General features: G+C 42.4%; 6 protein-coding genes and 1 pseudogene across 9 annotated transcripts in view; 3 read left to right on the forward strand and 4 right to left on the reverse strand.

Annotated features, from left to right (window-relative positions):
- Window positions 1-35,881: 35,881 nt before the first annotated feature.
- Window positions 35,882-94,637, reverse strand: LOC306931377 (uncharacterized protein). The gene is made up of 10 exons (XM_079512755.1): window positions 94,527-94,637; window positions 81,112-81,223; window positions 70,414-70,543; window positions 59,415-60,193; window positions 51,848-52,009; window positions 45,668-45,830; window positions 43,935-44,068; window positions 42,870-42,991; window positions 40,544-40,648; window positions 35,882-38,554 (listed from the first exon to the last, which is right to left on the reverse strand). The coding sequence occupies exons 3-9, from the start codon at window positions 70,490-70,492 to the stop codon at window positions 40,552-40,554; spliced, it is 1,536 nt and encodes a 511-aa protein (XP_079368881.1). The 5' UTR covers window positions 70,493-70,543; window positions 81,112-81,223; window positions 94,527-94,637; the 3' UTR covers window positions 35,882-38,554; window positions 40,544-40,551.
- Window positions 91,081-91,761, reverse strand: LOC306931152 (uncharacterized protein; the record flags this gene model as incomplete). The annotated part of the gene is made up of 1 exon (XM_079512360.1): window positions 91,081-91,761. One exon carries the CDS (start codon window positions 91,759-91,761, stop codon window positions 91,081-91,083), a length of 681 nt encoding a protein of 226 aa, XP_079368486.1.
- LOC306930665 (NADH dehydrogenase [ubiquinone] 1 alpha subcomplex subunit 6-like) lies at window positions 92,149-92,539 on the forward strand (the record flags this gene model as incomplete). Its single annotated transcript, XM_079511747.1, has 1 exon — window positions 92,149-92,539. One exon carries the CDS (start codon window positions 92,149-92,151, stop codon window positions 92,533-92,535), a length of 387 nt encoding a protein of 128 aa, XP_079367873.1. The 3' UTR covers window positions 92,536-92,539.
- Window positions 94,638-99,835: 5,198 nt separating the features above from the next.
- fuom (fucose mutarotase) lies at window positions 99,836-105,497 on the forward strand. 2 transcript variants are annotated; one of them, XM_079511690.1, is made up of 6 exons: window positions 99,836-100,093; window positions 100,186-100,254; window positions 104,087-104,157; window positions 104,331-104,417; window positions 104,557-104,630; window positions 105,092-105,497. In XM_079511690.1, exons 1-6 carry the CDS (start codon window positions 100,012-100,014, stop codon window positions 105,156-105,158), a joined length of 450 nt encoding a protein of 149 aa, XP_079367816.1. In that variant the 5' UTR covers window positions 99,836-100,011; the 3' UTR covers window positions 105,159-105,497. The 2 variants fall into 2 exon arrangements, with proteins under 2 accessions (XP_079367816.1, XP_079367817.1); XM_079511691.1 differs by having other exon boundaries at window positions 99,836-100,088.
- Window positions 105,498-107,841: 2,344 nt separating this feature from the next.
- Window positions 107,842-109,022, reverse strand: LOC306931424 (CXADR-like membrane protein; annotated as a pseudogene). The gene has a single exon. The product of its transcript is annotated as a CXADR-like membrane protein (transcript).
- Window positions 109,023-137,331: 28,309 nt separating this feature from the next.
- On the forward strand, window positions 137,332-138,421 carry msx3 (muscle segment homeobox 3; the record flags this gene model as incomplete). Its single annotated transcript, XM_079512947.1, has 2 exons — window positions 137,332-137,707; window positions 138,018-138,421. The coding sequence occupies 2 exons, from the start codon at window positions 137,332-137,334 to the stop codon at window positions 138,419-138,421; spliced, it is 780 nt and encodes a 259-aa protein (XP_079369073.1).
- A 30-nt stretch (window positions 138,422-138,451) lies between these two features.
- Window positions 138,452-144,179, reverse strand: part of znf511 (zinc finger protein 511) — a 7,789-nt gene continuing 2,061 nt past the window's right edge. The window contains exons 3-6 of one of the 2 annotated variants that reach the window (XM_079511686.1): window positions 143,285-143,486; window positions 142,209-142,333; window positions 141,655-141,891; window positions 138,452-140,203 (exon numbers count right to left, since the gene is read on the reverse strand). In XM_079511686.1, coding sequence (XP_079367812.1) covers window positions 140,134-140,203; window positions 141,655-141,891; window positions 142,209-142,333; window positions 143,285-143,486 — 634 coding nt within the window. In that variant the 3' untranslated portion in view covers window positions 138,452-140,133. Of the gene's footprint in view, window positions 140,204-141,654; window positions 141,895-142,208; window positions 142,334-143,284; window positions 143,487-144,179 lie in introns of both variants that reach the window. The other variant, XM_079511685.1, reaches the window with a different exon arrangement.

Genomic DNA, 144,179 nt, shown 5'->3' on the forward strand with positions numbered 1-144,179 from the left:
TTTGAGGATTTGAAAAAAAGACAAAAATCACTCCGAGACCATGGGCTATAGCCCATCGTCTCGGGGTCATTTTCATCTTTTTTTCAAATCCTCAAAAATGATGCAAAACGGCATGCTATAGTATGCCGTTCGAGACCATGGGCTATAGCCCATCGTCTCGGAGTGATTTCCGTCTTTTTTTCAAATCCTCAAAAATGATGCAAAACGGCATGCTATAGTATGCCGTTCGAGACCATGGGCTATAGCCCATGGTCTCGGAGTGATTTTCGTCTTTTTTTCAAATCCTCAAAAATGATGGAAAACGGCATGCTATAGTATGCCGTCCGATATGGGCTATAGCCCATGGTCATAAATAATGAAAAACGAGGATTTGAAAAAAAGACGAAAATGACTCCGAGACGATGGGCTATAGCCCATGGTCTCGGAGTGATTTTCGTCTTTTTTTCAAATCCTCAAAAATGATGGAAACGGCATGCTATAGTATGCCGTCCGATATGGGCTATAGCCCATGGTCATAAATAATGAAAAACGAGGATTTGAAAAAAAGACGAAAATCACTCCGAGACCATGGGCTATAGCCCATCGTCTCGGGGTCATTTTCATCTTTTTTTCAAATCCTCAAAAATGATGGAAAACGGCATGCTATAGTATGCCGTTCGAGACCATGGGCTATAGCCCATGGTCTCGGAGTGATTATTATCACTATCAGATTATTATCTGATTAACATCCACGATAACACTTAAAAGCACTAAAGACACCTTTGATGCACAGCACCATTCATTCAAATCTGTACATGATCCCAAGGCCTCATTTGAAAAGTGACACCAATAAGAACAACTTACAACCTATATATCACTGAGAGCTCAGTGGCACCTTTGTTAAGATGACGTCGATGTGAGCCAGAGGTTGTGAGTTCAAATCCAGCTGAGTTCCTCCTACTTTCACTCTGCAGCATGTTTTGGAGAATAACATCCAGAAGAGAACTGGAAAGAGATGGAAAGCTGTGGAGATTCTCAGAGAGCATGGTGGCACTCTGTGATAAGCTGCTGTCTATGTGAGCCACAGGTTGTGGGTTCAAGTTCAGCCCATGGCCTCAGACGGCATACTATAGCATGCCATTTTTCATCATTTTTGAGGATTTGAAAAAAAGACAAAAATCACTCCGAGACCATTGGCTATAGCCCATCGTCTCGGGGTCATTTTCATCTTTTTTTCAAATCCTCAAAAATGATGCAAAACGGCATGCTATAGTATGCCGTTCGAGACCATGGGCTATAGCCCATGGTCTCGGAGTGATTTCCGTCTTTTTTTCAAATCCTCAAAAATGATGGAAAACGGCATGCTATATAGTATGCCGTTCGAGACCATGGGCTATAGCCCATCGTCTCGGAGTGATTATTATCACTATCAGATTATTATCTGATTAACATCCACGATAACACTTAAAAGCACTAAAGACACCTTTGATGCACAGCACCATTCATTCAAATGCTCTGTACATGATCCCAGGCCCCATTTGAAAAGTGACACCAAGAAGAACAACTTACAACCTATATATCACTGAGAGCTCAGTGGCACCCTTTTTAAGATGACGTCCATGTGAGCCAGAGGTTGTGAGTTCAAATCCAGCTGAGTTCCTCCTACTTTCACTCTGCAGCATGTTTTGGAGAATAACATCCAGAAGAGAACTGGAAAGAGATGGAAAGCTGTGGAGATTCTCAGAAAGCATGGTGGCACTCTGTGATAAGCTGCTGTCTATGTGAGCCACAGGTCGTGGGTTCAAGTTCAGCCCATGGCCTCAGACGGCATACTATAGCATGCCATTTTTCATCATTTTTGAGGATTTGAAAAAAAGACAAAAATCACTCCGAGACCATGGGCTATAGCCCATCGTCTCGAGGTCATTTTCATCTTTTTTTCAAATCCTCAAAAATGATGCAAAACGGCATGCTATAGTATGCCGTTCGAGACCATGGGCTATAGCCCATCGTCTCGGAGTGATTTCCGTCTTTTTTTCAAATCCTCAAAAATGATGCAAAACGGCATGCTATAGTATGCCGTTCGAGACCATGGGCTATAGCCCATCGTCTCGGAGTGATTTCCGTCTTTTTTTCAAATCCTCAAAAATGATGGAAAACGGCATGCTATAGTATTCCGTCCGATATGGGCTATAGCCCATGGTCATAAATAATGAAAAACGAGGATTTGAAAAAAAGACGAAAATGACTCCGAGACCATTGGCTATAGCCCATCGTCTCGGGGTCATTTTCATCTTTTTTTCAAATCCTCAAAAATGATGCAAAACGGCATGCTATAGTATGCCGTTCGAGACCATGGGCTATAGCCCATCGTCTCGGAGTGATTTCCGTCTTTTTTTCAAATCCTCAAAAATGATGAAAAACGGCATGCTATAGTATGCCGTCCGATATGGGCTATAGCCCATGGTCATAAATGATGAAAAACGAGGATTTGAAAAAAAGACGAAAATGACTCCGAGACGATGGGCTATAGCCCATGGTCTCGGAGTGATTTTCGTCTTTTTTTCAAATCCTCAAAAATGATGGAAAACGGCATGCTATAGTATGCCGTCCGATATGGGCTATAGCCCATGGTCATAAATAATGAAAAACGAGGATTTGAAAAAAAGACGAAAATGACTCCGAGACGATGGGCTATAGCCCATGGTCTCGGAGTGATTTTCGTCTTTTTTTCAAATCCTCAAAAATGATGGAAAACGGCATGCTATAGTATGCCGTCCGATATGGGCTATAGCCCATGGTCATAAATAATGAAAAACGAGGATTTGAAAAAAAGACGAAAATCACTCCGAGACCATGGGCTATAGCCCATCGTCTTGGGGTCATTTTCATCTTTTTTTCAAATCCTCAAAAATGATGGAAAACGGCATGCTATAGTATGCCGTTCGAGACCATGGGCTATAGCCCATGGTCTCGGAGTGATTATTATCACTATCAGCCCATTGTCTCGGAGTGATTTCCGTCTTTTTTTCAAATCCTCAAAAATGATGAAAAACGGCATGCTATAGTATGCCGTCTGATATGGGCTATAGCCCATGGTCATAAATGATGAAAAACGAGGATTTGAAAAAAAGACGAAAATGACTCCGAGACGATGGGCTATAGCCCATGGTCTCGGAGTGATTTTCGTCTTTTTTTCAAATCCTCAAAAATGATGGAAAACGGCATGCTATAGTATGCCGTTCGAGACCATGGGCTATAGCCCATCGTCTCGGAGTGATTTCCGTCTTTTTTTCAAATCCTCAAAAATGATGAAAAACGGCATGCTATAGTATGCCGTCCGATATGGGCTATAGCCCATGGTCATAAATGATGAAAAACGAGGATTTGAAAAAAAGACGAAAATGACTCCGAGACGATGGGCTATAGCCCATGGTCTCGGAGTGATTTTCGTCTTTTTTTCAAATCCTCAAAAATGATGGAAAACGGCATGCTATAGTATGCCGTTCGAGACCATGGGCTATAGCCCATCGTCTCGGAGTTATTTCCGTCTTTTTTTCAAATCCTGAAAAATGATGAAAAACGGCATGCTATAGTATGCCGTCCGATATGGACTATAGCCCATGGTCATAAATGATGAAAAACGAGGATTTGAAAAAAAGACGAAAATGACTCCGAGACGATGGGCTATAGCCCATGGTCTCGGAGTGATTTTCGTCTTTTTTTCAAATCCTCAAAAATGATGGAAAACGGCATGCTATAGTATGCAGTTCGAGACCATGGGCTATAGCCCATGGTCATAAATAATGAAAAACGAGGATTTGAAAAAAAGACGAAAATGACTCCGAGACGATGGGCTATAGCCCATGGTCTCGGAGTGATTTTCGTCTTTTTTTCAAATCCTCAAAAATGATGGAAAACGGCATGCTATAGTATGCCGTCCGATATGGGCTATAGCCCATGGTCATAAATAATGAAAAACGAGGATTTGAAAAAAAGACGAAAATCACTCCGAGACCATGGGCTATAGCCCATCGTCTTGGGGTCATTTTCATCTTTTTTTCAAATCCTCAAAAATGATGGAAAACGGCATGCTATAGTATGCCGTTCGAGACCATGGGCTATAGCCCATGGTCTCGGAGTGATTATTATCACTATCAGCCCATCGTCTCGGAGTGATTTCCGTCTTTTTTTCAAATCCTCAAAAATGATGAAAAACGGCATGCTATAGTATGCCGTCTGATATGGGCTATAGCCCATGGTCATAAATGATGAAAAACGAGGATTTGAAAAAAAGACGAAAATGACTCCGAGACGATGGGCTATAGCCCATGGTCTCGGAGTGATTTTCGTCTTTTTTTCAAATCCTCAAAAATGATGGAAAACGGCATGCTATAGTATGCCGTTCGAGACCATGGGCTATAGCCCATCGTCTCGGAGTGATTTACGTCTTTTTTTCAAATCCTCAAAAATGATGAAAAACGGCATGCTATAGTATGCCGTCCGATATGGGCTATAGCCCATGGTCATAAATGATGAAAAACGAGGATTTGAAAAAAAGACGAAAATGACTCCGAGACGATGGGCTATAGCCCATGGTCTCGGAGTGATTTTCGTCTTTTTTTCAAATCCTCAAAAATGATGGAAAACGGCATGCTATAGTATGCAGTTCGAGACCATGGGCTATAGCCCATCGTCTCGGAGTGATTTCCGTCTTTTTTTCAAATCCTGAAAAATGATGAAAAACGGCATGCTATAGTATGCCGTCCGATATGGACTATAGCCCATGGTCATAAATGATGAAAAACGAGGATTTGAAAAAAAGACGAAAATGACTCCGAGACGATGGGCTATAGCCCATGGTCTCGGAGTGATTTTCGTCTTTTTTTCAAATCCTCAAAAATGATGGAAAACGGCATGCTATAGTATGCAGTTCGAGACCATGGGCTATAGCCCATCGTCTCGGAGTGATTTCCGTCTTTTTTTCAAATCCTGAAAAATGATGAAAAACGGCATGCTATAGTATGCCGTCCGATATGGACTATAGCCCATGGTCATAAATGATGAAAAACGAGGATTTGAAAAAAAGACGAAAATGACTCCGAGACGATGGGCTATAGCCCATGGTCTCGGAGTGATTTTCGTCTTTTTTTCAAATCCTCAAAAATGATGCAAAACGGCATGCTATAGTATGCCGTTCGAGACCATGGGCTATAGCCCATGGTCTCGGAGTGATTTCCGTCTTTTTTTCAAATCCTCAAAAATGATGGAAAACGGCATGCTATATAGTATGCCGTTCGAGACCATGGGCTATAGCCCATCGTCTCGGAGTGATTATTATCACTATCAGATTATTATCTGATTAACATCCACGATAACACTTAAAAGCACTAAAGACACCTTTGATGCACAGCACCATTCATTCAAATGCTCTGTACATGATCCCAGGCCCCATTTGAAAAGTGACACCAAGAAGAACAACTTACAACCTATATATCACTGAGAGCTCAGTGGCACCCTTTTTAAGATGACGTCCATGTGAGCCAGAGGTTGTGAGTTCAAATCCAGCTGAGTTCCTCCTACTTTCACTCTGCAGCATGTTTTGGAGAATAACATCCAGAAGAGAACTGGAAAGAGATGGAAAGCTGTGGAGATTCTCAGAAAGCATGGTGGCACTCTGTGATAAGCTGCTGTCTATGTGAGCCACAGGTCGTGGGTTCAAGTTCAGCCCATGGCCTCAGACGGCATACTATAGCATGCCATTTTTCATCATTTTTGAGGATTTGAAAAAAAGACAAAAATCACTCCGAGACCATGGGCTATAGCCCATCGTCTCGGGGTCATTTTCATCTTTTTTTCAAATCCTCAAAAATGATGCAAAACGGCATGCTATAGTATGCCGTTCGAGACCATGGGCTATAGCCCATCGTCTCGGAGTGATTTCCGTCTTTTTTTCAAATCCTCAAAAATGATGCAAAACGGCATGCTATAGTATGCCGTTCGAGACCATGGGCTATAGCCCATCGTCTCGGAGTGATTTCCGTCTTTTTTTCAAATCCTCAAAAATGATGAAAAACGGCATGCTATAGTATGCCGTTCGAGACCATGGGCTATAGCCCATCGTCTCGGAGTGATTTCCGTCTTTTTTTCAAATCCTCAAAAATGATGAAAAACGGCATGCTATAGTATGCCGTCCGATATGGGCTATAGCCCATGGTCATAAATGATGAAAAACGAGGATTTGAAAAAAAGACGAAAATGACTCCGAGACGATGGGCTATAGCCCATGGTCTCGGAGTGATTTTCGTCTTTTTTTCAAATCCTCAAAAATGATGGAAAACGGCATGCTATAGTATGCCGTCCGATATGGGCTATAGCCCATGGTCATAAATAATGAAAAACGAGGATTTGAAAAAAAGACCAAAATGACTCCGAGACGATGGGCTATAGCCCATGGTCTCGGAGTGATTTCCGTCTTTTTTTCAAATCCTCAAAAATGATGAAAAACGGCATGCTATATATAGTATGCCGTCTGATATGGGCTATAGCCCATGGTCATAAATGATGAAAAACGAGGATTTGAAAAAAAGACGAAAATGACTCCGAGACGATGGGCTATAGCCCATGGTCTCGGAGTGATTTTCGTCTTTTTTTCAAATCCTCAAAAATGATGGAAAACGGCATGCTATAGTATGCCGTCCAATATGGGCTATAGCCCATGGTCATAAATAATGAAAAACGAGGATTTGAAAAAAAGACGAAAATCACTCCGAGACCATGGGCTATAGCCCATCGTCTTGGGGTCATTTTCATCTTTTTTTCAAATCCTCAAAAATGATGGAAAACGGCATGCTATAGTATGCCGTTCGAGACCATGGGCTATAGCCCATGGTCTCGGAGTGATTATTATCACTATCAGCCCATCGTCTCGGAGCGATTTCCGTCTTTTTTTCAAATCCTCAAAAATGATGAAAAACGGCATGCTATATATAGTATGCCGTCTGATATGGGCTATAGCCCATGGTCATAAATGATGAAAAACGAGGATTTGAAAAAAAGACGAAAATGACTCCGAGACGATGGGCTATAGCCCATGGTCTCGGAGTGATTTTCGTCTTTTTTTCAAATCCTCAAAAATGATGGAAAACGGCATGCTATAGTATGCCGTTCGAGACCATGGGCTATAGCCCATCGTCTCGGAGTGATTTCCGTCTTTTTTTCAAATCCTCAAAAATGATGAAAAACGGCATGCTATAGTATGCCGTCCGATATGGACTATAGCCCATGGTCATAAATGATGAAAAACGAGGATTTGAAAAAAAGACGAAAATGACTCCGAGACGATGGGCTATAGCCCATGGTCTCGGAGTGATTTTCGTCTTTTTTTCAAATCCTCAAAAATGATGGAAAACGGCATGCTATAGTATGCAGTTCGAGACCATGGGCTATAGCCCATCGTCTCGGAGTGATTATTATCACTATCAGATTATTATCTGATTAACATCCACGATAACACTTAAAAGCACTAAAGACACCTTTGATGCACAGCACCATTCATTCAAATGCTCTGTACATGATCCCAAGGCCTCATTTGAAAAGTGACACCAAGAAGAACAACTTACAACCTATATATCACTGAGAGCTCAGTGGCACCCTTGTTAAGATGACGTCGATGTGAGCCAGAGGTTGTGAGTTCAAATCCAGCTGAGTTCCTCCTACTTTCACTCTGCAGCATGTTTTGGAGAATAACATCCAGAAGAGAACTGGAAAGAGATGGAAAGCTGTGGAGATTCTCAGAGATCATGGTGGCACTCTGTGATAAGCTGCTGTCTATGTGAGCCACAGGTCGTGGGTTCAAGTTCAGCCCATGGCCTCAGACGGCATACTATAGCATGCCATTTTTCATCATTTTTGAGGATTTGAAAAAAAGACAAAAATCACTCCGAGACCATGGGCTATAGCCCATCGTCTCGGGGTCATTTTCGTATTTTTTTCAAATCCTCAAAAATGATGCAAAACGGCATGCTATAGTATGCCGTTCGAGACCATGGGCTATAGCCCATCGTCTCGGAGTGATTTCCGTCTTCTTTGCAAATCCTCAAAAATGATGAAAAACGGCATGCTATAGTATGCCGTCCGATATGGGCTATAGCCCATGGTCATAAATGATGAAAAACGAGGATTCGAAAAAAAGACGAAAATGACTCCGAGACGATGGGCTATAGCCCATGGTCTCGGAGTGATTTCCGTCTTTTTTTCAAATCCTCAAAAATGATGCAAAACGGCATGCTATAGTATGCCGTTCGAGACCATGGGCTATAGCCCATCGTCTCGGAGTGATTTCCGTCTTTTTTTCAAATCCTCAAAAATGATGCAAAACGGCATGCTATAGTATGCCGTTCGAGACCATGGGCTATAGCCCATCGTCTCGGAGTGATTTCCGTCTTTTTTTCAAATCCTCAAAAATGATGAAAAACAGCATGCTATAGTATGCCGTCCGATATGGGCTATAGCCCATGGTCATAAATGATGAAAAACGAGGATTTGAAAAAAAGACGAAAATGACTCCGAGACGATGGGCTAGTGATTTTCGTCTTTTTTTCAAATCCTCAAAAATGATGGAAAACGGCATGCTATAGTATGCCGTCCGATATGGGCTATAGCCCATGGTCATAAATAATGAAAAACGAGGATTTGAAAAAAAGACGAAAATGACTCCGAGACGATGGGCTATAGCCCATGGTCGTTTTTTTTTTCAGCCCATGGTCATAAATAATGAAAAACGAGGATTTGAAAAAAAGACGAAAATCACTCCGAGACCATGGGCTATAGCCCATCGTCTCGGGGTCATTTTCATATTTTTTTCAAATCCTCAAAAATGATGGAAAACGGCATGCTATAGTATGCCGTTCGAGACCATGGGCTATAGCCCATCGTCTCGGAGTGATTATTATCACTATCAGATTATTATCTGATTAACATCCACGATAACACTTAAAAGCACTAAAGACACCTTTGATGCACAGCACCATTCATTCAAATGCTCTGTACATGATCCCAGGCCCCATTTGAAAAGTGACACCAAGAAGAACAACTTACAACCTATATATCACTGAGAGCTCAGTGGCACCCTTTTTAAGATGACGTCCATGTGAGCCAGAGGTTGTGAGTTCAAATCCAGCTGAGTTCCTCCTACTTTCACTCTGCAGCATGTTTTGGAGAATAACATCCAGAAGAGAACTGGAAAGAGATGGAAAGCTGTGGAGATTCTCAGAAAGCATGGTGGCACTCTGTGATAAGCTGCTGTCTATGTGAGCCACAGGTCGTGGGTTCAAGTTCAGCCCATGGCCTCAGACGGCATACTATAGCATGCCATTTTTCATCATTTTTGAGGATTTGAAAAAAAGACAAAAATCACTCCGAGACCATGGGCTATATATAGCCCATCGTCTCGGGGTCATTTTCATCTTTTTTTCAAATCCTCAAAAATGATGCAAAACGGCATGCTATAGTATGCCGTTCGAGACCATGGGCTATAGCCCATCGTCTCGGAGTGATTTCCGTCTTTTTTTCAAATCCTCAAAAATGATGCAAAACGGCATGCTATAGTATGCCGTTCGAGACCATGGGCTATAGCCTCGAACGGCATACTATGTCTCGAACGGCATACTATAGCATGCCGTTTTGCATCATTTTTGAGGATTTGAAAAAAAGATGAAAATGACCCTGAGACGATGGGCTATATATAGCCCATGGTCTCGGAGCTATAGCCCATCGTCTCTGGGTCATTTTCGTATTTTTTCAAATCCTCAAAAATGATGGAAAACGGCGTGCTATAGTATGCCGTCCGATATGGGCTATAGCCCATGGTCATAAATGATGAAAAACGAGGATTTGAAAAAAAGACGAAAATGACTCCGAGACGATGGGCTATAGCCCATGGTCTCGGAGTGATTTTCGTCTTTTTTTCAAATCCTCAAAAATGATGGAAAACGGCATGCTATAGTATGCCGTCCGATATGGGCTATAGCCCATGGTCATAAATGATGAAAAACGAGGATTTGAAAAAAAGACGAAAATGACTCCGAGACGATGGGCTATAGCCCATGGTCTCGGAGTGATTTTCGTCTTTTTTTCAAATCCTCAAAAATGATGGAAAACGGCATGCTATAGTATGCCGTCCGATATGGGCTATAGCCCATGGTCATAAATAATGAAAAACGAGGATTTGAAAAAAAGACAAAAATCACTCCGAGACCATGGGCGATAGCCCATCGTCTCGGGGTCATTTTCATCTTTTTTTCAAATCCTCAAAAATGATGCAAAACGGCATGCTATAGTATGCCGTTCGAGACCATGGGCTATAGCCCATCGTCTCGGAGTGATTTCCGTCTTTTTTTCAAATCCTCAAAAATGATGCAAAACGGCATGCTATAGTATGCCGTTCGAGACCATGGGCTATAGCCCATCGTCTCGGAGTGATTTCCGTCTTTTTTTCAAATCCTCAAAAATGATGGAAAACGGCATGCTATAGTATGCCGTCCGATATGGGCTATAGCCCATGGTCATAAAAAATGAAAAACGAGGATTTGAAAAAAAGACGAAAATGACTCCGAGACGATGGGCTATAGCCCATGGTCTCGGAGTGATTTTCGTCTTTTTTTCAAATCCTCAAAAATGATGGAAAACGGCATGCTATAGTATGCCGTCCAATATGGGCTATAGCCCATGGTCATAAATAATGAAAAACGAGGATTTGAAAAAAAGACGAAAATCACTCCGAGACCATTGGCTATAGCCCATCGTCTCGGGGTCATTTTCATCTTTTTTTTCAAATCCTCAAAAATGATGCAAAACGGCATGCTATAGTATGCCGTTCGAGACCATGGGCTATAGCCCATCGTCTCGGAGTGATTTCCGTCTTTTTTTCAAATCCTCAAAAATGATGAAAAACGGCATGCTATAGTATGCCGTCCGATATGGGCTATAGCCCATGGTCATAAATGATGAAAAACGAGGATTTGAAAAAAAGACGAAAATGACTCCGAGACGATGGGCTATAGCCCATGGTCTCGGAGTGATTTTCGTCTTTTTTTCAAATCCTCAAAAATGATGGAAAACGGCATGCTATAGTATGCCGTCCGATATGGGCTATAGCCCATGGTCATAAATAATGAAAAACGAGGATTTGAAAAAAAGACCAAAATGACTCCGAGACGATGGGCTATAGCCCATGGTCTCGGAGTGATTTCCGTCTTTTTTTCAAATCCTCAAAAATGATGAAAAACGGCATGCTATATATAGTCTGCCGTCTGATATGGGCTATAGCCCATGGTCATAAATGATGAAAAACGAGGATTTGAAAAAAAGACGAAAATGACTCCGAGACGATGGGCTATAGCCCATGGTCTCGGAGTGATTTTCGTCTTTTTTTCAAATCCTCAAAAATGATGGAAAACGGCATGCTATAGTATGCCGTCCAATATGGGCTATAGCCCATGGTCATAAATAATGAAAAACGAGGATTTGAAAAAAAGACGAAAATCACTCCGAGACCATGGGCTATAGCCCATCGTCTTGGGGTCATTTTCATCTTTTTTTCAAATCCTCAAAAATGATGGAAAACGGCATGCTATAGTATGCCGTTCGAGACCATGGGCTATAGCCCATGGTCTCGGAGTGATTATTATCACTATCAGCCCATCGTCTCGGAGTGATTTCCGTCTTTTTTTCAAATCCTCAAAAATGATGAAAAACGGCATGCTATATATAGTATGCCGTCTGATATGGGCTATAGCCCATGGTCATAAATGATGAAAAACGAGGATTTGAAAAAAAGACGAAAATGACTCCGAGACGATGGGCTATAGCCCATGGTCTCGGAGTGATTTTCGTCTTTTTTTCAAATCCTCAAAAATGATGGAAAACGGCATGCTATAGTATGCCGTTCGAGACCATGGGCTATAGCCCATCGTCTCGGAGTGATTTCCGTCTTTTTTTCAAATCCTCAAAAATGATGAAAAACGGCATGCTATAGTATGCCGTCCGATATGGGCTATAGCCCATGGTCATAAATGATGAAAAACGAGGATTTGAAAAAAAGACGAAAATGACTCCGAGACGATGGGCTATAGCCCATGGTCTCGGAGTGATTTTCGTCTTTTTTTCAAATCCTCAAAAATGATGGAAAACGGCATGCTATAGTATGCCGTTCGAGACCATGGGCTATAGCCCATCGTCTCGGAGTGATTTCCGTCTTTTTTTCAAATCCTGAAAAATGATGAAAAACGGCATGCTATAGTATGCCGTCCGATATGGACTATAGCCCATGGTCATAAATGATGAAAAACGAGGATTTGAAAAAAAGACGAAAATGACTCCGAGACGATGGGCTATAGCCCATGGTCTCGGAGTGATTTTCGTCTTTTTTTCAAATCCTCAAAAATGATGGAAAACGGCATGCTATAGTATGCAGTTCGAGACCATGGGCTATAGCCCATCGTCTCGGAGTGATTATTATCACTATCAGATTATTATCTGATTAACATCCACGATAACACTTAAAAGCACTAAAGACACCTTTGATGCACAGCACCATTCATTCAAATGCTCTGTACATGATCCCAAGGCCTCATTTGAAAAGTGACACCAAGAAGAACAACTTACAACCTATATATCACTGAGAGCTCAGTGGCACCCTTGTTAAGATGACGTCGATGTGAGCCAGAGGTTGTGAGTTCAAATCCAGCTGAGTTCCTCCTACTTTCACTCTGCAGCATGTTTTGGAGAATAACATCCAGAAGAGAACTGGAAAGAGATGGAAAGCTGTGGAGATTCTCAGAGATCATGGTGGCACTCTGTGATAAGCTGCTGTCTATGTGAGCCACAGGTCGTGGGTTCAAGTTCAGCCCATGGCCTCAGACGGCATACTATAGCATGCCATTTTTCATCATTTTTGAGGATTTGAAAAAAAGACAAAAATCACTCCGAGACCATGGGCTATAGCCCATCGTCTCGGGGTCATTTTCGTATTTTTTTCAAATCCTCAAAAATGATGCAAAACGGCATGCTATAGTATGCCGTTCGAGACCATGGGCTATAGCCCATCGTCTCGGAGTGATTTCCGTCTTCTTTGCAAATCCTCAAAAATGATGAAAAACGGCATGCTATAGTATGCCGTCCGATATGGGCTATAGCCCATGGTCATAAATGATGAAAAACGAGGATTCGAAAAAAAGACGAAAATGACTCCGAGACGATGGGCTATAGCCCATGGTCTCGGAGTGATTTCCGTCTTTTTTTCAAATCCTCAAAAATGATGCAAAACGGCATGCTATAGTATGCCGTTCGAGACCATGGGCTATAGCCCATCGTCTCGGAGTGATTTCCGTCTTTTTTTCAAATCCTCAAAAATGATGCAAAACGGCATGCTATAGTATGCCGTTCGAGACCATGGGCTATAGCCCATCGTCTCGGAGTGATTTCCGTCTTTTTTTCAAATCCTCAAAAATGATGAAAAACAGCATGCTATAGTATGCCGTCCGATATGGGCTATAGCCCATGGTCATAAATGATGAAAAACGAGGATTTGAAAAAAAGACGAAAATGACTCCGAGACGATGGGCTATAGCCCATGGTCTCGGAGTGATTTTCGTCTTTTTTTCAAATCCTCAAAAATGATGGAAAACGGCATGCTATAGTATGCCGTCCGATATGGGCTATAGCCCATGGTCATAAATAATGAAAAACGAGGATTTGAAAAAAAGACGAAAATGACTCCGAGACGATGGGCTATAGCCCATGGTCGTTTTTTTTTTCAACCCATGGTCATAAATAATGAAAAACGAGGATTTGAGAAAAAGACGAAAATGACTCCGAGACGATGGGCTATAGCCCATGGTCTCGGAGTGATTTTCGTCTTTTTTTCAAATCCTCAAAAATGATGGAAAACGGCATGCTATAGTATGCAGTTCGAGACCATGGGCTATAGCCCATCGTCTCGGAGTGATTATTATCACTATCAGATTATTATCTGATTAACATCCACGATAACACTTAAAAGCACTAAAGACACCTTTGATGCACAGCACCATTCATTCAAATGCTCTGTACATGATCCCAAGGCCTCATTTGAAAAGTGACACCAAGAAGAACAACTTACAACCTATATATCACTGAGAGCTCAGTGGCACCCTTGTTAAGATGACGTCGATGTGAGCCAGAGGTTGTGAGTTCAAATCCAGCTGAGTTCCTCCTACTTTCACTCTGCAGCATGTTTTGGAGAATAACATCCAGAAGAGAACTGGAAAGAGATGGAAAGCTGTGGAGATTCTCAGAGATCATGGTGGCACTCTGTGATAAGCTGCTGTCTATGTGAGCCACAGGTCGTGGGTTCAAGTTCAGCCCATGGCCTCAGACGGCATACTATAGCATGCCATTTTTCATCATTTTTGAGGATTTGAAAAAAAGACAAAAATCACTCCGAGACCATGGGCTATAGCCCATCGTCTCGGGGTCATTTTCGTATTTTTTTCAAATCCTCAAAAATGATGCAAAACGGCATGCTATAGTATGCCGTTCGAGACCATGGGCTATAGCCCATCGTCTCGGAGTGATTTCCGTCTTCTTTGCAAATCCTCAAAAATGATGAAAAACGGCATGCTATAGTATGCCGTCCGATATGGGCTATAGCCCATGGTCATAAATGATGAAAAACGAGGATTCGAAAAAAAGACGAAAATGACTCCGAGACGATGGGCTATAGCCCATGGTCTCGGAGTGATTTCCGTCTTTTTTTCAAATCCTCAAAAATGATGCAAAACGGCATGCTATAGTATGCCGTTCGAGACCATGGGCTATAGCCCATCGTCTCGGAGTGATTTCCGTCTTTTTTTCAAATCCTCAAAAATGATGCAAAACGGCATGCTATAGTATGCCGTTCGAGACCATGGGCTATAGCCCATCGTCTCGGAGTGATTTCCGTCTTTTTTTCAAATCCTCAAAAATGATGAAAAACAGCATGCTATAGTATGCCGTCCGATATGGGCTATAGCCCATGGTCATAAATGATGAAAAACGAGGATTTGAAAAAAAGACGAAAATGACTCCGAGACGATGGGCTAGTGATTTTCGTCTTTTTTTCAAATCCTCAAAAATGATGGAAAACGGCATGCTATAGTATGCCGTCCGATATGGGCTATAGCCCATGGTCATAAATAATGAAAAACGAGGATTTGAAAAAAAGACGAAAATGACTCCGAGACGATGGGCTATAGCCCATGGTCGTTTTTTTTTTCAGCCCATGGTCATAAATAATGAAAAACGAGGATTTGAAAAAAAGACGAAAATCACTCCGAGACCATGGGCTATAGCCCATCGTCTCGGGGTCATTTTCATATTTTTTTCAAATCCTCAAAAATGATGGAAAACGGCATGCTATAGTATGCCGTTCGAGACCATGGGCTATAGCCCATCGTCTCGGAGTGATTATTATCACTATCAGATTATTATCTGATTAACATCCACGATAACACTTAAAAGCACTAAAGACACCTTTGATGCACAGCACCATTCATTCAAATGCTCTGTACATGATCCCAGGCCCCATTTGAAAAGTGACACCAAGAAGAACAACTTACAACCTATATATCACTGAGAGCTCAGTGGCACCCTTTTTAAGATGACGTCCATGTGAGCCAGAGGTTGTGAGTTCAAATCCAGCTGAGTTCCTCCTACTTTCACTCTGCAGCATGTTTTGGAGAATAACATCCAGAAGAGAACTGGAAAGAGATGGAAAGCTGTGGAGATTCTCAGAAAGCATGGTGGCACTCTGTGATAAGCTGCTGTCTATGTGAGCCACAGGTCGTGGGTTCAAGTTCAGCCCATGGCCTCAGACGGCATACTATAGCATGCCATTTTTCATCATTTTTGAGGATTTGAAAAAAAGACAAAAATCACTCCGAGACCATGGGCTAAAGCCCATCGTCTCGGGGTCATTTTCATCTTTTTTTCAAATCCTCAAAAATGATGCAAAACGGCATGCTATAGTATGCCGTTCGAGATCATGGGCTATAGCCCATCGTCTCGGAGTGATTTCCGTCTTTTTTTCAAATCCTCAAAAATGATGCAAAACGGCATGCTATAGTATGCCGTTCGAGACCATGGGCTATAGCCCATCGTCTCGGAGTGATTTCCGTCTTTTTTTCAAATCCTCAAAAATGATGCAAAACGGCATGCTATAGTATGCCGTTCGAGACCATGGGCTATAGCCTCGAACGGCATACTATGTCTCGAACGGCATACTATAGCATGCCGTTTTGCATCATTTTTGAGGATTTGAAAAAAAGATGAAAATGACCCTGAGACGATGGGCTATATATAGCCCATGGTCTCGGAGCTATAGCCCATCGTCTCTGGGTCATTTTCGTATTTTTTCAAATCCTCAAAAATGATGGAAAACGGCGTGCTATAGTATGCCGTCCGATATGGGCTATAGCCCATGGTCATAAATGATGAAAAACGAGGATTTGAAAAAAAGACGAAAATGACTCCGAGACGATGGGCTATAGCCCATGGTCTCGGAGTGATTTTCGTCTTTTTTTCAAATCCTCAAAAATGATGGAAAACGGCATGCTATAGTATGCCGTCCGATATGGGCTATAGCCCATGGTCATAAATGATGAAAAACGAGGATTTGAAAAAAAGACGAAAATGACTCCGAGACGATGGGCTATAGCCCATGGTCTCGGAGTGATTTTCGTCTTTTTTTCAAATCCTCAAAAATGATGGAAAACGGCATGCTATAGTATGCCGTCCGATATGGGCTATAGCCCATGGTCATAAATAATGAAAAACGAGGATTTGAAAAAAAGACGAAAATGACTCCGAGACGATGGGCTATAGCCCATGGTCTCGGAGTGATTTTCGTCTTTTTTTCAAATCCTCAAAAATGATGGAAAACGGCATGCTATAGTATGCCGTTCGAGACCATGGGCTATAGCCCATCGTCTCGGAGTGATTTCCGTCTTTTTTTCAAATCCTGAAAAATTATGAAAAACGGCATGCTATAGTATGCCGTCCGATATGGACTATAGCCCATGGTCATAAATGATGAAAAACGAGGATTTGAAAAAAAGACGAAAATGACTCCGAGACGATGGGCTATAGCCCATGGTCTCGGAGTGATTTTCGTCTTTTTTTCAAATCCTCAAAAATTATGGAAAACGGCATGCTATAGTATGCAGTTCGAGACCATGGGCTATAGCCCATCGTCTCGGAGTGATTATTATCACTATCAGATTATTATCTGATTAACATCCACGATAACACTTAAAAGCACTAAAGACACCTTTGATGCACAGCACCATTCATTCAAATGCTCTGTACATGATCCCAAGGCCTCATTTGAAAAGTGACACCAAGAAGAACAACTTACAACCTATATATCACTGAGAGCTCAGTGGCACCCTTGTTAAGATGACGTCGATGTGAGCCAGAGGTTGTGAGTTCAAATCCAGCTGAGTTCCTCCTACTTTCACTCTGCAGCATGTTTTGGAGAATAACATCCAGAAGAGAACTGGAAGAGATGGAAAGCTGTGGAGATTCTCAGAGAGCATGGTGGCACTCTGTGATAAGCTGCTGTCTATGTGAGCCACAGGTCGTGGGTTCAAGTTCAGCCCATGGCCTCAGACGGCATACTATAGCATGCCATTTTTCATCATTTTTGAGGATTTGAAAAAAAGACAAAAATCACTCCGAGACCATGGGCTATAGCCCATCGTCTCGGGGTCATTTTCGTATTTTTTTCAAATCCTCAAAAATGATGCAAAACGGCATGCTATAGTATGCCGTTCGAGACCATGGGCTATAGCCCATCGTCTCGGAGTGATTTCCGCCTTCTTTGCAAATCCTCAAAAATGATGAAAAACGGCATGCTATAGTATGCCGTCCGATATGGGCTATAGCCCATGGTCATAAATGATGAAAAACGAGGATTTGAAAAAAAGACGAAAATGACTCCGAGACGATGGGCTATATAGCCCATTGTCTCGGAGAGATTTTCGTCTTTTTTTCAAATCCTCAAAAATGATGGACAACGGCATGCTATATAGTATGCCGTTCGAGACCATGGGCTATAGCCCATCGTCTCGGAGTGATTTCCGTCTTTTTTTCAAATCCTCAAAAATGATGAAAAACGGCATGCTATAGTACGCCGTCCGATATGAGCTATAACCCATGGTCATGAATGATGAAAAACGAGGATTTGAAAAAATGACGAAAATGACTCCGAGACGATTGGCTATAGCCCATGGTCTCGGAGTGATTTCCGTCTTTTTTTCAAATCCTCAAAAATGATGAAAAACGGCATGCTATAGTATGCCGTCCGATATGGGCTATAGCCCATGGTCATAAATGATGAAAAACGAGGATTTGAAAAAAAGACGAAAATGACTCCGAGACGATGGGCTATAGCCCATGGTCTCGGAGTGATTTTCGTCTTTTTTTCAAATCCTCAAAAATGATGGAAAACGGCATGCTATAGTATGCCGTCCGATATGGGCTATAGCCCATGGTCATAAATAATGAAAAACGAGGATTTGAAAAAAAGACGAAAATGACTCCGAGACGATGGGCTATAGCCCATGGTCTCGGAGTGATTTTCGTCTTTTTTTCAAATCCTCAAAAATGATGGAAAACGGCATGCTATAGTATGACGTTCGAGACCATGGGCTATAGCCCATCGTCTCGGAGTGATTTCCGTCTTTTTTTCAAATCCTGAAAAATGATGAAAAACGGAATGCTATAGTACGCCGTCCGATATGGGCTATAGCCCATGGTCATAAATTATGAAAAACTAGGATTTGAAAAAAAGACGAAAATGACTCCGAGACGATGGGCTATAGCCCATGGTCTCGGAGTGATTTCTGTCTTTTTTGCAAATCCTCAAAAATGATGGAAAACGGCATGCTATAGTATGCCGTTCGAGACCATGGGCTATAGCCCATCGTCTCGGAGTGATTATTATCACTATCAGATTATTATCTGATTAACATCCACGATAACACTTAAAAGCACTAAAGACACATTTGATGCACAGCACCATTCATTCAAATCTGTACATGATCCCAAGGCCTCATTTGAAAAGTGACACCAAGAAGAACAACTTACAACCTATATATCACTGAGAGCTCAGTGGCACCCTTGTTAAGATGACGTCGATGTGAGCCAGAGGTTGTGAGTTCAAATCCAGCTGAGTTCCTCCTACATTCACTCTGCAGCATGTTTTGGAGAATAACATCCAGAAGAGAACTGGAAAGAGATGGAAAGCTGTGGAGATTCTCAGAGAGCATGGTGGTACTCTGTGATAAGCTGCTGTCTATGTGAGCCACAGGTCGTGGGTTCAAGTTCAGCCCATGGCCTCAGACGGCATACTATAGCATGCCATTTTTCATCATTTTTGAGGATTTGAAAAAAAAGACAAAAATCACTCCGAGACCATGGGCTATAGCCCATCGTCTCGGAGTGATTTCCGTCTTTTTTTCAAATACTGAAAAATGATGAAAAACGGAATGCTATAGTACGCCGTCCGATATGGGCTATAGCCCATGGTCATAAATGATGAAAAACGAGGATTTGAAAAAAAGACGAAAATGACTCCGAGACGATGGGCTATAGCCCATGGTCTCGGAGTGATTTCTGTCTTTTTTGCAAATCCTCAAAAATGATGAAAAACGGCATGCTATAGTATGCCGTCCGATATGGGCTATAGCCCATGGTCATAAATGATGAAAAACGAGGATTTGAAAAAAAGACGAAAATGACTCCGAGACGATGGGCTATAGCCCATGGTCTCGGAGTGATTTTCGTCTTTTTTTCAAATCCTCAAAAATGATGGAAAACGGCATGCTATAGTATGCCGTCCGATATGGGCTATAGCCCATGGTCATAAATAATGAAAAACGAGGATTTGAAAAAAAGACGAAAATGACTCCGAGACGATGGGCTATAGCCCATGGTCTCGGAGTGATTTTCGTCTTTTTTTCAAATCCTCAAAAATGATGGAAAACGGCATGCTATAGTATGACGTTCGAGACCATGGGCTATAGCCCATCGTCTCGGAGTGATTTCCGTCTTTTTTTCAAATCCTGAAAAATGATGAAAAACGGAATGCTATAGTACGCCGTCCGATATGGGCTATAGCCCATGGTCATAAATGATGAAAAACTAGGATTTGAAAAAAAGACGAAAATGACTCCGAGACGATGGGCTATAGCCCATGGTCTCGGAGTGATTTCTGTCTTTTTTGCAAATCCTCAAAAATGATGGAAAACGGCATGCTATAGTATGCCGTTCGAGACCATGGGCTATAGCCCATCGTCTCGGAGTGATTATTATCACTATCAGATTATTATCTGATTAACATCCACGATAACACTTAAAAGCACTAAAGACACATTTGATGCACAGCACCATTCATTCAAATCTGTACATGATCCCAAGGCCTCATTTGAAAAGTGACACCAAGAAGAACAACTTACAACCTATATATCACTGAGAGCTCAGTGGCACCCTTGTTAAGATGACGTCGATGTGAGCCAGAGGTTGTGAGTTCAAATCCAGCTGAGTTCCTCCTACATTCACTCTGCAGCATGTTTTGGAGAATAACATCCAGAAGAGAACTGGAAAGAGATGGAAAGCTGTGGAGATTCTCAGAGAGCATGGTGGTACTCTGTGATAAGCTGCTGTCTATGTGAGCCACAGGTCGTGGGTTCAAGTTCAGCCCATGGCCTCAGACGGCATACTATAGCATGCCATTTTTCATCATTTTTGAGGATTTGAAAAAAAAGACAAAAATCACTCCGAGACCATGGGCTATAGCCCATCGTCTCGGAGTGATTTTCGTCTTTTTTTCAAATCCTCAAAAATGATGGAAAACGGCATGCTATAGTATGCCGTTCGAGACCATGGGCTATAGCCCATCGTCTCGGAGTGATTTCCGTCTTTTTTTCAAATACTGAAAAATGATGAAAAACGGAATGCTATAGTACGCCGTCCGATATGGGCTATAGCCCATGGTCATAAATGATGAAAAACGAGGATTTGAAAAAAAGACGAAAATGACTCCGAGACGATGGGCTATAGCCCATGGTCTCGGAGTGATTTCTGTCTTTTTTGCAAATCCTCAAAAATGATGGAAAACGGCATGCTATAGTATGCCGTCCGATATGGGCTATAGCCCATGGTCATAAATGATGAAAAACGTGGATTTCATTATTTATGACCATGGGCTATAGCCCATATCGGACGGCATACTATAGCATGCCATTTTTCATCATTTTTGAGGATTTGAAAAAAAGACGAAAATCACTCCGAGACCATGGGCTATAGCCCATGGTCTCGGAGTCATTTTCGTCTTTTTTTCAAATCCTTGTTTTTCATCATTTATGACCATGGACAAAAATCACTCCGAGACCATGGGCTATAGCCCATCGTCTCGGGGTCATTTTCATCTTTTTTTCAAATCCTCAAAAATGATGCAAAACGGCATGCTATAGTATGCCGTTCGAGACCATGGGCTATAGCCCATCGTCTCGGAGTGATTTCCGTCTTTTTTTCAAATCCTCAAAAATGATGAAAAACGGCATGCTATAGTATGCCGTCCGATATGGGCTATAGCCCATGGTCATAAATGATGAAAAACGAGGATTTGAAAAAAAGACGAAAATGACTCCGAGACGATGGGCTATAGCCCATGGTCTCGGAGTGATTTTCGTCTTTTTTTCAAATCCTCAAAAATGATGGACAACGGCATGCTATATAGTATGCCGTTCGAGACCATGGGCTATAGCCCATCGTCTCGGAGTGATTTCAGTCTTTTTTTCAAATCCTCAAAAATGATGAAAAACGGCATGCTATAGTATGCCGTCTGATATGGGCTATAGCCCATGGTCATAAATGATGAAAAACGAGGATTTGAAAAAAAGACGAAAATCACTCCGAGACCATGGGCTATAGCCCATCGTCTCGGAGTGATCTCCGTCTTTTTTTCAAATCCTGAAAAATGATGAAAAACGGCATGCTATATAGTATGCCGTCCGATATGGGCTATAGCCCATGGTCATAAATAATGAAAAACGAGGATTTGAAAAAAAGACGAAAATCACTCCGAGACCATGGGCTGTAGCCCATCGTCTCGGGTCATTTTCGTCTTTTTTTCAAATCCTCAATAATGATGCAAAACGGCATGCTATAGTATGCCGTTCGAGACCATGGGCTATAGCCCATCGTCTCGGAGTGATTTCCGTCTTTTTTGCAAATCCTCAAAAATGATGAAAAACGGCATGCTATAGTATGCCGTCCGATATGGGCTATAGCCCATGGTCATAAATGATGAAAAACGAGGATTTGAAAAAAAGACGAAAATGACTCCGAGACGATGGGCTATAGCCCATGGTCTCGGAGTGATTTTCGTCTTTTTTTCAAATCCACAAAAATTATGGAAAACGGCATGCTATAGTATGCAGTTCGAGACCATGGGCTATAGCCCATGGTCTCGGAGTGATTTTCGTCTTTTTTTCAAATCCTCAAAAATGATGGAAAACGGCATGCTATAGTATGCAGTTCGAGACCATGGGCTATAGCCCATCGTCTCGGAGTGATTATTATCACTATCAGATTATTATCTGATTAACATCCACGATAACACTTAAAAGCACTAAAGACACCTTTGATGCACAGCACCATTCATTCAAATGCTCTGTACATGATCCCAAGGCCTCATTTGAAAAGTGACACCAAGAAGAACAACTTACAACCATCACTGAGAGCTCAGTGGCACCCTTGTTAAGATGACGTCGATGTGAGCCAGAGGTTGTGAGTTCAAATCCAGCTGAGTTCCTCCTACTTTCACTCTGCAGCATGTTTTGGAGAATAACATCCAGAAGAGAACTGGAAAGAGATGGAAAGCTGTGGAGATTCTCAGAGAGCATGGTGGCACTCTGTGATAAGCTGCTGTCTATGTGAGCCACAGGTCGTGGGTTCAAGTTCAGCCCATGGCCTCAGACGGCATACTATAGCATGCCATTTTTCATCATTTTTGAGGATTTGAAAAAAAGACAAAAATCACTCCGAGACCATGGGCTATATATAGCCCATCGTCTCGGGGTCATTTTCATCTTTTTTTCAAATCCGCACCCTTGTTAAGATGACGTCCATGTGAGCCAGAGTTTGTGAGTTAAATTCCAGCTGAGTTCCTCCTACTTTCACTCTGCAGCATGTTTTGGAGAATAACATCCAGAAGAGATCTGGAAAGAGATGGAAAGCTGAGGAGATTCTCAGAGAGCATGGTGGCACTCTATAGACGGCATACTATAGCATGCCATTTTTCATCATTTTTGAGGATTTGAAAAAAAGACAAAAATCACTCCGAGACCATGGGCTATATATAGCCCATCGTCTCGGGGTCATTTTCATCTTTTTTTCAAATCCGCACCCTTGTTAAGATGACGTCCATGTGAGCCAGAGTTTGTGAGTTAAATTCCAGCTGAGTTCCTCCTACTTTCACTCTGCAGCATGTTTTGGAGAATAACATCCAGAAGAGATCTGGAAAGAGATGGAAAGCTGAGGAGATTCTCAGAGAGCATGGTGGCACTCTGTGATAAGCTGCTATCTATGTGAGCCACAGGTCGTGGGTTCAAGTTCAGCCCATGGCCTCAGACGGCATACTATAGCATGCCATTTTTCATCATTTTTGAGGATTTGAAAAAAAGACGAAAATCGCTCCGAGACCATGGGCTATAGCCCATGGCCTCGGACGGCATACTATAGTATGCCGTTTTTCATCATTTTTGAGGATTTGAAAAAAAGACAAAAATCACTCGAGACAATGGACTATAGCCCATGATTTAGGAGTGATTTTCGTCTTTTTCCGCTTGACCTTAACCACTCCTCTCTCCTTATCAACCACTCCTCCCTCCTTATCAAACTCACCTGCCTTTCATTATCACCCGGCCAATCCCCGGTGCAATCACCACAGTATAAATACACCTGCGATCTCTCAACCAAGTTTTTTGGTCTACTCCACGATGGGTTGTGAGTACTGCACTTGTAGATCGGCTATTTTCACTATTCTTCAAATTCGCTCTTCCACCCCAACCTCCTCCTTCCGCCTCGATTCTCTAGGAATCCAGGGGGGGGCAGTGATGGAGCAGAGGCGACCAACCGCTCATTTCGAGTAGAGCAAAGATGACCGTCAGCTCCAGAGACTACGCCCCCACCCTGAGTCTCGCCCTACCTTGGGTTCCTCACTCCATTCTGCATTCATCTCATTCTGTTTCAATAAACTGTTAATCTTGAGCGAAGGTGTGGTCTCTTACTAGTGAATGAGGATTTGAAAAAAAGACGAAAATCACTCGAGACAATGGACTATAGCCCATGGTCTCGGATGAATTTTCGTCTTTTTTTCAAATCCTCGTTTTTCATCATTTTTGACCATGGGCTGTAGCCCATCTCAGACATCAAATCCTCCGAAATCGGGACCATGGACTATAGCCTTTCGCTTTTCGCCTTTTTTTTCCAAATCGGGACCATGGTGCTCAATGACCTTGAACAGTATAAATGACCTTGAGTATAGATGACCTTCATAAGACTATTAAATTACCTTCACCAGTATCAATGACCTTGACCAGTATAAATGACCGTTACCAGTAGACTATAGCATGCCCTCCGAGACCATGGACTATAGCCTTTCGCTTTTCCGTGTTTCGCCATTTCAATAAACATGCTATAGTATGCCCTCCGAGACCATGGACTAGCCTTCCGATTTTCCGTGATTTTCACCTTTTCAAATCCTCCGAAATCGTGAAAAAATGGCACACTATAGTATGCGGTCCAAGACCATGGACTATAGCTGTATTTGGGTAAAGTGATAATATAACACATTCAAGTATCTCACAATGTATAAAGTTCCCAAATAAACTTTGATGAGTCCAGTGTTGCTCTTAAAACATCACTAATTTTTGCAGAAGAAATATACGTGTGAGAACTTTTTCAAACAAAAAGACAGACGTTCTCATATTTGTTCTGGGTCTAGTGAACAGAAATCATATGTAACTAGAAAAAGTGCCCTTCCGGGCACAGGTCTCCACCAGGAGGATAGGAGTGTGTGTGATGTTTGGCAAAATTTTCTTCATTTTGTTGAGGAAATGCAGAGCCAGATCACTCATAGCATCTCTGAGGATAGAATTCTGGATGAGCAGGACATGTGCAGCATTTTGTACAAAACGGGCCACTCCTGAAAACTTTGGAAGGCAATCTTAGCCAATCAGTGTACAATCTGAGAAATCCAACAGACTCGTCTTGATCAAAAGACGAGTCTGATGCAAAAATCAACCTGTTGGTGGCGCTATAACAGGCCAATGTGAAAAGGGTGGGATATATTCCTCAGCCTAGTACGAAAATGTGTGAAAGATTGCACGTAAATTACATGCTGCGTTCATGATTTGAGGCTATTGTTCAAAACGGGGCAATCTTGCAAACTGTGAAAGCCAATTATAGGCAATTAGGATGGAATATGAAATATCAGACAGATCCGACTTGAGCACATGACCATAGAGATACTGTGTAACGATTTGTGAGATTTTTGGACAGAATCTGGAGGAGTAATATCAAAAAATGTGTTTTACAAAAGTCGGCCTCCTGGTGGCGCTATAAAAGGCAGATGCGGAAAATGCAGGTAAAAGGTTTGTCCTTGGCCTCTAGGGAGTGTGCATGCAACGTTTCACGCAGATCGGTGCAGTTTTAGGTAAAAAATGTTAAAAGCTGCCTCATGGTGGCGCTATAACAGGCCGTTCTGGAAAATGTGGGGCAGAGGTTCATCGTTGGCATCCAGGGAGTGTGTGTGCAAATTTTGGCATCGACCGGGTTAAAGGTGCCGGAGATTAGCTGTTCACAGACGGACGGAAGGACGGACACACACGGACGGAGTGCAAAACATACTCTCTCCCCATGCCTTCGGCCTGGTGGAGACAATAAATAGACTTAACCTAACTGTAGGGAGTACAAACACAGTAGAGAACCTGGGGGTTATCATCTATGAAAAGGCAACACAATGAGCAGAAAATTTAAATAAACGATGTAAATACAACAAATTGAGCAGAGCACTCCAGGGACTTGAACCCCGTTCTAGAAAAACAGAAGTACCACACCAGTGCCTTAGTTGGTTTTGTTGTAATTTACAGGTCCATTATTTTCATCTTTTTCTCAAATCCTGCAAAATCATGAAAAATGGCATGCGGTCCGAAACCATGGACTATAGAAGACTAGTTATTTTTTTTGTGATTTATTTTTTAAATCCTCCAAAATCATGAAAATCACACCCGTGTGATGCAAGTGGTGCAACTCCGTGTGGGGGTCCCCGGAACTTCCAGACCCACAGGAACGCCCCCAGGGTAGAGAAATGACAGTTACCGTGTGGGGGTCCCTCTACTGTACTGTCACACCTGAAATCATATATACAGTTAATATGCATGTGTGTTTGTGGGGGGCGACTGTGGCTCAGGTCGTCCAATGATCCATTGGTCGGCGGTTCGAATCCCGGCTCCTCCTGTCTACATGTCGAAGTGTCCTTGGGCAAGACACTGAACCCCAAATTGCTCCCGATGTGCTGGTTGGTACCTTGCATGGCTTCTGCCGCAATCGGTGTATGAATGTGTGTGTGAATGGGTGAATGTAATGCACAATCTATGTAAAGCGCCTTGGATAAAGGCGCTATATAAATGCACCATTAAATGCACCATTCCCATGCAAAGTCCCTTAAGTCCCTTTGGGGGAAAAGTCCCAAAAGTCCCTTTGAGGGAAAAGTCCCTTTGGGGAAAAGTCCCTTTGGGGGAAAAGTCCCAAAAGTCCCTTTGGGGGAAAAGTCCCTTTGGGGAAAAAGTCCCAAAAGTCCTGTTGGGGAAAAAGTCCCAAAAGTCCCATTGGGGGAAAAGTCCCAAAAGTCCCGTTGGGGAAAAAGTCCCAAAAGTCACTTTGGGGAAAAAGTCCCGTTGGGGAAAAAGTCCCTTTGGGGGAAAAGTCCCTTTGGGGGAAAAGTCCCAAAAGTCCCTTTGGGGGAAAAGTCCCAAAAGTCCCTTTGGGGGAAAAGTCCCAAAAGTCCCTTTGGGGAAAAAGTCCCTTTGGGGGAAAAGTCCCAAAAGTCCCTCTGGGGGAAAAGTCCCTTTGGGGAAAAAGTCCCAAAAGTCCCGTTGGGGAAAAAGTCCCAAAAGTCCCGTTGGGGAAAAAGTCCCAAAAGTCCCGTTGGGGAAAAAGTCCTGTTGGGGAAAAAGTCCCAAAAGTCCCGTTGGGGAAAAAGTGCCGTTGGGGAAAAAGTCCCTTTGGGGGAAAAGTCCCAAAAGTCCCGTTGGGGAAAAAGTCCCAAAAGTCCCATTGGGGAAAAGTCCCAAAAGTCCCGTTGGGGAAAAAGTCCCAAAAGTCCCGTTGGGGAAAAAGTCCCAAAAGTCCCATTGGGGGAAAAGTCCCGTTGGGGAAAAAGTCCCTTTGGGGGAAAAGTCCCTTTGGGGGAAAGTCCCAAAAGTCCCTTTGGGGAAAAAGTCCCTTTGGGAAAAAAGTCCCTTTGGGGGAAAAGTCCCAAAAGTCCCTTTGGGGGAAAAGTCCCTTTGGGGAAAAAGTCCCAAAAGTCCCGTTGGGGAAAAAGTCCCCAAAGTCCCGTTGGGGAAAAAGTCCCAAAAGTCCCGTTGGGGAAAAAGTCCCAAAAGTCCCGTTGGGGAAAAAGTCCTGTTGGGGAAAAAGTCCCAAAAGTCCCGTTGGGGAAAAAGTGCCGTTGGGGAAAAAGTCCCTTTGGGGAAAAAGTCCCAAAAGTCCCGTTGGGGAAAAAGTCCTGTTGGGGAAAAAGTCCCAAAAGTCTCGTTGGGGAAAAAGTGCCGTTGGGGAAAAAGTCCCTTTGGGGAAAAAGTCCCAAAAGTCCCGTTGGGGGAAAAGTCCCAAAAGTCCCGTTGGGGAAAAAGTCCCAAAAGTCCCGTTGGGGAAAAAGTCCCAAAAGTCCCGTTGGGGAAAAAGTCCCGTTGGGGAAAAAGTCCTGTTGGGGAAAAAGTCCCAAAAGTCCCGTTGGGGAAAAAGTCCCGTTGGGGAAAAAGTCCCTTTGGGGAAAAAGTCCCAAAAGTCCCGTTGGGGAAAAAGTGCCGTTGGGGAAAAAGTCCCTTTGGGGAAAAAGTCCCAAAAGTCCCGTTGGGGAAAAAGTCCCAAAAGTCCCGTTGGGGAAAAAGTCCTGTTGGGGAAAAAGTCCCAAAAGTCCCGTTGGGGAAAAAGTCCCGTTGGGGAAAAAGTCCCGTTGGGGAAAAAGTCCCTTTGGGGGAAAAGTCCCTTTGGGGGAAAAGTCCCAAAAGTCCCTTTGGGGGAAAAGTCCCAAAAGTCCCTTTGGGGGAAAAGTCCCAAAAGTCCCTTTGGGGAAAAAGTCCCTTTGGGGGAAAAGTCCCAAAAGTCCCTCTGGGGGAAAAGTCCCTTTGGGGAAAAAGTCCCAAAAGTCCCGTTGGGGAAAAAGTCCCAAAAGTCCCGTTGGGGAAAAAGTCCCAAAAGTCCCGTTGGGGAAAAAGTCCTGTTGGGGAAAAAGTCCCAAAAGTCCCGTTGGGGAAAAAGTGCCGTTGGGGAAAAAGTCCCTTTGGGGGAAAAGTCCCAAAAGTCCCGTTGGGGAAAAAGTCCCAAAAGTCCCATTGGGGAAAAGTCCCAAAAGTCCCGTTGGGGAAAAAGTCCCAAAAGTCCCGTTGGGGAAAAAGTCCCAAAAGTCCCATTGGGGGAAAAGTCCCGTTGGGGAAAAAGTCCCTTTGGGGGAAAAGTCCCTTTGGGGGAAAGTCCCAAAAGTCCCTTTGGGGAAAAAGTCCCTTTGGGAAAAAAGTCCCTTTGGGGGAAAAGTCCCAAAAGTCCCTTTGGGGGAAAAGTCCCTTTGGGGAAAAAGTCCCAAAAGTCCCGTTGGGGAAAAAGTCCCCAAAGTCCCGTTGGGGAAAAAGTCCCAAAAGTCCCGTTGGGGAAAAAGTCCCAAAAGTCCCGTTGGGGAAAAAGTCCTGTTGGGGAAAAAGTCCCAAAAGTCCCGTTGGGGAAAAAGTGCCGTTGGGGAAAAAGTCCCTTTGGGGAAAAAGTCCCAAAAGTCCCGTTGGGGAAAAAGTCCTGTTGGGGAAAAAGTCCCAAAAGTCTCGTTGGGGAAAAAGTGCCGTTGGGGAAAAAGTCCCTTTGGGGAAAAAGTCCCAAAAGTCCCGTTGGGGGAAAAGTCCCAAAAGTCCCGTTGGGGAAAAAGTCCCAAAAGTCCCGTTGGGGAAAAAGTCCCAAAAGTCCCGTTGGGGAAAAAGTCCCGTTGGGGAAAAAGTCCTGTTGGGGAAAAAGTCCCAAAAGTCCCGTTGGGGAAAAAGTCCCGTTGGGGAAAAAGTCCCTTTGGGGAAAAAGTCCCAAAAGTCCCGTTGGGGAAAAAGTGCCGTTGGGGAAAAAGTCCCTTTGGGGAAAAAGTCCCAAAAGTCCCGTTGGGGAAAAAGTCCCAAAAGTCCCGTTGGGGAAAAAGTCCTGTTGGGGAAAAAGTCCCAAAAGTCCCGTTGGGGAAAAAGTCCCGTTGGGGAAAAAGTCCCGTTGGGGAAAAAGTCCTGTTGGGGAAAAAGTCCCAAAAGTCCCGTTGGGGAAAAAGTCCAGTTGGGGAAAAAGTCCCAAAAGTCCCGTTGGGGAAAAAGTGCCGTTGGGGAAAAAGTCCCTTTGGGGGAAAAGTCCCAAAAGTCCCGTTGGGGAAAAAGTCCCAAAAGTCCCATTGGGGAAAAAGTCCCAAAAGTCCCATTGGGGAAAAAGTCCCGTTGGGGAAAAAGTCCCTTTGGGGGAAAAGTCCCTTTGGGGGAAAGTCCCAAAAGTCCCTTTGGGGAAAAAGTCCCTTTGGGGAAAAAGTCCCTTTGGGAAAAAAGTCCCAAAAGTCCCTTTGGGGGAAAAGTCCCTTTGGGGAAAAAGTCCCAAAAGTCCCGTTGGGGAAAAAGTCCCAAAAGTCCCGTTGGGGAAAAAGTCCCAAAAGTCCCGTTGGGGAAAAAGTCCCAAAAGTCCCGTTGGGGAAAAAGTCCCAAAAGTCCCGTTGGGGAAAAAGTCCCAAAAGTCCCGTTGGGGAAAAAGTCCTGTTGGGGAAAAAGTCCCAAAAGTCCCGTTGGGGAAAAAGTGCCGTTGGGGAAAAAGTCCCTTTGGGGAAAAAGTCCCAAAAGTCCCGTTGGGGAAAAAGTCCCAAAAGTCCCGTTGGGGAAAAAGTCCCAAAAGTCCCGTTGGGGAAAAAGTCCCAAAAGTCCCGTTGGGGAAAAAGTCCCGTTGGGGAAAAAGTCCTGTTGGGGAAAAAGTCCCGTTGGGGAAAAAGTCCCGTTGGGGAAAAAGTCCCGTTGGGGAAAAAGTCCCTTTGGGGAAAAAGTCCCAAAAGTCCCGTTGGGGAAAAAGTGCCGTTGGGGAAAAAGTCCCTTTGGGGAAAAAGTCCCTTTGGGGAAAAAGTCCCAAAAGTCCCGTTGGGGAAAAAGTCCCAAAAGTCCCGTTGGGGAAAAAGTCCCAAAAGTCCCGTTGGGGAAAAAGTCCTGTTGGGGAAAAAGTCCCAAAAGTCCCGTTGGGGAAAAAGTCCCGTTGGGGAAAAAGTCCTGTTGGGGAAAAAGTCCCAAAAGTCCCGTTGGGGAAAAAGTGCCGTTGGGGAAAAAGTCCAGTTGGGGAAAAAGTCCCAAAAGTCCCGTTGGGGAAAAAGTCCTGTTGGGGAAAAAGTCCCGTTGGGGAAAAAGTCCAGTTGGGGAAAAAGTCCCAAAAGTCCCGTTGGGGAAAAAGTCCTGTTGGGGAAAAAGTCCAGTTGGGGAAAAAGTCCCAAAAGTCCCGTTGGGGAAAAAGTCCTGTTGGGGAAAAAGTCCAGTTGGGGAAAAAGTCCCAAAAGTCCCGTTGGGGAAAAAGTTCCAAAAGTCCCGTTGGGGAAAAAGTCCTGTTGGGGAAAAAGTCCCAAAAGTCCCGTTGGGGAAAAAGTCCTGTTGGGGAAAAAGTCCCGTTGGGGAAAAAGTCCAGTTGGGGAAAAAGTCCCAAAAGTCCCGTTGGGGAAAAAGTCCTGTTGGGGAAAAAGTCCCGTTGGGGAAAAAGTCCAGTTGGGGAAAAAGTCCCAAAAGTCCCGTTGGGGAAAAGTCCCGTTGGGGAAAAAGTCCAGTTGGGGAAAAAGTCCCAAAAGTCCCGTTGGGGAAAAAGTCCCGTTGGGAAAAAAGTCCCAAAAGTCCCATTGGGGAAAAAGTCCCAAAAGTCCCGTTGGGGAAAAGTCCCGTTGGGGAAAAAGTCCCAAAAGTCCCGTTGGGGAAAAAGTCCCAAAAGTCCCGTTGGGGATAAAGTCCCAAAAGTCCCGTTGGGGAAAAAGTCCCAAAAGTCCCGTTGGGGATAAAGTCCCGTTGGGGAAAAAGTCCCAAAAGTCCCGTTGGGGAAAAAGTCCCAAAAGTCCCGTTGGGGAAAAAGTCCCATTGGGGAAAAGTCCCGTTGGGGAAAAAGTCCCAAAAGTCCCGTTGGGGAAAAAGTCCTGTTGGGGAAAAAGTCCCTTTGGGGAAAAAGTCCCGTTGGGGAAAAAGTCCCAAAAGTCCCGTTGGGGAAAAAGTCCCATTGGGGAAAAGTCCCGTTGGGGAAAAAGTCCCAAAAGTCCCGTTGGGGAAAAAGTCCTGTTGGGGAAAAAGTCCCTTTGGGGAAAAAGTCCTGTTGGGGAAAAAGTCAAAAAAATGTCAAAACATGTTTGGAAAAGTATGAATAATATGGAATTTCTTAAAAATAAATCTTCTCTTTTGGGGTCCCTGGTACAACATAATGTTCAGATGGGGTTCCCTGATACAACATAGTGTTCAGATGGGGGTCCCTGGTACAACATAGTGTTCAGATGGGGGTCCCTGGTACAACATAGTGTTCAGATGGGGGTCCCTGGTACAACATAATGTTCAGATGGGGGTCCCTGGTACAACATAGTGTTCAGATTGGGGTCCCTAGTACAACATATGTTCAGATGGGGGTCCCTGACATTAATTTGGGGGTCCTTGTCATGAAAAGGTTTGTCAAGCACTGCTGCACCAATAATAATCTTCAGACACATGCAGTGTCTGCTGGTGAACACTAGATGGCAGCAAAACGTCGGTTTTTCAGTCTTCTGTCCATGACACACGACTTTAAACAATGTGTAGTTTCACCTCTCTCTCTCTCTCTCTCTCTCTCTAATAAGTGGACAATATTACCAGAAACACATGAATAGTAGAACTTTTTTCCCCCTTCTTTTTCTTAGCCTTTTAAGCGCAAGGGGAAAGGATAGTTGGATCATGTAGGCGTATTAATCATTTTTAAAAAAAGACTAAATTAAATTGGTAGCCTATTTATATTTATATATCCCCCCCCCCCCACCCCCCCTTTATTTGTTGCTTTTTCTGTCTTATTACTGAATCGCTTGCTTGCTTGTATTGTTTGTTTCTTAGTTTTTTTTGTTTTTTTGTTATCATAAGGGGTAGCCTCCACAGCCTGGTTCAAATAGTGGTGTGCCACCTGATAATTTAAAGGGGAAGTTAACAAGGAGCCAAGTGGGGAAATAGATATGGGGCTAGTGAGTATGTTGTGGTTTACTTTCTGTTTGGGGAGGGTATGGGGGGATGAGAACTCAATGCATGTGATCTTATGAACTATGGCAGATTGTATGACACAACTGGAGTGACTAATTGTAGGCATATATACTGTAAACATGTGTGTGTGTGTGTGTGTGTGTGTGTGTGTGTGTGTGTGTGTGTGTGTGTGTGTGTGTGTGTGTGTGTGTGTGTGTGTGTGTGTGTGTGTGTGTGTGTGTGTGTGTGTGTGTGTAAAAACACACACACACTCATGTACAAATGGAATGCTGCAATCTCTATAACAAAACCATAATTAAACCACTATTAAAGTCAATATGTGTCAGCATGTGAAGTTGCAAAGAGATTGGGTTGGGTCAGTATTTTATTCCTCATTTAATTCCAGATCAAGAGGGGTGGCCATACTATGTCACAAACAGTTAAACTTAAAAATACGTACTCAAGAAAAAGATACCGCTGGTAGATGGATAATCCTCAAATGTGACATAAAACAAGAACCATTTACACGTATTAATCTATATGGCCCCAACAAAGATGATGCATCCTTTTTTAGGAATATTCTATTATCCTCCGCACAAAACTATGGCACATGTATCCTTGGAGGTGACTATAATTTGACACTGAGCTCTTCAGATAGATCTAACCCCCAGCCATTAAGTGCCGCAGCTAAAGTAGTAAGGGATGGTATGTCTGAAATGGGGTTGGTCGATGTTTGGAGAGTTCTTAACCCACTGGAGAGGGAATACTCATTTCATTCTGTGGTTCATGACACTTACTCCAGATTAGACTTGTTTTTAACAACTAAAACACTACTTCACAATGTAATAGAATGTAAATATCTAGCCTCTACAATATCGGATCACTGTCCATTGAAATTAAAGGTGAAACAATATTCTGATAAACCTAAAACTTAGCGTTGGAGATTCAAGCCATATCTCCTTAACGACCCTGATTTTGTTAACTTCTTAGAAAATCAAATCGATGACTTTTTAATAATTAATGCCAACTCCGCCTCCCCAAGCATAATTTGGGAGACACTGAAAGCTTTCCTAAGAGGTCAGATAACGTCTTTTGGAACTTCTAAACAAAGAAAAAGTAGACAGTATTTAAACACACTAGATAAAGAAATTCACAAACTAGAGAAAAAACATACAGAAACCAATAGAACTGAAACCCTTCACATACTAGTAAAAAAGCGGCTTGAATATAGCAACTTAACCACTAGCCAAGTAGAAGCAGATATGGCTAGAACTAAATACCACTACTATGAAAAGGGGGACAAAACCGGATAATTACTTAGCTGGCAAATAAGAAAAGAAGAAATGGCAAAAACAATAGACTCAATCAAATCTAAGGATGGTGACGTATTACATAAACCTGAAGAGATAAACCAGCGTTTTGAAATGTTTTACCATAATCTATATAAGTCTGAAAATCAAAACTCAACTGTTACAAAATGTGAGGACTTCTTGGGAAACTTACCGATTACTAAGCTTCCTGTAGAATTTTATAAACAGTTAATAAATAAATGAATCCGCCCTTATATGGACATGCTCAAAGACAGTCTCAATAATGGTAAATTACCACCAAGTCTAGAATTGGCAACAATCAATGTACTTCCTAAGCCCTCTAAGGATAAACAACTTTGTGACTCCTATAGGCCCCTGTCAATGCTAAATGTGGATTATAAAATATTTTCTAAAGTAGGCCTACTCGCACTAAGAATGGACCCTAGGCTGTGATGTCTCTTTTAATCCACGAGGATCAGACAGGTTTTATTCAGCAGCGACAGGGTTCAGATAATATCAGAAAACTTTTTCATATCATTGAGCTCTCTAAACAAACAGATGACTCAAGATTTGTAATCTCGATGGATGCTCGAAAAGCTTTTGTTACGATAGAATTTGAATATATTTTTTATACTCTGAAGCAGATGAATTTTGGTGATGTCTTCATTAATTATATTAAGATGCTTTATTGCTCTCCGAAGGCACAAGTGTTGACAAATGGTATACTTTCCAAACCTTTCCAATTGGGACGTGGAGTACGACAGGGCTGCCCACTTTCCGTATATCTGTTCGCCGCGGCCATTGAACCGTTGGCGGTGGCAATTCGGAACAACAGCAATGTATGTGGCATAAAGACTGGAACAAACGAATCCAAACTCTCACTATATTGTGATGATTTATTACCCACCCAGATAAATCCTTGCCGCAATTACTCAGCATATTAGAGGCATACAGTCAGTGCATACAGTCTGGTTACAAGATATATTATGACAAGAGTGAAATAATTCCACTAAATAGTGTTACTACCCACAATACCCACCCATTGGTTTCCCATTTCAAATGGGCACCAAAAAGCTTTAAATACCTGGGAATCCAAATATCTAATGACCTGAACCAAATATACCAAAATAACTATTTGCCTATTATGGAAAAATCAAAACCGACCTACCAATTTCCTTAATTGGATGTGTTAATGTGGTCAAGATGAATGTTCTGCCCAAACTAATTTATTTGTTCCAGTCAATCCCACTCAGCTGCCCACCAAGCCTGTTTACATCACTGAACAAAATCATCTCAATGTTTTTATGGTCCCAGAAACGGGCTAGGATCAGGTTAAAAGCACTACAGGCTCCCCTGAATAAAGGGGGCTTAAATCTCCCCAACTTCAGACTGTATTACCTAGCCTGTCAATCACGTGTTATTTGGTGTTGGCTCAACAGTGAGAGGCTGTCCACACCAGCATGGGTTAAACTGGAAGCAGTGGAAGGAAACATAATCCATCCCACTCCCCTACAGGTAATCCCTTATATAGACACGCAAAAAGCCCTAAATTCTATTACTAAAAAACAGATTATACATCATACTTTTGCATGTTGGAAAGAAACTATTAAACTAATGGGAAAACAAAATACCTTGTTAATGAGCATGCCTTTGTGGAACAACCCTAAAATTATTAGTGATGGGATATCTAAAAACTGGAGAACTAAGGGAATCAGTGAGATAAGAGACTTGTATAATCAAAGCATTTTTGCTGATTTGAATTCTCTGAGAGCGAAATATAACTTACCATCATCCAACTTTTTTAAATATTTACAGATACGGAATTGGGTAAAAAATAACAGTTATAGCTATCCCCATATGACTGAAACACCAATAGAGAAACTGTTTAATCACCGAAGGGCCTTGTATCTAAGATGGACACACTGATGAACAACGAGCAGAAAGATGATAAGATGCTACATCAAAAAAATAAATGGGAAAAAGACATTAAACTCTTGTCTCTTGTCATCTCATTTTGAATAAACTTTATTTGAAAAATAACTTTGAATATTAATGCAATATGCATACTGAAATATACAACCGATAACTATGTCTTAAGTCACATAGCAAACTCCCATCTTGAAAAGCAACTGTATCTTGCATACAAACAGTTCTTATTGCCTATACAAATAAAACATATATTCTTTCAACTTTTAATTGAATATTCAGAGGTAAAAAATTAAGTATATTACAATGAAAGAACATTGTTATTTATACTTTAGGGATACAATATAATAACATGCTATGAAATACCCCTTGGTATTGTACTGTATGTATACTTTTCATACTAACAATGCAATTTAGCTAAAGTATGACCAGTTCAAGCTGGTTTCAGTATTGCCAATAAAAATACATTTTTTTTACACTGGTTTGGAATTAGTGTCTTGTAAACAAAGAGCTTCTTGTCTTATAAATATACTGTAGCACAGCTGCTGTTCATATGTTGCCATAATATGTCTTGCACCTTCCTATCTCCACGATTGTTTGCCTAGATATGTCCCTAACCACCCCCTCAGGTCCTCCACTGCTGGTCTGCTCGAACTCCCTAAAAGGGTGGCTACAAAAGAATATGGCGAGGCAGCCTTCTGCTTTTATGGGCCAACGGCCTGGAATAAACTGCCACTACAGCTCAGACAGTCACCCTCTATAGACATTTTTAAGACACAGCTTAAAACTCATCTCTTCACTCTTGCTTTTAGTTGAGTTTTAAATCTCTGTTCTTATTTTTGTATGATCTGCCACTGTTTTATGCTCTTCGCTATTGTCCTATTGTTTTAACTGCCTGCCTGTTTTAATATTGTTCTTGTTTATGTTTTTATTATTTTTATTCTGCTCTTTAAAGCACTTTGGGCTGCATTTATGTATGAAAGGTGCTATATAAATAAAGTTTATTATAATGGTAGCTGTTACTGAAACCTTGTCTGCAAGGAACGATTCATCTTCTAATTAGAGGATCTCAGTGGAGAAAAGATCCTCTAATTTCAATGGAGTTCATCTTTTGCTATTCATTCCATCCTCATCTCTCTTAGACACTGTAACTCATTCTGCATCTCGTCAGCAATCCGATAAGGGAATCTCAATGACGTAACATTGGCGTACAAAATGCTAAATCACAGTACTTAAGGTGTCACTGAAAAAGTCGGTCATGACATATACCTTGTATCATGGGGTCAGTGTTTCTGAGCAGCCACTTATCATCAGCGTTTATGGGGAGACAATTATTTGACAGCGGAGGCTACGGCAGCCGACTGATCAATGGAAGATTATTCTTCATCTGGAAAACCAAAACCAAAAGTATCTTATGTTATGTAAGATTAGATTTTAGCCATCAAAGAGCAGTGGTGATTTCTCTCACAGTATATGGTCTTTAACTTATATAGTTGCTGTCAGGCAGATAACCTTGTATGTCCAAAACTGTTACTTTTCAGGAAATGGGGAAAAAAGAGCCTGTGTTCCATTAGATCCAATGTAGATATTATTTAGTCACAAGCTCTTGATAATACTTTTTAGGTTAAATATAAACCCCGACAGACTTAACCGTTTTCAACCTGAGCTCCCCTATTTGGTCATGTCATAAGTCATGTCATATACCACGTTGATCTTGTTACGTAAGATCAGATGCTATCCATCAAAGAGAAGTGTTTTTTTTTAATTATCTTACATGATCTTTAACACATAATATGCTTTCTTTATAGACATAGGAATGTACATAGCACATAACCCACACAGAGCACTGGTTCTCAACGTGGAGTCCGGGGACCTCCATGAGTCCTTAAACGGGGTTTGATGGGGGCCTCCAGTTAAATGGTTTATAGTTAGGAACCAAATGGACAGTTATGGTTCTGTAACTTGAGGTAAGGTGTATTCACACCTAAAGATATTTGACTTTGCTCGAACAAAATAAATATCTCTAGGTCTCGAAACTTTCATTCCCTTTCCTTGCTCTTAAGCTATTACTGTACAAGGCTACACACTAAGACACACCGCCGTCTATCATTTGTGTATTATACAGTATATATACACACATGATACTGTATGACCACGTACGGTGAGACAAAATGAATATATGACATGTATTGTGTTTCACATTACATTTTTGTCTACACTTGCAGCATTCTTATTGTATTGTAGTGTATGCGCATGTGCTAAGTAAAGTGACAATGAATTGCCTTGTTCTGAATTTGAAACAGAATTCTTACAAGGCCTGATTACTTTTTACAGGTGAATGAATGTTAACACAGCTTACTAGAGTTGCCAATAACTATTTCACAATGACTGAGATGTTTGTACTATACCACCCAGTAGCAAACAGCTGTTTGTTACTCTTTTGACAAGGAATGGATAAAGAAAATGCATCACTTCCAAAAGTTGATTATGAACATCACTGAAAAAAACGGTATGAACTTGTATGAACACAGCAATATACCCTTACATGCAAGACCATCAATCCCTTATTCTAGAACCTTAACATTAACCCTTATCTTGTCTTTTCTTGGTGCTCTCCTTTTCTCGTCTATGATCCATCATAGTTCATCCTTTCAGCCCTCCCTCCATTCCTCCCTTTCTTTTCCAATCTTGAATCTCTGTGCAACATCGAGTCCTTCTGCTCTTCAGGGCAGCCTCTTCTTTCCCAGCCCCATCTGGATCGTATATCTGTGTAGAAGACAGAGGTGCTCATTGTGGACAGTGTGTAGAAAAGAGCTCATCTGTTCACCTTTTTGAATAAATCCAGCAGATACAGTATATGTGGACACTGAATCTTGTTGTTTCAGTGAGGCGCTCCCCAGTCCCCACCATAGGAGGATATGCCCATAGAAAGAAGCAGAACATAAATAAATACATCTATAAAGATTTGTATATGCGCACGCACGCACGCACGCACGCACGCACGCACGCACGCACGCACGCACGCACGCACGCACAATAACAAAAATAGACTATCTACAAATTCGATATATACCTACAATGATTTGTTTTGATTTTGTAGATCAGCCATTTTTTCTATTCAATATACAAAAAACAAAATATATAAGGGTTTAAGTGGTTAAACCTTGCACGTGTGAATAGACGCCTTAACACAATCGGTGCCGGGATTTCTTCCAAAATAACAGCTCGGGGGCCGCACAGATAAGGCCGCTTTTACTCTGTAAAAGCGGCCGCCCCCCCCCCCCCCCCCTTCCAGTCCGGGAAAAAAAAAATCGGTGGAATATTTTTTGCTCGCTTACCTCTAATATTACATTGCTGATGATCGCTCGCGTTCATATTTGGAACGAGAGGCATGTTGAAGTCAGAAATGAAGAGCTTAGTATATCCATCTGATCAAAACCACGGAGGGCGCCCTAGATTAGGAGACACGAGGCATTCTTTATGCAGCGGTAACAGGGAAGTGAACGGCAGCGCGGATGAACGAAGAGCGAAGAGTATGGTGGCCTTGGAGTCCAACTCAAAAAAAAAAAAGAAAAAAATTCAGAATATTCTTCTCTCATCTGATATCAATGCGAATGCGCTAGGACGTGTACATTTTTAACTATTTAATAGCCATTTGTACATACATTCTTGTTATTGTTTTGTGGCATTTTATTTTTGTTATTGTGTGTTTCTTGCTGTTTTTAATCTTGCTCTGTGCAGCACTTTGGAACTATGTTTTGAAAAGCGCTATACAAATAAAGTTCATATCATAACAGACGACGTCACACTGATAAGCAACAGCATGCGCGGATTGCGCGCGCATACCGGCAGCACAAGAACCCTGCCTCTCATAAGATGCAATGGAAAAGTTCTGCACGCACGCACGCACGCACATGTAAAAAAATGCACCATCAAATTTTCAGATGCTGTTTTTCTCCCAGTGTGGAGGAAGAATGATTAGGATTTTGATTGTGATCTCTCGCCCTTGAAATATATAATCCTTGGTTTCTGTTTCTGTGTTTGAACAATAATATCAATTCAAATCAGTTGTCCTCAAAACCATACCTCCAGTCGCTGTCATAAGAACGGGAGGTGTGCTCATGAAGAGCCTGTTTGTCCATGGCTGCACGCGCACCTGCAACCCATCAAGTATAATTTATGCTTCGTCCCGCGATGGTGTCACGCACGCAGACCTCTACGCTCACAACAGTCGCATCCGCGATGCGATGTGCGCTTGTATATCAGTTGTTCTCTGTGCGCAATACTGTTGCGCTTTGAAGTATGAATGTCTCCTAGGGTGCATCTCTCACTAGCCAACACACAAGGAGGTTGAATTAACTTAAACCAGTGCTCCCCAAAACAACAGGTTTGGAGATCTGTTGGGAATTGATTACATGAAACAGTCACCCGTGCGCCCAGTCCCAATGTTGGTAAATAAATAATTGGTCTAATCACTATTGTGATTAGAATCAAAATGATTTTGATTAACTTTTGGACAGTTTTGGTCCATGTCAGCTTAATATTCACTTTGACGTAGTCCTATCCCCACCTTCAATCTAAATTGAAAGTAACATTTCACATCTCCTTTGAGTATTTTTTTAAAATTATTATAATATTTAAAGGAAACTATACTGAAGTATGTTGACGTGTGCCTCAGTTTTGTATGCCGTCCAACAGTATATGATACAAGGTCAGCACCATAGTGTGAAAAGAGCACTTGTGCACTAGCTGTACCTGCATGGTTACTGGAGCCAGGGGAAATCGAGTTTGTGCTGATGGCCCAAGGCAATCATGGAGTTCCTGTTTCTTCCAGGGAGCTCGACTGTTCCCAAATCAGGTCTGTGGGGGAAAAGACACAGGCTTTGATTACTGAGAGACATTGGCATTCTACAGTGTCTCTGATACACATTTGGGCCACTTCAGTGCACAATGAAGCAGCACAACCTTTAGAGAAGACAATTTGAGAGAAATTTGTTGCCATTTTCCGCTCAACCTGACATACGGTATATACAGCAACAATGGTGTCGTTCTCAATTCACTGCTATTAGATGACACTAAACAAAGAGAGCTCTGGGAATATTGAAGTATTCATTCATTGACATAAGGACTATAAAATAAGCCGTGATTTGGAGACAGTCCCAGGTGCAGTTCTGTCTTGGAGAGTGGCGTCTTTTAATGAATGCTGGATGAGAGCCATATCTCACCAGACCACTGTTAAAATCCATGGGGGAATTCTCCTACTCTTCCAGGCATACCTCACGGCTGACACTCCAACCCCCAGCTCTATTAGTCTGGGTCACGGCCAAGCTCTTGGAGACAAGTGCCCTGCTCAGGCTCGGGGAATAGGTTGAAAGGCCAGAGAAAGAACTGTTCTTTCCTGCAGCCCTCCGACTCCCACCAGATTCCAATGTTCTAGAACAACTCAAACAAAGGAATACCACACAACCCCTCTACTGACGACGCACCCATCTTACAGATGAAAATGTCCCAAGAACAATGCAGTTAACATTTTATGCCTCAAATAACCCATTAGTAATTTTTCTCCCTTTTTGCTTTGATTTCTCTGGTTGGGTTTTTGAGAGTCAATCTGTTAAAACAAGTGAGGGAGGTGAGTAGAGTGGTTCAGTGGTTTTGGGCTGTTATCATTTCAGAACCAAAAAAGCAATTAAGAAGTCCGTCCTTCTGATAGTTGAAAAAGATAATGGCATGTATTGTTGAGATGTGAGAGAATTTTTAAATTAGTGTTCATATGTCGGCTACTGTATATAGATGTATTATTCCCTCATAATTTATGTTCACAGTGTAACTAAGTTAGTGTCTACTTGTTTTTCTTCACAATGGCCTATTTATATTCTGCATGATGACAACCTGTAATGTCATTTAATAATAATAATAATAATAATAATACATTTGTATATACCTTTCATAAAGTTACAAAGTATTTGTACTGTACAGTACAATACATAAAAAGCATTTAAGTATACGATATATAATATCATATACGATACCAAAAGTAAGAAACATTTGCCTTCCCAGTTCCCACTATCTCCAGAGAATGCTAATACTTAAATATAAGCAATTTGATACAGATATACAGTGCCACACACACACACACACACACACACACACACACACACACACACACACACACACACACACACACACACACACACACACACACACACACACACACACACACACACACACACACACACACACACACACACACACACACACACACACACACACACACACACACACACACACACACACACACACACACAATCTGTGAGGAATCTCTTTTACATAATGAAGAAATTGGATATTTGGAAACAAAACATGGAAACTTGGCAAACTGCCACAGGCATCACACTAATCTTTCTGTGAAAAGCCACTGTGGTTCTCTGGCAGGGTTTCACAATGTGAAATGTGGGGTAAAGATGTATGCTGCAAAATATGTTAATTTAAGTATTTATTTAGTATAAGTATTTATTTAACTTAAATTAAAGGGGGTCCCCAGATAAAGGATTTACAGTTAAGAAGCAAATGGACCCTTATGTGCCTGTAACATTGAACGTGTACAAGTTGGTTCCATTTGTACACTCTAAGAGTTAAATAAACACTCAGGATCTTACAGTTCAGTAAAAGCCAGGCATGCCAAAGGTGATGAAAGAAGAGATAGTTCTGTGGTTGTGCAGTGGATCTGTGAAATACCCTTTGAAAGCCCAAACATTGAAACTATTGATATTGTAAATTACTACCAAAACCAGAACAACGTACAGAGAAGTGACAAAAGGAAAATGCTGAAAGCATGTCAGATTGGAAACTACAGATTCACAATACATGAGCTCTCTCTTAGTCAAAGAGAGAGCCTGTGTCGTGTACTGTACTTTCACACTTGTATTGTACATCTTTTTTGTATAAAATGACGTCACAGACATTCCGTGCTCAAACGGACAGACAGAGAGACATACACACAAAGCTGTGCATTGGAGCAGCTGCACTGCTCAAAAAAAGAGAAACAAACAGAATAGATATACACAGGGCGATGTATCCTCACCTGTAAAGCTGTGGACAGGACATCTTCAGAGATGGTGAAGTAAGTCCTAGCCTGCTTTGGTTCCTCAGCTTTGTCCTCTTCACCAGGTCTTTAACTCTGCCCCATGTGTGGTTCTCACTCAGCTGCGCACAAAGATGGGGTCGCCAAAATCAGTAAGGTTCATCCTCCAGGGAGCATGAATGCACTCAAGATATCTCCAAATATAATTGCCTAGGAATTTGTTGAGTGCAATTATACATTTTGAATTAATGATGGAGCTAGAGGGAAATGGCCATGGGGTCACCAAAACCGCTATTGGCCATCCTACTGTATGCGGAGCGTGAAGGTGCAAATCAGATCGGCAATCTAGCCTGTAGCTTTTTAGATATCTTGTCTGGGAGAAACAGACTGACACAGTGACATAGTCATAGAGCCCTGCCGCTAGTGGGGCTAAAAATATCTAATAGCACTTGCTACAATCATACCATCTCACCAAAGTAGACAAACCCTGACCTCCAAGTGACACACAAATGAGAAACAGGGAAAACAAACAACCTCTATATCTGATAGTAACTGTGTAAAGCTGCTGAAAATGTTCTTATTCTGCTGAAAACTGTTCTTGTAAATTGAAAGGCGTTTGTAAAGCTTGCAATTTTCTTCTTGTAGACAAGCGACATCGTTGTTCTACAGAATAGGATTTATTCAGAGGAATGTCAGATACATGAAGGAACATCCCACGACTAAACGCAGCAATGCTACCAGCGATACGCACATTCCTTTATAGATGTAATGTACAGCTTTTATCATCCAACAACCTAAATATTTAATTACAGTACATCAGCTATCACTTCCTGCCATTCCCAGAGGTTGAGACTCTCACCGAGGGAGGCTCTCTGGAGTTAAGAAAGGTTTAGGAAAGAAAGTTTATCTATGAAAGTTTATCATTCCACGTGTCAACACTCTGGGCACGCTCTGCTGAGAATAGCAGATCTACAAGCTCACACCGCGTCGTACCATCTGATATTTTTGCCTTTTGACACAGTCATGCGGTGTGAGTCAGATGGGTGGGTGTTCAGTGTGACTCACCCTTCGGTGGGGGATGGAGAGACCCTCGGTGCTGTCAGAGAGGAAGTGTGTCTCTCCCTCCGTGTAGCTCCTTCGGTTCTGACCCCTCCTCCACAGCGGCGCAGCTCCCAAAAGCTGGCATGAACTGGCCAGGTCTGCACCAACGACATGGGGATGTTTATTTTACATTCTCAGGGAAGGTGAAAGCTCTTTTTTATTCTTTTGAACAGGACACTGACCCGAGTTGAGCTGCTGATAAAGTGAGAGGGTCTGTGTGTGTGTGTGTGTGTGTGTGTGTGTGTGTGTGTGTGTGTGTGTGTGTGTGTGTGTACAGTTTTCATGCACATAAAGAAGGGAGTGAGGTCTATTATGACAAATGGTGATGGGAATCAGAGGTCCCAGAGGAGTTCTGCCTGTTTCCCCCTCCCACACACACACACACACGCACGCACGCACGTACGCACGCACACACACACACAGGATTTGACTGTGTATGGAAAGTCAATCCACTCCCCCTGGCTGCCTCTCAACCGGAGGGCCCCCATCAGCTGGGCCCCCCCCCCCCCCCCCATCACCCGTTGCACCCATCAGCCGGGGCCCCCACATCTCTCCTGACTCTTCAACCTCTTCTCCAGATCCAATTTCCCACCCATCAGAGGAAGGAGCACAGAATTCCTGAGTCCACGGGATATTATATGTTCCGTTCGTAAGCAGAATGCCTGGAATTCTGCCTGTGTTCCATACAAGTCATAATTTCACCTTTCTCGTGGGACCACCAAACTGTCAGCCACCACCACCTCCTCAGGCAAAGTGGACCGCTCCAAAAAAACACAACAGTAATAACATTTCAGGGGGCCAACCCTGCCGATCAAATGACCTCCATTGGCTAGAATGGTGTAGCGATGATGACGTGGTAAAGGTCATCACTGAAAAACACAACTGGGGTCGCTTTACGGTCGAGTTGTGAAATGTAAGGCCCTGCAAAAGCTGTTTTAATAAACAAACCCACCCAGATTCATTTCAGTTTAACGCTGGGCAAACACTGTCCCTAAAACGTTAGTGGTTGTGTGTGTGTGTGGGGTGTGGTGGTGGTGGGGGGGGGGGGGGGTGCATGCGTGTGCCACTGGAGCAGGTTATGAGGTGCTAATGAAATTGTAATGTTGTAATGGGATCGACCTTGGGTGGCATGATGTCATAGTGGTTCTCATACCATACTTCAAGCGCTCGCAGGACAATTCCTTCTGATACAGTAGATACAATAGAGGCCACAGGATTTACATTATATTATATAATAATAATGTCTGCCGCCAGACAATGAGTATAATGTACTATCCATTGTGCTACAATGACACATGGGGTTTAATGAGGAAGAGAGACTGCCTGGTAAACCCGGAAGAGAAAGATTATATTTTAAATTATAAACCAGGATTCAACCTACCGAACCTTGCTGGCAACAATGTGGAATATGAGAGCACACTTATGCAACTCTAAATCAGCCAAAATTGCTTGCTGGCGGAAATTATGACTGAATAAGTAGACTTCACGGAACACTTTTGAAACTTTACACTGTTATTATGAACACCTTTCTTCTACCACACCCATCACCTCAAAAATGGAAAGCAGACACTGTGCATATTTAACTGTATAGAGATATATGCTTGATGCAATGGCATCAGCGGCTTACACTACTAACTAACTATTAAGTGGTACTAACACTGCTGCAGATATAATGTCCCACCAGTTACAACACACACCTCTTGTCCTTGACATAAGTGGATGTCGTGTGACCTCAGGAATGGTGGACAGGTCAGAGAGGGTACCGCTGGGTGAGAGACATTCACTCCTGGATTGTCTTTTGTGAACGTCCTGGAAGGCCAGGCAGGCTGCGCCACAGCTACAGTGCTGCTGGAAGAAGTCCTGTACAGAATGACAAAGCAAACAGATCAGTACTGTGGGAAAGGCATTCTGGGACTGCATGAGAGGCTCACCTCGGTTGACCGTGCAGTCTTCTTTTGGGACACAGGTCTGTTGATATAAATTCTTAAGGCCACTAAAAGAGATCTGCATGAGAAACAGATGTTGAACTCGGTCAAGATACAGCTATTCACAAAAATCGGCAGTTGGTGAGTTGAATATTGGCTGAAGCACCGTCTCACTCTGGGTGTTTTCACACTGTCGAAATTTAAATTCTGTCCAAGTTAGCAATTCATTGCCCTTACAGGTCAATTTTTACACTCTCAACTTAAAACCGTATGGCTGCAGCTCAACCTTGTTAAATGAAAATGCCCTGCAGTAAGTTTTAACTTTGTTTTGTTTCTTGCTCACGGGTCAAAAAGAATCCTCCGATGTTACATACTTGGCCGAGGAAGCAAGCATCTGGTAAAAATTCAGAAGCAATGTAGTATGGGCCGCCATGCACTTGCATTTCTTGGCAGTATAAGAGCGCCGGTTTAGTTTTTTAAAGGCCCTGTGATATTTGAGCTTTGCTTTACTGTTTTAAACTTAATTTTGTATATTATTTTCTTACATGTTTTGTTATTGCAAGTGCTGGGCTTGTGTTGTGTTGTAACATACTGTATTGTAATTATAAACTAGTATAAAATACAGTAATTGTGAGTTTATCTCTGTGTGTGTGTGTGTGTGTGTGTGTGTGTGTGTGTGTGTGTGTGTGTGTGTGTGTGTGTGTGTGTGTGTGTGTGTGTGTGTGTGCGCGTGCGTGCGTGCGTGCGTGCGTGCGTGGTCTGACTATTTTCTTAGTACTCTTAGAATACTATTTAAAGTAAAAAACAAAACAACAATAGGATTAACTGAGTCACTTTAGTGCAAAGATGGGTGTGATTAAAGTTCACATCTGTGAATTCTGACTCAAAGGGAACTAAGCATGTCATTTCCACGTAGAACCCCAGAATAGTTCAAACCACACAAGCGGCAATGCTTGATGAGATAAAAGACAGCGAGCAAGATGTTTTTTCCTACTCCATTGTGCAGAATCAGATTTACAATGTCACCCAGGGGGATTATTGGCCGTCTCTACTTGGACCTGCGCGGACACACACGTGACCAACATCTCCAGTACAGTACAGTACAGTACAGTACTACATGCACTGCACGTACAGTACACAAACCACCTGCACAGCTTCTGATTAGGTGAAGTCATTTCCTAACCTTTGCTAAAAGTAACCTCTCTGTACCAGAATTACCTTTCACCTACATAGACACAAGGTCAAAACTAGATTCCAAAACAATGCATCATTTGGTCATCAGCCCACACACACACACACACACACACACACACACACACACACACACACACACACACACACACACACACACACACACACACACACACACACACACACACACACACACACACACACACACACACACACACACACACACACACACACACACACACACACACACACACACACACACACACAGAGAGAGCGATTAGACCGGTCAAGGACCCCCAAATCCTTTGGCTGTGGCGGGCTGCTATTTGAAAAGTTTACGTGCCAGGAACACCCGAGCCCCATACAAGATTTGTGTTGTTAAAATGTTTAAAAAATATTCGAAAGTAGCAGCCACGAGCTTGTAGATCGACTTTTGTCAAAAAGTACAGCATATACAGTAGGGTTAAAGTGGTTAAACTGATTTTAACTTATTATGCTGGAGACCACTCGAGGACCCCTGGGGGTCCCCGGACCCCACTTCGAGAACCACTCCTTTAGACATGCCTGTGCCTGTAAGGCAAGCCCAGGCACTGCCAGGAACCCTGGTCCAGTCCCTGAGCAGGTTGCATAGTGATCAACAAGACTCCCTCTATGGATTGGATGGACCACCCCATCGGTGTGCTTATCCCCTCAGAAGAAAGCCCCGGACAACCTTTTGGGGCTCAGAGGGGGCACCCACACTAGGCCAATGACCCCTGACCTCCCTGCGGAGGATTATGCTGTTAGAAGTATTATCTGTATAGTCAAGGGGCAACAAACATTCTGGGATTCTGGAATGTTCCACCACATACTTCCTGTCCCTCAATGACTGAAGAGACCGCTTTATGAAGCACATAGAAGATCCATGAGTGCAGTGGGGTGCAAGAATTTTCTAAGGATTTGTTATTTTGGGCGTTATGTGATAGCAAAAGAGACAGGAAACTGAGGGAAGAGGGAGAGAAGGAGAAGGAGAGAACTGCTACACAGTTCGCCAGAATCAATCCGGGGATGTTGCAATAATGTAAATGGTAAATGGTGCATTTATATAGCGCCTTTATCCAAGGCGCTTTAAAGAGATTGTGCCACCCATTCACATACACATTCATACACCGATGGCGGCAGAAACCATGCAAGGCACCAACCAGCACATCAGGAGCAATTAGGGGTTCAGTGTCTTGCTCAAGGACACTTCGAAACGAACTCTGGGGGAGCCCGGGTTCGCTGTGACCAGACGAACACCAGCACACAACCAGATATTTATTACTGACTTTGTAAACTTGTATCTGTATCAATGTCATCGTTACAATGTACAGTATTTACTTCATTTTGAACATTGGGCTTCAATGTCTATTATTATGCTGACCTCGTAAGTGTACTCAAAATCGACGAGGATATGTTATCTATGCATGATATTGTGTGTCAGTTTATACAGTTCACCGCCATGTGAAGCATCAACTTCAGTCCTGGTGGTCTACCAGTTTAGAGGTCAGCAAGGTTGTTTAGTCTGAAGGTGGTAAACTGCCTATTGTCTGTCCTCTCTGCCTGGTGAGTATGTGTCCAACTGTGCTTCTGGGGCCGGTGTGAAAGGTGGATGAAGTTTGGCGGACACACATAGGGGAGCTCTGGCTGTCACTATGGCCTATTCACAGACCTTTAGACACGTCCAAGCTGAGCCGCTGTCCCCCTTTTGATGTGCCATGAACGTGTCTCGGCTCGTGGCTTTGCCATTGAGAATGTCACAGCGGGAGAAAGGGGAGAAGCAGCCGGTGTGGTCTGGTGGAAGAGCAGCTAGCGCGCGCGCGCACACACACATGCACACGCACACACACACACACCTCACATTCCTTAGATCTTATCCTATATTATGACTGCAAAAACATCAATGAAAATGGACATTTTATGAATCAAATAAAGGTTTGTCCAATCGATATGGTAGAAATATGTTAATACATAAATACAGTGTAACTGTGGTAGGATTTTGTCTCCCTGCTCTTCTATTGAGACATTTAGATTGTGTCAAAGGTCATGTCTCACCTAGACACAGGATCTGACACGAATTTTGACCTGATGGTCAAGATTCAATTTATCCCCCGAGCAAGCAGGCCGACTATTAGCCCAATGGCATAAAAATGTATCAGCACTTAAACCAGGTTCAAATCTGGGGTAGAAGATAAAAGTTACATAATGCTGCTTTAAAAATGTAAGCCTTATTCTCAAAATGTGTTGCATGTGGAAATATAGCCAATCTACAAGCTCACCAGTCACCATGCTTCGTAATACGACATGTTGTGAGCTTGTAAATAGATTAGCAATTTTCGGGGGAAAAAAACTGTTAATGCCTATAATTACATAGGGATGCCATGTTGAAACTTAGTTGAAAGCGGTTAAAAGCAGTTGTAGAAATAAAATGAAACTGAGCCTTCTTTTCCTCTCTCTCTCCTTCTCTGTCTCTTGCTCTCCGCCTGTCTTTGAATGCTTTGAAGTCGGGAGCTCATGCTGGGTTCACCCACTGCTCCACTGGAAAGCTTTTCCGGCCTCCGGGCCCAAACTGACAAGGCTAGTTTCAGAGCAGGCTATGTGAAACCCCCTGAATGGAGCCGCTCCTGTATTGTGCCAAGACCTTAAAGGAGCAAACAACATGCCTTCTTTACAGGTCCCTGTGTCCAATGTCAATGTCAGTGACAGATGACGAGAACACAATGCAGAGAAAGGCAGAGTCCAAGATGATGGTATCAGATTAAAACGCGACTACACTTATAACATTATTATATAACAATTTGCACAAAGAAAGATTCAACATTATCTTTTAATAGTATGGGAACAATGGATTCAACAAACACTATCTTCAATAGCCACATAGTCGAATGCTTCCCATGAGCTTGTATTAACACTACTCTGACATAGATGACGATTCCAGCAATACATTGTCAAACAACACAAATTAGTAGCGCTTTTATTTGCAGCATGAAGCTAGCAACCTGAGCAAAGCTATATACTATGTTTGAGAACATAAAGTGAGAGGTACACTGGTGGACTATACATACAATGAATAGAATTGTATACAGTAGGTTACTCAGTGTTAACTGTGCAGAATTTGAAATATTTTAATTACACTACTACTGGAATTCTACTAATTTCCTAGAAAGATTTATTTTTATTGGCCATTGTAAATCATCGTTTGACAGGGTCTGTACTTTCCTCCAAGTTCAACTAACATTTCAGTTGTGGAAAATTATGTTCTGATTGCAGTCTAAGAATCATAGGCATACATTTTAAAATATATATATATATAAACATTCCTGCACTCCCTCATTTGCAGAGAGCATTCAATGAACTTGAAAATATTTTTCGTTCTCATATAGGATTTTAGAGATACATGACCTTCTGAGTGAACGATTGATAAAATATATACTCGCGCGCGCGCGCACACACACACACACACACACACACACAAGCGCGCGCGCACGCACGCACGCACACGCACACACACACACACACACACACGGTAATAGTTTATTAACTTAGTGTAGATATGCATCTCTATGTTTGATACCAAATGTGTGGCCCATATGTGCCACCATTCCTCTAGTGGGCTGACACAGCTGTTGTATTAATCAAATACACTTTTAATCCTGTATGACTAACAACCCTTACTACTGATTTTGATTGGCGGGAGGATGGCTGAGTAATGTAATGGTTAGCCATACATAGCTGATGCTGAATAACCTGCATGACAGCTGGTAACAAATCCAAGATCAAAAGCTTCATTCTACCCTACGGCTTTGCACATTTTACATTATTATTTAATTAACATTTCAACCCAGTGCTTTGTTGTGGTCCTTGCTACTGCCTGGGAGAGTGTAGACTACCATGTGCTGTCTCTGATATACATGGAGTCATCAGCCACTTCATCATGGCACCTATACACTAACAGGGTTCTCTAGTGCACTAGCCTCAGGGACCGCATGCGTTTTGTTTTCAAAAGAAAAACAAAACATAGGTTGGTGAACCAAGTAACAGGCAGCCGGCGTCCATTTCCAGAGCTAGTTTGATTTGCCCCTCTATGCCAAGAAAAGCTCAGATACTTTCAGGCTACTATGAAATGAAATGAAATGAAATGATTACTATATTTACCCAGGGTATCTGGGCTAAGCTCAAGAACTTGTTTCCAGCCAGGCCCTGCTCATAGAACATTTCATCGTAGTGGTTCAATGCCTTGTTCAAGGGCACTTCAGCGGTGGTAATTTTAACGTGTCGGACCGCTGATTCGAACTGGCGACCTTCCGGTATCAAGACCGCTCCGCAATCCGTTCGGCCACCGCTGCCTAGTGCAGTGACAAGTACATTCACTAGCGTCCCTCCCACAAACAAAGCCAATTATGTTTATCAGAGCACCTGGAGGACCACTGTGTGGTGGGTGAGTGTTTTAATTACCTCTATAGAGGGTATGCGCATGCATAAAGTGAATGGCAGATCGAGTGGCAAATCGAGTGGCAAAGTGAGTGACAAAGTGAATTTTATGTTGTTTAAAGACATTTAATGCAATCAAGCAATGCAATTCTGTTTGGATATATGGGTTGTCAAGGCCAGAAAATAGTTTTTTGCCACTCAGTAGGCGCATAACTTCCGGGTATGATGATGATGTCACACGCATACCCTCTATACCCCAGTCATCACATCCCCAGTTTGATGTTCATTTTAAAATATGGCGCACACACACACCTCTTTGGTCTTGGTCATCCTGCCATCCTTCTCCTGGCCACAGATCTGTCTCTGCAGTCGTAGGTTGGTCTCCTGGAGTTGACCAATCTTCTCAATGAGTTGGCAGATGTGCTCCAGGTAGCCCAGACCTGAGCCCAGAGGGTTGGAGCCAGCCTGATGTACCTGGAGGATCAACAGAAATAGTATTCATCAAAAACAGCAGAAGTCTATACAGGCCATGACCCCCAGGCCCCCAAAAAAATGTAATTGGGGAAGATTTAGTTTGACTCGTTTCCACACATAAATATAATGGCTGATTCATTTTTGCTTTTCATAATTGTTTGCCTCTTTCTAAAGTCATATTTATTTGGTTAATGTTTGACAAGTTTTGTACTTTGAATGCAGTAATGGTCTTTTTTCATTTATTTATTTTTTATATTAAAAAGGTCTTAAAAGCCCTTAAATTGTCACTTCATTGTTAGCCTCTGGGACCGCAGTCCACAAGCCGGAAAAGTGGCATAGGAGTGGGAGCGAACCTTCTATTTTGCTAACAGCTAACCCATAACAGTGCAGATTTGGTGACGTCAGTGTTCTCCAGGAGAGGAGGGGGTGGTGCACAGATCTGACAGATTTATCACCAAAGACATTTGATATTTTCACAAAAGAAATTAGATTGAAAGATCACATTGATTGTCCTTGGTAGAAGTCGTAAAGTTCAATAATGTAGTATTTGTAAAATAGTGTGGCTTTAAATAAATGATCTGATTATCATAATGTTGACTGGTTCTAATGCTCTTGAATACCGTATTCATTGGATTGCCTGTCAGCAAAGAGGTCACTGGTGGGTAATGTAATCCTTTTTACAAGGAAACAGGTAGCTTGAGTAAGACTGGTGACAGGTTAATGGTACTGTAAATCCACTATGATGGGGGTATTATAGCAATGTCTCTCCCATAATCCCTAATCCTCAAACTGTCCCCACCTCAAAAGGTTGAGAACCCCTGATTTACACGAATGATACAGACCTGTAAGGGTCCATTTGGTCCTAAATATCGACCCTTTAGCTGGGGAAACCCCTCCCTGGGGATCTGTACAATGGACTACAAATCTAAAAGCATGAGCTTTCAAATTTGTTTCCATACTTTTTTTCTATACTTAGTAAAACGGATCTGAGTTGGCACTGTACTAGGTGTGCTCTTTTTTCCCTCTACACCAAATCTCTTCAGCGAAAATAGATGAACTTCAAGCTCACATCGTGAGCAACGTTACATCAAGCATTCATTTGTGAGCTTGTTCCCAGGGACGCTAGGGCTCAAGTGGTTAAAGTGCTTGAAGAAATTTCACCTACTTGGGATGGTATAGGATGAAAGTAGTTGTACTCTGCCATACGACAAAGTATAAATCAGGCTTTAGTCTGTTCTTACTGGGATGATGTATGGCTTTTAAAAACAGTTAAGGTGGTTGCACACTGGACGCGTTTTTCGGAAAACCAATGGAGAAGCGCAGCTAAAAATCCGAAGGCTAAGGCTAAATCTCTTATCTGTCTCTCTTCATGCTAACATTGACCAGAGGGTTGAAGAATGAAAGCAATTAACCTCATCCTGACTTCATTACATAATCGTGACATGTCAGCATCAATTATGTACAGTTTCACTTGTGGTCTTTCTGATTAATTGTCGGGGAGTATGTTCTCCACGTTCCCATGGTAGAAATTGAGATATTTTACACAAACAAATGTCATAGGATCTATGGGTAGCTTCACTTACAGGATAACATATGATATGTTGCCATTGAGAGGAATGTTATTGCAGTCAGGTTAGATTTAGAAAAGATAGTCTGCAATATCTTCTTGGAAAGACTTGGTTACGACGTCCATGATAAATCATAACAAGGTAAAGGAAAAGTTTAAAGTGTCTTTAGGGGTGGGCAGGCAGTGAAAGTCACTTTCTGTTTAACGTCAAATGTGTTGCTGAGAATTAATTTAAGGTTTTTCTTCATTAATGTATTTGCTCTGGGGTGTAGTGGCGTGCCATGGCTTGCCCGGAAGGTGCAGATGTTCATCTTTTTCAGAAATACAAAAAAGGAAATTTTGAGCAAATATTTACACAATCATCAACATTCCAAAAAGTGTCCCAACAAAAGCAGGATGTGAGCTCAAGTCGGGGTCTCGCACCCTCCTTCCCCCCTTCCAGCAGCCCTTTCCCGTGCCACTGGCTGTGAAACTCCAGTGAGGGAGCTGGCACTCTGGTGGACAGGCTGGACAAACAATAGGACAGCAGCCACAACAGCATGGCGGTCTGACATCACTCATTTCCTCTGACGGAGAAAGAAGATACCACATCACACGCTTGACCGGGATCCATTTCCCACCTTGACATTTTTATCGCCTCTTATCTTTCTTTCACGCAGCAGTTTCTGTATTTGATATTACCTGTAATAACCTGTAGCCTGAGAGTACTAATTTAACTCAGACGGTACAAATGTTACATTTAAATTTAAATTAATGGATAAATGAACACTGAGGTGTTTATTGTGTATTTTTTCAGTTTCATTGGAGCTTGAGACAAATGTTGCTCACAGTAAATATAATCACTTAAAGCCTCTATACTATAAAATTGACCCGTTTTGCAACTGTACATGATACGCTCTCTTTTTTCCACTCTAAGGCTAAAAAGAAATGGGCATTTATGGCCTGGAAAAATGATGTTAAAATTCGTAATTTAGGAATAAAAGAGTGCTCCTCAATTGACCATCTCCAAGTTGGATTTGGTAACTGATCAAACAGGTGGACAGTACAGACACTGTACAGACACAGAACAGACACTGTAAACAGTAGGCTAATGTAGTTTATGGGCAGCATAATTGAGATAAACGGGTATTCCTCCTTCCAGGAGATGACAGATGTTCTTCGGGGTAGTTAGTCACGAGAGGCCACTGGCCGTTAGTTATTAGTGGCCTTCCTGGCAGAGATGGTGATGGTGATTGGGTGGGGTGGGCCGATCTTATCAGTTCACCCAAGGCCCCTTAGAGACCCCTGTGGGCACGACGACAGGGCCAGATCGTGGAAGAGAGTCTTGGGGGTCCGGGAATGCCCCCTTTTCGCGTGCAAAAACCCATTTTGAATGATGCACACGCCAAAAAAAACACTAACATCCACACGCCCCGTTTCCCTTCCTCTGAATTTCCGCTGTCACTGTGAGTGAAAGGACAACAATGTGTTAAACGTGGGAATGACCTGGGTGACGAGGAAGTGGGTGCCTCTGAGTCCCACTTAGTACTTACACAGTCTTCAAGCATTCTTCTTTGTCGCTGTTAAATTTATAACCACTTGGAATGCGATATTGTAAAAGAAAGATGTTTTTCAATGAGCAAGCTATAAAGATTTATTTTGTGAGAATGCTTTTTCTTTCTTCTTCCAGCAACTGGGGATAAATCAAAAACAGTTGCGAATTCCTTCGCTGTGTCGCCATGGTTTTCTCTTTTAATTTATTCTCCATCATATCAAATAAATATAAGAATGATAAGGCAAATGATAGCCAAAATCACTATGGAAAACTACGGCCTCCTTTGGCCATTGCTTCTAGATGTTTCCAGCACCTTCTGCATCCAAAATACTTTCCTAAACATGACAGTGTTGGAAAGGAATGAAGCACCAGATGTGGGGTGCGCACATAGATAGAGAGAAAGGTACGTGCAGTACTCGTACACACGTTCTCCTAGCCAGGCTCTGTTTTTATTTATTTTCTCTATATACAATCTGGCGAGTGAAGATAGTGCGCTTGCACTCGCTTTCTCTACAGTCGATCTTTGAAAGCAACCAATGGGGAGCACACTACATGCACGGGTGTGCTTTTTTGTGATGATTTGTTTTCTTTCTGATTTGACGGAAAGAGACTTATCTACTGATTTATTTGAGGGAAGCGTGAAACAACGTAGAAGCACATTCAGTTACCCATTTCAGTTGCTCACATCTGACACCTCGCGTGATATCTGCTCATAACGTGCAGTGTAATAATAGTATTTGAATATTAGACCACATGGATGCCTACTATGAAGGTCAAATTACGCACCTATAACAGTTGCACCACTACGAGTGTAAGGAGTGAACCCCATCATGAGGCTCGCACACCAGCGCTGTGCATGTTCATACGTTACTGCTGAGGAATTCAAAACAAGTCACAATCACAATTTCAAAAGAATATCCAGGCTTTGTTTTTTAATTGGACCATATTTCACACTGCACTGATGAGGGAAGTATGCTTTGAATACCCAGTGGTTTCCCAAATGCGGATACAGACGCTGCAGATCACATGGAGGGCTAAACAAGTCCATATGATCCGCGCTATTTTCCTGACGTTAGAAATACATCTGCTATGTGCCGTACAGCTCCATCTCTGAGCCATCATCATATTTTATGCGGCCAGGCTGTGTTTTGTTGTTAAGGCAACATATTTTGTTTGACAGGCAACTAAGTAACTGCCAAAGCAAGGTCACTACTGTGTGTTCATCTTGCTCATAAAAACTGCAGAGAAATATGGAAAGAAAAAAATAGATGGAATGAAGTGAAGGGGAAAAGCCCTTGATGTTCGCTTAAAAAAGGTTCCTTCTTCCTTGGACCACTGAGATTCATTTTAGCAGGCAAAGGAATTACATTATTAGCTGTGGTGACAAGTGACTATAACGGACGGCTACCTGCCTGTCAGCAATGTACCCCTAAAGAAGGCTGAGGTGGGCCCCCTAAAAAACGCCACTGCTCGCAGTTCCCTCACAGAGGCCCCAGACATCTATAAAAGGGCCTTTATCTGGGTAAATATGCGAGTAATTTGAGCTATTTGACACCTGTTTGATGCGTCTAGGTAGGCCGCCAAGATTTGGGCTTGGAGAGCAGGCAGGGCGCAGATGAGAGAGGGGCCGCTGGTCGGCGACAATATCGCCACAGCAATCTTCACAGTCACTCAGCACAGATGAACAGGTGCTGCATGACATGCGGGTGCAGGGGAAAGCGACCTCGCACTGTAACGCATGCCCTCTCCACCTTTCCTCCTCTGCCCACATGTAGCAGATTCTCGTGTTTTGGTTCACCCGATCCGTCGGCAAGGATGAAAGCTATGTCTTCGGTGGGGTCTCTTTGAACGCAACGTTGTTGTGAAAGGTCTTCAAGGGGAGAGATGGAGAGGATGTGTTGAGATATCTAGATATCTGCTTTGAAGTACAGTAGGGCTAGGTTAGGGAATTTAACCCCCTTCTTATTCAATGGCATGGTACTGAAGGGAAGTGTACGTTATGCTAGAACTATCAAGCTCTCTCTTTGTCAAACATTTTTTATTTTTTTCATTGTTTAGGATATGATCATGTAATTTCATTATCGGTGCTCTGAGAAATCGCTGAAAGGTCATCAAGGTCATCACAAGAAGAACACCACTTTCTACTCAACAATGAAAAGGTTCATTTTTGGTTAAAAGGAAATTAATCATCGACAATCTGGGGGTGTGGAGGCGCAGCCAGTTAGTGCGCCACCAATCATGTGCTTCTTGTGTGTCCTGACGACCCAAGCAAGATTGTAATATATCACACCCACTCCCTTTGCCCTTGTTTTTTAGTCTCTCTACACTCTCCTATCTTAAATACTATAAAGCATACAACATTATGCCAAAATAAATTCTACTTTGTTCCAGTTCCAAATAATGTAGTTATATTTTTATATGCATTAAAGGAGGACAAGCCTTTTGTTAGCATGATTTCCATCATAAAAAGCTGATAAATCCCACCACAGTCTAAAACAACAGCAGGTATTCATATGGTGAAAAACAAAAAAAGTCTGTATCAAATTCATATGCTAACAGTTCTCTGTAACGAAAGACTTAACTGAGGCGTGAGGGTGATGCTTTCAGGACATCAAACAGGTGATTATGACAACCCGTACAGCTGTCAGGTGCACTTCTCTTAGAACCCACTGTTTCTTTTTCCAGTTCAGACATGAAGAAGCCAGATGTCTATATTTTCACCCCATGAGATGAATGAAAATCACGGGTCTTTTACTATCAAGCTTTGATTAGGGAACATGCTGCTACTGCCGGCATGAATGAGTACAGTCGCTTTATTGTCATGCCCTCTGGGAACAAGCAGCAGGTCTGAGACTGATAATATAACTCGTCTCAAATTAAGCCACATTTTATACAATTTTATATTATACATCGTTCGACAGTGTCCCGCAAAAGTAACGAGAAATTTGGAAAAATAAATTACAAGTCCAAAATAGGGACGCCTGGTTTGGTTTAAAGCATTTTGTTCTGAGGTGGCAATACTGAAGAAAATATCCAATTATTTCAGGCTCTTTGCTTGTAATCATACCCTGAAATAAACTGCGGGGAATACATCGACTCCCATAATCTTATTTTGCTAGCAATGAGATAATTAGCTGGTGACATAAGCTGGGAAGAGTTGGTAATTATAGATAATGACAGAGGTCCTAAAATATCTTTGCTGTTCACCCAAAAGGGCTTTCCTCAAGTCAAGTCCCTGCCACTTTGTAGGAAATCCGAATAGCCCTATCCAATTGCCCTTGGGCAACAACATTGTAACTAAGCACTGTGATACAATAACACTGTGACGTCCTGTGTGACGACGTGGAGCAATTAGCAATAGTTTATAAGCGGTTTAAATGTCTTTGTATCCATTTGAAGATCTGCATCATGATCTGGGCGAATCGCATTTTTTTAATTATCACTTTGAAGTATCTGATTTATCTTACCATTTATGGTAAGTGAGATCAAATAAAATAAATAAATAAAAAACAATTCACAGTACAAAAGAACCACATCAGTGATTTAAGCAGACTGAAAGTTTTAGAAGTCCCTCCAAACAGGCCCTAATTTTTTTATGGGCTGTTACATAAGTGTGTAAATAAGACATGGGAAGCATCTGCATATTTGCAAGCTAGCTCTGGTCCATAGCCTTCTACTGCTTCTACGATTCTGCCCTGCAGTATAAGGCTATGGGACTTTCGGTTTTAAATCTCAAATCGAAATCAGACCAGCCTCTCCTCTTTAGTGGAAATCTCACGAACGTTTGACCTACTCACCAATACAAAGACGGGTTGTGTCAATAGAAAGCCTACTTTCCTTAGTGGACGCACTCTGAGCCCCCCACCACACATATAAACGGTACCTTTTGGCCAAAAAGTGATTTTGTTTCCACCGGGAAAAAAATACTTTTAGTTACTCCAATGCGCCCTCTACCGATATTGCCCAGAGAACTGCCTCATAGAGAATATTTTTCCTCCGGTGAAAAAAAATCCCTTTCTGGCCAAAAAGTACCGTTTATACGTGTGGTGGGGGGCTCAGAGTGCGTCCACTAAGGAAAGTAGGCTTTCTAATGACACAACCCTTTGTTTTGGTGAGTAGCAAAAACGTTCTTTTAAAATACGCTAAAGAGGAGAGGCTGGTCTGATTTCGATTTGAGATTTAAAACTGAAAGTCCCATAGCCTTATACTGCAGGGCAGAATGGTAGAAGCAGTAGAAGGCTATGGACCAGAGCTATTTGCAAGCAAGCATTTTGAGTAAACATGTTAAGACAAACAGTTCTCACCTCACTGATTCTGCAGCATTCCTCCATGTATTCCTCCAGGCTGTCACTGGTGGTGCTTTTTCTCAGGGGCTGCTCCTCAAACCCAGCTCCCGTCGAGTCATCAGAGGCCCCCACTGAGCATCGGCTGCTAGGCCTGCTGTGCTCCGAGCAAGCCCGTTCAGTCAAATTATTATTTTCCTCAACCTGTTCCGAGTTCTCTATATTTGTTTCAGTGGTGTCTCCCAAAGCTCTGTACTGGGCCTCACCCTCGGCTATGTGCAGTTCTACCCTCTCAGGGGAGCAGGGTTCCACTGACTTGACAAGCGCACCGTCCTGAGCGTCAGACGTCGTACATGGAGGATTATCATTCGAGTTCCCCGTCTCTGCAGTGTCAGAGTCCTGTTGGTGTGTGTGTAGTGTGTCGGGTATCATGTCACCATTGTTCAAGTGGCAGGAGTCGCAGGAGGACTCTCGACTGTGAACCACGAAACTCTGCTCAGAGCCTGTTGGCGTTGAGGGAGAGTTAGCTCCACTGGGAAGTTCCACCCCAGAGTCCTCCGACTCAAACTTGTACAGCCGAGGCAGCTGGGAGTCCGAGAACATGGCTGCCAGGTAGTCCCTGCTGGTTTCCATCAAAGGCTCGGAGGCTTTGGTGGGTTCTGAGATGTCCTGCTCACAGGCCGACACGGTGGAGATCGTAGACACAGAGTCATCCAACATCAGGAGCTTCTCATGAACGTTGTTGAAGAGTTTCATTTTGGTAAGCACGACCTCACTGTCCAGCACCATGTCCCCTTTCCCTGTGAAGAGCAGAGAGAGAAAACAGAAATGTACTTACATGTACACCCTATTGCATACATTACATGGGTTGTCAGTTTGCACAGTTTCGACTCAAGTATCTCAAGTTTCCTTGAATTATCCACAATGAAATGAAAGACCTCGAAATACCTGTGTTTGAGCCAAAATTAATTTTGCCATGTCACAGAATCTTCCCATGGCATTCAGTATCATCATCACTGTCATTATAAGCATGTTAGCCCGTAAAAGATATGTTGAGAACAAAACAATGAACTGTAACAGTTCAGGGACATTAAACATGCCCTAGCCTGTTTTATGAGGGGGCTGATCGTGTGCCTCTTCCAACGGATTCACGGTTGCATGTTTGTCCAATTCTTTTGACCATAAGTGACACTGGTGTACTAGAAAAATATACATCTACAGTTGGAGGCCATCGATATTGTCCTTTTCTTTTTGCTGAGGTTTGCGTGATCTGCGCAAAAGGACAGTTAACCCATTTTGGGCGGGAACCCCTTTTGGTGTTTTAAACATTGTTATAATTTAGCTATTGAAAAATAGCAGATCTACAAGCTCATAGCGCGCCACCGAGTGGCGCGCTACGAGCTTGTAGGTCTGCTATTTTTGAAAAATCGTGAAAATATTTATTTCAGAAAACTGGAGGATTTAGAAGGAATTTTTATAAATTTTGAGGTCAGGCCTAAATGGGTCAAATGATAAGGGACAATATCGGTGGCACCCAACTGTACATCTAGAGTCCAGAGTCAGCCAAGTATCCACTGCTGAAACCTGAGGATTTACACTTAAGGCTATAACAATCCTGCATTCTTTGCCTCGGGGGCACAAATATACGGCAGGACACACACTAACTGTCAGTGTCCCCAATAATACCTGACTGTCCTTTGATCTAGAGCTCCAGTTAATACCATTAGAGGGAGCAGTCATATGTGTCCTCTCCTCTTACTCGCTGCAGGCAATCTGATAGGCTCCCTGTCAATCAAATATTCATTCTTTCCTTTTCCAAACTTTTCGAAGTTCAAGAAAAGAAAATTTTCCCTGGGAAAAATCCTGGGGTTCTGATTAAACAACGACGTATTATTTATTTAAGTCTAATGGGGCATACTAATAAACATAGCTCTTCTGGAATAAGGTAACCCCAGTCCGTTTGATCACACCTCAACAATAGAGGAGGTTTGGCGACTTCCTGCTGGTTGAATCGGAGATCGCGCCAAGCCAAATTTGAGATTAAAAAAAATGTCTTTGAAGTTATAAGTCCTGCACTTTCATCCTCTGTTGAGGGGAACTTTAGAAAGGAGAGTTCTTTTTGCAGGGAATGTTCTGGAAATCATGTTGTGGGAATTTGAATGGGATGAGAGAGTATTTGGATTATTGCTAGTTGGGCCCTGGAAAGCAACAGCAGGAGAAGGAGTTGTGGTTGGGGGATTTGTGTATGTGTAAACACTCTGGGTAGAATATATTCCTTGTAGTTTAAATGAGGCACTGAGGCAGGCGGATGTTGTGATTATGAGGGGAGTTGGCACACAGTAAATGATGAATGATTTGTTGGAGAAGTTAATTAACAGAAACTCTCAGGATAGCCCCACTGTCCTCTGATTGGCAGGAAATGACCTCACCGGGTTCAATAAACTACACAGCTTTGAATGGATGGGCGGTTTTGATTCAGTAATAATATCCTGTGGCGAAATACCTGAAGCAAATAATATTACATTACATTTCAAAGCAGCAAACTGTAGCGACGGACATCTTTAGGATATAGGATTACATACTGTTTTAGTTCTCATCAATCAGAATCTCTTGATTTGATTTCAAAGTCAATAACAAAACAGAGGTGCGGCCATGTTTTCCCACTGGGTCGGACACAAAAACAATCCCTGCTGTGATAACAGTGTTGTTGGATAGGCCTTAACACCTCTGCCAAAATAATGATAGGACTGTGGGGTCTGGTTGGGAAATAACGGGTTGGGGTCTGGATCGAGTCTTATCCCATTCCAAGCACGGACAGTGTTTTCCCAGAGTGGTTCAAGGTAGCACTGTGGCCACAACACACTTCAAAGGAGTTTCGACACAAACTGCACTTTTCCAACTATGCTAGGAAAAGATTAAATTGCATACTGGTGTAGAACTCATGTCGCAGGATAATCTACAAATACATCCGTTTAACACTTTTAGACCACAACAGACTTTTTGGAGACAATTTACTGTAACAGGTGTGTTTATTTGTTATATGGTTGTACTTTGAGTTACATCCCTGTTGCTTTATTTCCATATGGAGACGATGCTGCGCACATATTTATTTTCAAATGAAGTCTGGCCACTGTGAGGTGCCACTGTAAATATGCATCTCTGTGTTGATTTTATTAGACAACACCACTAATTGGTTTTCATTTAAACTAATTGCATGTGGTGAGGTACCACACACTGTGTGAGTACAGTGTGACTCACTGTATTGCTGTGTGACATACATTTGTCTCATCATCATCATCAGTCCTATGCGTCTGATGCTGCAGTACTGTACATGTGGAATACATCACAACGGATTAACTCGATTTAATGCTTCTCACAGCTAAAATATTTTTCAGCAGAGGCTAGAGAACCCATTTCCTGTTTGCACTGAATGCAGAAATCTGTTGCTTTCAGCTATGTATGCTTTAGTTTATGGTGAGCATTGGGGTAGACAAAAAAACACAACCACCGCCAAATCAACCATTGTTTACAGCGATTACCTCACAGCAGGCAGTGAATGAGCAAGCTCATTGTGTGTTTATTCTTGAGGTAACCCAAGTCATTCTTCACTGCCTCTTGAGAAATACCTCTTAACAGCACTAAAAGCCAAAGAATGATGTAACTAACTTCTCTGAATAGAGCCTGCCCACATCCAAACAATAGTAGTGAAATGCAAAATACAAATAGGTCTAGCTATATATCCCAAGTTATATAAGTATACACTGTCCATTGCCATTTGCCACTCTTCATTATTCCACTCTCAAAACATGAACAACTTCAGAAAGTACTTTCCAACGATGAGGTACAAAGCGATAGAGCACGTAGAACAAAATGCCAAGCATAAGCCAGGCTACAAGGATACTGTGCTGTGAATGTGAAGAACTAATTTAAACACATTTGTAACAGAAAGGCACCCTGATAAGACTGTAAGCCCAAAGGAGAGGTGTGAAGCCTTAAAGCCCATGTCCACCCTCTTCAACTGTATGGCACACATAATTGTCTGCATCAAGTCCGTCTGCGGTTAGTCATGTGTTATCAGTGCTGGGCTAATGAGAAGTGTTGTGTATCACCCAGTGACTGGTGATAAAATAAGGAGGGTTCAAGAGCAGGACTGATAGCCCACTGTACAATGTCTGCCACATATATACAGTAGTTAGCGGTGGAATTTAAACATAATGCTATACAAATACATGCTGTCAAGGATGGCAGTATTATAGTAGACAAATACAATATACAATGTGTTCCTTTGAACGGTTCAAATTGAACCTAAATTAAATTGTCAATTTAAAGTTTGAAGACACCTGCAGGTATTCAGTCTATAAACATAGGTCATTTTAACATTGTGGTGAATGACGTTAGTATGCATTATCAGATTTGATTACACGGCTTGGTTGAATGCTTGATTCTGATTGGTCAATCGCTGAATTCAGTGGTAAGCAAAGCAAAGTTCTTTGTTTACCCAGGGTGAATGGACTAAGCTCGACGAACTTGTTTACAGCTAGACCCTGCTCATAGAACATTTCATGGTAGGGGTTCAATGCCTTGCTCAAGGGCACTTCAGCGGTGGTAATTTTAACGTGCCGGTCTGGGGATACGAACTGGCGACCTTCCGATAACAAGACCGCTCCGCAAACCGTTCGGCCACCGCTGCCCCGCTGTGTTATTTCTGGATAACACACCGCTCTGCTCTATAACAGACCGCTGTCTAATCAAAGCCTTAGAGCACCTGATGCGCCCGCTTGATTTACTGCTGCATCCAACATGACAGCCATGTAAACACACACACAGTCATTTACAGCTAAATATTGCTCTCAAAAATGTTTTTGAAAACATTTGAAGCGAGAAATAGACGATGTAGTACCCAAAAATGTATTCTATTTGATCAACTGCACTTCCTTGTTTTCCGGCTGTGCTGTAGCTGGGCAGACAGCCAGCGCGACACTGGAATACTTTAATTACCGTAAGCAAGGAAATACCTTGTTGTCTCCACCAGGCCGAATGCATGGGGAGAGCACTTTATTCATTTATTAATCAATGTATTAATGTATGTATTAAGTAGCCGTGTAATAAGCGGGATAATGCATGGCTAGCCATGCATTATATGTCCCTTATATGTTTGCCAATTTGCAGTGAACGCATAGTTGTTTCTCCACAATACCAGTAATTGAGAACGCTGTCGGCCAGTGTGCTTGAAGGTAGTGGTGAAAAGTAACTCAAGTACTGAACTTTTACTTTACATGAGCATTTTGAACGTAGGCCTTACTTGTAACAGAGTATTTCTACATTGTGGTATTGCTACTTCTACTTAAGTACTTCTTCCATCGATGCTTGTAGGTCAGTCAATTAAAGTCAGCAAGCATACTTTTGCAGAAAAGTGAGACGCATCGTCAAAGTGCCAAGGCCCCAAACACTAGGACAAAGAGTACGTTTGATGGTTGTTGGTGGCATGCTTTCATCAGGTCATTGTTCACGAACAAAAGTCAATCTGCATTCTAAATCCCCATGGATTTTTCATTTAACAACCTGTAGACCTGGCTGCCCTCACGGGAGAGATCAAACAGGACCTCGCCAAGCACCACGCAGCCTGGAATCTCAATAATGTAATATATTGTAAAGTACCTTGCCAGGACTATGATGGGACATACAAACAACAGAATGTAGGTCACTCACGGCTATCTTAAACGGATATGAAATGGATGGGGAGTTTGTTTGTTTATTTCTTTCTTTCTTTCTCTATAAATCATAAATCATTTCTTACCACACTCTAAACTAAATTATTTGTCACCCAGCAGTTACAGTGATGTACAGTACTGTAGGTGTATTCTGTTTCATTTAGTTTGCCTCATTCCGGACAGTACACATATTCCATTCCATAGTTCTATTATTCATAATGAATCAATCATATGGTGGTTGGGAAAATCTTCCATCATTGGATTGATTAGTCTTCTTCTCCTGATTAAGATTATCATTATTGTTAACCCATTATAGGCGGGAACCCCTTTTTGTAACCCTACCCTTCTGGACGGGAACCCCTTTTGGGGTTCTGAATCTGTACAGTATTCACAATTTAGTTTGGGTTTTGAGTTTTTCAGAAACCTTAGGTCAGGATTTAGAGGGCGTTTTTAGAATCAGCCTCAGTCCAAAATGGGTTTTAAAAGCAAACTGATCTGATTTTCAGTGACAACACACCCCAAGAATTTCTGTTCAACACCAAGAATGTGTGGAAGAGGGGAAAAAAAGATAGAATAGAATCTGAACACCCTGTAATTAATTAAGGGCAAAATGACAGCAGAATGTTCCTTGGAGGAATAAACTCAAGTTGATCTCTTCATTCCATTGCTACCTCCTCAATTCTTCCACACACTGCAGGAAGACGTAGGCTACGCAGTGTCTTTTACTTACAGTTAGATATGTCCCGATACTGTATCGGTATCGGGAAAAGTATCGGATCGGCCCTTTTTTGTCATATCGGGGTCATATCGGTATCGGCGAATATGCCAGTCTACCCACCGTTCCGACACAGGGATAAGGGGTTGACACTATGGCAGGTAAATGAAATGTTGGGACATTGCCCAAACTGCAAGTGCACATATGAGTGAGGAGTCACAACACAACACGAGATATATAGCTAGATAGCTATAAACATGAGATCAAAACACTGGTATCGGTATTCGGTATCGGCTAACACAGAAATTGAGGTATCAGGATCGGATCGGATCGGAAGCGAAAAAAGTGTAAGTAAGTGGTTAATGTATGGTTTGTTTTAATAATGTAAGCAACTTGTAACTAAAGCTGTCAAATAATTGTAAAAAGTACAATATATGCCTCTTATGTACCTGTACACAAGATGGAACAATAAAGTACAACATTGAACCTTGAACCTCTGAGATGTAGTGGAGTAGTTCAAGTATGAAAAAACTTGAGTACAGAACTTGAGTACTTTCCAAAACTGTTTCCACAAACGTATTCTGTGACAGTCTTTTCCTGTGCATCACAGGTAGACAATAAGGAGACGGGGTTGACTTTAATTACACACTGCAATCACCTTGTCAACCCAGCTGTGTAATCTGACATTCTGCCATTGTGATACAATCCCTTAATTCCCCGCAGTCACTTCCACGCCATCGGCAACAACTGCACAGGTGTCGTCAGACTCGTCACTGTCATCATCCGCACCAAACAACACAAACAGATATCCTGTCCTGTGTAATTGTCTGCGCTGGCTGAGTCAGCCTATTTCCAGTCTCTGTCTGACTAAAACCCACAACATATAATTACCAATGGTCCACCCCCAACCCACCCAACCCCCCGCCACCCCCCAACGACTCATCCTAAGCTTCAGGTCTGTCTGTAAAAAAAAAAAAACGCTCAGCCATTTCCCATAATATTAATTTCACATTCCAGACACTGCTAATGTCACCATTCAAGTGAGCCAAATACTTTTCCCCCTGGAAAGCGGGCAGCTCAGTGATTTCAAGAATGGGGAGTTTTAGTAAAGTCGGTGGATTGCCCTGTTGCCCTCCCAGATGCTTTGAGCCCTGGTCCACTGAAAGAACAAAGGCCTAAGCTGCCTGGAAGGCTGTCACTCCCTCACAGAGGGAAAACAGCACCTGTGCCAGGGGACTGCCAGAGGCTAACGGGTAGGGTATGCATATCCCCTCCTCTCGTGTGCGCACATGCGTGCGTGTGTGCATGCAGGTGCATGTGTGTGTGTGTGTGTGCACACTGAACAGCATCTAAATCATTCTCCTGAACAGGCCAAGGTGTTGTACGTGACAATAAGTAGGTGGTACTGTACTCCTGGATGTCTTCATAGAGTTTATGAATATAGGTTTTAACTCCTGCAGCAGGTGTGTACTGCTGCCTAATACCCATCTCTAAAGCAAAAGGCAGGTTTAGGGACGTCCGCGAGTCCTGGAGCCAAGGCAAGCATAAGCCCTGGGGCTAAACTGTTAGCTTAGTTGGCCCCTCGGTTCCTGAGTGGAAAGGTCAAAAACAGGCCACAACATGTTGGCTATTTTTACGGCCAAAGGGGATTATTGGTATGTCAGCTCCCTGTTAGAAGTTTGGGGTTTTCGCTGGTGAAGACTACTGGCCACTAGTCCTACTGTACTGTACTATGGTATGCTAGCTAGTGCAAGGCTGCAAGCTGGCCACCAGAACAAGTGGAACTCGTGTGGTGGTGGAAATACTAAGGGATTAACCACCATTTGTCTGGTAACGATTTAAAACCCTTCGATTAGTTTGCCTGAGTACCCCAGGTTGAAACCTTCTTATTTCAACACCAAATCTCTCCACCCCAAAATAGGGATGCTAGAGTTCATGTGGTTAACTTTAACTTCTATGATAAAATAAGAAGCAATTTTATGACAAGCTTCACAAGTGATATAATACAATAATAACCCCCAAACTGAGATTGTAGATGTAGACCATTCATACACATTGAGTCTTAGAACCAGCAATCAACAGGGCTTCCAAAACAAAGTAGCATCATTTGCTTGTGCCCCAAGGTGCCAGAGCATCTCAGGTGACACAGACCAGATGTCCTGTCTGATGAGGTGTAACATACCACCATACACCTTCTCCCTGTCCCCCTGTCCTCCATCTCTCACTCATCCCTGAAAACGCCTGGAGAAGCAGCATACCTCGCAAGTCCCATACATTGCTCAGCTGAGATTGTCTGTTTCCATCTCTTCCCTGACCATGGCGTTGTCAGACCCATGGACGCTTCCCAGACTCCCCGTCTATCAATGCAAGCTAACGGGGCCTGCGACCCCGGCCTCTCCTATCAGACAACATTGCGATAAGGCAAGAATGTGCAGGAGCGCTGTAACTCAAGTCAAGAAGGCTCCTTCGGGCTAATTTCCCCCGACAGCTTGTAGTTTACTCTACTCCAAAATATATTAAAAACAGACTTTTTCCTAGAACTGTTTTCAACTTGACACTGTGCAAGCCCTGAAGCTAATATTTGCCTCTAGACTGGTAGCATTACAAGCTTCATTAAATTAAAACCCTTGGCCATTAATATAACCAACAACTTCATTAGATAAAGGGGCCCTGTGGTCTGTCTGGTCAGGTCAGATGACCAGGGAGAAGATAATGTGCCCCCTGACATATGTTACTACTTTCTTTACTTCAATATCAAAATGCCTGAGTTCTGATTCACTTCTCCACAAGGTGAGTCTGTATATCACAAAATTCCAGCATATCCATGTCAGTTTTGACATATTTCAGGGTATTAGTCAGTCAGTCACACAGTGATGATTTAGGAATGTAAAAAAAGGGCGTCATCCGGAATGGTCCAATGGTGCAGAGTAATTTCCTCCTTCCAGGAAATTATGAATATCAAATTAACACTTTTTCTGTTTTTCATTGTTCGTCTCTCTCTCACCAGGAGAGCATTATGCGGTGTGATTTCAGCCAAGCTCAGTTCCTTAAGACGACTCCCCCACCCTGAAACCTAAACAGTGATCGAGTGACAACAGTGATTCGCAAGAATATGCAAATAAAAAATTGTGCCTTGATGTACTGTACACAATGTAAGTGTTGTCTTAACAATGGCCCTTTTCTTCCTCCTCCAAGTACCATGGCACACAACGCCATGACTGTCAGGGAGGGCTGGGAGTCACTTTAACAACGGCAACAATGAGTAGAACTCTCCGTTTTTCTCTCTCTCTCTCTCTCTCCCTCTCCCTCCCATAACAATACAGCCGGAGGAGCTGAGGCAACAACGCTGCAGCTCAGCAGGTGTCGAGGCCGCACTGTACATATAATAAACTGAGATTGTGATCTGATCAATGTTCAATGGAATGCAGAGGAACCTGAAGGCAGCTAGTGTCCCGTTATATAAAGGGATGATAATGAGAACTCCTGGTGGATCACAGATATTTCCTTGACTTTGTCTAAGAGCATCACTCATACAATTAATTTAAGTGTACTTAAAAGCATACTTCTGCTTGCTACATTAGCTATTCAAGGCTTAACCTATATGCCCACTATTGATCTGAACATCTTTTTCATCAAGAAACACAAAGTGTAGCATTATATAAATCATTGTGTGCTCATGTTGCAGTAGGCATGCAAAGCAGGGAGTGCACCAATTATATTCCACCTCTGCTCAGAATGAACCACCACACATAAAGACACTTCATATGACTTACTTTTTAACAACTCTCCAGAAAGGGACTTTTACAACTCATTAAATTCATTAAACAATTAAGCCTTCTTTATGCCATTTGTACCAGACCAGACAATCCCTTTAAAAACATTGTAATGAACAATCAGGGGCAGATGTAGAATGGGAATGTGTCGTAAAAGCTCTTCCAAATGTTAAAGCAATTGGCTTTACCACTCTTTAGAAACAAAAGCAATTCTGTAGTCTACAGAAGTAATTACAGCCTTATGTGAAGAGCTGACTATATGGGCCACAATGTGATGAAATTGGTGCCACTACAAGAAAAGCAGTCTATAGTACATTTGATTCATATTAAACACACCTGTTGACTGAGTCACAACAAAATAACTCCCCATCCCGTCCCACACAGAATCTTTACTCAATCTATCCAATGGATAGTATCCATCAAAGCTATGCATCTCCCAGTATCCCCCAGTAGCTGGCACCCAGCATCACCAGTAAATCAGCCCTCTGTTTGCTGAGACAAATGCCCTGCACATGCCAGGCAAAACAAATGGCTGTTTGTAGACGGGGGAGCCAGTCGTCTATGTGATGAGGGGATATGAGGGGATTTGTCTGAGGATGAAAGGCTGGCACTTAAAGCAGCAACGCTTGTGTTTAAAAGAAAAAGAAAAGAAAAAACACCTTGAGGCTGAAATTATAGCTTTATAGCTCCTTCCCGACCACAGCTACTCATCCTGCAGACGCTCAAATTACAATCTGTGATGGGAAACCCCGGGTGGCACAGATAAGACTGGCAAGACAGCAAACACAAACAGGTTGATCTGGAATGGGACAGTACTGTACCTTTCCTCCAAGGAGACAGGATGGAGAAAGACTTCTGCCAGCTGAACACTAGACCAGCCTTTTTCTTCTTCACGCTCATGGTGTATAAAAAAAATAATCCCACTTCTTCAAAGACTTAAATCGGTCCCTTCTGTGAAAATTAAAAACAAAACAAGCAAAAGAAAAATAAAGCACTTCCTCAAAGCATCCACATGATCTCTTGGTTGTTGTGAATCATTTCACTGGTAGAGGAACAACTCAAAAGCTTCACTTGTGGTGGACGCATCTGTTGTCAGAGGTTACAGCTAGGATGGTGTCCCTAAATAGGGTCATAGTGCCAGCTTGTTTCCTTGCTTGCCTGCCTGCTGGTCTCTCTAGGAAGGCTTATTTCTCCCTACATCTAGAGTGTGTGCGTGCATGTGTGTGGGACAGAGTGTGTGTGAGATTCCTCCAGCTGAGGAGAGTAAAAGGGGGCCGGGCTCCACTGGCAACACTCACATCGTCACAGGGCTGCTAGAGAGGTGTGGCACCCAGCCAGAGAGAAGGGCGGGAGACAGAGGGACAGAGGGAGTAAAGGGAGAGTCTTGGAAAGGAGGCGAGCTAGCTGAGATTTAAAATCAACCAGTGGGCGAACATGAGAATAACAGGGAGGGACACAAGAGCTGCAGAGGGCTAGAAAGGGAGGATATAGAGAGAGCAATAGAGAAACAAGGATGTGTTTATGTACAAAAATGGTGAAAGTGGAGGAGGATAGGGTTGATGGTGAGATAAAGCAGATATTATCACTTTTTTTGTGCCCGCCTTCCAGCACTATAGAATGTGAGAGTATGAAAAGAAACCTCCACTTTGGGAGGCTATTATACTGCACTACCGTAGAACATTAATGAACAAGGAAGTGGGAAAAATACCACCAGGAAACACATCCATGGGAAAGAAGCATAGGTCAGATCATCAGGCCTGCCTGATAAAAGATTTATATCAGTACGGTACTTTTTCATTGCTGTGACTAATGTGGCCATTTTGCACAGATACACACATCCAGACAGTCAATATAGTCATTGGTAATATTATACTATAGGCTATTGTGTGTGTGTGTTATAATTTAGCCCAAATGTACGTATGGCTGTACCCATGCTATACAGTGCTATTTGTATGACTCAATGTTTATTCCTTTTTTCAAGTTGTACACAGAAAAATAGGATGCATGAACATTTTAAATTGGATTTCTGTCTAATAAAGTAATCAATCAATCAATACTGGAATTTGGAAAATAGAATAAAATGCAATAGTTATGAATGATGGTTTCAGTTTTGCAGAATAAAAACATATACAAACACCCTGAGACAAAATAGCATTACAGCATCCACAGCAGATACTGTATACTTGTTCATTTGTTGACGTTTGCTTTAGTTAATAATAATTAGTTCCATATCATTAACAGTGATCACGTGATACAAAAACATTAAAAGCATTCCAGGGAATAGCAGACACCAATTTCTTTCTGTTGTTGATGTTATTTAATGATCATATTAATTCAAAATATTGACTCATGACTGGATATCATCCAGTCCGTCTTCCCCTCCTTCTTTTAAACAAGTCTTGCCTCTGTTTTTCCTTCACGGACTAGAAAAACAAAGCAAGGTAATGGAATCCATACACACCCACATACATATAGTGCAGCTGTATTACAATGGATGCACATCTTAACTCTCTTGGTCTGCCTTCTCTCTCTCTCTCTCTCTCTCTCTCTCTCTCTCTCTCTCTCTCTCTCTCTCTCTCTCTCTCTCTCTCTCTCTCTCTCTCTCTCTCTCTCTCTCTCTCTCTCTCTCTCTCTCTCTCTCTCTCTCTCTCTCTCTCTCTCTCTCTCTCTCTCTCTCTCTCTCTCTCTCTCTCTCTCTCTCTCTCTCTCTCTCTCTCTCTCTCTCTCTCTCTCTCTCTCTCTCTCTCTCTCTCTCTCTCTCTCTCTCGACCCCAATAACTCTGAGAGTGAACGAATGGAACCAAATGGCCCCGTAAAAGTGTACACTCATTCTCAGGAGTTACAGACCTAGTGTAATGGTCAATTTCAACCCGAGGGTCCATGGACCCCACTTTGGGCATCACTGCTAGAGCTACAGTAACGCTCTCTTACAGTAAAGTTGAGTAACTCTGAGACTGTACTGAGTATAAGCTGAGGATGTTTACGGTATAGCATGTGTGTCTGTTGAGAAAACAACAATGCTGCATTCTATGAAGCTAGACATTGTTCAAATAAGTTACATTTCTTCAGGGATAGTGGAGCTCATCAAGCATGTATTTGACAGCGGCCGCCAGGTCTATGAACGTTTTACTATGATGTAGTGAGTGCCCCCCATTATGTCATGTTGCAGCCAAGTCTATGGACGTTTTCGTAGTGAGTGCCCCCCCGTGATGTCATGTGGCATCCAAGTCTATATGGACTTTTTAGTATGTCGTAGTGGGTGCCTCCCAAAGTGTGAATTTTCAGGGGCAGATAGCCGCTCCAACGTCTGGCTTTCTGAAAAGATATCATGTTGCAGCCAAGTCTATGGACATTTAGTTTTAATGTTTGCTTTAAGCAGTGACATCATGCAACAGCCTCACTTCACACAAGTGTGATTGTTTATTTCTACTCTTTTTTGAGGGGCGCATGCCCTAACCTGACTCCGCCAGATGGGGCAGCAGAGAGTACACTGGGTTCCCCCCTCCTGCTCCCATCTGGGAACTCTCAGGCAGACTTGATGCTCCGGCCACAAAACGGCCTGGCCAATCAGCGGCAGCTAGAGGCGGGATCAAGGCAGCACTGTGTAGGCCTTGTGCGTCTGTGTGTACCCCATAGCGATGATTTGATTGGCAGAGAGCTTACAAAGTGAAGATAAAAAGCCCCTCTAGACCAGAAAGCACGCTGAGTGGGAGGCTACACCATTGCTAAACACGGGTATATTTTACCCAATGTAAAATATTCCATAAAAAATACTTCTCATCAAAATGCTGAATATTTCAGTATAGCATTGAGGTACTCTTCTTTAATATTTAAAAAAATATATCACGGGGGGCCCTAACATAGGAAAAACATGGGAATTATTTTAAAAATCACAGCAATGACCTTTTCTGATCATGCAAGAAAAAAAGGCTTGATCCAGTTGGAGATTACAAAGCAAATCAGTCTTATTTTAAGGAATAAAACATTCTAACCAATCTGTAAAGTATGTGAATACAATATAACTGTCTAGCACATGTGCAGTGGTTGGAGCTGGTCTCCATACTAAAAAAATCACACCCGTGTGAACTGAGTGGTGCAACTCCCCCCCCCTCTCTCTCTCTCGCTCTCATTAGCAGGCAACAGTGGAGCACTATTTCTCTCTCTCTGTTTCTGGCACGACAGCGCCCCTACTGGTACTCATGAGTCACACATGAGTCACACACAAACATAGGTTAACACGAGTCACATAGGTGTCACACGGACACGGACATTGCTGTTCCTTGGAGTGGTTGCACCACTCAAAAATATAGAGCCTGGTGTCGGGAAGAACACCTACTGGATTACAAATAACCCTGCCTGAAGTTTATCATGCCAATTTCTCCTTTGGTCAATGTAGGATTATCTCTTGATGTTTGATTTCCCATGTGGGAGACAAGGTTCGAATCTCGGATGTTAGGACACCGGGAGAGGACATAAAGCGTAACTTTATCGAATTTGGCAATGTGTATCATACACATGTACAGAAATACATTATCCCAGCTTGCTCAAGAATACAGTTTCTCAACGTACAATAAGCCTGTTGTTTTACCTTTTTGAAGTTACTTCATAAAATAACCTTAGGAGCAAGCGCCCCGATGAGAAACCCATCTTTCCCATGTCCCTGACATCTATTGTGTGTGATATTCCAAACACGTGGAAAAACAAGAAACTCTCTGGTCACGGCTGGGGATATTGTCACAGGTCAGATCATAGGATGTGTGAAGCATTGTTGGTGCCAACGCAAACAGGATTGTATTCATGGCAACCGCATGAGAATGTTATTTGTGAATGCTGATGGGGGGGGGGGGGGGGGGGGGAGAGTAATCTTTGGTTTTTCAACCGAATATTTGCAAACAGTTCTGTTGCCTTTGGATGTGAATGAGAACAGTCTCCACAGGTATCAATACTTTATGTGTAACCTAATGCCTGATTTATATTTGATTGTGCACCGTGCAGTGCACTGAAAATAGCAAGTATAAATCAAGAGTGTTATATAATATTGACAATTTGCCCAGACTCAACTCATGTTGTTCTTTATCGTTTTTCATTTTTATTCCACAATTTTGTAACCCATTTTTCACCCAGTGCCATTTGCCTAAGCTGTAATCCTGGACGCTACTCTCCCTCTGCCAACCTGAGGAGACCCCCGAACTGACCTCATGCTTACTTCAATGCATGAGGAGTGAGCAAGCCGATTCTTATCACCTGACAGGGGGGGAGTTTCCCCTGTAGGACATAGTGTGTGGAAGGAACACGGTATTCCAACCAGCTCCTTTCCCCTCCATCAGGCACCCCAGCTGACCAGGGGGAGGCAGTATAGAGACCAGGATTACTGCATGGTTTTTGTGAGGGTACCTATCCTAGGGGACACGGGGTGAACATGCAAACTCCACACAGAAAGGCCCTTTCACCGACCCCACCTAAGGTATGGGCTCTGATGACGCGGAGATGAGAACACACCCCCAGCGGGAATCGAACCCGGGACCTTCTAGCTGTGAGCGCTACCAAGAATTATTCTATATTCTTGGTTTGCTTTTCACAAGGAGCAGGGTGGGGCTAAAGCACTAATCTTTAGAGCAAAAACCAAAAAGATCTTATTGATTCGTTTCCAGGATAAGGGAACATTTCTGACCTGAGATATGTTGACCTACTGTAGCTATGAGTACAGAACTTTGTGGCAGGTATCGATTGATTTTACAGTCAAGTCAGAAGCTTTGTGACAAATTTCGAACCGTATCCAGGTATGTTTACATATAGATGGGTGACAGTAGCTTTGGTTATGCTGCTGTAACATTCCATTGAAAGCTTCACATTAGGAATCTTAGGAATGCCAATAGTACCTAGAAGAAGCAAAATGAAGAATAATTCCCAGTAAAAAAAAACAAGAAGAATTATTTGTTCAAAGAATTTCCGTTTTTATATCAGAAAGCATGTGTACAGTATGTAATACTTGTTTTTGGTTAATAATGGAAAATACAATATTACTGAATAATATTATTATTATATTTTTTTCTTTTTTTAACAGGACAGGAACATACTGACGGTACTGAATCAATGCAGTGACGTTTTGTGTTATTGTGTTTGGAGTCATTGAGTGTTCACTCTATGGACATGCCTTATCTGAGCGGCTTGTCAGAGCTACAATGTGAGCCACTGATAAACTAAACTGGACAGTGAGCAGGGGCTGGGGTAAGTGAGGGTATAAGGAGAGGTTTATCACAGAGGAAGTCCTCTTGTTTTTAAGAGTTAGGAACATGCTCTGCTGCAGTATTTACTGTTTCTTAAATCTGCAATACACAACTTGGTTTTAGTGAATACAATGTAATTTTAACCAATCTGTATGGTAGAGTATGTTAATACTATAACTAACACAACTGCAGTGGTTGGAGGAGGTCTCCCTGATCTTCTATTGAGACATTTAGTTTAAGTATCTCTGGGTCTTGTTCACGAGTGAGGGGAGGACGGAGACGCTGTACCACACTGTTGTGACGAAAATAGTTGAGCCAGAAGGCAAAGCTCTCTGTCTACTGAGCAATCAAGCTATGGTCATGAAGTGTGGGTCATGACCGAAAGAAGCCAGCTTAGGTGGTTCGGGCATCTGGTTAGGATGCCTCTCGGGTGTCTCCCTAGGGAGGTCCTCGATGCACGTCCCACTGGGAGGAGACCCCGGGGCAGACCAAGGCGCAGATGGAGGGATTACATCAACTCACTGACCTTGGAACGTCTCGAGATCCCCCAGGAGGAAGTCACTAATGTTGCTCTGGAGTAGCCTGGCTAATAAGCCAGACCGAATCAGCCGTTGGCAAAAATAAATTTGCCTGCCGGCGGATTACGGTCTGGAGAGGCTCAATTGTACGCCCATTTCCTACACCAGAGAACTGGTGTGGCCAATCGGGACACGGTATGCAATATGGGCGGGATTTGGTACAGTGACGTTCAATGCTTGAGACCTTTGACTGACAGTAGCTCTGACCAATTGCGTCAAAGAGAAAATGTTTGAACAAGATCCATACACAGCATCTCCAGACTCAAATACCACACGACAGTGTGATTTGAGTCTGGCTTATTAGCCAGGCTAGCTCTGGAGAGGGAAGTCTGGAGCTCTCTGGTGGAGCTGTTACAATTTACAATTTAGGCATTTAGCAGACGCTCTTAATCGAGAGCGATTTACATTAAGCAAGAACAAAAAAGCATGGGAATACATCACATAAAAAAGCATTTATCATGAAACATGCAACAGTGGAATATCTATATAATGAAACTATACATATATATATAAATACTATACTATGCTATACAATATGTACTATGATGTGCTATGACTACATACAATGCAATTATAGTGCTGTCTACATAACATGCTATAAGTCTGTATCAAATGATATCTAAGTCTACAGAAATGCCATCTAAGGGGGTAGGGTAAGTGCTATGGGCCATGATGGATTCTGAAAAGGTGGGTTTTCAGACTACGGCGGAAGATTGGGAGTGATGCTGCAGTTCTGACTGCAACGGGAAGTGCATTCCACAGTTTTGGAGCCAGAAGGGAGAAGAGTTTGGGACGTGTGGAGCGTTGTCCCGGCGCTTTTAGTGAGGGTACTTCCAGCTTCCCTGCGTTGGCTGATCTGAGTGTGCGGGAGGGTTTGTAGGGTTCAATCATACTTGCAAGATATGGGGGAGCCATACCTTTGGTTGCTTTGAATGCCAGCATCAGAGTTTTGTATTCTGTGCGGGCAGCAACCGGGAGCCAGTGGAGGGAGCGGAGCAGGGGGGAAACATGTGAGAATTTTGGCTGGTTGAAGACCAAGCGAGCTGCAGCATTTTGGATCAGTTGGAGAGGCTTAAGTGCACATGCCGGTAGGCCAGTAAGGAGGGAGTTACAATAGTCGAGTTTTGACAAGACTGTTGTCTGGATTAGGAGCTTAGGGCTGTTGCCCCCGCGACCCGACTACGGATAAGCGGTTGAAGATGGATGGATGGATGAAGATTTTTTTTACAAATATGTTGAGATTTGTATCATCGTGAGAACGATGCCTTCCATTTTCGCATTGCAACTTTTCAGGACTAGAAAGCCTGCAGTTTCTATTAGCTTGGATTCCCCATCGATGTCACTGGTGGACGGGTTTCTGAACTGCCCACAGCCCTCCTATGAAACACAGACTGAGTAGAAAATTGTGCCATTTTATCATGATTATTAGTGAGGACCTATTATATGAAGATAGGTTGAAAAGTGGTGAAGTGGTCCTTTAAGTATATCACAAACAGCCACAATACGACGTGTTGTTGTGAGCTTGTACACCGGCTGATTTGTTATATTTACATTTCTTGAAAATGTTAAAATGTTTTGACACTGTTTACTATACCTACTACAGTGACATGCCCAAAATATGGACGCCAGGTTGAAAGTGGTTAAGACTGCTGTCCTACGTGCGCTCAGATTGCAAAGTACATTCAGCAGAAATAAATTAATTATGTAACATAATTTATGTTCTCCTCAGTGTGCGTAAGAGAATCCATATTCCACGTAATCTACAAGCTGTAGAGCCAGAAAAAGAAAACAATATTTGTACAGGCCTGACATTCTCATGTCTGTCTTAATGTTATGTATAGACAAAGATAAACCAAATCATGTGGATTTTTCTGCCATTCCAGTCAGCCATGTGAAGACTGGATCAGTCATAATCACTGGCTCCGAGGAAAAACAAAGCATCACACACACACACACACACACACACACACACACACACACACACACACACACACACACACACACACACACACACACACACACACACACACACACACACACACACACACACACACACACACACACACACACACACACACACACACACACACACACACACACACACACACACACACACACCTCAGAGTACTGAGCTAATAGGGTATAAATATGGCCTAGAATATACATAGGATAAATAAAAATTACTATGTCACTGCACGGAAGCCATGTCCTGCTTTTAACAGGTGTGAGCTTGTTTGGTCTGCCTGCTGGTACCCTGTCATTAGCCTAAATGGTGAATAGCAGGAGGTGTCTGAGGTAGCTTGTTTTTCCAGCAGTGAGAGCTCTGGCAGAACCATGGATTCCAGGAAGATGAACACAAATGAAAGACAAGCAAGCTAGGATAGCCTCATTGTCCTTTTTTATAAATCCTTTAAGCCTCTTTATTTATGCTAGCCATTCATCCCAGTACAGTCAATAGCAGTAGAAGTAAGCAAACGTAAATATTTGTTTTATTGGCCTTTTGTTTTATTTTTATTTATTTATTTCTTTCTTTCTTTCTTTCTTTTTAAATAAAGCTTTTAAGTCTCTTTATTTATGGAAGACATTTATCCAGTACAGTCAATAGCGTCAGATGTAAGTAACTAAGGCAACATTCATATTTGTTTTATTGTTTGTTTTGTGTTTATTAAAAAAATCACACCCGTGTGAACTGAGTGGTGTAAGGTCTTATATAGCCTGATCAGCTGTGGTCTGACGTAATGTCTGACGTAATGAAATCACACCCGGGTGAACTGGGTGACCGTAGCAACCATGCTCATTTTTTGAGCACAGACAGACAGACTAACAAAGCCAGTCGTAGGAGTGGTTTACACCACTCAAAAAAGGGGTGGGGGTTTGAATGATGTGTGACCTTGTTTTGACATTAACTGTAAAATATCCTAAACTATCTACTTTCTCTACCAACCCCTCTGCTTGTATCCTTGTCCTGGGGTAAAACAGGGGTGCAGAAAATGTTTTGCGTGAGAGACCCAGAAGGGCATAGATTCCACAGCAATCAGAGTTCATCATGTTCATGTGAAAGTTGACTTCAGACATCTTAACCCATCTTGTTTGGAAACGACTTTGAGCTGTATGTCTTGGCCCATCAGTGAAATTATTACAGTCGGAGAGAGAATTTGGGCATAAGGAAAACCATGTGTCTCTCCAAATGGGCTCTGCTCTCTTGAATTAATACCTCTGGAGCTGATATGATAATAAAAGCACATCTGTGTTGGATTGGGAAGTGATTTACTCCATTGGACTTGTCTCCACCTTTTCCACCGCAAGAGAAAGCCTTATATCCCTGAGTCAGATTTTTAGGGCCTGTGTCTGCCTGTGATGCATCAAGAATCAGACAGTAACTGTAGAGGATCAAACCTGTTCACAGATTAGGTCACATTAACCCCACATAATCATGAGTTAAAGGGGTATTTCAAATGAAAACACTTCTGGGATAATTTTAACGTGTACTCAGGCTTCTGCATGCACCACAGACAATATGTAAGTTGCTTGATTCAATTCTTTTGAAAATGAAAAATCACACCCGTGTGAAGTGAGGGGCGCTCTTATCATCGTACATCATAATGCATCATCTCATTTCTGGCCAATCAGAATGCCTGTTGTCTGTGATTTGCTCGTCTACATATGACCTTCCTTCATTATCAATGGCGTTTAATGTTTTGATGTTTAATTTACATCATATTTAGCGGACATTTGACCTGAATTCCCCTTTCATTGTCAATGGAAAATCTTGAGACGTGTGAGGACAAAAGCTGTATACAGGAGGGGCTCCTCAAAAATAAAATAAAAAATAATTTAAATAAATATAAGTAACCAGAACTGAGAAGCAGGGATGTGTTTTCTCAAAGAGTCTAACATTGTTTAAATGAAGTTCAATAAACGTATAGGAGGGGGGGGGGGTGTCTGATCTAATGAATATCAAATATCTACATATGGAATCAAGCCACTAACAATTTACAAACTCTCTGGGGTGCACACAAAAGCAAGCCTGAGTAGACGTGAAAATGATCCCCCTTGAAGAGTTAAGTTTAATAAGACAACTTAGACAAGGGATCTAAAAGCCATGACCCTACAGTGCAAATCCTTAAACGAAACCAAACCAAAGTTTGTGCTTTGTGTTTGTATGAAGTGCAACAATCTTGAATCTTGTTTTCCTTATTTTGCTTTCGCTTTCCTTTTTCTGTAACAATTCCGTTAATTGTCAATAAGGTGGGCATAATAAGCTTCTGCTTCAGCCCTTTTCTTTTCGGTCAATTGTAAAACATAAACCTTTGTATATTGTACCGGTATGTACAACTGATGTGATAAATGACAGAGACAAATAAACTAACTAACTAACTAACAAAAATGATGCAAATCAACCAACATTGTAATTAATATTTTGCCCTAAGGCTGTGTTAGACTCCATTGTCTTCCCTCTAACCATGGGAGACCATGGGTTCACCATAAGCACACTGCTTCATCCTCCACGGAGTGTGACCTCCCATGGAAACACAGCCCGTAGTTTTCAAGACATCTTGTTTGGGACCAAAGTGTTAGAAGGATGGAGGAAGGAACAGACAAACAAACCGACATCCTCTTTTTCTTTTCCCATATAATATAATTGCATTGCTCCATGGTGAGGTCATGGGCCTCAGGAGTAACGAACGAGAAATGTATGGCAAATGGCACTTACTGTATGCTACTCCAGCTCCCCGCCCCCTCCATGCTGCTCTAGAGATTGCTCTTTCTGTCAAAAAGACAGAGGTGGCCTGGCCTCCCACTCTCCACTATTGTGTCTGGATTTCCTTGAATTGAGAAGAGCAGAACAAAGAACAATGACATCATTGATAGAGCAGTTATAACACAAAGGGCTAAACACATACATCTTACAGTAAGCCAATGGACTCAGCACGGTGTTCGCTCATATGAACACAGATAGGTATACTGTATGTACATACATACATACATACATACATACATACATACATACATACATACATACCGTACATACATACACATGCACATGCATGACGTTTCTACAACACTACCACACACAAACTCAAAGAATCCAGTATCCAAAACATCCACTCTACTCTCTCTCACTCTCACACTCCCACAAAATACTCTCTCTAATGCGTAAAAATCCATGCAGACATATGCGGGCTTCACTGTGGCTAACATGTTGTTTTGTTAGTGCTTTTCCTATTCATGCTTGGAGGGCAAAGGGAGAAAAGCAACATCCCTGATCCTATCAGCCAACTAGAGTTGAAGTGATTTCCTTGGAAGTGCTCTCGGACAATTACTGGATGAACATAAAAGGACTCCAGCGCTGACTACTCTAAGAATACACCGATTTACGGTAATTTACTACTGGAAGGAGGAGGATCAGACACAAAGGTTGTTCAAATGTTTTGATTTGCTCTCATGAACTCCCTGGTCGTGAACAGTCATCATTCTCACTTCGACGCTTATTTGTATTTATCTTCCGACTTCCAACCCCAGTTATGACTTCTTTTGGGAACAGTTTCTGGGGTGTTGACGTGATTGTGGCTTGCTTGCACAGAACCTATTGTCATATCACCATGCTTGCTCTTTGCACTATATTTTAAAGGCGTTGGCGTGACTTCACCCTGTTCGCATGGAACTCACAGGAAGTAAGTCACAGAGGGGGTTCGGAGGGGAGGTGCCTATATTTCCAATCGTGCTCCCCCATGGAGGGCAGCGACCTCAGTAACTTGATTACTGTCTGTGTTATCATAAGGCATTCCGGCTGCTTTTAATAAACTAAGCTTTGCAGCACCTTTCACAATGAGGTCGGGGCTCAGCAAACATACAGTATCAGGTGTGCCTGAACTCTTGCTCGATGTGATGACTAAAGCCCTCTGTTATTTCATTGTTTTCTCCTGATATATTCTATTCTAATCCAGTGCTGGATGAAGAGCTTACTCTTAAGCACTGTTTGTCAACCTCCCCTCACCTCACCATTGTTTACCCTTGTACTTTAGAAGACTTTGTGATTATGAGACCTATAAACCCTAACCATTTTTTTAAATGTTTTTTTTTGTGGCTTTCGCCTTTATTTTAGACAGAAACAGAACGGACAGAAAGTAGGCTGACAGGAAATTGGGAGAGAGATGGGGGGAAGACATGCAGTAAAGGCCGTCGGGATCCGAACCCGCGGCACACTGCCAGACTGGATTACCAGCCAAGGTGCCTGGACCACTGAGCCATTGCCCAGGCACCCTAACCATTTTTAAACATACAAATAAATGACCGGGGTGTGTCTCTCTCTCTCTCTCTCTCTCTCTCTCTCTCAATCCCAATGCATTTTTCCCATAGACATTTCAAAACGTATTTATTTAAAGACCTTTTAAGCGTCGTACGAAGCACACAATATTTTGGACCAAACAAATAATTACAAAGAAGAAAAATAACAAAGAAAGTGTTGTAACCTGCCGTTTTTTTCTACTTTCTAATTCTTTGTTTGGCCCGAATAATTGTGTTTGTTGTCATGATTTGTCACGACAAGAGTTGGCTTTGTCCGCGGCGTAAACGTCTTTAAATAAATACTTTCTGAAAAGTCTATGAGGAAAATGAACAGGGATTTATTTTCCGGGTCTCTTGAGGGGGCGGGACTGCGACTCTCTATACCTCTAGACTAAGGGTCGTAACAGCCTAATTTACATATTGGAGTATAACTAAGCTATTGTTACCATTATAAAGGCTGATGATATTCATGAACAGTAAAGACTTCAAGATCATATTCTAAGGATCACCCAGCCCAGGCTGGTGTAATTTTGTGAAATGTTTTACTATAACTCCCGGCTTCTTAAGCTCTAAGATATGTGTTGATTTGGGATTCTGTATGGAAACTATTCTTGAAACAGGTTCAAGTTTTGATGCAGGCCTGCTCCCTCCATGAACTCCCTGGGCCTGATGATTTCCACGTTTGAAAATTAGTTTGACTGCACAGCCAGGATACAACGATAAGAATTCATTTATGGTCTGCGAAATAATTTGCTCTGGAAAATTCCCCACATACTCAAAATTAATTTTGTCCGATGATCCCATTTACAATAACGTCAGTTAGGATTTGTAAGAATGTAACATTGATAAGCATGTTCCTTGCCAGCCAAAACATTTTATCCTGATTCACGTCCAGTCCACTGTAGATGGTGGTTCTCAAAGTGGGGTCCTTTGGGGGTTACCCAGGGGGTTACCCAGCAAAACGTGTTAATACATTTTAAACCCTTTATCGATATTCTATACGTTGGCTATTAAAAAATATCAGATATACAAGCTCACATCGCATTACCTCATGTCACACTGCATGCTTGTACATCTATTATTTATGAGCATTTTTGAAAAATCTTAGATCTTTTGGCACAACACACTTTCAGATGGGGGTCCGTGGCCAAATACATATCAATGTGGGGGTCCTTGACATGAAAAAGGTTTGAGAACTACTGACAGAGTACTGTCCACGATGCACATGGGTTTAGTGGCAGCACAGAACTGGAGTTGGCGGTGGAGAAAGATTAAGTGCTTTGCTCAAGGGCACAAAAGGGAAAGTGTGGCATCTTGATGAGATGACATGTACTTTATTATCCCCGCAGGGAAATTGATAAGCATGTTCCTTCAGAGATCTTCCTGATCTCTGAAGTCAGTTAAGTGACTATCACATTCAGTAACACCTGTTAACACTTGCTGGAAACACCTGAGGAATTACGTAAATTATTCCTGGAAAACATCACAATCCATTGTATCCTGCGAATGAGTTCATCGCCAAAACACAACTTTCTGAGACATTTTAACCACATTAACCCCAGCGTCACCCATTTTCAAAAGAATGTGAATTATTTTTCCAATTTCTACAACATATTTTCAAAACTGCCAGATCTATAAGCTCACAACGTGTCACGTCAGGTTGTGAGCTTATAGCGTAGGCTATTTTCTCTATTGGCATACAAACATATATAGGATTTAATTGGTTAAATATTTCAGTCTATTCCCAGGGGTAAATCTGTTACTGTGTCTGTTGTGCTCGATTTTGCGTTATTGAATTATTTGTGAGTTTCATCTTACTAAGTTATTTTGAGAACCACTGTTCTAAAGTTTTTTTAACAAGAATAAAACAAACTTATATAAGATGAATATTATAAGCAGCCTTGAATGAAACTTGTTCATGTAGCTACAAACTGAATCTATTGGACCTCACACCTATGTTACCTCACCCCAAACACATGGACACTCTGCTCTGTCATTGGAGCTTGTTTGAGTCTGGGACACGGTGTAAGGCTATACTTAACACAGGCTGAGTGTATGGCAGGCAGGAGCTTCTCCCAGCCTGCGGATTTATGACGAGAGCGTTGCATTGATGTGTCCACAACAAAGAGACAGACAAGCCATTTCTTGTATGTTGTACGCACGCACACACACACACGCACGCACGCACACACGCACACACTTCTGAGAATAACTGACAAGAAATGAAGAATGTTGTTTTGATGGAAAAGCGGTCTCTGGAGATCCATGGGGAACACTGCACTAACATTATTATTGTTTTTCAACAATAGAGTGAAGGGATATAGTATCCAGCGATAAACAGTATGGACCCGTTACCTCAATGCACTGTAACTCTGTAAGTGTACGTGGTTCTAAAATGTGTTAATATCAAGAAACCCCAAATTAATATGGATGTAACTGCACACCCCCCCATCTAAAAATATTTGGTGCCAGGGACACCCATACATAACCTCACTCTGCCAGATTGCGGCAGTATTAAGTTCACAAGTTCCCTCCTCCTGCCTGGATCTGGGCTCTCTCAAGCATAAACGATAAACCGGAAGCAGTGGGACAAACATTATGATATCTCCATAATAATTTCGAGTTGTAGTCTTGTTAGGTTTTGTTCACATTTGCAATGTGGCAGCACTTCAATACGTCATCAGTATCTCATTGATCCCGCCTCTAGCGACTGCATACGGCCGCATATCTCTCCGGTCAGAAATGGTCCGGAGTACATCGTCTCTGCCCGAGAGGGACCAGATGGGAGCAGGAGGAGGAACTCATTTCTGCCACCAGCTGGCGGAGTCAGGTTAACCCATACAAGATTTGCGGTTCAAAAATATTACCAATTGTCTTTTAAAATTCAAGATATTTCGAAAATAGCTACAATATCTACAAGATCACAGTCACAACCCCTCATGCTATTTTCAAATGGCCCAAGTTTATAGCCTAGAGTTAAAATGGTTAAACAGACATTTTAATTAACTCATTTTGCTGGGGACCCCCTGGAACCCCCTCAAGGACCCCTGGGCCTGGCTGGCTGGGGGGGGTCACCATACCTCACTTTGAGAACCACTGCTGTAACTAATGGAGTATAGGAAGACTGGAAGTAGAGTGCCCAGAAAACAGAAGTCACTGTAATCTGCAAAGAAAACATCAATGGGGAAGCTCTCTGCTGAACCAACATACTGAGAGCTACGGTGGAGGAAATGGGTCATTTCCATATGTTTACATCCAGCAGTCTCAGTGATAACCTTGTTGATAACCTGGGCATACTGGTCTCTCCACCCTCCACAGAGAACAGGCCACAGCCCTGCACGTGCATGCCCAAACAAAGACCTTATTTATCAGTTTCACTGTAGTATAGCTTCTTTGGCTGACAAGCAAGCAGTAAAGCTGCCATGTCATCAAAAGCGTTAGATGTAACTGCATTGTTCCTCATAGTGTGTGAGGATATCCTTATCGCACACTGGTGTGACTCGATGACGTGCTATAGGATTATACGCATACACCGAAGGATCGTGAGTGTTGATTTAACTCAGGGAGTGGCTTACAGATGCTCCTGAGAGTGCAATTATACAGTAGATCCATATAAAACCATTTTTAGGTTCTAAGAGGTAAACACTCTTAGAACGATATTCCTGTGTAGTGTGTACAGCAGGTGGGATTATCTGCGTGCTATTTGGTTGTATATGATAAAATATATGAAATCATTAAAATTGTAATCTGTATTGGCCAGCACAGCACCCACATAATTGGTATAAAATGTATACAAGTACTGTATATTACAAACATAAAAGTAGGAATAATTACAATGGATACTGTGTCAGCTGTGTCTGTATTATGGTAAAGTTTACATTATTTAAATTGGTCAATGGACATTAGATTATCTACTCTATAAATTCAAGTTGTACATTATGTGTACAGGTGCACAATCGGCATATGATATGCCCATATATGGACTGGACATGCCTGACGTCAGCGCAAATCTGCGTTGTTAGGGCAACGGTTTGCACCGCTCAGATCGCTGCTATAGCCTATAGACAAATGCACAGAGGGGCGTCCTGGGTGTGGTCATTAATGAGGCCATTAACTGATTAGCTACACCTGTCCTACAGGGCACTGCTCCATGGATTCATGCCCTGGAGGTCAGTTGTAGCTAATGGTACACCTCAGTTTTGGTCGCGCCCTGGGGCACCTCTCTGTGGATTTGTCTATATGCAAAGGTTTCTGTTGTGTGTGATGACAGACCACTGAGACCAGAGCTCGATCAGTGAGAGAGAGGGATAAAGAGACAGAGAGAGGGAGAGAGAAGGGAAGTCAGGGAGAAGGGGAGCAAAGGATGGAGTGGGAGGGAAGGAGAGAGGGAGACCTCAATCAGTGCGAGAGAGGGAGAGGGATAGAGCCCATTTCACCCATACAATAACTCAGTCAATGTTGGGTACCGAAACCTGAACATGGTGATCGACACGTCACCACATGCAACACGCCACGTTATCAGCTTGTGCTACAGAAGGTACATGCGTATAAATGGAATATATGCATTTCTAATACTAGCATTTATAGTAAGCAAAAGCAATACAATTAGGAAACTGACAAATGGCACCATCAAATTCACTTTAAAAATGGCATTCAAAGCTGCAATGAAAGGATAAGAATTGGTATCTATCATTGCTACCAATTTCATGCTCAGCTGCAGAGCTGTTTTTCTTCTTTTTTCCTCATGTCCCTCCCTTTTCTAAAAGACTGGCATAAACACTTAATCCAAAAGCAAACAAAAACATGCGGGTGTGCTGTGTTCCAGATCACAGACTTTCACAACATGGACGAGAATGCACTCGGATACCAAGAATGCAAGATGTGAAGAGACAACCATTAGGCCTGTTTCATTTCACACACATGCTGTATATGACCCTGTGAAGTGTAACCACTTTCACCAAGGGTCACTGTGTTGGGAATGTCTTTATAGGTGAAAATGTAAAAAGAAAAGGTCAACCTTCAAGTTCAAGGCAAGCTCACCATGCATCGCGATGTGGCGTGTGAATAGCCTGGCTAAAAAGCCAGACGTGAATCAGCCGTTTTTGCAGTGTGATATGAGTCTGACTAATTAACCAGGCTAGCGCATGATGATCATATAATCAGCTATTTTTTAAGGGGCTTAAGGGATATTAAATATCCCTTTAAGTATTACACTTTAAGTGTTACACTTTAAGTGTTAAAAGTGAAATGTCCCTTTAAGTGGTTAATTCAAGTTTTGTTATACAACCGTGTCGCTCACTGAAAATAACAGATTTTCAACGTGATGCATTTCAAAATATAAATGATAGATGTGACAACATTGACCATAGCTTTTGAAAACTGATGAGACTTGAACTGTGTGCCATATCGTCACTACTTAAGATATAGTACTGTATAACGTGACCTCGTTATTCCATACCTGTGTTTTGTGTGTACATATGAATTAGGTACCACATACCTGTAAAACAAACAAGCCCACTCCTATTTATGGAAGTAATACATCAACTATTCAATCAGCTGCCTTGGCCAATCATTGTTCTTGCTTTTTACATGAGTTTCAGCTACAGTGATAAAAGTGTGAATAATGTGAAATGGATGAAGATATACAGTATTGTGAGTTGAAAGAAGCTAACTAGATACCCTTGCTTTGCCCAGGGTCAAGATGACATCTCTACGACGAATAGCGAAAATAGCCAATCTACAAGCTCACAAGATGATTTGAGATCTTACAGTTTGCCTCCAAAATAGCCTGACCATCATGTTAAATACAGTAGTTATTTGGGAGGAAACTTTTAAGTAAGCAAATCTTTCTCAGTGTTTTGTTTGTGGGCATTTTGGATTGCGATATAAAGGGCATATGTTTAGTGTGTTGTGGTTTTTTGCAGGAAAGCTAATTCGATTTTCACTGGGGATATTGTGTTTGTACAGGAAATGTAATATTCTCTCGTTTTAAAAGTTGCTCCAGGCAACTCAGGCTGGTTTGGTTGTGCTCAATTGATCCCACATGTAGCCAAGATTAGTTTAGAATTACTAGACTACTTGGATGAAATGTTTTACGATTGATACTTTGACATGCATTGATTGATACACATTTCTGATGCTTTTGCACTCATTGTTAATCTAATTATTTTGCTTTTTCATTTAGCTTAAAAGCAGCAAACCGAAACTACATATTCATGTCTAATAATATATTAGTAAGACACCCTGAGGGCGAGAAGCGACCTCGCCCTAAAGGGCCCTAAAGGACGAGGACGCGCTGAAACAACAGGTCTGGGAATGCCCATATATGGACCTTTAGTGTGCTAATTAGTAAGGCCACACGGGGCCTCAGGCCAGCCCAGTTAGGGCCCAGTTAAGGGCCGGGCCTGTTGAGAACGGCCGGGCGCGGCTGTGCGAATAACTTTGGGGGCGGGCCTGTCTAGAGTTTGAATGGACGGGTATCAGTCAAAGGGGAGTCATTGAAGAGGAAGGACAAGGGGGGGGGGGGGGGGGGGGGGGGGGGGGGGGGGGCAGCTGCCCGGGAAGGTGGGTGGATTATGACAGCTTTGTTCCGCGGCAGTGTCGGTCCGTTCCACGGCCGCCGCTCCAGACGCCGCAACTGCCGGTAACAGCCGTGGCGCTGCCGGGGAAGGTGGGGGGATTTTGACACTGCTGCTCTGTTTCTGTAAATGTCTTGAACCCTCAAGTGAAATTTGGTCTCCACAGTGTACATTGATTCCCTGTCCATCTGTTATCATTATAGTTTCATTGTGAACTGACAGTTTATCAACAGTTTAATGTCTACATATATATATATATATATATATATATATATATTACAGCACCGTCTTTTGGATAGATATTGACCCTGAAAATATAAACCCTGGCACATGATACTGTTTGTTGCACAGTAAAGTGCTCATTGTTAATTTATCCAATTGTAACTCAGATTAAGTGTAAGAGTAAAGACTCTTGAATGTACAAATGTAACCAAGTGGACTTGTAAACATTTGTTCACTCTGATACTCATACACTTAAGCCTTATACTGTCAGTATACTTTGTTAAAATAACATAACGTTCACGTTCATGTTGTAACACGATTTGGTGTAAAGGAGGGGGAAAGACTACTTATAGTGCTCTGTAAAGCACTTTGAGCTACATTTATGTATGAAAGGTGCTATATAAATAAAGTTTATTATTATTATTATTATTATTATCGTGTGAAGTACATCATCATGACGAAAAATAGACACTAGGCCTATTTGCTCAGACACTATGACGTAAAATTCTCCATTCATTGTCAATGGGAATTTAATGTTTGTGTAGGACAAAGTTTGAGAACATACACTAAAAGCTGGAACAAAGGATTGTACAGTGTGGTTCTTGATCTGCAGAATCATTCATACTTTGCTAGTAGTATGAAACTACAGTAACTTCATCATGTTTCTACAAATTGTCTGTGATTCCGATTGTAAAGAATCAAATAGATTGCTGCATTCACCTACTTGGGCAAATACAGCAATCTAATTGATTAACCCATATAAATGTACAATTATTTTTTATTTATATATTGGCTCAGTGAGCCAATATAAACAAATGAGCTATGAGCTCACTCATCTTATTTTTACTTTCTCCTCAGTAAACTCCATATAGCTGTTGTGGGACAAAAATAGATGATCTACAAGCTCACAACATGTTGCATTAAGCTTGTAGATCTGCTATGCATCCATTATGTTAAGTAGGTACTGTAAAAAAGAAGTCAGGAGCCCGGTCAAGGCTAGACAATGGCCTTTAAAAAATAACATCTTGTGGAGATCTTTTGTGAGATTGACTAACTTGCACTCGCTCAAGAGTTCATGTTTCACTTTTACCCATGACTGATCTCAGTCAATGCCCACAGCTCCATCTAGTGTAGCAACCATGAACTACAACCAGTATTATGAGACTAGCCTACATTTTTACTGTTGGAAATTAAGGCACACCCAACAAGTGTGCCGTTTGTGAATAAGCAAAGCGAGTTTGTGAAAGAAGCTTCTAAATATCTGAAAACCTTTACTTTTTTTGTAGTAAAAGCACTCAAACTTTCTTATTTCCTGCCTTGATCTCCTTACCCCCTCCCTCTCTTCTTCCTTTTATTTGTTTTCTAATAAGACGATGGGAACTATGCAGAAAAACAAATTTCACCCACTTTGTTTTTAACCTCAAAGTTGAGGTCCTGGGAGGGACTTCCGGCAGTCTTCCGGGTGCTTCAAAACGCCACTGAGCAACTTCCACTGACATGAATAGCTGGGGGGGCGGAGCTTCGCGCCAGTTCAGTCTCTATTATATATATATACTCTATGGCTTCAACGCTGGAGAGCCTCACTGGGGGCTTGCTCATCCCTCTACAATGCTACGAAGGACGGAACCCAACGAGCCCTTGGCTATCTGGAGAGGAGTCCTCTCCTCTTTGTTTTCAATATAGATACTGGCTCCATGCTCAACCAGCAACTTGGCTGCCTCCACACGTTCCTCATCGCATGCCAGGTGGAGCGGCGTATTCCCTTGTGTGTCCTGGATGTTGGTGCCGGCGCTGTGTTTGAGAAGCAGCTGAATGAGCTGGTAGTTGCCTTTGGCTGAGGCTCTGTGTAAGGGAGTAGACTGCAACTTGTCTATGACATTAGGGTCTGCTCCATTCTCAAGCAGCAGCAGAGCTATCTCATATCTGTCTTTAGAAGCTGCATAATGCAGAGGGGTGCAGCCATTCTGATTTACAGAGTTCAACAGAGCTCCTTTGGCTATTAGAGATCTCACTATGTCCTCTCTGCCTGCAGATGCTGCAATGTGAAGAGGCGTCCAAGAGGCATCATCTTGCAGATTCACTTCAACGCCCACTTCCAGGAGAAACTGGACTATGTCGGTGTGTCCAGCCGAACAGGCCCAATGGAGGGCGGTTCTGTGGTCCTGGTCTGTTTTGAAGGCAAGTGTTTCATCTATTAATATGCATTGCTTTACTTGGTCAAACTGTCCCTTGTAGGCAAAATCACAGATCTCCACATTGGAAATAGAACCCTCCATTAGAGACGTTTATCCTTGATGTTATAAGAGATTTCAAATAAATACAATTACTTGTACAACAAGTGAAGACAGCAACAAATCATGAGAGCTTTTCACTCAGGAGGTTGAGGGCTCCCATCTCTTATGGCCTCCAGGTACTAACAACCTGTACTGACGTCATAGTAATATCATGTGATGTCACATAATGTCATACCTTCTTTGCGTGTTTTCAGCTGAGCCCTTTGTTGTGTGATGTCAAAGCTGAGCAACTGAAGTGATGTCATATCTGAGTCTTGTGATGCTATAGGTACTTTTCCATTTAATGTCTTTGACTCTTTACATAACCCCGTGGTTTGGTAGATTTCTTAGAAATTTGCATTGAGTATAATAAGCAGCTATTCAACTGTTATGGCATCCAGTGCGGCGACAGGAACAGCAGCAGTTGCTGCTAAAGTGGTTAAACCTATTTTTTCCAGGGACCTGGATGAAGCGAAACGCAGAGTTCGGGAACTGTATCGGGCTTGGTACCGTGAAGTGCCAAATACAGTGTCATTGTTCCAGTTGGATATATCTGCACGTCAGGGAAGAGACAAAGTAAGAGAGATGTTCAACAAAAACAAGCATGTCACCGACCCACGTGTGATAGACCTGCTCGTCATCAAGGGCAAGATGGAACTCCAGGAGACCATCAATGTTTGGAAGCAGAAGACTCATGTTATGCGGTATTTCCATGAGTCCGAGGCACCTCGCCCTACAGACTTCCTGTCTAAATTCTATCATGGTCACGACCCATGAACTCTTGATACTCTGGCTCCTCTGGAGAAACTGGACTGGTAAAAAGTGCAACCGATCCCCCGGTGTGCAAAATGGCAGCCGGGCGACAAGTCCGTCCAGAGAAGGCTAGACAGCCACGTGACGGAACCAAAAGAGAACTACAGCATCAGATGAGATTTGCTTTATCAAGTCCCCGTTGCCACCAGAGGCTGAGGGCTCTGGTGGTCCTAGCCGTCAGGTGTTAAGATAGCAGGAGATAGCAGGGTCCCAAGGTACTGGGTCCTAGTCGTTGGATGTTAAGACGACATGGTTCCGAGGTATTGGAACTCCCGTTGCCACCAGAGTGTGTCTGGTTAAGTTCTTACCGGACACCACTGCAGCAGGTTTTAAACTCGGACAACCAGTCCCCTTTGAGTAGTATTTTATAAATACATACAGTATAAGCCCAGTAGGCTAGCAGACATTTACGGTCATAATGGCAAAAAAATGTGAATTTATATCGAATTTCCTAGTTACAATGAAATTGAGTTGACTTTTTTATGACAGTCCCGTGATCTCCCCCGGGCACAATTTAGACCCCTGTCCCCAGCCGAGGTGCCTTCTCCCCGGGCAGAATTTCAGGTTTACTCCCCCAGACCACCAGGGCCATAGTGAGCGTAGTGATTCTCATAATTTCAATAAATAAGCATAAACAACTATTTCACATGAACTATGTTGGTAAAAACTCCAGCGTGTCACTCTCCAGGCTGCATGAACAGCGCTCAAGCACTCGGTTGTCTGCACCCCTCAATGTTGTAACTCTGTCTTACTCTATGGCTCTGATTAGATAGCGGCAGCCCAATTACCCTCTTTTTTGGATATCACAGGCACTTAATAATTCACAGGGAACCTTTAACCTCCAGCTAACAACAAATCTCAGTCAGTCCCCATTTAATATAATTTGACTTGACCTTTAGAAATGTCTGACCACACATTGTTTTGAGTCCTCCAAAAAAGCTATTTCCACAATGGCCATCTGTTAATTAACAACATGAACACTTGCATAACATATTCTGAGCATTTGATGATAGGTGACCAGTCAGTGAAATGCTACATGTTGTGCGCATGTAGATCCGAGAAGCAATAAAGAGGGGGCCCCTGGGATCCCAGTCAACAAAGTATATAAGGTTGATGTAGTTAAAATGAACGAACCTCACCCCTGCCCACTTTGACAGGCTGGAATGGCTTAGGGTTGACGACACCGAGTACGGCATCTAGCAATCCAGCGGTCCAAGATTTGCTACACCACCAATATACCCATGTACCTGTCTAAATACTTCCTTAATGTCAACAAAGTCCACACCCACAACACCAGAGGGAGTTCAACAAACCATGTGCAACCCAGATTTGGAACTAACAAGGGACTAAATGCATTTCGCTCCTATGCCACCAAAATGTGGAACGCCCTACCAACAGTCATTAAGACATGCAAATCCCTTGACTCCTTCAAAACCGCTCTCAAAGGGCACCCACGGACGGCTGCAATTCGAAACGGGCCCACGTAAGATCTGATTCCCCCACCCACCCCCTTTTCCCCTCACTGTATATGTTTTTTTCCCTTTTTACCTCCACTATGATTTCCTGCTTTTGGCTACATAGAAGTGTATATACGTCTCTAAATGTTTTGATGAAATGAAAATGGTGGGCCCTATTGTAAACAAGTAGAAATGCTTTTATGCGGTCATCCTCATAACTCACAGTTAACAGTTTTATATTGAGTTGTGCTTGAATGTACTGTAATTCTGCAAACTGTTAATAAATATTTCAATCAATCAATCAATCAATGCTTGAAATGTAGGCCTACTGTAATTCTGCAAACTGTTAATAAATACTTCAATCAATCAATCTTTGAATCGGAGTACAATTATTATAATGCCTTGCTCATAATCTTAGCCTCCATGAATCATTACAAGACTCTCCTCCTATCAAAATAGATGCCAACAACAATGACCATAGATGCTAACAATACTGACCTGGAAAATAGAGAAGCTCTTTACTCTGGTCTCTCAAACGAGTGACCAAAACAGGCAGGTCCATTTTGAAGATGGGTCCAGGACTCCAATCTTGAATGCAACCACATCCACCTAAAACATAAGAAAACACTGCTAATCGATAATCTACAATCTAAATGCTTATGCTTATCAGATAACACAGGGTACAGTGGCTCTATTTTATTTGGTTAAATATTAGATCATATTAAAGCCTTAGTTACACAATTTTTTGGGTATATGAAATAGGATCATGTGCTATCATTGTTCCATAAATTATATTTTTCATTAGCCTGTTGCTTGATGTGCATAACACCTTTCTCCCCAGAATTTACCATACCTTCATTATTAATTAAATTATTCACTCATTGTTGTGGGTTTTATTATTAAATGACTGACTTATATTTGCTTTATTCTAATTATCATCCTAGATAATAAGCAATAGTGACTATCAATGACTGGTACTGGTAGAACTTAGAAGACGGTGTCCCGGCCCAGACAGCTAGTGGTCCGGGCACCTAGGCTGCTGATGCAGCCTGACAGCATGTCGCAGGTTCGAATCCCGATCCCCGGCGACCTTGCTGCGTGTCACCCCCCCATCTCTCTCTCCCATTTAGGCCTACTGTCCTATCAATAAAGTCATAAAAGCCCAAAAATAAATCTGTAAAAAAGAACACAGATACCCACCCCTGGGGCTAAAAACATCTTGTGTCACTGTCTGTGTCCATCTCTCTGTGTGTCCATCTGACCTCTGACCTCCCTGACTCCTCATCCATTCTATCTCCCTCCACTTCTCCCAGCTGGTGCCACATCTTCCATTGACATCAGCATCAGCAATGAGTGACATCTGTCTGCCTTGCTCAGCTCTCCCCGACGAAAGATCTGATGCCTGATTAGATTACCTCTGAGCCGAACTCTCTACACCACTATATTGCAGTATATGGGTCGTCCGTCTTTGAGGTTGACCAGGGTCCAGCGTACAAGTTACTAGTACTATGGGTAACCTAACTCGCCGCGGTTTAGTGCTTTTGTTTTGTTTTACTTCACCTTTATTTAAATTGCATTGAATTGAGAGAGAGGATAGTTGTTATTATCTAGCTGACCAATTGCACAAATTAATTTGATCACTTTGGAAATTAACTATAACATCTGTGGGTTTGACATAGGCCTACTATACTGATGAAGACAGCATAACGATGAAGACTTTGAAACAATTGTTTCTCTCCACTTTTCACTGCGGCGAGTTGGTAAACCGGTGAGTTCTTGGCTGGCGTGCGTGGACACGCTTCCAGGTGGGGGGGGGGGGTGACTGTAGGCTATACGGTGCTGCGTTACTACTTGCCTATCGGGCCATGGCTCTTTAGTCGACTGGTAACGTACTGTGCCTGTGGAATGGAATGGGTTCGCCTACCGGCCGAGGCTACACTAGTAAGTATAGGTGAGGGAGGCGAGTCCGTCGTGGGTGACGGGTCCTCTCTGGAGTTTGTAGTGAATACAGGTCCAGACAGTGGGCACTAAAACATTCTGATGCCTGATGAAGACCTAGTCGGTCTAACCGTGGCCGACTCCCGCCATCCCCGGGAACCCTGGGCACCAAAACACACTGCCAGTGGGCAGTGGGCAGCAGCCGCAGCACCAAAAACGACTGGGCCCCTGGAATGCTGCAGGTCACCAAAAAAACCTAGTGTGCACCTCATATCTGGTGCAATTTGATACCATTGCCCAGGATTCATATGGAAGATGATATGTATTTATATGGAATCTGTTTCATATGTTGCTTGAGTGGTTGTCACTAGTTGATAGAGAGATAGCCTAGTTAAGATATTTATGTTTGTGATATTTGTGATTTGCGGAAAGTTGTGGCAGGGTTATATAGGCCAGTGGTTCCCAAAGTGGGGTCCGGGGACCCCCCAGGGGTATTCAGGGAGTTCCAGGGGGGACCCAGCTAGATGATAGTTTGTAACCAAATGGACCCTTATGGGTCTGTAACTCAGAGTGTACAAATGGAACCAAATGGACCCGTTAGGCATTGATTTTACAATATAAATTGGGCGTCCCAGAGATAGAAATGCCATTAAATGGGGGTCCGTAGACTAATGCATGTCAAACTGGGGGTCCTTGAAGTTAAACGGGTTGAAAATCACTGCTAGAGAGTAAAAACCTTCTCTTATGGGGGGGGGTCACTGGCATATCTTTTCAAATGGGGGTCCGCGGGCTAATTAGTGTCAATTTGGGGGTCCTTGACATGAAAAAGTTTGGGAACCACTGATATAGGCCACAGTGTTGCTGTTGTTGCTACTGTAGATGCTTACATTGTAAAATATGCCTGCAGCCTCGCAGCGGAGCCTCGCAGCGGACGGTCGAACCAAACTGGAGTTACTGGAACAACAGGTTAACACGCTTCTCAGCTCACTCGCGACCACACCACAGCTGCAGAAAAGAGAGGAGACATGATTAGAAACAATCACCTCAGCCAGACAAACGTTAGAAATGACCTGTTGGTTACGGTCGGTGACGCATGCATGGTAGCCTCGGAAACCCAGACGTTTTTATTTCCAGGGAGAAAACATGCATGGTTGTTTAAGTGTTTATTTATGCAGTGACGCATCAAAACTTCCAAGTGAGCCCTGATTGGCTGATTCCAATTAGTAGGCTGGTTATCCAAGGTTGTCCAATGATCATCATTGATCGCACTTTCAATTATTTTATGTTCCAAATGCATCAGTCGTACAGTAGCCTAGGCCTAATCCTCAAACACAACTCCCGGGTCTACAGGTGTGTTAGGTCTCATGCTCTCATCTGGTCATAAGATATATACTACCAGTGCCGTCCGCAGCGGAGAAAGAAAAATAATCAGTTTGCTTTGCTTCAATCATTGGCCACTAGATGGAGCTAGTACACTGCTATACACTCAAACTTTTAGTTTGAGAACTTGTGCTTGTTATTTCGCAGGATTTTTGTTCGGGAAGAAGAACAAAACAGAACATTTACATATAGGCTAGACATAATACTATGCATTTGGCATGCGCAGATTAGACTACATGTAGGCGGCAGGCCTACTATCAATACAATGAGAAAACCTTAATAGGAATGATCTGGCCAAAGGATCGTGATAATCTCAGACTCAGACTGGAGTCTTTACAGCTTCAAAAAATAAATGTCCATATCGCAAACCAAGTGCTATAATAGTTTATCAACCATCATGCCTGATGCCTATAGGCTATAATTTAATTCAGAAAGCAATTATTTTACAAATCTATATTTACCTACATTTTATTCTCTGCAAAGCAGGAAAGTGAACTATTTTAGTACTATGTTGCAGTTGCAACAGGCAAGTTAACAGGATAAAAGGTCAGGATCAAATAAAACGCGCAATATTTGGTTGATAGCTTTATTAATATGCTAGCCATAAGCTTTGTCTTGTTAACTTCCAGTAAATTAAACCATTTCTTATTTTATCGTTATCGGAATGCATCTAGCCTTTTTATATCCATACATTATCCACACTATAGGGGTAGGAATTTAAATCCCCCAAATGAACCACGTAGGCTATACATAACCTAATTCCTAAACAATATTAAGGCCTGCAGATTTTGAAAACAAAAGAAGACCGATGTCTGTCTGATTGCTTTCTTATCGTTTTCATTTAGGCCATTATTAATTATTCCCTTGGCGTGTTGCCAGATGTTATTTGGCATGAAAGGCCGGCTATAGCCTTAAACAATAAAACATAATAGTGCCATTTCCACTTCAAAAGTAACGAAAACACCAGAACAAATTTGGTTACCATCGTCTATATGCTTTCTTTTACACAACAATCATCTGAACTGAAGGCACCTTTTTTTCACTCAGGGTTTCTTCGCACGAAGGCGCCCCATATCTTCACAAAGCCATGGCCTAATTGATTTTTATTTTCATTGAATTTTCCCCTTGGAGCTTGCTTTCTTGTCAGCCCCTGGAACAAAACTTCTAAAAGGGCAGGGAAAAGGGGGGGAAAAGTCGTCTCCTCTCTCAGCGGGGAAGCACAACAGTCTGCCGAGGAGTACGAAAAGAGGCTCCGCTTTGAGGCTACCGAAAGGTCAAAATAATAAATGTAGACCCAATTGAGGCTCTCCACACACACACAAAAGGGGCAAAACGTTACATTTTGGCAGCGCGGACCCTCATAGCGTGATAAACTTATTTAAAGAAGGCGAACTAAAGAGGAAACAGCGTGAGTCCTGAGAGGCAGAAAGGGGGCTTTCAAACCGACAGACAGGCTTGGCTCATGGGGCCTTTTCTTCATCTCTTCACTCTCACGCTCCTCTTCCATCTTCCAACCACGCAGCTCCACACGCCGTCACACAATAAAGCGCATTATTTTCCTACAAATTAAACTAATAAGTTGACCGAAAAGAAAAACACATGGAACTGAAGCTATTTGCCCTTCATTTAGCAGCATGAATTCATGTTAGCCTATAATGGAGCGGGGGGAAAATCCAGGCAGATAGAGCTTTATACCTAATCCGATTTTAGGCTATTGTTTTTTTTCAAGATAATCATTTTGCCATCCAGTTGAAAGTCGCTCTTGCTGAATTTCAATTCAATTCAAATGAGCTTTCATAGGCCCATCTCACATTCTTGTCACTGCGGCGCCTTCCTGGTAGTGTCTGAACGTTCATTGCTTTCTCCTTTGAGTTATGCCCATGCAGTTGCCCACCAAGCATGTTAAGAAATAACATCCTATATGTAGTATAGCCTATCTGCAAGGGTTATTTCTTAAATTCAGCTTACAATGGCATCATTTTATTATTTATTTTTAGATGATATTGATGATTTATTGAATATGATCAGTGTGTGTGTGTGTGTGTGTGTGTGTGTGTGTGTGTGTGTGTGTGTGTGTGTGTGTGTGTGTGTGTGTGTGTGTGTGTGTGTGTGTGTGTGTGTTCCCACAGCCAGTATCTTTCAAAAAATAATTAAAGATAAAATAAAACCATGTTTTTTTGTTGGCCTACTACTTTATTAGTCAAAATTATAAACAGCACGTGGGAAAAGGTCCTGGGGATTTCCACGACAGTTTCAGTTTGTAACCTAATAGTTTAACTTTAGTTTGATATTATTACACAGTAGCCTACTGTGCTCAGTGTCCTGTACTAGCCTACTTGTCTTGATTCATGTTCAAGGCGAAATTCGAATGCATTCATTGTAGTGCTGCTGACCATGGTGCTGAGTGCAAGAGAAGGCAGTCCCTTTGACAGCTGAGCTGACCAATCAAATTAAGCCCGTACGACGTGCTCGTGTTGTTTGTTGTTCACGCCTTCACGCACGCACCGCTTCCGTGTCCGCTCTAATTTGTGCAAAAACGTTTTGTCGTTTCGTCACTCGATCATAACTAATTTCCTTCCTCAACAAAGAATTTCTTTAGGTCACTGCCTACTGAGTGTACTGACAGTTTTTTGCGACAACTGAACTCTGCTGCTCCAGCTTCTATATGGTACTGAAAGGAATTCCCTCTGTTCTGTCCCCAGAACTGCTGTATGTCCTTGCTCAAATGGGCCATGGAGATGAGTTGGGTATGCTATATTTCTCTTTAATGACGTTTGGAGATATAGTTCAATTGTTTACAGGTGCTGAGCATAAAATACTTACTATTGTCTTTCTGTAGTTCTGGGTGATGCCAATTTCCCATCATCTTCCGTTGCTGCCTGCGGTCCGAAGGAGATAAGAGCTGATGGTATGTAAGCTTACTAGGCTGCGGCCCATATAGTCCATGAGCCAGACCCCCCTAATTTGCGCGTTAATTACGAAATGGGTGGGCAAATTCTTGTTTGAATTTTTGACTAGCTGTACTTGTCTACTTCACATTTTTGTATGATAACAATCGCAGACTAGCAGCTTAGTGGTAGTTATCATGCATTGAGTACATGCACCCCTATATTGCCACATGCAAATTGTGACAACAAATATATGATCAACTTTTGAACCTTACTTTGTGCAGAGACCAATGAAACCACTTTTCTGCATAATTCAAATATGGGGAATTGATTGGAATGGTTATTTTACTTCCACAAAACTTCCATATATGCTTAAATGGGCTTTTAATGCAGTATTTTGCACACACATCTAAGAAATTTAAAATAAGGCTTGCAAATATCCCCATTTTGGAAGTGTGTGCTAAGAACCAACATGTTCCTAATGGCTATAGAAAACTGCTCACCATTCTAAGCTTTAATATGAGTGGTAACATGTGTTTGTACGTTTTGTAACTCTAGAGATACAATCAGAAACACTATTATAGTGTGATAACACGAGCCAGGGCCATAGCTATAGAATCAAATCGGTGGGCAAAGCTGGTGTGATTTTTTTGACTTGTTGTGCATCTCTACTTCACAGTTTGGCATGATAACCATTGCAGACACATAGCTTAGTGGTCGTTATCATGCATTGAATATGTGGCCCCCTATATTACCACACACATTCTTACAAAAATATATGATAAACGTTTGAGCCATTATTGTGTAGAGACCTATAATCACACCTTTCTGCATAATTCAAGTATGGGTAATTGACTGGAATAGTCATTTTACTTATTCAATACTGAAGAAGTTCCTCATGCAGAAGACCCCAACACGTTGTAGTGTCTGGCCCTTAGACTTATTGACAGTCATGCCGAAGCAGGGTCTCACTGGAAACTGGTGGGGCAGAGTGAATGGATAGATGATGTTGGTTGGACACAGGGTGATGCGTGGCCGTGGACTGAGTGTGCATCCCGCATTGACACCAACCACAGATCTTGCAGCTTTAGGCGTGCATCTCGTGCTTTGTCTGACTCAGCTCTCTATGCACGTTGTTGTGCGTCACGCATCCGGTTGCAGTATAGGCTCGGGTACCTTTGGTACCTCATGGTGATGTCAGCGGTATCACCTTTTATGCCCATCTTTGTCAGGCATGCCCAAATATGGGGTCTATGCAGATGTCAGAAGTCGGTGGGACGAACCCGTATTTAGGCATGCCCAAATATGGAGTTGCAGAGGCAGAGGCCTTGTGATGTCAGCTGTGGCCCGGGCAGAGGCCTTTTGTGGCGGTTCTGGACAATCATGGGTCCGACCAACTCGACACCGGGCACTGCACTCCCTGTGGGGGTGTAGAACGCGTGTGTCGAATTTGAAGTAGGTGGGGCGAACGGTTTTGGTGTTACATGTATTACAGACGTACAGCTGTACAGACACAGAGACTTTGCATTTATAGTTAGATGATACATTGGCTACTATATGGACATTGAATATTCCCTCATTTAAAACCTTTGATTTTGACATGTTAACAAAATGAAATAAGAATGTTGACTCTGTCAATACAATATTCAATTGACAGAGTCATGCAAAATCAGGCATATTTTCCTATATAATGCCTAATTTGCATATTTAAATATACAATTTCAGAAAACTTGTAATACAATAAATCATTGTTTTCATGTAATTAATCAACTATAGGCCGTGTTGGGACCCCAGAAAAAGTGCCTAGTAAATGAATTTCGTTCCCGCGTCATGGGCACTACTCATTCAATGCATTTTTTCAAATCAACCTGGGGACCACTATTGTGTTGGGTGGGGATATGGGCTAAGATTAGTGCTTTTGTAACTTAACACTTGCTATGCATCCCATGTGTATACAACATCCCACTGTTTCTCAACCGTTGACTACTACTGGTAAAATGTCCTAATAATAATGACTCAACCAGACAATCCGGTGCACTTCCCCTTTCTTGAGATTCTAACTCCCTTTTTCTGTTGAATTTCTTGAACTCCAACTTGTCAGTAAATGACTACATGGATGGACTCATCATAGGTCACCAGGTCATTCAGTGCACTTCCCCTTTCTTGAGATTCTAACTCCCTTTTTCTGTTGAATTTCTTGAACTCCAACTTGTCAGTAAATGACATGGATGGACTCATCATAGGTCACCAGGTCATTCAGTTCACGGTTTCTCAACTAGTGGAAAGAACATTTAAAAAAATCAACAAATCCTACATTACTAAATGCATGGTCAGGGACCACATGCAATACCTCCACGGACCACCAGTGGTCCACGGACCACCTGTTGAAAACCCATGGTCTACTAGATGGACGTGTGTATGCACGTACAGAGATTTTGTGAATTAATTATTTAATACTCCTATCTGTATCAATATGAATGTGTATATTAGAGTGTTCTAGATAGATGTAATCATACATCAGAGCATTTCAATGTGGCCTACTAGGGAAGTTTCATGGTGATCACTAGTTCTTAAGTTTTTTCATCCTATTCACATGTATATAGGTGAAAATAACAAAATGTGTGATAAATATGAAAAAGCTGCTCCTGTGGAAGTGTTATCATATATTAATTTACTTATATTGACCTTCTAAACAATTTAATATAGGTATGGTTTTGCCCACTCATTTCGTAATGAAAACTTGTCTGGCTCATGGACTAATAGCTCTAATAGGAAAAGGGCGGCTATGGACCAGTAATGAGGAGAGAGAAGATTGGGACCAGTGTTGCCAGATCTTGAGAAACAAGCAACCTACGAAAACCAGGCCAAAATAAACAGTTATAGGGCAGGTATTTCAAACTTTATTAGTAGTAGTGGTTCTCAAACATTTTCACGTCAAGGACGTTTTATTCCCCATATCTGTGCGTCCGTCCAACACTGTCCAACACAGCTGCTACTGATTACAGGAATCCTCCGTTTTTATTCTCATTCAAGATAACATCCAGACAGTGTATTACTCGGTTTCAACTTAATCATCACGCTAAAATATGTATCTGAAAACATTATAGGGATAGCTGCTGCTGATTGGCCAGGCCGTTTTGTGGCCGGGCATCAAGTCTGCCTGAGAGTTCCCAGATGGGAGCAGGAGGGGGGAACCCAGTGTACTCTCTGCTGCCCCATCTGGCGGAGTCAGGTTAGAAATAAGCCACATATCAGTAAACTGGTACAGCTGGCCGACCACCGGCGTAGGGTCCATTGGGCCACGCGGGCCGTGTCAGTTTAGTCAGTTTAGATCTGGCCCAGTCTAACTTTGAAGAGAGGGGGCGAAAAAACAAGAAAAACAAACAAAAGATAGCCTACTTTGGCACCCCGTGTGCATGTCTGTTTAAATGTCTGTTTAGTAGCAAACTACAGCATGCAAGCTGCCTTTGTTTTAAATCGTCCCCCATTAGCACGTCGGCAAAATCGTTCACACCTATCGCAGCTATTTCCGTTTCCCTACACCTTTAATCACTAGTTACTTTGTACATTAACCTATATATTAACCTAACTATATATATACATATATATATATATATATATATATATATATATATATATATATATACATATATATATATATATATATATATACACACTTTTTGGTTCATACAAGAAAAGGGCATATTTTGGACATCATTTGAATGGTAATCATGATCATGATCAATACATTTTTTTTAATGTTTTTTTGTGGCTTTCGCCTTTATAGAGATGGGGGGGTGACATGCAGTAAAGGCCGTAATTTGTCCACCACTGCCTCTTTGATCCTCATAGGTATTGGAATACCAAAACTCCTGGAGGCCATTTTGAAGCTCCTTCCCCTGGATATGTATGGTCCTTCACCAGTACGTTTATACTACACACAATACTGCTTAAAAAAAGAAACCCTCTGAGTGTCATGTCGTCTTGCTGATTACTTTGATGCCTACAGTGTTTTGCCATTAGTATCAGGAAATATACTGGATCAGCTATCGATGTATTGATGTACTGTATGTAATCTATTGATCTGTTGCACCAGGCTGCAGTCATGGAGCCGGTGGAGTCTGGTTTGGAGGTTCCTGTGTGGGAAACTTACAAACACCTATTGGACCAGGCTGGAGTTCAGGTGAACCCCCACCCACACAAGCACACAAGCACACGCACGCACGCACGCACGCACGCACGCACGCGCACACACACGCTACGTAGGCTACTATGGTCTGTTGTATGACAACTTATATGTGTTGCTTTACATTTCTATGCAGGCACCTCTTGAGAAAGTGGAAAGGTTTGCTTTCTATGAGCGAGCCAAGAAAGCCTTCGCCGTGGTGGCAACAGGGTGAGAATGTGCTCTGCACACTCATATAACAGCTATTATCGTCATGCTTGGGCAAACATTCACTGCTTGTAGCTTTGTAGACTGGCAATTTGGTGTAGATGGGGAAAAAGTGGCTAAAAGGCAATAAATATGGACATACTGTAACATGGAGATTATATTTACGTTTTGAGAAACTATTTGTAAATAATAATGTTTCTCCGATTGTATTGCATCAACCTCACAGAGACATAATGTATCATGTGCAAATGTATAATACCTTGTTCTACTCAAGACCTTTATTTGCTGTTAGTTCTTACACTGTGACAATACAGAGAATGTCTCTGTGGGGTCTGTCTTTCACAGGTGTACCAATTACCAATAGGGGTAATTAAATTGTGTTTATTTGACCGTGCAAAGATGTAGCTGATGAATTAATATTATAGAATCATCATTGTAAGTGACACTGTTTCCTGTGTACACAGGGAGACTGCTATCTATGGGAATCTGATATTGAAGAAGGGGGTCATTCCAGCTGAACTACTACAGTGACAATATTGCTATGAGATAATTATGATCATATAGGAAACAGTTTTAAACTTATGAAGATCCATTTGTGAACAAAACGTTGATCCTTGCAATAAACAATGGGAGCAAACAGGGTGCAAGCGTGCAGCCTTAATCATTACCATCATGCTGGTCCTCTGTTTATCCTGCTATAGGCCTACTGATTACAATAATTGATGTGCATCCTCTACGTTTCATATTCATTGTGTTATAAACATAAGTCACTACTGTTCAGGTTTTGTTTATTATTGTTCTCATTATTTCCCTTTTGTATATTGAACAAATGTGTTTTATCCTTATAAATAATACAAATAATAAATAACTTTCGATGATACACTGTGTTTGTGTTTAGTCATTATTAGTAGTGATTTTATTATTAAGATGGGAGACATCAGCTATTAGCAGTGGCATGTTGACATTTCATTGGATATGGCAAACAGAAGCACTTAGGTCAGTGGTGGTAACATCATCTAGGTTTCCCAGGGCCAGATCTACCATATGGGAACTTTGGGCACGTGACCAGGGGCCCTTAGGCACCAGGGAGCCCTAAAAAAAAAAGGAAGAAAAAAAAAACATCCAGCATTGCTGTGTTTTCATTCTGCATGCATAGTGCGTGAGGTGGCTCCACACAAAAAAAACACTGCAATACACTGACACTGGCCCATTTGCTTACTATGTGGGTCAAATAATGTGCTTGTTACTGCCTGACTGTCACTCTGGAACGGGGTAGGTGGCCGGGAATAGGCCAATATAACGGCATATAACTGTCCCAAAATGCCCCAAAAAGATGTCCATGTGCAGAGCTTCCGTGTCCTGGGGCCCTCAGAGGTGTTAATCCAGCCCTGAGGTTTCCTCTGTACAATGAGGTTGACTGGAGGTTGGCTCCAGTGGTACGTCCCTCTAGTCTTCACCTTGCAGTAGTACTCCCCAGAGTCGGTGAGCAGCAGGTCACTGATCATCAGGGAGGCGTCGCCGTTCAAGTACTCCCCGGCAAACGACAGGCGGCTGTCCTCGTTGTCGATGTACACCTGACCCAAGCTGAAATAGATGATCAGTCTCTGTTTGGAGTTGGGCTTCAGCAGTAGCCACTCAATGTCGATGGACTGGGAGTTTGACTCCCGGAACCGATAATGGCACGGCAACGTAGCGTTGTCCCCCACAACTCTGTCTGGGCACCCACTGACAGCAGGCTGAGCATCACCAGAAACAAAGAGCAAAATATTGCAGACATCACGGCAGCCGACACGACTGGAAATCCCATGCAGCGAAGCTTGGAAACAATGCGCTCAATCAGACTATACCTTCACATTCATTCGGGTGACCCACATACAGTCACAATGAACACCAGCAATTGGGGAGAGACACGAGAGATAATTCTTCATTGATCAGAGTCCAAGGTCCGATGTATCTAAGGAACGTGGCTTTCCCTTATCGTCATTTTCAAAGTTCCTTTGCTTGTCTGGCGTGAGACGTGTGCTACTGTGTGTGTGTGTGTGTGTGTGTGTGTGTGTGTGTGTGTGTGTGTGTGTGTGTGTGTGTGTGTGTTCCCACAGCCAGTATCTTTCCAAAAAAAAAGTAATGATTTTTTTATGCAAAGTATAAATAATCTCTTAATACTGTGCCTGAACATGGTGCTCTGAATGCTTTTACCCTTTTCAGTTTAAGTAGATCTGAAACACGTCCCTTCAATACTACTGCTATTAAAAACAAAGAACCAATTGGGGTCCATTATAAATTAATGTATTCTGTTCACCTTTGGACCCTCTGGATAGATGATTGTTGGCTTGCAGTAATTTCTTGGGGTTAACTATAGTTTGTGTTGTGATCTGCAAAATTAATTTATAGCAACATTTTAGGCATTGGGCCCTATTTAATAAATACAGTGTCTCAGCAGTGTTACAGTAGGAAGTGTGACCTGTAGTTAATCATATTGTCAGTGCGGGTTGATTGATTAAATTAATGTCGATCGAGAAATCGAGAACCGTTCGCCCCACATACGGTATGGTACCGTACTGTACCGTACTGTACGGTATGGTATTGTACTGTACCATACTACAATTTAGGCATTTAGGCATTTAGCAGACGCTCTTAATCCAGAGCGTACTGTACTGTACTGTTCTGTACTGTACTGTACTGTACAATACTGCACCTATAAACACAACACGAGATATATAGCTAGCTATAAACACAAGTTACACAACATGAGATCACAACACTGGTATCGGCTAACAGAAATTGTGGTATCGCGATCGGATCGGGAACGAAAAAAAAGTGTATCCGGCCAAAACTACAGAGCTTAACTTACAAAATAGTTTCCTGGAATTCTGCATCGTCAATTTTATTCTAATAGAAAAAAATAATTACTGAGATGTCAGTGACCATGCAGATATGCATATTTCGTCATCTTATCAACTTGATCAATATAATTGCTGACAGGCAGGTGTGATGATGAATACATACCCATTTTTGTACGGCTTTGCTGTGCTGCTGATAAACAACAGAGACACACAGGAAAAGTGTAAATGCTACTAGTCTGATATCCAGCCACATGAGTGTTCAGTGTCAACAAATGTGACAAAGGAATTGTCACGCATCCAAATCATCACAATAGATCAGCCACGGTGGGGGCGGTGACAGGAGTCTCACATGGCCACAGGAGGAGGTGGGGTTATGTAGGTTGTGTGTAGAAGGCCTTGGTCTGGGCAGGAACCATGATGCTGTGGGGGGGCATGTTCCTGGAGTTGAATTTGAGGGTGATGGGGGTCTCGGGGGTGTCACCGTGGAGTAGGCTGGTGGGGACTGATGGGGGGGAGCCCCCGGAGGCTGTCCGTTTTCCTTGAGGGCCGCCACGGCGGGTGGGCGTGAGCGGCGGCCTTGTGGGGCGCTGTTGTGCTCCATGGACTGGGTGGAGGAGGCGGCAGAGCGGGAGCTGCCAGAGTGGGAGGACAATAGGGAGTTGGGCTTCACCAGCTTGGCTTTTGGGGCCTCAGCGTCCTCCCTGATTTAATTCAGTCAGTTCCTCTTCCTCATACTTCTTTTCATTTTTTCTGAACACCAGCAGATGATTATTATGACAGTGAGGACGCCCAGAGATATTCCCACCTCCACACCTGCTACCTTGCCCACATATTTCACATGTTGCATGGTGACCTTGATGATGCAGTTCTCCTCTCCGACATCATTGCTGGCTGTGCTGTCCATGGTGAGATTCCTCAGGGTCACAAGCTCGGGTTTCTTCAGATCTGTGAGTACAAGGTTTGGCAGTTTGCCCAGACTCTTGCCCTTATCCAGTACTCGCTCACACTTGTAGGTGATGGGGTCTGACCCGTCACTGGACTTGCAGCCCAGCTTGACGTCACTGCCCTCCAGCATCTTTCCGTCTATCCAGCACTTTGGCTTTGAGGGCTTTACCCGTACAATGAGGTTGACTTGGCTCCAGTGGTACTTCCCTCCAGTCTTCATCTTGCAGTAGTACTCCCCAGAGTCGGTGAGCAGCAGGTCACTGATCATCAGGGAGGCGTCGCCTTTCAGGTACTCCCCAGTAAACGACAGGCGGCTGGCCTCCATGCCAGTCGCCTCGTTGGTGTACACCTGACCCTCAAAGAAGGTAATGATCACTCTCTGTTTGGAGTTGGGCTTCTGCAGTAGCCACTCAATGTCGATGGACTGGGAGTTTGACTCCCAGAACCGATGATGGCACGGCAACGTAGCGTTGTCCCCTTAAACCGCTTCATCTCTGTCTGGGCACCCACTGACAGCAGGCTGAGCATCAGCAGAAACAAAGAGCAAAATATTGCAGACATCACGGCAGCCGACACGACTGGAAATCCCATGCAACGAAGCTTGGAAACAATGCCCGGCATGGGGTGTGTGACTGTGTGCCATGTGTGTGATACTATAGCCAGTATCTTTCAAAAATTAATTTAAGATTTATTTTATGGAAAGTGGAAAAGAATAATCTTTTAATACTGTACCTGAACATGGTGCTCTGAATGCTGTTAGTCTTTTCAGAACCAAAGGTCCATCATAAATCAGTGTATTCTGTTCACCTTTGGACCCTCTGGATAGATGATTGTTGACTTTCAGTAATTTCTTGGGGTTAACTCGTTTGTGTTGTGATCTGCAAAATGAAAATACCGGAAGCAACATTTTAGACATAGGATCCTATTAAATAAATACAGTGTCTCAGCAGTGACGTTAGTTGATTACAGTAGGAAGTGTGACCTGTAGTTAATCATACTGTCACTGCAGGTTGCTTGATTAAAATAATGTACTTGTAAGTAAATATGTCTAAAATGTTTTGTCAACCCTTTACAGTCATCAAACATGTAAAAAGAAACATAGTTGTAATTCAATTACAAAACCACTAATGACAAAGTTATGTGATACATGTACTGTAGTCTAGCTAAATCAGCAATGATGAGGCCTATCTATCACATTCATAATAAATAACTAATAACTGACACTGGGTGGAGGTTATGTATCTTTCATTTAATCTCAAATCTTTTATTACAGTAGGCTACTGTGTCCAGTGTTCAGAGTTAGTTCTATGAAAGCAGGGAGTGAGTCATGCCATCCCATCAAATTAGGAGCCACGTATCAGGGTCACATACTTTGCAACTATCAAGTCAAGCAGCCCAGATGTTTCTCAGCAGTTATAAATGCATATTTTGAACTGTCAAATGTATCAATTAGAAAGAAATTTTCAGCAAACATCATCATTGTATTAAAAGCTTTTATAGGGGTATATTTATGAGTTGTCTCAAACACAAGCCCTCTGGTGCAGTGTAAGCACTGTATATTATAGCATGTATTTTTAGGTTATACAGGAACCCTCTCAGACCCAGACAGTCTCCTTCATATGTGGCTTTTAGGCCAGGACGTCACCCAATTTAGAGTGACTAATTACCTTTCACATACAGTATGAGTATAGTATAGAGGGGATAGATTGGAGACAGATGATAAGTCTGTGATTCTAGCCACAACACAATAAAGCAGCTTTGTGTGTGTGTGTGTGTGTGTGTGTGTGTGTGTGTGTGTGTGTGTGTGTGTGTGTGTGTGTGTGTGTGCAAATCTTTCAAAGGATAAGACTTACTGTAGATGCACAGGACAATATTTGTAGTATATTTTCATCAAATCAATCAAATTGATGATTTTAAATCAATCAAATTGATGATTTGAAACTTTGATTTGATTACTGTAGATGCACAGCATCTTTTCACCTGACAGGGGGGAGTTTCCCCGGCCGGACGTAGCGCGTGAAAGAAACACGTTATTCCGACCAGTTCCTTTCCCCTCCATCGGACGGGGCTTGCCAGGGGGAGGTAGTTTAGAGACCAGGATTACTGCATGTTTTTATGAGGGTACCTACCCTAGGGGACACGGGGAGAACATGCAGACTCCACACAGAGGTGCCCTTTCGCCAACCCCGCCTCGGGCACTGATGACGCGGAGGAGAGAGCACGCCCCCAGCTCCCACTGCATCCCCAGCGGGAATCGAACCCAGGGCCTTCTAGCTGTGGGGCGACAGCACTACCGACTGTGCCACCGTGCCCCCAGAATTTTGCAGACCTGCCAAAAATTAGCTTGTGGGATTGCTACTCAACTTCCACCCCAGGACTCACCTAACCCTAGCTGACTTTGTTAGTCTAGGATGGCTCAGGGTGGAAGAAAGAGTTTCCCACATTTCATTGTGTTTGATTTTCAAGATGCTCAATGGAGTAATTCCCCAAATACTTGTCAAACTACTACAGAATAAGGGATGCTCATCGGTACTCTACCAGAATAAGTTCCTCTGACCTTGCCCTCAGTAAATAAGTAACTCAAGGGTAAGAAATGTAAGAATGCATTGTATTCCACTACGGCGTCGGCTACATACTGTAGCCTCTACATAGTGGAATGCTCCACCTAAATTCGAATTGGTCTTAGCTAAATTTGTTCCCCAGCTGGCCTGCCACCAGGGTTACAAACGGATCACTCCCCCGGTGAGTTTGTTATGTCTCTTGTGAGTGGCATCCCCCATGTATTTGTATCCGTGGCCCCCTCTCCCCTCCCTTTTTATTGTCTCCACCAGCTGAAGGCATGGGGGGAGTATGTTTTGCACTCCGTCCGTCCGTCCGTCTGTCAATCCGTTACCAGCTAATCTCCGGCACCGTTAACCCGGTCGATGCCAAACTTTGCGCACACACTCCCTGGATGCCAACGATGAACCTCTGCCCCAAATTTTCCAGAACGGCCTGTTATATCGCCACCATGAGGCAGCTTTTAACCTTCCTTACCTATAACTGCACCGATCTGCGTGAAACATTGCACTCACACTCCCTAGAGGGCAAGGACAAACCTTTGACCTGCATTTTTCACATCTGCCTTTTATAGCACCACCAGCAGGCCAAAAATTCTGCAAATAGTTGCAGTATCTCTATAGTCATGTGCTCAAGACGGATCTGTCCGATATTTCATATTCCATCCTCCTAGTTGGCTAACATTGGCTTTCAAAGTTTGCAGGATTGGCCTGTTTTGAACAAAAAGCCTAAAATCATGAACGCAGCGTGCAATTTACGTGAAATCTTTCACGCACTTTCCTACTAGGCTGAGGAATATATCCCACCCTTTTCACATTGGCCCATTTTAGCACCACAATAGGTGGATAAAATGCCTCAAATCATCTAATTGCCATCAAAGGCTTAAGAAGAAATCACACCCTTTTCACATTAAGGCCACAACCTGACCTGCAGGCCTGGTGGAGACCTGTTCCCTGAGGGGCACTTTTTCTAGTTGGCTTTGAACTACTGTTCATGAGAATTCTGCATTCTGTTTTGCTGTGTGTTATATATATATTCTGATTTGTTTTGTGAAAAATTGTTGTGTTTTGCACTTCCTTCGTACAACTGTAGTGGACTGTGGAAGTATCCTGTTGAATGTCAATTTTGTCTCAAAGTTAAAATACAGAGCCAGGCCCATAATCTATTCTAAATAAACAATCTAATGTGGCATCAACTATGTTCCGACATTCCAGCATCCAGTGGTTATTTTCAATCCAAGTCTTGGAATAGCCAAAAGAAAAATGTAGTCTTTGTTAGTGTATGATGTTCCCATGTCTTTCTGGTCATTATCATTATCAGGTCTGACATTAGACCTTTTCCCTATGGTAGGCCAGTCATTGTGTTGACATACTGTATGGATTATGAATGTATAGGATGCAACACAGAGTCAGAGTCACACACACACACACACACACACACACACACACACACACACACACACACACACACACACACACACACACACACACACACACACACACACACACACACACACACACACACACACACACACACACACACACACACACACACACACACACACACACTCAAAGCAGAACAGGGGCAGACAGACACACCGCACGCTTCCTGCTCTGTTCAGCGGATGGCTCCACTGCGTCTGCTGCTATCTGCGCTCTATATCAGATCCATATGTCAGTACACACACTGACCCTCATCTACCTCTGTTCCCAAGTCAGTGAACAGTCTCCACGCCACGATCTGCCCCAACGGCTGCATGAGAAAACCCCCCTGACATCTACGGGCCAGTCTATGTAATCACAAGAAAATGAGAGAGAACATATTAAACTCTTCACTAAATTAACAATCTTTTCTCTTATCTCTCTTATTTCCTGAAGATCAGTCAAATACAAAGTGATTGTTATCAAACTGACAGAGAGGCACTGAGGCAGTTAGAAAACATTATGGGAAATTCTGCTATGCCACTATCCCAGAAACCACAACCCTGAGGCTCTGGAACTGCCAACCTGGGAAGTGAGGTTTGACGGATAAAGTGTGCTGAAGCCTTTACCACTCCCAGCCCTCTCCTGTGTCTTGTACATATCATTGAAAAGGCTTTCATCAGCAGCCCAGAGGCCCAACAGTTACCCACACAGACTAACCACAGGAGTCTGCACCGATGAATGGCTGATGGTCCTTCAACCTTACAGGAAAACACACTTCGCTGTGGTTTAACCCTGCCTCTGGTTGGCAACGTGCTCTAGTTCAGTGACTGAGTGGCTTTCAGCTGGTCTGAATCATGTTTTGGTCATTCCATTAGAAGATGTATTAGTTACAGGAATGTAGGTGATGGAATGTTGGGAAATGGAATGGAAAAAAGGACGACTGCAAACTTTGTTTGATGTTTTTCAAACCCCATTTTTATTTTTACTTACACTAACTATATGAAGAAGATTTACCTAGAGGGGTGCATATCACCAACCTTGCTCATCGTACCACCTTGATGTTTGACCACCAAATTGCACCATGCAATACATTGAGTTAGATGTAATATATGATGTGTATAACCATGTGTTCTCATTTGCTGATACATAATGTATAGGCTACATACTGTTACATGTCAATCCATTGGCTCTTGTGTAATGTCTAGGGTACTTCTGGCGGTACGTATTGACAATATTAACTGATTTACATCGCGCGCGCACGCACGCACGCGCGCACGCACGCACGCACGCACGCACGCACGCACGCACACACACACACACACACACACACACACACACACACACACACACACACACACACACACACACACACACACACACACACACACACACACACACACACACACACACACACACACACACACACACACACACACACACGTATGGTAACAGTACTAATACTTGTATTCAGTGTTAGTAGTAAGAACAAAAACACATCCTTCAAACGAAACACTCAAAGGCACGTTCACCCCAAGGAAACAGAGCAAATCGCTCTGACCTCAGACCCTTAATAATCCTGTCATAATTATGAGCTTTTAGAATGAGACATAGCCTACTATACACACACGTATTAAGATGCTGAAAGCCCTGGTGGACATTATATTGAGCCCATGGGCCATTATAAACAGTGAATACTGGTATTGATGGAGTTTGACTGTGCATTATGTGGTTTTCAGGTATGGAAACAACTCTAGCTCGACAGCTTTTGGACTGTTTCTTCAGGGCCTCAAACCCCTCACATGAAACAAGATTTTATTTAATTTTTTAATTTGAGCAGTGGATGATTGATTGAATTCTTCTGTGATGTTATGTGCAGTCTTCTCCCGGCACTTCGAGAAGCTATTTGAGGTTTGGTGAGGTCTGCCAAATGTATGAGCAAATCGGTTTGTGTGCGTGTGCGTGTGTGCGTGTGTGCGAGTGCATGTGTGCAGATGACAATGTTTTTAGACACTGCAAAGGACAGTAAAGAACAGAATGAGTGGGAGTTGTCTGCAAGTAATGATGGATGGCAATAAACTGTGAAACTCACATCCACATCATGATGTTGCACAAAACGCACCATGTGTGCCAAGAATAAATTGCCTGTCTGTAACTATTTAAGTGCGGCATTTAGCCATGATTTATGCCCATAAATGTGGGACTGTATGAGGGAACATGCTCCAAATGTTGCAGCTTGCAGCAATTTGACTTATATGAGGGAAACCACCAGAATGGATATTTGACCAAGTTCCCATATTAAACTGGATGCTGTTGCCTTCATTCTCCCCAAAGTGCCAGTTACATGGTGGTTATGTGTGTATAGTGTGTGAAGTGTGCTATGGCTTACTCTAACAGAAAATATAGATTGATATGTTACTGTCACTGATGATGACAGAACCGTTTCAAAATTGTATCTTAAACAATCTAATCTCCTGGTCGTGCCACAAAACCAATAACATCTTATTACTCCTAAAAGGCAGCGAGGAATGCAGCCAGCATGTTCCTACTAGACTTCAAGGTGCATCTTTATTTGACTTTTCTGCTGTGAACGAAACAAACATTATAAAACCTGAATATTCCGCGGGCTACAATCAGTGTGAGAGATCAGACTGTTACTCCACGGTAAAACGCTGGTGTTTTTCACGCTCCAAAGGACAAACAGCCCTTTAGGATCTGTGTACACCGTGGAACAGAACTGTCACTAATACATACTAAAACACTCATCAGCAACACAACATCATCATCACCCTCATTACTACGAGTAAAGCCCATAAAAGTTGTTCCAGAGGAGAGGGCTGTATTTGAGGCTAACCGGCTCTCTGTCTTTCCGTCATATCCCCCACACTCATAACATTTAGGAAAGCTGAGGGCTTTCTAAATAACTAAAATTAACTCAATGGCGTACAATTAACTTAATTGATGCCTCACCAACACCCATTAAACACACATTAGACATCTTCAGAGTGGAGTTGAACCACATGAATTACAGGGCTGGTGGAGGGACCTCCATGGAAGAGTGGAGGTGCATGTGAGATGTTTTGACGATGGTCTGCTCTGAAAGGAGAGACTGTCATTGTTTTGAAGCTGACACAAAGAATCAGCTTGCCGTCAGTCCGCCCACCCTCCACCCTGGGGGAGTTGCAATTCATTGTACTGTATGTCTGATCATTGTGTAGCTACAGTATTATATAAGTATACACACATTTAGAACTCTTGCTGTTAAGTCTCTTTCAGAACAATCAAACATCCTTTACATTGATTATTACTCTTATTTACACAAGTACATAAGAATAACTATAGAAGGCTATATCAACGTATCCCCCAAACATGCCCACTATACTCCACTCCAAACGCACGTGCATACGTACGCGCACACACAGCATGGTGAAGAATGCCTGAGACACTTTTTCGCAAAGCAGCTCCATTCTGCTGGGAGCCTCGCCAGGCTAACATGGAGAAGATGAGGGTCTGGTGATGAGGCAGTCAGTCTGGGGCCCACAGCCACCTGACTCACCTGGCTCCACTGCTAATGTCTGGGTCTGTCTGACTCCGGCAACAATAGCACCAGTGACAGGGGAGGGAGCCTGGGAGACTGGGAGGGCTGCACTGAGAGAGCTGCATGGTCACAGGAGAGACAGACAGAATTAAGAAGTGCCGCTCTGTCTCCGTTATGTAATGGAGAGACCGCATCCCTCTGAGGAGCTTGTCTCCCTGTGCGAGAGAGAGGAGACAGGAAGGAGACCTCACTCAAAAGGAATATGATTGGCTCATTGTCCTCTGAAACCAATCAGCGGAGCTGAACTGAGCGTCAGAGATGAGAGAGATGTGCATTACCACTGTTAGCCATATGATCCCCCCCACACACAGCAACAACTCTGCTTTGTCGATTAATCAGTCCAGTACAAAGGAGCAGAGGGGAATCTAAACAACATTCTTCATATGTAATCAAATTCACTCAGTTTAGAATATTATCATTAGACACTCTCTCTCGCCCTCTCTTCACTCGCACGTGTGCGCGCGCGCGCACACACACACACACACACACACACACACACACACACACACACACACACACACACACACACACACACACACACACACACACACACACACACACACACACACACACACACACACACACACACACACACACACACACACACACACACACACCTCTCATAATTTCAGTAAACATGTGGCTGCAGTTAAAACAGGTTTAATAGCTATTTACTGTGTTCTGTACGCTTCTCATTAAACACATTTTCCACTCAGAGAGAGCTAATGTTTCGGAAAACTCTGTTAAATTAAAATGGCTATGATGCCAGCGCTTAGCACATGTGCACACTCATGTGCTTTGGATTGTGCCGAATTTTACACAATTAATTTGTATTAAAGCAGTAATAGCAAAATAAGTAAGCGATAAGATTCCCCATGTGCATTAATTCAAAGATCACAGTTGATTTTAAACAACGGATATTGTTTGTGTTCCGATTTGAAAGGAATGATAAATGTATGATTTATAATATACAAGTCAGCCTGCATCTTTTAACATGGCAGGCTTTCTGGCAGAAGAGGGGCAACTCCTGTGTTGGGGGTACAGGGGTGCCATGGAGAACACACAGGGGTGTAAAGTAACTAAGTACATTTACATACTGTACTTGAGTACAATTGAGATATATTTTACTTTAGTGGAGTATTACTAATTTCCAGTAGGCCTACTTTTCTTCTACTCCACTATACATCCCAGGCAAATATTGTACTCAAAGCAAAGTTACTATATTTACCCAGGGTAACTGGACTAAGCATCAGATACTTGTTTACAGCCAGACTCCACTACAATTATTTTATATACTTTAGTTACTTGATTTTTATTAGCATTACAAAACATACATTAACCAAGTCAGCCCTATATCGGCTACTTTCAAAAGATTTTTATACATTTTATACATTTGATTTTTTTTATACCAATACTTTTGTGCTTTTACTCAAGTACATTTTGAATTCCGTTCCGAGTTTTACTTATAACAAACAGAGTATTTCTATATTGCAGTATTGATACTTTTACTTGCCATGGAACAGGAGGCCAGGGCTCCTTCATCCCGCTCCTCTTCCTCCGTGACAACAGCAGTGTTCTGAGCTTCTGACCACTGAATAGCTCCTCAACTGGAGTCCACCACGGCCCTGTCTGCCAGCTGGAGTTCTGCTGACCTTTCACCTCCGAACCCTGATCCCGCGGGCACTGCAGAATTCATCACAGAACCTTCACATCAATTGACATCACCGGGGGTGCGGGTGGGGGGGGGCATCCTTTTAGACCACGGTCGCCATAGAGACAGGAGACTTGAGGTCAGAGCGGAGGGAGAACACTGATTGGATGATCCGTACAGGTGGCGGAGTCGGAGACACATGCAGGAAAGGGGGGTTGTGTGTGGAACGTTACATGCCACCACAAAGACATGATCTTTATTGTTGGTACCGTCTATCCAATCTGGGAACGCCAAAAAAATCGGATTCTGTCTTGAGAGATTACCGTCAACACAGAGCTCTATGCATTAGTTTCTAGACTTTCTCACTGATATCTATGTTCATGTGTAAGTGTGTGTGTTTCTGTGTCTCTGTGTGCGTGTGCGTGTGCGTGTGCGTGCCTGCCTGCCTGCGTGCGTGCGTGCGTGCGTGCGTGCGTGCGTGCGTGCGTGCGTGCGTGCGTGCGTGCGTGCGTGCGTGCGTGCGTGCGTGCGTGCGTGCGTGCGTGCGTGCGTGCGTGCGTAACTTTGTAACTCACCTGAAAATGTATTTTCTGTTTACTAAAGAGCTGGAGAAACAGGAATGACCCTGTTACAAACTCTATAGGCTATAGCAATGAGATTACTCAGAAACAAAATATAGATATTTAACCTTTTAATAATAGACGTTTTGTTTTAACCAAAAAAATAACAATGTTTTTAGAGCTATGCTTACAATTAGAAAAAGATTCAGATAGGGGTCAGAGATTAGCGCAGTCCACAAAGCAACTGCGTTGCGGTTAAAGTTCGTTTTATATTGCAAGTGGTTGCAGTTGCAACTTGCTTCGTTGCAAATTAATGGTGTGAGTAGTGTTCTCAACTGGCCTGAAAATTAAGGCCCGGCACCAACTGATCAGGCCTGAGGCCCTGCCCGACTAATTAGCATAGATTTTAGGCCCGACCGGCCCTAAAACGTCGGGTCGGGCCTAGTCAGGTTTGGGCAGAATTTCAGAACTCTACACTGTAAAAGTGAAACGCCAGTCAGCACCATCTTCATAATAGATAAATACACTATTATTTTTATTATTATAAAAAAAATTCTACTGATTATCATACATTTTAGGCCCGGCCCTAAAACGTCAGGTCAGGCCTGGTCGGCTTCGGGCAGAGTTTGAGAACTCTAGTGTGAAGTGAACCGGGCTTTAAAAGGGTTAAAAAGGCCAACAAAAGAGGAAAATGCCATTTATTACCAACAACAACCATCGTTGCTGTCCTCACAAGTATAGCAATACCAGTGTGTGTGTGTGTGTGTGTGTGTGTGTGTGTGTGTGTGTGTGTGTGTGTGTGTGTGTGTGTGTGTGTGTGTGTGTTGTGTGTGTGTGTGTTTGTGGGTGTGCACTTTAGTTTGCGTGTCAGGGTCCCATCCATCCTGATGCTCCTGGGTTAAACAGGGGACCCTGCTGCTCCCTGATGGAGAGCTGACTGCAACACAGAGATCCAGTTACAGAGAGTTCTTATGAAAGAAACATGTGGCCTGCTCTGCTCTGCAGACTTATGATTTAGTTTTAGTAGTATTTTGAATAAAATTCCATTAAGTTTTAGTTATATTTTAGTCATCTGAAATGTTTCATCTTTAGTTTTAGTCCACTAAATGTCATAAGATTTTAGTCGACTACCGGTAAATGTACAGTTGATTAAGTCTAGTATTGCATGGCTGCATGCTGAAAATAGCAGATCTACACGCTCACAACGTTCCGCAGTGCAACGCGTTGTGAGATTGTAGATCGGCAATTTTCAGCATGCAACCAAGGTTACCAAGCAAGCCTTGATTTTAACATTTTGTTATTATTTGATGAATATATCAGTGCTGAAAAAATAAATAAATAAAAACCAACCACATAATTTGTATTCCGTTTGTGCATCTTCATAGTTGAAATTCCTGTGGTTTGTGTATTGTACAGTCATTGGATAATTACAGCCCCCATTCAGACAGATCACGTAGAACCCAGCTGCTTCATTTAAAATGATTACTTAATCTTTGGTCGTCACCATTTTATGCACAACTAATTGGAACACTGCTGTTCAGGGAGATCTCGTGTGTGGCCTTGCAATCTTTGCTACGAAAATTTAATATATTTTCCATTACATAAGGACAATTCTTTCATTCATATTTAATCGCCATAGGCTAGCATAATATTTGTTTTGTATTTTAGTAGTCATGTTTGTAGAAGAGAAAATGGTGAATGTGGAGAGAGACCATGGGGCAGACCAAGGACCAGATGGGGTGGATTATATCTCCATGCTGGCCTGGGAACGCCAGGCCAGCATAATGTGGCCCTGGAAAGAGAAGACTGGGATTCTCTGATGGAGCCGTTACCTCCTTGACCCAATTCCAGATAATAAAATAAGTTGCCTTCAACTATAACTTAGCAATCAGAAGCAAGACATTTCACAACTCCTAGACTTGGTCCATAATACAAGGATCTTTAATGTGGATGTGACTATGGCAACAAAATGGATGGATAGATGGATGGATGGAAATTTTAAAAACACATCCACAGAAAAGATCCACAAAAAATAAAGCATGTCATTGTTAAAGGACTAGTTCTCCCCCCAAAACTATTTATTTTCTATCAATTATACACCCATCATGAAGCCTTGAATTCATGGAGATTTGATTGTTTTTGTCACATTCCTAAGACAATAATTTGTCTCCGGTAGGAAACTTGACTCTGCAAGTCTCCTACCGGAGACCTACTCCGCCGGTCATCAAATTATTGGTTTAGGAATGAGACAAAAAAAAACAAATCTGGGTGTGTAATTGAAATATTATTTTTGGGGGTGAACTACTGCTTTAAGCTTTGGAATGCAAGACACTTCTGCGAGAATTTTAGCACTGTCCCTAATGCTCCTAATCCTCATCAGGGAGTTCAACAAACCATGTGCAACCCAGATTCGGCACAAACAAGGGACTAAATTAATTTCGCTCCTATGCCACCAAAATGTGGAACGCCCTAACAGTCATTAAGACATGTGAATCCCTTGACTCCTTCAAAACCGCTCTCAGGCTGGGGGCGTGTCCTCTCCTCCAGTGCCCATACCCGAGGCGGGGTTGGAAAGGGAGTTTGCATGTTCTCCCCATGTCCCCTAGGGTAGGTACCCTCACAAAAACATGCAGTAATCCTGGTCTCTAAAACTACCTCCCCCTGGCCAGCCGGGGCGCCTGATGGAGGGGAAAGGAACTGGTCGGAATAACGTGTTCCTTCCACGCGCTACGTCCGGCCGGGGAAACTCTCCCCTGTCAGGTGAAAAGAAGCAGCTTGGACTACTCATGCATAGAAGGAAGCATGAGGTCAGTCCGCTGCCCCCCCAGGTTGGCAGAGGAAGTGTAGCGCCTAGGATTACATTAGATAATTGACACTGGGTGAAAAAATGGGTTACAAAATCATGGGATAAAAATTATATATATATTTAAAAAAAATGCTCTCAAAGGGCACCTCACTGTTTAAGTTTCTTACTAGTTTACCTCCTTTTATGATGATTTTCCTGTTTTTGAGTGGTGTAAACCACTCCTACAACTGGCTTTTGTGTGCAGAAAAAAATGAGCATGGTTGCTATGTTCAAAATAATTTCTGACGTAATTAAATCACACCCGGGTGAACTGGATGACCGTAGCAACCATGGTCATTTTCTCTGCACAGAAAAAGCCAGTTGTGAAATCACATCCGGGTGTGATTTCATTACGTCAGATCAGAGCTGATCAGGCTACATAATACCTTATTTCATTACGTCAGACATTACGTCAGACCACAGCTGATCATGCTATATAAAACCTTACACCACTCAGTTCACACGGGTGTGATTTTTTAGTATATAGAAGTGTATATTTGTACATCTCTAAATGTTCTGATGAACTGAAAAGGATGGACCCTATTGTAAACAAGTGTAATGCTTTATGGCAGGGGTCCTCAACTAGAAATGCTGAAGGTCCACTAATCATTTTTGAAAAAGACTAAGGTCCGGTCCCATGAGCGCGGCGTGGGCCACGCAGCGGCCAGCGGAGAGCGGGGCTCTATATTTTTTAGTACAGTCACACCAAGGCAAGCTTATACAAATCGGATCCCCTCCCAACCAACAAATACTGGGGTGCAGAGTATATGGAAATAAAATGTTTCACAAATATCCCCCTCCAAAAATTCACAGCAAATGAGAGGTATTGTGTTGAGGCACTTGACAGTTTTCAAATCACATCACACACACTCCTATCCTCCTGGTGGAGACCTGTGCCCAGAAGGGCACTTTTTCTAGTTACCAGTGTGTTAATCACAGCTTCAGCCAGTGGTGTAAAGTAACTATAAGTACTTTTTCTCATGAACTGTACTTACAATTCTTTGAAAACGTAATAGTTACTTCCTAAATTTAGATTATTATTATAAAACATACATTAACCACTTCAGACCTATATACATTCATACAGTCATTTGAAAATATCCGATCTGCAAACTCACAATGGGTCACATTGTGAGCTTGTAGATCAGCTATTTTCAAAAGAATTGTATACATTTTATATTTGAAAACTTTAAGTACAATTTATACCATATACGTATTGGTATTTTTACTTAAGTTAAACATTTGAGTATGTTTCCACCACTGGCTTCAGCAACACAACACACAATGTTTCTTTATTTTTAGATGAGTTACAAACAGTTATACTGAAAAATTGAATCTATTTGAATAACAATTGAATTTTGCTCATAAATCAATCTTTTTTCCAGTGACTATTCTCGGCTAACTATGTGAAATAGAATTGGAATCCAATGGCTTCCTGGAAAATAAAACAAAACACCAATCATGCCTTTGAAAACAGTTGCCACTTGCCAGTAATAATGTCAAATATACAGTCAGTGAGTCATAGACATGGGATAAACATGGCAGACCACCGGTATGGTCCAAACTGAATCAACTGTCACATTGTACACAAGCAGAGCAGCAGCACGCCTGCTAATTTCCTCACTAATATCAGGTTATTAGTTGGGCTGTGAAGCAAAACTTGTAATGAGGCTCTTTGTCCGTCTGTCTGCCTGTCTCTTTGTCTGTCTGCCAATCCGTACGTAAATTTGTCCAATAGGGGGTTCGGAAGTGGCTATATGCAGACCTCTAGGTTGCCCTCTACATAGGCCTACTACATCAGTGCATAGAGCAGAACTGATCTTTGTGTTACCTTAATCACTTAAACCCTCCTATGCACATTGTACGTCAAATAGTGAAAATAACCCATCTATGTAACCCATGAATGTTCACCTACTGTGACATGTCCAGAATACTAGGGAAGCTATAGAGTTAATATGGACGGTTCTGTTTTATTAGACAACATTTACGAGACTTTGCCCGAGGTGAAGGAGTTTGAATATCACAGAGTCTTGTTCATGAGTGAGCAGGAGATCAGTCGGAGAATCGGAGCAGCTGGAACGGTATTGCAGTCACTGTACCGCACTGTTATGACGAAAACTCTTGATATAACAAGCAATCTTCGTTCCTACTCTCACCTATGGTTATGCAGTTTGGGTCATGACCGAAAGAATAAGATTGCGAATGCGAATACAAGCTGCTGGCTCCAGCCCTGAATCGCTAGCCACACCCTTTAACATAATCAGCGCCAGGATTTCTTTCAAAATAGCAGCTCGGAGTGCCGCGCAGATATGGCAGCTTTTACTCTGATACCCCCCCCCCCTTCCGTTCCTCGCTATGATTATGATAAAGTCGCTTGATAATCCCTCGCATTCATATTTTAAAACGAGAGGCATGTTGAAGTCAGAAATGAAGAGCTTAGTATATCCATCTGGTCAAAACCATGGAGAGCTCCCTAGATTAGGAGATACGAGCCTTTCTTTCTGAGCGATAAACAGGGAGGTGAGCGGCAGCGCGCATGCGCGAACAGCAAGGAGTATGGTGCAGAAGGAGAGGCCAACCCCCAAAAAAAGAAAAGATATCAGAATATTTTTCTTTCGTTTGATATCAATGAAAATGTGCTTGGGCATGTGTGTACACGTCCTCGCAATCCATCGGTTGGATTAGCTAGGACGGCTCCACACGGTCTAAATCAGGGGTGTCAAACTAATTTTGGGGCAAGGGCCACATTGCGCGAAAGGTGACTTGATGAGGGCCGCAGCCAGTTGCAGCTCACGTGCATTGACTTACACAGTTGTCACTTGGCTTTGTTTTCTAGACTGTTTATTGACATAAATTGACTTTATTTGTATTACAGTTGTAGGCTACAAGACGTTTGGTATGAGAGGTGGAAAAAATACCCAATAAACCACTCGAAAATAGTTAAAAATCCAATCATTATTTTATCAAAAATATCCATAGTAATATCCATGATGTAGCCATCATGAAATCTGACACTTTGCATCTCTTTGCTTTGACTATCGTGTGTAAGTACACTATATTCCTCACTTGTTAAGGGAAATGAAACTCTACTGAGCTGTAACAACTATGGTTAGCCTCTCCATGTCCTGCTGTATCAGAGTGTGAGGAGAGTAATCCACAACAACTCAACTAGTAGTTGAATAGACTGTTACGAGCCCATCAGTGACAACATTCCGCACCTGGGCAGAGACAAAGCCGTCTACAGCAGGGCCATTAGCGGGGCGGGTGGGGGAGTAGCAGCGTTGTTTCCTTTTTGAAAATCATCTCGAGGGCCGCATTGGACCTCTCCCTGGGCCGCATGCGGCCCACGGATCACCAGTTTGACACCCCTGGTCTAAATGGATTAAAGAAAATATGAATAATGAAATGAAAATGAATGTCAGGCTAGCCAAAATGAGTTTCCTCAGATGAGTCTCCCTTACAGTACGTTTTAACAGCGGGCAACAGCCAGACTAATTTTCCGGAAGTGCATTATTTGTCAATGGGACCCGGCAACTACTGGCGATAGAGGCGATAGCCTGCGAACAGGCGATGGTCGAAAAGTGGGCGGAGGAACGTCGGCCGAAAAGATAAAAATAATAGTCCCTAGGGAGGACTTCACTGCACGTCCCACTGGGAAGAAACCACGTGGCAGACCAAGGACCAGATGGGGGGGATTATATCTCCACACTGTAACGCAGAAGGACGCCCTTGACACTCTATGCTATGAATATTTCCGTAAGCAGCATGCAGTCAACTTGGCTTAATAACAATAATAATGTTTATTGTCCCCCCGAAGGGATATTTGACTTCACAAGTCTGTTCAAGAAACACCAACAAAAAACAACACAAAACTATAGCACATAACAACATATCACCAAGACAATACATGTGGTTCCCACTGTACACAGAAAACCACCCATCGGCAGGGAAGTTTGTTTAATGCGGCGATACCTGTGGGGACATCTCGTGCTAAAACGAACCTTTTTCCACTTCAAGGATCTGTATCTTTGTCCAGATTACATGAGATCGAAGTAGCGATACAGGGGATGATCAGTGTCACTTGTTATTGAAAGTGCCTAGCGTGTCATGGCCTTATTGTTCATATCAGAGTGTGTGGGTGTGGAATGTCCGATAATGGAAGCAATAGGGTAATAGTAATACTGAAAAGTTTGTTTCTGTTAGGCATGGATGGACAGTATAGTGTAATATAAGATGATTGAGTTAGCAACAGTTTGACAAGTTTATGTTCTTAATATTTTTTATCTGCTCGTCTTTAGACATCACTGCCAACTGTAAGTAACATCTCAGCTCTTCACTTCTGATGTCTGCACCGCTTAGCATGACTAAAGAGATGGGATGATTTGAAGAAAATCACAAGATAAGTCAAGCGTGGTCAAAGATGGTGTTCATTAAGGTACAAAGAAGAGGTCACTGTTTGAAGACATGCCATGTGTACGCCAATTTAAAGTTATAAATGCTAGGGGGTGTTTAAATGATGTGAGCAGTGTAAAAAGTCACAGGTCTATTACTATTTGTGAGATAAACTAATAAAACAATGTTACCTGCTGTGTCCTGTATGCATAGCATAAGATTCATCTCACTAAATACAGCTACTATTACATTGTTGGTTTACATAGCGCTCTGAACTTCTCCCTGAGGAGTTTGCCAGAATCGGGATTTTAATAATGTCACAAAATCACTCCCAGCTGCTCAGACTGCAGGAAATGCTTCCTTCTTTAAACCCCCCCGCCCCCTCCAACAAAACAACTCAGAGCAAATAATACAACAAGCATAGAGTATTCATAAGCATGTCTGTCCTGTTGGTTTGTTTGGGTCTTTGAAACATTTCTTCTTCAATGTTGTGGTCACGGCATGCATTTTGCTCCTCTCTTTCTGCATTGGTGAGCGTTCCCATCTCACCCTAAACATCTTAAACTTTCAAAACAGGCTAAGAGGGAGACCTAATTCATGGTTTTGAGAAATTGTAACGCTCACCAGATCAACTGGCATTGAATCCTTAATGCTTGCAACGTCCATGAGGTCAACCCGCAGTCAGTCGCACAATCGCTGCAGGTCTGAGTGGATATTTAGTGGGTGTAATAGTGACTTGAGCAGGCTTTGGACTCATGCTTGTGAAAGCAGTTTAGCAAAGAGGTAAACAGCCTCGGGCCAGCAATAACAGAGTGGAACTGATTACAGAGAGAGAGAGAGGGGAGGGGGGAAGAGAGAGAGCGAGACAGAGAGAGACAGAGAGGAGAGAGAGACAGTGAAGGAAAAACAAGATAGTGACTGATAGTATCTTAACCAACTTAATGAGACCAGACAGTTAAACACCCCACAGAGATGGCTATATATACAGCCTGTGTGTGTGTGTGTGTGTGTGTGTGTGTGTGTGTGTGTGTGTGTGTGTGTGTGTGTGTGTGTGTGTGTGTGTGTGTGTGTGTGTGTGTGTGTGTGTGTGTGTGTGTGTGTGTTAAATATGTGTGTATATATGGTTTCAAATTACAGCTTTGTGAAATGTGAAAAATAACATGCTGCTAACTGTGCTATATTTATAATAAAAATAACAATAGTAATAATAAAGTGGTAGTAAAAGGGATACTGAAAGTGATGTCATGTTTCTACTTCCCGTTTGCAAATTTTGGGATTCTTCAGATAACCCATTATCTCCATACTTTATCTCTCATTATCTCCCTGTGACCACCATATTTCCATTCCTGGCTCCTGAAAGCTCCTGAAAGCTGTTTCTAATAAAAGTGAAAAGGCCAAATATGAAAAGGAGGTGAGAGAGAGCAGAGGAAGCTGTATTCTTTGCTCCCTGTATGAGAGAAGCTTTGCCTTTTCCAGGGAGATACGAAGCTCCAGCGACCTGGGGAGACGAGAGGGGAGGCACAGATAGGAGCCAAACGTCTACCATGTCGCTCGGGGACATTACAAAAACATTTAGCTCTGTCAGGCTTCAAAGGCCGGGACAGCAATTACACTGGAGACACAGTATGACAGGACATCCTAACATGCTAACGGCTAAGCTATGAGCTTAGCTAGAGGGAACAAGCCACACCTTCAAAACCCCAATGCACAGGAGACACTCATCCCCTCCTCTCCTCTACTCCTCTCCTCATCCCCTCGTCTTGACATGGCAATAAGCTACACTAAAGCAGAACCCCAAAACCCCAATAGCTCATCTCCATCTCCTCTATGCAGAGACGGCAGCCATTGTGTGCCTGTTCCTCTCTCCCCAAGTCAGTTTCCTATTGAGGGCTTGAAAGGGCCATTGAGGGGCCCTGTTTTGGCCCTGCAGCTCACCTGCAGAGGGGAAACTATGGGTCCATTCTAAAGCGCAGCAGCTGCCAGGGCAGAGAGGCTGGCACCCAGTGAGAGAGAGAATAGCAGCCGCAGAGCCTTTCAATACGAAGCCACTTAGTAACAGAAGGCATGTGCCAAGCCTGCAAAACCACAATGAAGAGTCGTCCTTTGGTGTTCACTAAATATCATGGACGAATTACGCTACCCCCCCCCCCCCAACTCCTCATTCTGCCCCCCCCCCCCCCCCCAATCCCCCCATCTCCCTCTCTCTGCTTTCTAGCATAACTGTTTACAGAATGATAACGGAGATGCTGAGCGAGGAGAAACGACACGTAGAGGTGTCCTGAACAGTTGGATGAGGGTGTGGTGGAGGTGGGTATATAAACTACAGTATAGAGTGTGCATGGTGACAGTGAAGTAACAGTATGGGGTCATTGGTCAAAATAGGTTATCAATGTGAGTTATCCATTTTGGTGGCTAGACCATATGTTAACTTTTTCCTCTTTTGCGATAATCAGTAGGTTTGAGGTTATCAGTTTGCGTGGTGTGGGGAAGTAGAAGAATACATGTTAAAAAATTGTCAGAATGAACCTCAGCCCTGTCAGACAATTCCCCCTTCTGTAGAACAGGACAGAGTAGCCTATGTATTGAAGACTTGAGCATCAGACAGGCTACTGCTCTCATCACAAGGCTGTCGTAAGAATGTCCGTAGCTGCAGAACTAAGGGCGAAGATGTTACATAAAGCCCCTTTCTGCCAGCCAGCTAGCTCCCACACTGACGCTAATTTACGATGCCCTCACAGCAATTTCCACAGTCAGAGAAGTTCAATTGTGTTTTCCAGCTCATTAAGCATTGACACAACAAAGCTTTCATCTACTCCTCCATCCCTTTATCCCCCCCATCTCACGATCCACTCATCTTCCTGCCTTTCTCCTGCATGTCTTCAAACATCTAATCGAAAGAGATTAAGTGTTAAATATAAATGTGCCTCCTTACTCTGACAAATATCTTTCCCTCTCGCTATATATAATTCTGTTTCTGTGTGGATCTGTGGCCTGGTTTGTTTCAAACATGGTATGTAGTGTGAAGGGTCCCCCTCAGCCAGCCATAGAGACAATTTAATGCTTGTTTATTCAGTGGCCTCTGCTCACCCCTCCTCTCTCCTTCAGACCTTCATGAGAGAACGTGGAATATTGTAATCTCGGAATAATCAGCTCTGCGTATTTGTTCAGGCTGTCACTGTGTTGAGATCAAAGACTTGCAGGCAAATACATGAAAATGAAGGGTTGTTGGTGAACATAGTAAATGTAAATCATACAACATAAGGAGACAGTGTTTGCATTCACAAATGCATTTAGGTCAAATGATGACAATTGCCTGGCTGAAGGTTAGAGAAGTGGTCTTGTGACTGAAAGGTCACACTGGTTCCAATTCCCAGACAGTCTGGGAAAACCTGAGAAAGAGGTATTGATACAGTGAAACAAATTTAAAACACAAGTGCTTCGTAATGGTATACTAAATGTTGTGAAATTCAGTGTGAATTTTAAAGGACCATACCAGATACCAGTGGTCTGGCATGTTTAGTCTTCTAGCTGACCTCAACTCATGGTATGTACAACCATTTTCCAACGCTATTGTTTGCGGAAAACATTGGATTCAGTTTATTTGAATACAATATGAAAATAAACTTGCAGAGTCTTGAGATAGGTAATTGAACAAGCAATAAAACAGCACCTTGAGACAACGCTGTTATAGCGCCACCATGAGGACAGAAATACATGGGATCTGACCAATAGCTGAAAAACAACCAGTAGACTGCTATGCAATAAAAACAATTTACTACTCCAGCTAGTACACCAACCCAACGATTTCTAGATCCTGTTGAGTCAGCCTGCCAACTTGAACTAATATATACTTTCTGGAAGGAAAAATATTCCCATGGACATATAATTATGATTTATTTTTGAGGGCCCCTCCTATGCCCAGCTTTCCGAATTTGTGTAAACACCTACATTGAAGACAAAAGTGAGGACGGAAAAGTGACGACGTAAATTGTGATTGGCCGGAATGAGATGATGTATGATGATAAGAGCGCCCCTCAGTTCAGATAGGTGTGATTTTTGTATCTTCGTGTTGTCACTGCTGTTTCTCCGCCCCACTCCACCTGCCACTTCCCTACCCCGAACACAAGCCAAGTGTGTTTGTGAAGCCTGATGCACCATGGTAGATAAGGGATTTGAACCCCATTAGACTCTGCGGTAGTGGCAGAGTTTACCACTGTGCCACCCGGCACCCGTGCACCCTTATGTCCATGAAATGCATTTTTGCGGTTAGCAATGGCTGAGTAATATTTATAGGGATGAGGCATTTTTCATTTGAAAACGTCTAGGTATGTTGTCCTGCTGACTCGATCATTCTGTGATTCATTCTCTCACAGTAGTTGACCAATCAGACTGCTTGGTCAGATCTACCTGTATTACATTTTAGGATTGATATAAAAGTCTAGCCAACAAAGCTGCCTGGAGAAATAAAGGTAATTTCCTACAGTGGCTCATTGCTCGTAATTTCGAAATAAAAGTAAAATGTCCATGACTTATTAATGGTGCAACATTGACTCAGTTATTCAGCTAAGTTTGGTAACGTTAGTTACTGCGAGAGTGAGGTCTAGCCAACACCAACTCGGGACTCCTGGATCGCTGCCCTCCACACGTACTCTCCTATCAAACATCAAAATATCAAGTAAATAACTTGCAGTAACTAACTTGTATGTGGGGAAAATGTAAATGAACATAAAATCAAAAAAGTCACTTGGTCTATGTATAGTATGGCCGAAGCTGTGAATAAACAATGATGTGTATTGATAATCCTTTAAGGGTTTATTATGTCATTTGTTTTTGTGAATAAAATGTTATTTTGCCCAAACTGTAGAGTATGTTAATACGCTATAACTTATACAATTGGGGTGGTTGTATTTGTGACATTTAGATCCTGTGTCTATAGGTTGGACACAACCTTTGACACAATCCTGTTTCTGGTTTGACATGAATTGTGACCTGAAGGTCAAAATTCAATTTATCCCGTGAAAAAGCAGGCAGGCTCTATTAGCTCAGTAGTAAAAATGTCAGTACTTGCGCAAGAGATCCAGGTTCAAATCCGGGGTAGAACAAGAAAGTTACATAGCACAGATTGAAGTTGATCAGCTCACTCATTATTTAGCAATAAAGAACAATAAAGGGCTGTAGTCAATATATCATTAATATGTCACCCAAAATACACATCAATAATAGATCTGTATTTGTACAAAATTTTAATGTTTCAGAAACATGCAGTAGCCTACTTTTAACCACTTGAACCCTAGCGTAGCTATTCCGGGAATGTCATCTACACTCCTTTGTGAGCTTGCAGATCGGCTTGATTCGTCAATTTTCAGCAAAGAGATTTGGTGTAAAAGGCAGAAAATGAGGATTGAGCCCTGTTGAACCCCGGTCAACAAGTATATAGGATTTATGTGTTGAAACAGTATAGAGAAAAACACACACTATCTCCTGTGGTTTAGGTGTAAATGTCCTGTCCAATACACTCACAAAATTCTTTGAAAGAAATCACAATATTCCACAGCTAATGTGAATGACTGCACAGCAAACAATGCTCACCACTGACACATATTGTTCTGATTTGGTGGTTTGACCTCTTCTGCATTTAAGCCGAGACACTAAGGGGAAAATTGATGTTGTGGCTGAAATTTTTGTGAAAACTAATTCATTGCAAGTCTAGCCTCTGGGGGGAAAATATCCTAGACGGAGTGGAGAAGAGAAAGAAACCAAATGAGAGTGCATGAGAATATTTTATAGTGTGTGGTAGCATTCTCTGGTCATTCACTTGACCACAAAATGGCTACAGTTTAGTTTATAGTTAAGTTAAGCCATGTCAGTTCCCTCTGTCCCCTTGAGAACCACAGGAATTCTGCTGTCACTATTTCTCCACGGTCTGCAGTCACTGTTCTCCAGATGTAACGTTATGGCTTCTCGTACTCACAAGACGACATGCTAAGAGCTGTTCACCTGTCCATGCGTTACTATATCCAATTGTAACTCTGAGAGCGTACAAGTGTAAGCAAATTGACCCATCCGGGACCATTTGTAAAGTCTCACAGTTAAATTAGCACTGAGGATTTAAGTGTGTGCGAGGCGAGCATGACACTCTGTATGTAAGTGTGTCGGGTTTCTAGCTGAATTCTGCCTCTGATGTGTCCTACTCCTCTGCTGTCAACACCTTCATACAAACGCTGTGCGCGTCTGCTATTAAAGCAAGAGGGACAATTAAGAGCCAGTGATATTTGTGCATGGCTAGCAGCCTCTCTTGTAGGGGTCATTCTCTAACATTCTCATCATCATCATCATCATTATCAAAGAGAGTGCACGTCTTCCATCTGAGTTCCCCTCGGCTGTCAGCGATGTCACTGAGCTCACCCTAACCCCTGGCGCGCCATGAGGTCCAGAGAGGGGTGTCCGGTTCCTCTCGTCCCCCTTGAACCGCAACAATACAGCCAACAATATCTCTGTGTTCACCTGTTAACACCTGGTGCTGCATGGCTAGACTCGCTGCCGAGGCGCTGCCAATGGAACACTGTGCTCGTCTCTGTTAGACGCCATGTGGAACGCGCTTCCCTGTCATCGTGGCCAATATCCAACATACAAACACATGGGGACATAATAAGCCACTCGCTGCTGCTCTGTCAACACTTTCTCCTTCCTCTCCCAAGTCATGTTAACATATAGAGGAGAAATGAGGCCACTTAACCAATCAGCAATCCATCAGGTAATTGCAAAAGCTTTAAAGCATCATCTCCTCTGATGTCAGTACAGCCCCCCCCCCCCCCCACCACCACACACACACACACACACACACACACACACACACACACACACACACACACACACACACACACACACACACACACACACACACACACACACACACACAGAGAATGAATTAAATAATCACATCACTACTTATTAATTATCCACAGCTTAGTATGCCAATGAATATTCAAGTAAAGGAGTCATTTAGGCTGTCATGCTTGTATTTTATTTTAATTGCCCCAATTTGCTTGAAAATGCTGCATTGCCCCTGGTGGCTGTAGTGGGTAAGTGATCATCATTTAACCACTCAAGCCTTATTTACTCATTCATTGTATGACAAATAGTGAGAAAAATAATCACACCCGTGTGAAGTGAGGGGCGCTCTTATCATCATACATCATCCCATTCCGGCCAATCACAATTGGTGTCCTAACTTTTCTGTCCTCACTTTTTATCCTCAATTCCAATCCGGCCAATCACTTTTGGCGTCCTCATTTTTCTGTCCTCACTTTTTATCCTCAGTTCCATGGCTCAGCCAATAAAATCGTCGCTATGGGGTACACACGCACACACAAAGCTGGGCATAGGGGGCTAGCGCCCCTCAAAAATGTCATAACCCGACATGTTGTGAGCTTATAGATCTGCTATTTCCGCTATTTTCTTATTTTTTTTATATAGAAATGAAAAATGTTTTTAGAAAATGACCCCAAACAGCGATGCCAGGGTTATGTGGTTAAATAAAACCTGCAGGATTTAATGTCAGCCTCAGAAATTACTCCTGGCATGTTTTACTTCACCACACGCTGGGACAGAAATGTTCTCCAGAATCAAACAGGAAATATGTGAAGCTCTGCACTGCCAGAGATTGGGATAATGAAATTGGGGGAAGGGATGGGCTTGGTTCAAGCGCAGATATGTGTGTGCGTGTTATTGTAGGGTGATATGAGTTGACTCCATGGTGGGATTCAAGTGTTTAGTGTTGCTGCTGCACTTCTGCATGGGATATAGCCATAGAGTATATAAAAGGATAGAGACTGAACTGGCGCGAAGCTCCGCCCCCCCAGCTATTCATGTCAGTGGAAGTTGCTCAGTGGTGTTTTGAAGCACCCGGAAGACTGCCGGAAGTACCGTCTCAGAACGTCTACTTCCGCATTTGACCACCAAATTTTGGTGGTCAAATGCGGAAGCGCAACCGAGCGCTCAATGTTAAAGCCCAGCTGCACGGGGTTTCCCGGTCATGAATCCACGGGTCCGCCTGTAGTCCCTCCTCCTACCACTAGGGCCCAGTGCTTCAACGTTGAATAGCCTCACTGGCCCCTTGGATCTAGCCATGGTTACTTCACGAGCGTCATAGCTTAACTTCCACCTGTTTTACGTGATCGCTACATTTACAGTGAAAACGTGTACATAAACATTCAGATTTAAAATATAAAGTACTCACCACGTGGGCCACGGGTGTTAGAAATTTGCTGGTACAGCGATTAGCACTGCTGCATTCCGCGTTGTTTAATAAAAGGCATTTTTATCCGAGCTGGGTTTTTTTTTGCCATAAGCTTTCAACTACGTGCCCCTATCGGTCGGGAGGAGTGTTGCACTCTGAAACATTGGGTGTGTTCCATATACAGTAGGCACGCTGACCACACTGCCAATACAAACTAATATAGGCGAGTGTGCTCCCGGTGTGCAACAACGCGGAATGCAGCAGTGCTAATCGCTGTACCAGCAAATTTCTAACACCCGTGGCCCACGTGGTGAGCTTAGAGTATATATGTATAGAGCGTCGCAGTCCCGCCTCCTACCCTGGACCAGGAAATGAAACCCAATGCATTATTCTCATAGACATTTCTTAAAGTATTTATTTAAAGACGGTTACGCCGCGGACAAAGCCAACTCGAGTCGTGACAACTCATGACAACACAAACAATATTTTGGACCAAACAAATAATTACAAAGAAGAAAAACAACAAAAAAAGTGTTGTAACCTGCCGTTTTTTTCTTCTTTCTAATTATTTGTTTGGTCCAAAATATTGTTTGTGTTGTCATGAGTTGTCACGACTCGAGTTGGCTTTGTCCGCGGCGTAACCGTCTTTAAATAAATACTTTAAGAAATGTCTATGAGAATAATGCATTGGGTTTCATTTCCTGGTCCAGGGTAGGAGGCGGGACTGCGACGCTCTATAGAGATGGCACCCGGAGGAAACCCTGAGGCGAAATGGACATAGTGGCTGAATTTGGTATTGCAGCGCTGGCCCAAACACATGAACGCGCTGGTCCGTTGACTATCATTGTGCACGTTCATGATGACACGTGAACGCTGTTTCATATGTATTGTGAACGCCGCTGTTTCATACGTGAACGCGTGCAATGATAGTCAACGGCCAGCGCGTTCATGTTATTGGGGCAATCCATCCCAGAATGCACTCTGTTCCTACCCGGAAGGAGGAGTGAAATCGCCTCATGCGCTTTTGAGCAACTTAATGCAAGTGGATGGGAGGAGAAATCCGGTGCCGTCTCTATTCATATATACTCTAAGGTGGTGAGTCTCTCTAGTACTCTACTCTATATAGTTCTACTCTATATAAGTCCTCACTATCGAGTCCTCACACCATGACAAACATTCAATAAACAATCTTCTCAGTATGTGATATCTTCCAGAATCAAAGACAATGAGTAATACACACAGACACAGCAACGGCCACGGAAAGAATGACCTCCAAGAGTTACAGAGAAACAAGATAAGAGTTAACAATGTAGTTCAGGTCAACTGTCCAAAAATCCTAACTCTGAAGGCAAATCGTGTACCGGTAAATTAGGGTAATTGAAAATATATATTTTTGACCAAACAAGCAATAGACTTGATTTAACTAACAGTATGCTGCTATATACTGTACATAGCAACAAGAACCCCAAAAGGGGTTCCCGTCTTGAAGGGTAAGAACACCAAAAGGGGCCACTAAAGCCTGATTTATATTTTGTCTCAAGGCGGCTTAAAGCTGCACTTGCACTACATACCTTTCCTCTTCTAACCCGAATTTGAACCTGAATGGTAGCTCAATGGTAAACTGAAATGTTTGCCATTGAGCTAATAGAGCCTGCCGGCTTGCTCAGGGGATAAATTGAATCTTGACCTTCAGGTCAAGATTTGCATCAGATCATGTTGACCTTTAACACAATTATAATGTTTCAATGGAAGAGTAGGGAGACAAAAAAAACATTTTCTCTGTGATACAACGTATAAAATAGGGTTTACATGGAGTCTACAAAACTACAAAATGTTACTATTCTGTAAAGAATTAAATCTGACATCCATTGACAGTTTGACATGCCAAGCGTTGGCAGCTCCACTCAGGAACAGGATTATGTTGTGTTATGCTTCGCTAAGCAGGAAGCTCTTCCTTTTAAAGATGATACTGTTTTACCACAAGGCTTCCCGCTGCGCATTTCATAAATGTTTATCCCACACTGCTCCGTCCGGACCCTTCCCCAAAGTTTGCTTTGGGTGACTGAGAACCCTGCCGGTTCTCAGGAAAGACGAAAGAGAGAAGATATACAAAAAATACAATGTACTGTAGGTTACATTAAGTTCTCTTTGACATGTTTGGTTACCTTCTTAAACAATCTAATGCTACGGAAGGCCAGCTAAATTCAACAAGATTCAGAAAAAGGAGAGGAAGAGACACAGACATAGATTTGAACATGAAGCAGATCTGATCATCTGACTGACATGAACAAATGGGGGGGGTGGATCCACTGGGGGTGGATGGATGGGGGGGGAGGGAGGGAGAGAGAGAGAGAGAGAGAGAAACAACTTAGAAACTGTTCAGTTACATTTAGCTAAACACTCAAACACCAACTTTATACACTTGACGCAGATCTAATATGAAGGCCATCACAATCAAAATGGCACCGGTAGGTGTAACAGCCTACTGTGACTCAGCCTTGCATTCCCTATTTCCCAAACCAAAATACTCATTGTTGACTTCTCTGGCAATTATATGCTACCAAGGAGCCAGGAAATATCAATTATTCAATATATAACAATGGAGCTGAGACAAAACAGTGGTAGCATTTCTGAATCCCCTTTCAAACAGAAGGCATTAGAGAGTGGTAAATATTCTTAATGAGAAAGGCAACATGAAGAATGTAATATTGTCAGTAACTAAATTACAGTAATTTAAAGCTTGTATGGTTGCCCAACTATTCATCACTGTGTCACAGAGATAGAAAGGGCGAGAGGGGGGTCTGAGAGAGAGAGAGAGAGAGAGAGAGAGAGAGAGAGAGAGAGAGAGCAGACAGACATAGCTCTGGAGGCGCCAGTCGCGGCAGGATCAAAGAAGAACAACCTCGGGGAACCAAACAGTTAACTCCACTTAACCAATTGTCCTACACGCAGTATGTTGCTGCAGGCCCAGCAGTTCCCATACTGTCGACAAGACTCTCACGTTGTGGTTTCTTTGAAGACGATTCGACTTGATTAACGAGGCTATACATAAACTATGCCAAAGAATTCCTTGATATAAACATGCCACTCCTCCGATTACTCAGAAGACAGTCCTCTATTATTTTACTTTGTCGATTAGCCTACTCTCATTAAGGAAGAGAACACAAAGGGACACAACACAAGGACACAGCAACACAATTACACACAACTAGAAATACCCACACACTAGCGTGACTTCGGTAGCATGCATTGTGAACTATCTTTCACGGCGCATCTATAGGAGTTGGTGACATTTAGGAGGGTTTGATATGAAATATAATGTGAAATCGCGGACGATATCAATCAAAGATGAACACTTTCGGAAGCCTGGCCTATCAGAAAACGTTCGAGTGAGTCACATGGAGAGGCATGGCAACGTGATTGGCGGGCGGCAAGATGAGAGAGAAACTTGTGGAACTTCATTGAAGGAGAGGTAGGCCTACGTCCGTGCGTAAAACTGAGCTCACCGCTTAATTGCGCAGCATATCGTCACGAAAGAGTCGCGCATGCAACGGAACAAATTCTTCTTGAGAGTGAAACACGAAGCAAACAACCGGGGATTGATTGACCAGCCAGCGGCAGAGAACTTGTATGGCACCCCATTCGTGCATGATGAATCCTGCACCGGGATCACCCAGCACCACTCCTGGGGAGACGTTACCAGGCGACCGCTGCGGAAAAATAGGAATTGATGCGCTCAAGAGGCTAGATCGGTCACCTGTTAGAAGATGTATAGACAAAAGTTTAAATCTGCCTTTCAGTGTGGAATCCTTAATATCAGACAAGACGCCGACCAGAACCCACCACTACTCTGCAGAGGCCGGTTCAGATGGGTCTGGGAGTCAGTCACCAGGGGACATTTACGCGCACAAGCGGCTCCAACGGAGTGGTGCAGCGGAGCTGTCAGACTGTACAAAACTAGAGGCAGCCGACCTCAGTGACAAGGAACAGAGTCCCTGGTTTCAGACTTCATACGCTTCCCCTCCAAGTGAGTTTGCTGTCATTCTCTCACCGTGTTGCATGCTTTAGTGAAGTGTAGCACTAGCTAACCCGTCTCTGTAGGCCTATTAAAGTATTGTATTTTATCCTCGTTCCTCGCTACCTGTTGTCTAAAAGTGCCACTTTCACTTTGGTATTCTATTAATTAAACAAGGTGACTTTCTTGTGTTTATCCCTGACCCTGTATTATATTATGTTCACCAATTTTGTGAAATCATTTTGAATCAATATACCGGTAGGTCTTATTTGTTGGCTAGCCTGTGAGTGACCACCTAACTGTCTTTCCAAATTAATTATAGGACTCCCCAGCCCTTCATGTCCTCTACGGAAACACAAGAACAACAGAAAACCAAGAACTCCCTTTACAACTTCTCAGCTGCTTTCTCTGGAGAGGAAGTTCCGTCAGAAACAGTACCTTTCTATCGCGGAAAGAGCGGAGTTCTCCAACTCCCTCAGCCTCACAGAGACCCAGGTCAAGATTTGGTTTCAGAATCGCCGGGCCAAGGCAAAGAGATTACAGGAGGCTGAACTGGACAAATACAAGCTGGCGGCCAAGCCACTGCTCCCGGCCTTCGCCTTCCCCTTCCCCTTGAGCGCACACATGGGCCACCCGTCCCTGTACGGGGCCCTGCATGGACCGCGGCCTGCCTTACCGGTTCCAGGACTATTCGGTGGACCATATGGGATGTACTACTTTTCTTAACGTTAAGAAAAGTACTTCTTTTTTTCCTCCTCCAAGACTAGCCGTTGTCAATATGCTGCCTATTAGTTAACAGGCCTAATGATACACATTCGTTTCTAAACGCATACCAATCATACCATTTTGCATAAAACGTTTTAAACGTTTGTTGACCGTTTCCCAAGAATACAAATATTTTTGATGGCCAGTAAAAAAAATAAAAGATCTTTATACCAGACGAATGCCATCCCCATAGGGCTAAAATGGTGATCTATTCCAGAAAACATTCTTAATAGGCCCTGCATGGTAATCAATATTGGAACAGGATTTCTTTTCTATCCCACCATTGAACCAAAATGATTTTAAAAATATCCCCATATATACACTCACCCTGTAAGAACCATTCATGTTTTTATGTGAAATTTAAGGCTTTTGACATAAAATAAATGAGAAACTAACTTAGGCCTGAAATGTATTGACGGCATTTAATTTTAAGGATATTCATATCTATAACTTTTATAACGCATCATGTTTGTGTGTGGGTACTCTGACACCTAAACTACTAGCCATGAATGTATGTGATCTTTCTTAATTTAGTTTCCTTGGAGTCTAAAGAACTTCACATATTACAAAAAAAAAGAAAAACGGTAATAGCCAAATTATAGTTATTGCTGTGGAATTATTTGCAAAAACTTCACTTTAACTAGGAAATGGTTTACAATGGTATTTTCAAATGACTTAACCCTATAAGGTTACCATGAGCCATGCAGTAATTTCCATCATTTTGAATTCACAAAGTCACAAATATATATATTTAAGAACTGCAGCTTTACAGTTATACAATGGTTTAAACGTTTAGGAATTAATGTAACAACCATGATATTCTACTAACGACAGTAGAAGTTTGAATTGTAATGTATCATTATTGCTGGAAGTGTAAATAACAGTCAACTATTTTTGCAAACTTTATAAAAAGATAAGTGATGGATTACGGATATCTATATTTATAGTCATCAATGTACAGTGTATTGGTGGTGAAAATGTTTTTTACAACTATTAAAATGACTCCAAACAAGATATCTTGTGTGATAATAAAAACTCCATTTATATACATTATATTTTGTTAATAACAGACCTATAATTGTATCATTTATTATAATTGTTTAAACTAAAAAAAAAAATCAAACTATACAGAGGCCTCATAATTGTTAAACATGAAGCATATAGTTTATACATTTTAAGCTATAGTCATCATGCTGTCAACAACAAAACCACTGCCTTGGATTTCAAGAGCATCATGCTAATGTACACACATGAACAGGTTGAGAAAAGGAACCAGAAATTGGGCCAGTGCACTGGATGAAGATCAAGGCTCATGTAACAAGATTGTGTTCACCATTGTATCATCTGCAACGGAAAACACGGTTTGTAATATTCAGGAGTAGTGTTGGTCCCATCTGTTAACGTCCAGATTGTCACCATGTGTAGGAAATGGGAGCCATGTAGGAGATAATAAATTATACACAACTTAAGGTATTCTGTGATCGCCTATATTGGCCTTCAGGTCCATGTCACTTAACACAGATCTGTACAACACCTGGTATATGAAAATGTGGGCCTTTGTTTATAAAAAAAATATTCATAGTTAATGACACATTTTACATGAAATGTACTCAGTTACAACAAATCAAAATTTAAAGTTAGAGACAAGCTATAGTGGGTTTGATTTCAGTGCTTTATTTCCTCCTTCCTCGCCCTCTGAACCCTCGGACAGAGCCTGGACCAAAGCATACAGTCTTCGGGACCCTGAAACAATACAATACGGCGGCTGAAATTTGTATTTTATGTTCATAATAATATAGAGGGTCGCAGTCCCGCCCCCCTCGATAGACCCGGAAAAGAAATCCCCGTTCATTTTCCTCATAGACTTTTCAGAAAGTATTTATTTAAAGACGTTTACGCCGCGGACAAAGCCAACTCTTGTCGTGACAAATCATGACAACAAACACAATTTTTCGGGCTGAACAAATAATTAGAAAGAAGAAGAAAACGGCAGGTTACACTTTCTTTGTTGTTTTTCTTCTTTGTAATTATTTGTTTGGTCCAAAATATTGTGTTTGTTGTCATGATTTGTCACGACAAGAGTTGGCGTTGTACGATGCTTCTAAGGTCTTTAAATAAATACGTTTTGAAATGTCTATGGGAAAAATGCATTGGGAACTATTTCCTGGGCCTGGCGTTGTCATGAAAGGGGGCTGGACTGCGACGCTCTATAGTAAGCATTATTAGATCGCTTGTAATTAAACATTTTCTTTATCGTTATATATTTTTCGCCTTTATTTGATGACAGTGTAGAGACAAGAGACATGGAGAGAGAGAGAGAGAGTAGGAGAGTGAAATGCAGCAAATGTTCTGGCCAACCAGGAATCAAACTGGGAACTCGCTGTCAGGCATTAGAGCCCTAACCACTTGGTTATCGGGTCACCCACATTTCTAATTATACAACATGGTTGGCATTATTATAAAAATGAGAAAATCTAGCCTATACATATTCATCTTGGCAGTGAACTACCACTTTCATGCAGGAGGAAATGCAATCTGGAATATTTTCAGCCATTAGCAGACTGGGGTTTAATCCCTGCAACTAAATTGAAGCAACATTGCAGTTGTAGCCTGTATGTGAAGTTGTAGCACTGGTCTAAGTGATGCTACATGAAAATGGCTAAATTATCCAAACAAACTCAATGCCAACATTTGGTCTTAGTGCTAAAACAGAATTTCCATTATTCCATTTTCACTTAGCTGAAATGCAGCCAATGTAGTGGCACATTCGATTGCCATGTCATGTGAAAACGTGGACAGATCTTTTTCTCTATAGTGCGAACACAGAACATCACTGTACCAGATAGTGTCATGACGTTGAGAAAGAGAGCTTAAAGAGTGAGGGAGCTTGCTGACTGGTCGAGCAAGCATTAGTTTCAGCAAGAGAGACCACTTGGATAGAGCAAGCATGCTTGAACAGCGATAGAGAGAGCTTATAGTCACCTCTCACAAGAGTATTAAGTACTGTCCCGCTATACAAAGTAAACAAATGAACTGTCCCAACCAGCACTTTTACTGCCAAGTAGGGCATACGAAAACGACTCTCCCACTGCCCATGCCAGCAAGTTATGCTACATTTTTTAGCTAGTACCATACTGTCATTGTAGACAAAACACAGCTTTAATATGAAAAGAAGCGCTGAAGACTTCACTGACCTGTAAGAGTAGCGTGGTTTAAGCTGCTCAGTGCTAGTGGCTGCAGCATCATGACAAGACGCTGTGTGTGCCTCCATGGTGGAAGAGCAAGCTGTGTGAAGAGCCTCCACCGTCTCTCCTTCCTGAGACAGATGAAGCTCCATGGCTTCCATCTCCTCACACACACCCTCCGCCTCACAGCCATCCTCCATCACATCCATAGTTGTCTCTCTCTGTGCCGTCTTCATTTCCGTGGCTCTGCTGGTGAAGATATCAAGGTCAATGCACTAATATTATGCACATGAGCACGCACACAGACACACAGACACACAAAATATAACTAAAATCCATTGATTAAATAACATATTTGTTTAGCTAAAGACATCATTTCTCCGAATACAAATGCATTATTGTAATTTTATTTTAATAGTTAACTGTACTTGTGCAAGAAAGAAAATAACATCTTATTTAGAGATAAATAAATGTCTACTGACAAAATGTGGATTCAACCATTTACTCAAATAATGGTTTGTGATGCCATCTAGTGGACAAATGAAGATTGAGAGACATCCCACCTTTTGTCTTTTTTAGCCTTGTCAAATCTGAAATCAGGAGGGTACTTGTGAATAGTAATCATGTGGTCTTTCCTCGGTTTACTGGTTCTGAACTTCTGTTCACAACCCTCCACCAGACACTGGTACTGGAAATAAGGGGCAGAGACAGAAATAAAAACCAAAATTATGTTTTACACTGGCAAAACAATGTGGAGAATGGTCAGGCTAGTTGAGGCTAACTGCAATTGACTGTCAGGTAGAGACTAGAGATACAAAGACGCATTGAGTGAGTAATTGAACAAGCTATATCTAAGCAACATGTTTGCTCAAGGTTGAGTCAAATTACCTATAAATATGTACCTGACAATTGTGTATGTTTGGGATGATTAATAGGAAAGAACATATAATTGTGATTTTTATTTTTATTTCAGACCAATATTCTGATTGTTGACTGATTTTTAGTTCAATTCTGTATACTATTATAGTGTAACTACCACAAAATTAGATACTGTCAACATTATTTTATATTTAATTTAAAAGGAACAAACAAAATTACTACCGACAATAATCACAAGTATTATTTCTTCCTGAATAATTACCAATTTCACTAATACTGTAGCTCAAACTTCAAGGTGATGACAAGTCCACTTAAAATATCTGTTTTTACAGCTAATATTGACGTTCAACATGATTCCGTTTTGGTCCTCTGAATTTCATTCATAATATTATATAATATTAGTAGTCAATAGTCACTTGACTATTGTCAGCAAGCCGATTAAAATAAATCCACATGTTCAACTGAATTAAAAGGCAATCACAAAAAAATAAAGGCAACATAAAGTTCACTGTGTTGGATTACCTATATCAAGCATGTTGATTTGCATACTGAAACTAATGGAAACCAATAGCTTCTTGGAAGGTCAAGAGAATTGTCAACAGTAAAGTGTAGAGTATATAACTTCTAGACAGTGAGCTAAACATGCATGGTCCTTTAGTATATATTTAAAACACTAGAATAACTTGTTTAGACGTGTAGTACATGTTGTGACTTTGGATTTTATATTTATTTGTATTAACGTGTGGCTTGTTAAAATTACCATATCTTGCCTTTCGGCGAGGATACTAAAAAGGGAGTCATGCCACTCCTGAATGTGAATGTCTAGCAGACGGGCAGAAGGCAGGGAGCGGCGACAGGAGCAGCACACATGTCTGTGTAGAGAGTTGTAGTGGTGCTCATATTCCTCCACGCTGCTGAACACCTGGCTGCACCCAGAGATGTGACAGCCAAACTCACACACACTGTTCAAAGCACAATAGAAAAGGGAAGGAGAGTGTTTCATAAATACACGATAACGTGAAAACGTGAGTCACATTACATGAGAAACACTTTCCCGCCATGGTAGCTTGGATAAAGAGGGTGGTCTGAATGGCTGCTGCCATGATTGTAGATGTCATTTCATTTTCAATGTGGGTGTTATATAATTTCACACACTTGTCTTTAACACCAGTACACTTGTAATGTGACAATAAACAGAAGTTGCCGTTTGGCAGAGTAAATGCTCTTGTCCAGTCCAGAGCAAGTAAACAGCATGAATTCTATTTGGGCTGTCCTTGACTGAAGACATTTTTAGATCACTATAAATATGTAATTTAAAAAAAATTGTCCTATTGAAGTGGATGGCACATTACAACTATACCAACAACAAGAGCCGGAAAACAACTTTCAGCACAATTTCATGAACGATAGAAACATTGACAGAATCCTTCAGAAGGACATCTGGAATGCAGTCTGTGTTATTCACTTTCGGAGAAATGTTAACGGAAAGACGAGGAGATGATTATCAATAGCTAACCCATTAAGACCTGGGGCAGTTCTACAAATGCCTTCTAAATCAATGGTTCTCATACTTTCAAGTTTTTTCCAAAATGTTCAAAAAGATGCTTTCCCAGTTTTAATTAGTTAATAATTAATCAGATTATCCATACATGACA

This window comes from Electrona antarctica (genome assembly GCF_951216825.1).
Source record: "Electrona antarctica genome assembly, chromosome: 10".
NCBI classification, from domain to species: Eukaryota; Metazoa; Chordata; class Actinopteri; order Myctophiformes; family Myctophidae; genus Electrona; species Electrona antarctica.

Excerpts from the sequence above, each read along its gene's own strand:
- LOC306931377 (XM_079512755.1), bottom strand. The coding sequence starts at position 70,492 with ATGAGCGTGAAGAAGAAAAAGGCTGGTCTAGTGTTCAGCTGGCAGAAG. Across the intron at positions 45,831-51,847 it reads GGATGACCAAGACCAAAGAG|GACTTCTTCCAGCAGCACTG; the intron begins GTGTGTGTGTGC and ends CATTCTGTACAG. Across the intron at positions 42,992-43,934 it reads TCTCCATCCCCCACCGAAGG|CTGAGTGAGAACCACACATG; the intron begins GTGAGTCACACT and ends CTTTGTGCGCAG.
- fuom (XM_079511690.1), top strand. The coding sequence starts at position 100,012 with ATGGTACTGAAAGGAATTCCCTCTGTTCTGTCCCCAGAACTGCTGTAT. Across the intron at positions 104,158-104,330 it reads ATATGTATGGTCCTTCACCA|GCTGCAGTCATGGAGCCGGT; the intron begins GTACGTTTATAC and ends CTGTTGCACCAG. Across the intron at positions 104,418-104,556 it reads TGGACCAGGCTGGAGTTCAG|GCACCTCTTGAGAAAGTGGA; the intron begins GTGAACCCCCAC and ends ATTTCTATGCAG.